Source organism: Hypomesus nipponensis, chromosome 14, assembly GCF_054491055.1.
Source record: "Hypomesus nipponensis isolate SF chromosome 14, ASM5449105v1, whole genome shotgun sequence".
Lineage (NCBI taxonomy): Eukaryota > Metazoa > Chordata > Actinopteri > Osmeriformes > Osmeridae > Hypomesus > Hypomesus nipponensis.
Genome location: NC_140374.1, coordinates 12,883,284 through 13,009,129, shown reverse-complemented (window position 1 = coordinate 13,009,129; position 125,846 = coordinate 12,883,284). Strand labels below are relative to the sequence as shown.

Genomic DNA, 125,846 nt, shown 5'->3' with positions numbered 1-125,846 from the left:
ACCAAAAATACTTAACACAGTGTATCTTTTTACAATGTATTTGTTACCATTCGTAATGTTGATCAGCAGAGAAATAGTTCGCTAAAGACGTTGAACTTCATAGACTTTGAACATTATTTAGGCTGTAAATCATCTGACGTCGCTAAGCAACAGATTAAGCTGGGGTTGAAAGTTACCGGACTACTTGCAGAGTGCTACAAAAGACGTGAATCTGAGGCAAAAAGGCCACTTCCCTTGACAGCGGTCAAATATGCGTAGCAACGGTCAAATATGAGAAAATTGTTCACCGCAGAACGTTGGGAAGCCCCATTCAAGTGAATGGAGCATTCTACAGCAATAAGAACAGACATAATAAAGTTTAGCCATAGCTGTGGCATTAAAGACAGTACTGTAGCCTACTACTACACACTGCCAGTGGGCAAGCCGAGTCTGTGACTCTGAGGCTAACGTCAAAACAAGACACTCAAATTCCAAGTTTTACACAAATAAGAAAAATATGCTGACCCGCTGGCTGTCTTCGCAATCGCCATATCTTTAAAACACTGCTGTCCATTTGGATGTAGAATTGACCCTGGTACGAAATTAAGAAAATACTTACCAGACGCTGATCGACAACACTGTTGTCAACGAGTGTCAACATTCGTCGACAACACTGTTGTTGCTGCCGCAATCGTCAATGGAGGCTGACGGGGCTCTCACGTAGCAAACAAATCAACGTTTTTACAGCAACCTACATTAAAATCTCACCACCTTGCTGTTTTCACAATAGTCATATCGTCATAACATTTCCCTTTTTCTGTTTTGTAGTGTAAAATTGTACTTTAAAATTAGCTATGAAAATACTATTATGACGCTTTCTGGCATGGCTGCCGCCTAAAAGTCTAGGCGGTCTCACGGGCGACCCGCACTCGCTCAAATTTCTAAGACTTTCACGACCTAAACCAAAAATCCGAGATTGCAGTTCCACTCGAAATCGCTTTCTCTACAAAGCCAGATGGTTGTGATTTTTAGAGGGAGGTATTTTTCACTGGTAATCCAAGCTCCAATTTGCGAGCTAGAAAGTCTCTATCACGTTGTATCCATGCATCGTTGCTAGCGTGTGTTGACGTGGTGACATAGCTAGCACAGATTACCCTTCGTTGACAAAAGGCACTTTGTCGCCACAAAAACGTTGTAACCTCCTAAACTGTGCAACGGAACGTAAATCCCAGTACAAGCAACGCAATTGAGACCAAGATGAACTTTTTGACACAGGCGTTGTCTGTGTAGTCCAAATATTGACTGATCCCTAGGGGGCAAAAATTATAAATAAATAAATGTATATGTGAGATAACAATGGTTTGTGCTCGCCGAAGGCAAGCACACCCCAATGACAGCAACCAACCACAACACAGCACATCAAACAAAGAGGGCTAGGTAGCAACACATGACACCTGTTGAAGGCTGGCCTGGAGGGTATGTCCTAGCTACATGGGAAAATGACATCTCAGGGAAAAAGGTCTCATTCAGCAAGAGAGATCCCCTTTAAAAACAGAGACTGTTTTTGTTTTCAGAGACTACAATGGCATTTTCCAATTCCTTAAGTGGGCTGTAAATTCACAGTAAATTATAATAATGTGATGATTATGAGAGTGCAGTGTTAGTTAAATGCAGAACTGTGTCATTTCAGTGGACCATGCAGTTTTTCCCTTACTGTACTTTGACTCACTTCATTTATTATAAAGAGAACTTGATCATTAAATGTACGCAAGAAGCCACAATTACAGGTATTGGAGCTGCATGTCACATCATCTAATGAAAGCATCAGATGGATGCTAAAAAGGTGTGTTATCTGAAGCATACTTTCAACAAAAGTGACAATAAGCACTACACACACAGGGCTTACTCACACAACACATGCTGTGAACCTGCATGTTTTGTAAATTGTTGGTTAAATTATAGCATGACTGGCCAGATGGAACCTATTATTATGAAATGTTGTAGTTGTGGAGACAAAAGGAAAGGGCCAGTATAGTAATTTACATCAGAGAGAAAGAAGCTAAATGTAATTGCCATTTATTAAATTATCTGCAGCACACACCAAATTGTTTTAAAATGTGGACTAAATTAAAGTAGCAGTATTAATTGTGCATGGACTATATTACAGTAAGTTCAAAGCTAATGAAATTGAAGGTTTATTTGAAGGTTTAATTGGTTTATTTGCCAATTACATTAGATCAACAATCATCTGGTAGTCAAATTTTTTATTTTATTGCTTTATATGTTTATCCATTTTATGTTTATTTTATGATTCTTTTTGATGAAAGCTTAATAATTTGTGGTTAAAACCCTCAAACATCTATTTAATTATTTTGACTTTGTTGTGGACGTATTTTAAGATGACAGAGAATTGTAAGGACAGTTTAAAGTCCTGAAAATTAAAGCTAGGATGTGTAATCCAGAGAGGCTAGCAGTTAGCAAGCTAGCCTTGAAAGCATAGAGCCCGCCCTGACTCCAGAGGTGTCTCCAAAGCCACGCCTCCTCTGTCACACATGAACAAACACACAGAGCAGAGCCTAAGCGCCAGGAGAACAAACGTGTTGGTGAAATCAGTCGCTTCTCAATTTATTTCAATTTATTTTCTTGCTTTCTTTTACTGGTGGTTCAGGAGGAACATAAGATAGCTGAATTTCACCTTCCATTCTCATGCTCGCTCTGCAAAGCGACAAGGAACCTGTTCTGATGACGTGTGACCATCTGCGCAGTTGTGCGGTGTTGTGCAAAAATAGATAAGAAGGACATCCTACATTCGGCCCGAATGCAAGGATTGGTCCATATTTTTTTTGTCCTGTCCCTTCCACACAATATACATATACATATTTTTACATTTAGCCACTTTTTACATTCAACCACTTACAGTAATATACCGTATCACATGTACACATTTTGTTAAGAGGCTTTTATATTATAAATTCAAACTACACACACTTTGATATCATTAAGAGCTTTTGTGTTCTTCTAACAAAGAAGAGCAAACAACCCCATACCATTTTTCAACTTTCATTCAAATGAGGATGAAACCAAATCTCTTGACTCCAAATTAGCTCATTCTATGTAATTTCCCACTTTACACATCATCTAATTCAAATCAGTCTGTGTGTGGTTGAAATAATGACATTTGCCTAGCTCAAGTCAATCACATCTGAACATAACTGAGAAACAAACGCATTTGGAAATTGTTGGTGTGTTGGGTAAACACTTGAGTTTCATGATTTGGCTGTTTCTCTATATTCTACATATGACTGCAGAGGACCAGCCAAGGACCAGCTAATCATACTGCACATTCTCTTCCTCTCACTATGGGCATGTCAGAACTGCTCCAGGGCTGGGACTTAATTGCCTCAATCAAAACAGATGTGAGGTTTCATCTTTGGAAGCAACATAAATCACCATAATAAACAGATAAAAAGGAACAACAAACACCACCAGTCAGGTAGGAACAAGAGCAAGAGGGAAACATGAGAAATGGTAGGGCAAAAAATCGTATTCAAGAAAATTTGCTCAATCAAATGAAACATAGTGGCTAGGTGGGTGCTGCTGACTGGTGTTAAAACGGGAAACAAGGCTTTTAGTTACACATTCTGTTTTACATGATAGACTTCAGAACATGATTGAAATTATATGATTTACAAATGTTTTAGTTGAGAGAAAATGTGCCAGATTTGCTTACAGTGAAGCTTTCATTGCTCACATGCTAATGTAATGATGCTGTGATCAATTAAACAACACATTCTCTTTCCCTCTATCAATTGCTCTTTTTCTCTCTGACACACACACACACACACACACACACACACACTTCAATTGACACTTTCATCTCTCCTGGCTTTCTGTCTTTTATTATTTCCCTGTAAATAAACAGGGTACATTCTGGCACCAATGTTAATTTCCCCCTCTTTATTTATTAGTGTTAGTGTTCTATCTGAAGCTGTTTGCTTTGCCACAGGTGTTCTCTGATGCTCCACACTCCTCCGTCCTCCAGCCTCTTATTACCGGAGAAAAGAGACTGTGTCTCCCTTCAGAGAAAAGAACAGGAAAGGAGGGAATGGATTAAAGAGAGGAAACTCACTAAGTGGGAGTGTAGAGGATGGTAAGAGCAACACACAGAGATAGATTCTTAGAGACAAAGAAAACACAGCTGACAGATTTAAAATGGAACCAGAGTACCAAAACAAAAGGGACAGAAAACTCTTTCAAACTTAGAAGATTTTAATTTCCAAAAAACTAGGTAAGGAGAGGCACAGGGGCTCTCCTCACGATGTGAGCATCATATGCTCCATAAAGTCACTCCTCCACAAACAGTGGCTAGTTTGATTAGTCACTGTACTCTCTGACTGTACTGCCCATGTGCCTATTATGTGAAAGGTGTTCATCATAAAGGTCAGGATGTTGCCCAAATGACTAGACACATCCAGGAAAATGTCATCTATCTTATTGTGTGTTACTGGAATGTGGACCAACATGTGAGGTTTTGATAATGTGTTGGTTGAGCTTGAATAGCTTGAACCTGTATTTCATCTTCGCTCGGAGCAACAGACAATTGTGATCCATATAGTACAATTTGTCAGTGACATCAATCTCTCTAATTACTTTCAAGGAAATATTAATGAGAAGGTTCAATACATTAATATATAATACATCTGAATTTCCATCAATTGCACAGAACAGGTTGTCTGAAAGCCATCTAAATAATTATATTAAAGAAATGTATCAATCCAACATCAAAATATATTGAAGTTTGACCTGTGTGACCCAGTCACCACCAAAAGCTCCAATATTGCTGGTAGCCTATTGTTTTCTAAGAGCCATCGTAACAGCATGTTCTTGGAGATGCATTCCCAAGTGGGACTTGGAACAAAAAGGCTAACGTCAGAGAGTTTGAAGTGGTGACCACTGAAAGATCCTATACTGCTGCATGTGCTCCTCAGCACCTCAGCCCGGCTTTGATTGAATGGTGAGAGCAAATCTATTTTCCACAACCATTGTTGAGGCGAGGCACCACAGTTCATTATGGTGCGCACTCCTCTCTTTTCACCACTGCACTTTGAAGAACAGAGACCGCTTGGGAGATAATATGATTTGGCACTAATTTTCTGAGAGTGAGGATTTCATGGGATATCACCCCCCCCCCCCCTTCACAGTCACTCACACACACCTTCATACACACACAACAACAATCAGCAGCCCCTGTGGCTTTGAGTTGCAACATGTTGCTGTGGTAACTGAGTGTGTATGTGCTCTGGTGGTTGGCAACTTTTCAAAACTCATCTCATTCGAAGAAATAAAGACATGCCACATGGAAAGGGGGAGGTTATTCTGCATGTGCATACCCACATGTATGTTGGGATAGCCAATAGTTAGTTAAATAAGATTATGAAATGTAAAATACACTTTATGAGTATGAGTAATAATCTCACATCTTCATGTCCCTTCAGAGTATTTTACCTGCATAAACTGAAGTGTTTGGCCGGATGGGAGGCAGGTCTGGAGTGACGTGGCCATAGCCAAAGGTCACTGCATTTTTTGCTTTGAGGATAGAATGGTCCAGTGCCTGTCCTGGCAGTTGGAGTTATCTTTCCACTGGCTTTTGTGCAGTCAAGAGGTGTGGCTTCCTGTGCTGTCCATAAATGTTTCCTGTCTAAAGACCATGCCCCTTTAGGGCAAGCTAGATGTAGCTGAAGAGATGTGAACTGTACAGAAATCTAAACATTTCCATTGTACAGTAAAAAGGCTTATACTCTATATGTAATTACAAACATGCTACCCTGTTGGATGTTGTTTGAAATAATGACGTTTGAGAGAAGCATTCAAAAGAGCATTTTATTGTTGGGGAAGAGCAAAACTATGTCAACAAGCTTGACTATTCTTTAAACATTAGCTACAAACAGCATGCTATGTCAAGTAGCTGAACAATATGCCACCCATGTTAGGTCAGTTTCAGAAATAGCTGTAGTTTTGTACAGTGTACAGTGAGTTGACAGACCATTGTAAGAACTTCGGAAATATGATTAATACAACTGTATGCAAGCTTGTACTTTTCATTGGTCAAAGTCTTTTTTTAAGTATTAGTTTTCCAGAAGGCACTGGATTTGGGTTCTGGTTAATCCCGTTGGCTAGCTGAGTAAGGGTGGTAGCGAAGACAGGAAGGAAAGGAAGGGCAGTGTTTACCCATGGAAAGAGGTCACTGCTCACAATGGAGTCCGGCTGTGTGTGTGTGTGTGTCTGGAGGGGCATTGTTAATCATGCTCTTTACTTTACCTTTACAAATAACCTACTGCAATTCAGGGGCGCTGACCAAACAATTGCACAGCTACATCAGGAGAGACATTTTCTCCTGCAGTGCAAGTAGTTGCTTATTGTGGAAAATGTCAAAAAGTGCCCATGTTTAGTCTATATTGTTTTGCAATTCAATGTCCACTGACACTGAAAACAACAACAAGCAAAAAATGCAAAGAAATGCACACACACACACACACATCAGGAATCAGAGGAGACTTGGTTTCTTCAGCCACAATGGGAGGAAGATCAAATATCAGATCAGTAAGTTCAGCCAAAGGTTGGTGGAGGGCCCTACCATTCCACCACCTGGAAGTATAGATTCTGTCATCCATAGAGTGAAAAGAGAGACTGGACCACAGTGCAGTGCCAGGCTTTATCAAACATTCTTTCTAGACAAAAATATATGGGAATTATCCAACTGTTGAATTGAATAATGAACTGATGTGGTTAATTATAACATATATTGGCCTGAGAGCTTTCTAAAGTGATGTTGTCAATATGTTGCTTTCGATGTAATAATTTCATGAGGTATAGTTATGCCCATAGAATAGTTAAAGCCTGTTTACAGGTATATTCTCAAACTATATAATAACGTTTACATCGTGTAAGAATGGTTGCTCATTCTCATTCTGTAGCAGCACCCCAACCTCCCTACAGTTACTGTAGAATAAAACTATCGGACTGTACATTTTCTGAAATGTTCAACACAATGATGGTCCATACACTTTAGAGATCCAATCCTGAACAGACGTCATCCCTGACAGTTTCTTTGATAACAAGGTACCTCAAATAAATGACGATGGAGTCTGCAAAGGAAATTTAACAGAATAGAATTAGCCAAAAATAACCCTTTTTATTTTACACAATAGGTTGTGTGTAACCATGGTGTCTTTCTTACTTTTTAGGCCTGCTGTCACCCATTTCTCTATTTCTTTGCCCATCACATGCCAGTGTCGGATCTTTTGTGGATAGGGTTTTGATTTAAATTTTAAAAATATAAGCTTTTGATTTGTTTAAAAAATGAAACAATCATTTTGTAGTCAAGGAAATGTACCCTTTTTTCCAATTTTTAGGGATACCTATTTCACCAATAGGCATTTCCTAAGATATTACTTGGAATGTTGAGATTTAGACACAACTTGGAATACTTCCAACAACTAAGTATTTTTCTCTCTGACAGGCTTTCAGGGTGATATTAATATTCCCGACTTTAAAATGACCACCACCCTTGGTTTCCATTCGGCATGTCGATCACATTAATTCTCTCTGGGGGAATGAGGAATGTTGTAAACAATACCTCATACAAGATATGACATCACTGTCTGTATGTCCCCTCCATGGGACTTCAGTTTGAACCTCTTTTTTCACTGTGGCGAAGCTATCAAGAATGCCCAATGAACCCCTACACATAGTAAACAATCCAAAACGTTTTTGAAGGGTAAAACCTGCAACCAAATCCATTTTAGAAAGCAAATATGTACTATGTACATAATGTTTTCAGCAGTTCATATCAGGAATTTAACAGAAGATTATTATTATTAATTTAGTTTTCATTTTACATTACCACCGATGGGTACTTATTATTCAAACATTTTTTTGAAAATGAAGCTTTTTAGATGTTGCATAGTATGATGTGTATAGATAACATTTGGAAAAACACATTTGGAAAAAAAGGGGGAACTACAGCAGACAAAGCCCGGTGTCCAGGAAGCATAAACACTTCCTGTACTAAACTCTGCAGGACACAGTGGAGGAATTACAACGTTGTACCTCTGATAGTTAGATGACAGCTGCTTGGTGTTAAACAATTTACAAAGAGATTAATTTCTTCTCAAATATTTTGTGTGGCCTCCAAAGACAAAAGCAGAAAAGCTGAAACGTCTCCTGAAAATAACTGAACAAAAATAAAAGCAGTAAAAAAAAATCCACTGTACACTGACACTAGTTGTGTGATACAACTACAAGTCCACATAATGTTTTCAGGTTTCAATGTTTTCTACCCTTTGTATGATTTCCCCCCCTGTGTTTTCGTTGGCTATACAGGTGCCTCTGTCCTTGGGTCTGGGATGTGAGAACAGATGTTTGGAACACCTGTTTAATGTAGGAACAGAAGCATAGACAGACAATAAGGGGTCACCATCACCGTGCCTAGTGTTCAAGTACACCCACAAAGAACTCTGTCCATTTGAAATCTACACACACACCCTTCATAATCAGAGGAAACTTGATGTAGCAGATTGGATTCGAACAGGAAACACACTCAATTGTTCTTGAATCACAGAGCTCACATCCACTGATGTTTTAGAAGTGGTACAGCTTGACAAATGAATTCCCAGCATGCTTTTCCCTGACCCCTTGCAAAGAGAAGAGCTGTCTGTGTGGCCAATCCTATGCCCTCCGAATGTACAGTTTGACACACTACCATGGGGAAATCTGCTTGTAACAGATTTCAGACAGACCATTATCATCTGTCAATCACAATACAGCAAGTATGGTGGACAATCTAACTGATTCAAACCTAGGAAATTGAGACTGTAATGGAATTTCCTAGTTTTTGAAAACACACAGATAAAACATACAGTTATGTATAGATATATGTCCTAATATAACCCTTCCCTTGTAGACAGAGTTGATGGGCGTGCTAAAAAGTATCTGGTCTGCTTACAAAAGCATAAATAATACTTACTCTGGCTGACTTCCGCCAATTACCATGTGTAAATCTGTCCTCCCACTCTCAGCCAAACCAACACCTCAATCCCAACTCTGTGTCATCATCCAATGGCAGGCTAAATTATGATTCATCACACCAGCAATTCGGGAAACAAACACTGAGATAGAAATGTTCATCGAACCACCATTGCTTTGCTGAGTGCAAAAATACACATTCAATGAGCATTTAACTCACATATTGTACATTGCTGAACTTTTACAATGGCAAGATTAGATTGTTATTTATTTATTAATTTCCTGCCAATGGCCATTACTGTCCCAATTGGACCCTGTCATGGGGTTTGGGGGAAGTTGTGTCTCTATTGTGTGTTCTGTGTTGTGTAATGTTGTTGGCATTTGGCGCTGTTCTGTGTTTGTGAATGTGTTTCTGCCCTTGCTGCACACTAATTTCCTTTTGAAGGATAAATAAAGTTGAAAGTTGAAGTTGAAGAAAACATGAAATGAAGACAAAACATCATGAGAACTGGTTTCAGTGCAATCAATATGATGCACTGTATATAGAAATATGGTTGGGTAAGGTTACACTGTTAGTTTGCCGCTGCCCAATCAAGGTAGTAGGCTAATTATCATGGCTACATAATCACTATAATCAACATATCCCTTGAAAAAATACAGGTCGCACAATAAGAAGCATACTGTGTAGTTTTTAGACCTGTTTCTGTTCCTCACTCTCCCTCTGTTAAAGACAGCCTGGTGTTTGATAAAATGTATACTATGGTCTACTGGTGAAATTCTATCTGAAAGTAAAAAATAATAAACATTGGGCCTGTAGTGTAGCCCATGAAGTGAAAAAACTTCGGGCAACAGAAGGCATGTGAGGCCTACAGTATGCCATGGAAATACCAGTCTACTGCACCCAGTATTTAACTTAAAGGTATACAAAAATTCGATGATGATGGTGAGTACAACTGTTTTAGTGTCAAGACAAGCTCATGCTAAAAAATCCACAAACAATGTTGATATCTGTTGTCAGTAGGAAGTTTCCTTCAGTTTTTTTTATACTAACGTTACCCTTCAATTTTATCTTTTGATTTCATTTCAAGCATGAGAATCATCAGTTTTAAACTACTGAACATAGACTGTGCTTTCTTCTCCCCAAATGACTAAATAAATGAATGATAAATGACTGTGGTCCAATTTAAAATGCTTTTACATCCCAAGCAAGTTGGTTTGTTGACAGCTACAACTGCTATATTGCAGCATGAAAGCCTGATGCAATGTGTCTTTATAACGCACGACTGGCAAGCTAAAATGGTATCCAGGAGCTTATTACTTCCATCTAATTAGCAGCCAGAGAAAGCGCATGTTGTTCCTTGAACAAGTAAATTGATCCTAAGCAGTGTTGTGGCGAAAAATAGTTTTTTCTATTTTTACATCCTTCACTTTCAGAATGAGAAAATCCCAGAAAGACAAAATTCTATTTGAATTGTGCACTGAACAATCAAGAGCCTGCTCAAAATGAGAGGCACAATGGGAACATATTAATGAAATCAATGGGGATAGTTGCTTTAAACAGATGCAGCTGGGATGATGTGCTAGACATGTCTAAGTATTTCATATTTTACTTATTGAAAGTTTCATTAAAGAGTCTGAGACTTCCAACACTACTCGAGTTACCAAACTGTATAGTTTTCTCTACTTTATGACCATTTCTATTTGCTAAGATGTTGACACTTTTCTGTGGTTTGGTATATGGATGGAAAATTTGACAATAGTTTTACATTATTTAACTTAGTGAACATCTAACAGTCTGGGAAATTTCTCTGAAATGATAAAATCCCTGAGTTACAGCGAATAAGGCAGTGCATCTATGTACAGTCTATGATGTAGAATAATATAATGCTGCATAGTGCAGTTTAATCAGACTATTCTAAAAGGTAAGATTCGGAGATAGGCAAAACAAATCTTTTTTTAAAATAGTATTTCACATTTTATCTGTTAAATATGTATGTAGTTGCTGTTGTCTCATTATAATGCATATAATCCAATCCTTATAATCCAAAGGTCACACCAATAAACTGAAAGTTATTGAATCATATACAGTTTGGATACACAAAAAGAGAGCTGTTTTATTTATTTATGTAATTTGTAGTTCTCCTTCAGTAACTGACAATGATTACATCATATCCATCAAAGTGTACAACTATGAATCACTGTATAACTGATTTTTAAAACATTCACTACATTATTAATTAAAGTGTTCATACATATTTGTTGATATCACAAAACTGCGACATGCAAGCATAAACACTTTGGTTGCAGAATAAATGTGCACGATATCTTTGGAAAACCAAATGCTAATGAACATTTAGAACAAGTCAGATGTTAACACATTTTGATTAAAAATCTTCTTCAAAGACATACAATTGACTGTAGCTCTTTTTAAGTTACTGTTATGAGTCAGAAATTATACCTTTAGCCAATTCTCTTCAGAATGACAAAAATACAACACTATCATGATGAGGATGATACAGTACAAAATAGTGGAGAAGGCTGGTAATAACAGAGTCTTAGTGGTGTAGAATACCATAGTGAAATGTCTGTAGATGTATGCACGTGTTCCATATTCCATCGGTAGCCCAACAGACACATTCATTTCTTAATTTATACTATTAAGTAATTTCATTAGATTTGCGCCGACCACAACCTGACCAGACAGTCTGGAAATAATACTGACCAACAGACCCATATTGGTTTAGTGTTTCATCTCAATCATGTTTTTCATTATATTACATTTCCTCAGTTACAGCAATTTTCAAACAGGGGTCATGTTCAGTATCCTTTTAAACATACACACAATCTCCTTTCAATAACTAGCAAAAGTAGTCTTAATTAAACATTCCAAAAAAAGTAGACGTCTACGTACATAACACATAAATCAATAATTTGTCATTTGCAACATACAGTAGATATACTGTATAGCTATATAATCGATGAACAGTGAACTGCCCATTGAGCAATAGGTTTATTATTATTACTTGGCTCCTCTTTTATGCAGGTTGCTTCAGTGCAGTTGCAAGTCTCTGATGTGGGTATTTAAGAAAACAAGGATTATTGTATGTTGGCTTGAGCTACAGCCAAAACTCACATTTAAAGAGCTCAACACTAATCAAATGATAATCACTGAGGAAAGTTTGAACCTGCAAGGTCATCTTAACAAAGGAGTTTACAAAATGATGTCGCCTGCCAGTAAGGTGCAGGGCGTCTCCAGCGTAGGACCCCAGCTACATTGGAGGCATAATCAAGACGTGTACGGCTACCGATATTAGGTTAATTGATCAACACAGCTGTGTGTTATGCAAAGCGTTTCCGCTCATTCATATGAGTATTTTCCAAGTACTTAAGGCAGTGGAGGAAACAATTTGCATGATTAGACTGTAATTCACAGTGTGGGAGGACTGTAAAAGCATTAATCTACCCACCATTTACAAGCAAGCTTTCTCAATATCCATGTGTATGACATGTTGGCATGATGATGAGTATCACCTTTACAGCTGAGAATTGGTATGTAAGTGTTCATGTAATAGTTTATCAGCAAATTGCTTCATAGTGTCATGACCTGCAAAATGTGACCTTTGAAATGATGTGGGGCTAGATTGTTTAAAGGTCTCTTGCAATTTGGCTGTTGAAGGAGTGAAATTCTATCTAATTGCATTGGGTTTGTATTTTTTTCTTTTCTGCTGGTTCTGCTGGTTCAGAGTAGTGAACCAATTCCCAAACATAAAAAAAATACCTGATCTGGTTCAAGTATTATTTTCAAATACTGCTAAATACTTTGTCTCTCACCCACAGCAATGTAACCAGTGTATCAATACCATAACTGCCATCTGTGAGCAAGATCAATGCATTGATTACTTTTTACTGATTACTGATTAAATATTGGTAAGGTATGTCACCAATGTATGTAAACCAGACCTATATTGTGGATATTAACTCCAGGTAGTAACGTTTTAACTACTACTGTACAGTAGATGTTGTGTTTACAGTGACTGTTGGTGCTATTTTATCAGCACACATGAGATTATCTCAGTTTGATTATGGATGCCGTTTTCTCAGAACATTGTGTGGTGGCATATTATGTATATGTGGGAACAGTTCAAAAATAAGATGATATGTCCCCTAGCAAGTTATAATTAACTTAAATCATCAATTATCATATTCCCATGTCCCCGGTCTCTTTAGGCCGTTTCAAGAGAACAGTGTTTCAGCGAACTTTGAAACACTTTAGGTGATAATATTTTTATTTTATACTTCATGTTACATGCAGTATCTGCACCTGTGTTATATTTTTGTATTTAGTGAAATTCATTGTATTTGTGTTCGTAAAGTCAATTTTTTCATCTGTACAGTATTATGCACTTTTTTCAAAGACCTAGAAAACCTACTTCCCTTGTATATCAAAAGGTTCAGTCAAAGTTAATGGCTTCCCAGTCTGTTGACTTTCCGTGCTGTTACAACATTTTTATACTATTGCTTCTGCATGCCATACATTCCAGAAGCCTGGTCCACCTAAAAAGTTTGCCTATGCCCATTGCTTAGTTAAACATTACCAGAGTGGTTTATCTTTATTGTCTGCAGGGTATATTTAAAATGTAATTACAAATTAAGGACAAACTGAAATTTGTGAACACCACACAACAAAGGTCTTTCAAACTTTCAAATGATTAATTTTGCAGCAGTACTGTAGGTCATCTTGTTTAACATCATACTAGTTCTTATCAAATCAAATCAAATCAAATTTATTTGTATAGCCCTTTTTACACGCAAGCATGTCACAGAGGGCTTATCTATCCATATCACACTTACACCAACAGCGCTCCCACCTTTTGTTACCCAGAACCTCAGACGGCCTTCAACCCAGGAGGAGGTGTTTACTTTCAAACTCTCAAGTTTTCATCAGGGATAGCATGTAAGTGTGTATATCATGATCCCACATTCCTTTGAAGAGTGACCACACTTGGGCATAAATCTGTTTGGAAAGCATTAAACAAACTGAGACATAAGCCTCTGAATAGTACTATCATCTTCAGCTTCTATCAATGAAATATCAGACCAGAAGTTGAATATGTTTATATTGACTGTATATATGTATATGTTTTTCTCTCTTTTCAGTGTTTTATTTTAACTATGTGGAAGAAGGACATTGCAATATAAGAATGTCATTGTACAGAGTAACTTTGTTAACTGCACACATGACAAAAAAGATCTTGAATCTTGAATGTTTGACCTTTAGCCAAACGCAAGGCCTGTCTCTTGCACTCTGGGCTTTGACCTTGTCTCAAAGATGCATAATAGACTATTGACTGCAGCCTGTAGCTACCATGTGGCCAGGGTTTCTCCCCTGCAATGCCTGCTGATAACATCCAGTCTACAGGTCTAAGACTGGAGTTTGTCTGGGGGTGCTGGGGTTTGATGTGGTTCCAGTAACAGTTGAAAGTTTACAAGTGAGAGGAGGTCAAGTACATCATGATAAGTTTGAGTGTTCAAATATTAGTTTCAGGCATATGCCAATTGCCATTTGGAATAAGGGACGTTTGTCTGTACAGGTACATCAATAATTGTGAGATCCATACATACCCCAAACAGCCCGAAGGCTTTACTAGATCACAAGGACACTGAGGCTAACGATTTTCTCTCAAAACAACACCGTCATGATTGTCTTAGCCTTCCTCTATAAAGATTGTGAATGAAACCATGAGCGGCTATGTCGCCATTCATACTGTAGCTTACTTCTTCTGGAAAACACCTCAGCTGTGCATGACTAATGACCATTTAAGATTAAGCATTACTGGATGAGCTGACTATCTAGGGGATTTGCTGTTTGTACGAATCCCAAGTAGATGATTTTAAGAATGAGGGACCGACGTAGACGCACTCCCCTGAGACTTCCTCTCCACCTGCCACTGAGAGCCCCCATGGCTCTGAATCAACGGGGGGAAGTTAGCCAACCCAGGCAGTTGAATAGAGAGCTAGGCTCTGTATCAATCCTCCATGTACATGGCAATAAGTCATCTTGAAGTTGTTTGAGTGAAAAAAAGAGATGGAATAAAGGGAGAGAAAATATTACTTGCATAAATTAATCATCAACAAACATCAAAAAGGACCCTATAGTGACAATGACTTCAAAGGAGGAGGCTTATGTTGTCTGGATTGTATACTTGCAGCCAGCACACCTGATACTTTTCCTCTAGTCCACTGGAGCAGGTGTGAGCCCACTTTGATCACAATGAATTGTCATCCTTCCTCCCCTTCACACTGACAATACAGTAGATTGCAGAGTTGGCAAGAGAGGGAGTTAATGTCAATGTCAAGTGTATTTATGTAGCACATTTAAAACAACCATGGTCGACCAAAGTGCTGCAAAGGGAGTGTTGGTAAACAAAGTGTTCAGACTAAAATTGCAGCAGGAATCTTATTAGAAAGGATTATGTGATGTTGGCACAGATGTACTAGTTAGGGTTAGAATTTGTGTTAGGGTTAGAATTACATCAAGGATTGGGGTTAGTGATAGTTTTAGGGTTAGCAACTAGAGATACAGTAGGTTTACGTTTTGGTTCAAGGTTAGGAGTTAGGGAAAACAGGGTATTGGATGGGACTGATTTGTGAGTCCCCACAAGAATTGCAGAACAAAGTGTGGTGAGAATATTGGATGTGTAATGAGAATGGTGGAAGAGATCTGGTTCATCCGAGAGAATAATCTGTAATAAACCAACACAGACATGGGATTATAACATTATCTTCCCTTCTGGTTGGGGTTGCACCTTTCACGTGCTCACACATAGACACGCACGCATGCACGCACAGAAGCATGCTCGGACATGTTTTTGTAAATGTCAGCAAGGTACAAGTTGCCTATACTAGATTCAATTCACACATTTCCAGTCCCAGGAGTTCCAGTCCAACTCTGCCCTCTGCATATATTTAACCATTTAATTCTCCTTTCATGAGAGCCCAGTTGATCCCATTGATCTATTGAAAGTAAATTAATACAATAAATACTCTAGTATTATTAGACATATTCAATCAATTAGTTAGGTTCACCTGACATTGCTCATACATTTTTATTGTAATTCATACAGAAAAATAGCAACAGTTTGCTCCTTGAAAATGCGAACAGAAGACGAGATATATCTGTCTTATTTAGATTTATGAGCTTCAAATGTCTACTGTACAGAATACAGAAAAACATGTAAGAAACTATATATATATATATAAATGTGTGTGTGTGTATGTATGTGTGTACAGCCATACACAAAAGAAAAGCTATCTGTAAACCAATTTTACCTTAAGTGACTTTCAACAACCTGACTTGATTGGGCTTTTTGAAAAACAATCTGAGCTTCCAAGCTCAATGAGCTGGCTAATGGCGGAGCTAGTGTTGCGCATGAGACCCTCGCATGATGCACACTCATTTTCTGCTTTTTAACTTTTGCAGTGAGCATCTTCACGCTGACGCCCTCCGTCACCGCTGACGCAGAGGGACGGGTGTGACGGTCAACCCCTACCTGGAGCTATTGCAGCCCCTGAGACGCTGGAGATAGAACTGAAATGTAAATGAAATGTTGTGCACACACTGATGCCCAGGCACACAACCACACAGGTGAGGACAATCTGTCTCACAAGACCAAATCTCATGGACTCACAGACACAAAGACGGTCACAATTGTGCGCAGACACACACACACACACACACACACACAGGAAATCACACACACCTGAACACTCATCATTACTCATCCCCATGAAAAATACAGACGCATTACTGAGAATTCAAGTGGGTTCTCATCGTTGTTACAAGTACACTACAATTGCTCTCATTACCATCATTGTGTTGAATGTCCAAAAGTCTACAAGTCTTAACAGTCCATCCAAGATTTAATGTAAGATCAGAGGCAGAGGTCATACAGTGCCATCTAGTGGCTCAAAGAATAATCATTTGGAATATCTGGAATACTTGGGTTAAAGCTGGAATACGTAACACTAAAAAATCAATTTGAATATGAGAAACAGTGCCGCCCAAATTCTTGTCTGAATCTTTCCACGCTTTCCTGCTAGTTTGATTGCCAGTGGTTTCACAAAATGAGACAGGAGGAAGCATGGCCACGGGAACTAGGGGTGCTGAGGGTGCTGCAGCACCCCCTGCTGACAGCTCGAGAATTTAATATTATAGAACTTGGAAATCCACCACCATGGCACCGCCCCGCAAGGGGATGAGAGGAATGGGAGGAAGGCCCGCCTCACCAAACGCAATATCGTAATAACATAATTGATTTCATTTTGATTTTATGATTCAGTCAGCTCAGGGGAGGGGGGGCACAGGGGGGGCCAGGTACATTTTTACAGGGGCACTGGCCCCTTTAGGCCCCCGTGTAGAACCGCCACTGCGCATAGCCACATTGCCAACCATAATCTTGCTGAATCAGTTCATCAACCATATAATATATTTGGTCCAAAAAATTGTCAGACATGAGAAATCATCTTACTGTGTCTTACTTTTCTCCCTCAAGTTCCTTTACCCTCCTTGACGAGGCCAATAGCACGTGTTCCCATGAATATTTACTGCATCTTAAATACCTGGAGGTGTAAAGTGAACAAGCCTCTGTCAGATTTATAGTGAGAGGCTGCAGAGGAACGCTGCTGAGGAAAGCTGCAGTTTTGGTTGGCCATCACACAGACAGTTACGGTGCATAAACTATTCCCTGTCTGCTTTCATGTGGTGGAGTCGTCCAACTTTGTAGTTGGATGCAGTTGTAGTTACACAACACCACCGCATACCAAACTGTAGACACACAGTAGATCAAATAGGCCTACATTGTCCCCCCAAAAAGCATTCTTACAGTCATGCACATGTACATTTGTCTTTTGAAACCATAAAAGGTTTGTATTTATATTTTGTACTGTGAGATGGTGTTATGTTTCTTTTCCAATGGTTCCTTTTCCCATGGCTTCACATAAGGAGTTAAGAACAATGCCTCCCATGTCTAGGTATGGCAGTACCATATAGCTTTTTGACTGCACCATATCTCCTAAATTTACTGGAATACTGGAATAATTTACACGTCTTTCATTTAAGCCACATAATTTGGTGAGAAAATAAATGTTAGATTGGACATTTTCGGAACTCATGGCATTTTTCTTATGGGGGTCAAAGTAACACGTCGGGACACCAGGGGTAACAGACACACTTCAACTAAGGTTCAACATCGGGATTTAGTGAAAATCAAGTAAATATAACACTATTTGGTATTTTGATCCATTGATCCGCAATTATGCTATGAGCGACTGTATAAATGCTTGTGGTTCCCAACGATCGGATGCATGGGCAGAAGACACCCAACCGTACCTCCAGAGCAGATGACCCCCATTCTAACACACACTGTGCTGCAGCTAACGCTTGAAATATGAGACGTGTGTCCCTGTGGACGTATGAAAGGAGGATCAGGACCTAATCAGCCCCCCTGCCTGCCGGACACCGCATGCTTTCCCTACAGGGGTGCTGGAGAGACCTGTGGAGAGACAATCCCCAACAGGAGGGGGGCATTACACCCTACCTAATCCTCTTATTAGACAGCTACAGCCGAAAAGGGAGACAGACAGCTACTGGGTGCTGTTAAGGGTCAGGGGAGACCACCGACACAACCTTCTGAAGCACTTCTTATACTGTACATTAGATCTCTAGACGATTTGGATGTGGAGAAGCAAGAAGGCTTACTGTGAGTAAGCTGGGATTCCATTGGCAGTCATTCACACTTTGGATTCACACTTTCAAAATATCATTTATAGCACTCAGAGCTTAACGGAAGCTAGGTTTTTTGTATTTGCGTAGAGAGGAAAAGAGACAGGAGGGTAGGGAACAGAGACATGTATTGTGACACAACCTGAGGCCTGGAACAGAGTGAAGCTGTCAAGGCAGGCCACAGGAGCAACAGTGTCTACAGCGGCCATCAGAGACACCATGGGCCAAGCGAGGAGGGGGGGGGGGTCATGTCACCTGGGGTGTAGAGCTGCAAAAAGGGGTGGGTGAACTATGAATTCCGTGGCTTAGGTTAGGCAAAACCACGCATGCACTCTATCTATAGTTGCTGTTGCTGTTAGAGGGGCGTAAATTCTATTTCAGAAATGTAGGAGGTGAGTAAACACTGTTTATGCTCTACTACAGCCCTGCATTTCACCTATTGACTCGGCATATGTTGTGACAAGCAGATGGGAGTCAGTTGTGTGACAGATATATTGAAAGTAGTGTTTTAGTAGTAGTGAGTCAACACCAGTAACTCCATCTCATGTCTCTGAAAGACCAAAATCTCAATAAACACATTCCAAAAATGTCTACTGTACTGACTGCAACTTCCCTGTTCCCTCCACTAACAAGGTTCAACAGAAGCTTTTAAAGCAACTTGCCCCTGTGAAGAAAGCACAGCTGGGTGTTTTGTTTTGTTTTGTTGTTGTTTGTTATTGATGGATTTCAGCATATGCAAACATCGTTCTAGCAGCAGGGAGGCTGCCTTATTGGACTATCCATGAGTAAGTGGGTTGTCACAGGTATTGTGACGCACATCAACAAATGACTCACCATGCGCTGATAATTAAAGTGTAGCAGCTACAGAAGGCTGCTGTGTGTGTGTGTGTGTGTGTGTGTGTGTGTGTGTGTGTGTGCGTGTGTGTGTGCGTGTGTGTTTGTGTGTGTATGTGCGCGCAAGTGTGTGTGTGCATCTGCTTTTGTGTGCAGGCACAAATAAGTCAGAATAGTAGAACACTAAGAATCCAACTTGTAAATCTGGTCCTATCCTTTTTTTTAAAACTTTTTTGGGGGGGATTCGAGTTAGAAATAGGGTAATGTTTTAATGTGCATACTGAAATGAAAATCTTGGGACTCAAAGTCAGTCTTTCCTTTCTGATGCTTTGAGTAATCTTGATGGATGAACAGCACTACAAGTGTGAGGAAATGTACTGTATATATTTTTGATTTGGGGATTAATTGTAGGAACTACATTGTCATTGGGCAACTATCTTTAAACCATGGTCTGGGTGAATACTCAATTCCGATTGGCTGAAGGGTATCCAATATTTTCTGATAATGGACACCTACTAAGTAGTTCCAGTGAAACTAGAACCATTCTAAATTAATGAGCTGGCTGGCTAAATAGTGAGGTCTACATATCTACATTTAAGATAGCCTGTATCTACAGTGAGTAACCATAGCAACTGGGACGCAGTCAAAGCCTCCATTTGCGATTTATTGCAACACAACATCTAATTACAACGAGTGGCTTCAACATTTCTTTTAACCTACATGGAGAAAATATATTTCTGAACTTACTGTGTCAGTGTCACATAGCGCTTGCAAACAGCCATGACATCAGGAATGAAGATAGGAATGTGTTTGTGATATCCACAGAATCAAACCTAACTAATTTTTTGGCACAAATTATTTTGTGTTACGGTAACTCCAGACACGGAGCTCTTACTGTAGCAACATTCAATTCTGCACAACCAAGAACGTGTCATGAGCAGCTTTGGTTTGTGCGGCTCAGTGCTGTGAAGCCAATTAAATAATAAGTCACTCTTCACTCGAGTAGCGGTTCGGAGAACTCACCCATAAATCATTGCCGTATGATGCGGAGGCTCGCTGCTCTCCGACCGCACACACATAACTGCTGCCAGCATGAGGGATCGCTGGCCTCCATGACACCACAGGAGTTTGAAAACACCGGGTTCCCATGCAGCAAAATGGGAGTGAGTGTGAGCAATGTGCTCCAGTTGAAATGTCCATCACAGTCCTCTATGTTGAGGCCTGATGAGGAGAAAAACAGGAGTGCGCCTGCGTGTGCATGTGTGTGTGTGTGTGTGAGACAGGAAAGGAAAGAGAGAGAGAGAGAGAGAGAGAGAGAGAGAGAGAGAGAGAGAGAGAGTATGCAACGTATGTTTAGTGGAGGTTGACTCTGTTATCCCCAAGGCAAAGTATAAAAGTTCAAATTGAAAGTCAAACACGCAAGTTTACAATGCAGCTACCACCAGTGCCCATTAGATGGACATTCATCTTGATAAAAGCCTAATAGTATTTCAAATAAAGCAGTCTACAGCCATTACCTCAATGCAAGAATTGCATGAGTCAATTTCAAGATGGGCTTACAACACTTGCCTCCCAAAACACATGACTGCATTGCATACCAAGTAGATGCTCACTAGGGGCCATGCTGCGACTGATGTTACAGAATGTTCATGTCTGTCAGGGAAATTATGTCACTTAAGGCAGTAAAAGACCCATCCCTTTGCTAATTCGATTTAAGAGACATCCCGTCTGATTACCTGATAACCACCGAGGCTGAGGGAGCGGTCAGGGTGTGCTGCCTCTCTGCCTTAGCACTGAGGCGTAAAAGGCCGGCCCAAAAGATCTTGGCTGCGTTCGCAACTTTGTGACCTTGAAATTGTGGAACATTACATTTGAGCATCAGTTTTTGTTGTAGGCGTTTTGAGACAACGTACTGTCCTGCATAGAAAAACAAGTCTGCCAACCTTGCTTAAGTCTACTTACTGGGAAAACATGCAAAAAGATACATTGGGGGGAAGCAGATTGAATGTCGTAGACTGGCAGGCATTGTAAATCAAGTATTGTGTTAATTGTAACATGATGCTATGTAGGTTACAATGGACTAAGGCAAATACTTTTTTTTTTTTACTTGGGCTGCTGTTCACATGGCATGTGATCTTTACGTGTTGTGTGGCTCAGTTAAATAACTGTGACTGGGACAAACTCTGACTTTGATTTGACAATGACTGTACAGTAACTCACAGCAGCTGACATTGATACAAAACCACATCAGTAGAGAGTGACCATTATGTGACTGACAGCTGATTCAAATGTAGGTGAGTAAATAACATAAATACTTTATGGAGTCCATTTAGTTAATACTATTTATTTCAACTTTTTTTTTTTACCCTTTATCTTTCCAACATTGCAGGCCCTATTTGTCTTTAAAAAAAGATGAAAACTAAAATAATGGCCAACTGACAGTGGGACAATGACGTGCTGCCTAGACCTCTTTGGAAAAATACATGACTACAGACAATTCCTCAACTCCTCGAGTTGCGTTTGAAGTCTTCATGACAACAGCGTAAACCCAGCCTGAAAGAGAGAGAGTCCTCCTTGGCTCTCTCCTGCTTCTCTCCCCACATTCTACCCTCCTCCATCCCTCCCTCCCATCAGTCCTGTTCTTCCCCGTGGGAGATAAGGAGAGTACATAGTGACACTCTTATTGATGGCTGCTGTTAACCTCAGTGGGTCAAACCTATTGGAGTCGCTGATGAATCTGGTCTGCAGGAGCATTGCGGGATGAGAACCCTCCACACCAACCCCTCAACAGCCCCACACCCCACCCCACCCCTCCCCCAACACACACACACACTTCCACCCTCCCCTCCCATGTGTAGACTTAGCCACGTCATCCATTTCCCCCTCCTCAACTGAAATGATGATCGTCGGGGAGGAGGATGAGAGGAATGTAGCAGGGTGGAGAGGGTGAAAGGACAGGGGGATGTAGGTGTCCCCCCCCCCCCCCCCAAGGCAGAATCCTGTGGTTTGTGTGTGAGTTTGATAATGGGTGCATTTGTAACTTTGTAACTAAGTGTGTTAGTGAGAAAAACCTAGACTATGATGTAGAGGAAAAAGTATGCGAAGGTAGTCAATATGGTCAGGAAAACGGTTTGATTGTTTTTAAGTGTATGATTGAGCCACATGTTGTATCAACATCATTTTTTTTGCATCAGTGTTGCTTGGTGTTTTACTGAAGATACAGATCAATTTCATCAACTGGTTAAAATAAATGTATGATCTTAAAAATCTTAATCTTAATCCAAGAATGTGTCCATATCTTTTTCATTCACATGAAATGATTGTGACCATTTTTGGACTTGAGTTCAATATCTGATTTCCACAAAACCTCAACCTCAAAGCCTCTGAAAAGAAGCATGCACTTGTATTACGTTTCTGCATGTTCCAACTTAAGACTCGATCAAAGAGCCTGTGTTTTGATCCATTGAGATAAGAAGCAGCGTACATTATTTTGATTGGCAACATCGAGTTAGTGCCCGTAGGGAAAGTAAGGTCTGCCATAGAAACATCTGACAGGCGTTTTTGTCTCAACTGAATCAAGAAATACTGTTCCTATTAACACTTTTTTCATACCCATGAAGCTTTCAGATGCAAAGAGTCATCTCAGGAACCACAAAATTGGGATGATGTCATCCACTGAAAAGTGAGCATTCAGGGTACACATGCTCCTGCCTCAGAAGTGGTGTGCAAAACGCGGGTATTTAATTGTCCTCTGTTTGTGTCACTGAGTAAACTAATATTGAGAAATTATCTTATCTTCAAACATTTTCAAACTGATCATTTTACTGGTGAGGCGTGCATTAGTTTGACTGGCAGTGTACTGTAATAAATGTAATGTGGTTAATTGCCGCAGTATCAACTGTTGGACCAAAGCTCATTTGTTGATTATGTTGTTCATTAACTGTGTTTTCTTGTTCAAGGGACACAACTTTAGTTCCCATACTTCTGCAGTTAGTAAGTCAAGTCTGTCAGAGAGTTTGTCACTACATATGAGATTATCAGGATATCAAACTTTGCACTGATGGCCTCATCAGCATGCATAGCATTGTGACATGATCTGATATATACTGTCAGAAAATGTGTTCGTTAAGGTGGTAAGGTGGGGTTTGCCGTCAGACCGGGGGGTGGGGGTGGGGGATAGTTTGTGCGATAGACTAATGCGTTCTGCAGAGAAGGGAGACTGGCGTTTTGGAATGGAAGGGAGAAAACAGGACAGAGTAACACGGTGGATATTGCCATAAAAAAAAGTTTCAATTGAGAAAATCCTAAACTCTAAACCCAATTAAATTCCTAATCGAGAATTTTTCTCTTCTTGCTAATGTTGTACTGGATAAGTATGTGTAAATAAGAGCAAACATACTTGGCAGTTCTTTTTTTCTTCAAATGAACAGGCACAAGGCTACGAATGTTCAGTCATGAAAGTCATAATATAATACATTACTTTTAATGTGATAATTATTTTTGAATATTTACCTAAATAAATTGCAATCATGATATAATTTCAACATTTGAAATTAAGCTTAATAAGAATTGGGTCTCTTCATGAACAGTATGTTATTATGTCAGTTTATTCGTAGCTGTTAGGCTTTGAGAGTCCTAAGCTGAAACTTACAAGGGACTTGATAACATTTAGACCGTGACACCTTTAGGTACCATACACACAGTGTTAGTGTTAACCTTTTGCAACCTATTTGTGACCATACTGGACCACATGTCACACAAGGCCAATACAACTTTAAGTCAGATAATCTAGGGCTCAATCAAACACATTGATCCGTAAACAGTTCACATTGAGGCAGGTCCATTTCCACCATCAAAACTCTCAGTAAACCTATGTATGGGAACATCTTGTCAGCATTTCACCAGTCATTTCAACTACAGCCCTATTGTCCACCCATATTCAACACCACAGCGCACAGTCTACTTCACTTTCATATCACCATGGTTATTATGGGCTGCTTTAATGAATACAATAAGGTTAACAGGCGACGTCTAGGATCACATGAACGAGTTGATGTTCAAGATCACACGGCCCGGGGCCGGGGGACCTTCAGCATCACATGGCCCAGGAGATGTTTGCGGCATGTTCCTTTGCCTTCATCCGCAGCACGGCGATGCTGGAAGACCGTCTCTCAAACTCTGGCTTGGTCTCAAAGGACGGGCCGCCGTTGGGCGGTGGCGACGTGAGGAGGGAATCCGCTGCAAAGAAGTTGTTCAGTGAAACGTGGCCAAACTGGCTCTGCTGGTTGGAGAAGGCCACATATCCGTGTTCAGCAGGAGCGCGAGGGGAGGGGGAGTAGGAGGTGACGCAGGGGGGGGAGCCGCGGGGGAGCATGCAGGAGGACACCACAGGGCCGCTGGGGGGGGGGCCGGGCCACAGGTTGTTGGGAATCTGTGGAAAGTAAGAGGGCATTATTAGTCATCGATACTTTGATGTCTCACAGATACTTTGTAACTGGGAGACAAGAAAATACTCTTTGACAGAATGTTCTGAATAATTAAGGAATCCTTACATATCGCTTATGGGAAGGTTAGGTTTTAGAAATGTTCTCTAATGGTGAAATATTTTCAAGTTTAATGTCTATCTTAAAGTACATCACAGACAGAAGATGGACGTTTTACTGGCAATTTAGTAAATAAATGGACAACCCGTCTTTTCCAATTACGCACTTTGAAACATTTTTACGATGTAATTTATGACGATTACAATGTAATATTTTACCAGTACATATTTATATATATTTTTAACAAACACTTCAATGCACACGTTTTATATCCATAAAATAAAAATAACATCTGGGAAAACATTCTGACATTGGAATTGCTTGGTGTGCAGCCAAATGTGTATTACTGACAAAAATGCACAGGTATAACATTTGGGTGATTTCTTTTGCAGTCTAGGTGCTATATAGTTCAATTTAGGACTTGTTGCAGACATGAAATGTCTGATATTTTCTCTCTAAAGTTTGATATCAAATAGCATACCAACCTAATTTCTGGATGTTAGCCCATTTATAAGTAGTAACAAGGAAGCAACAAAATATGCTAGTACAGAATTTGGATTTAGAAGATCATGAACATTACTGAAACTGCTCAACTTGATAAACTGATCACATCATATCAGCTATCCTATATGCCCTTTGTCCAAGTCCACACATTTTACAAACATTTTGAATAACTCATGGTAATCGAACACTCAATCTTCAGTCGATGGTACTAGAACTACAATCTTGTCTCAAAATGATATGGTCGATATTTATTAAAACTTTAAAACTACAAATGTGGATAGGTCATAAATGTGAATATTGCTCGCAATGGCTTCACCTCCATACAACTTGGAAGTTTCTACATCTATTTCGATAGACCGAGAACGATCGTCGTCGCACTTACGGTCCACAAACACCTCTAATCATACATAGCATAACTAAAGACAAGTTAATGTATTCGATGGTAGCTTAAATATATCTTATATTTAGGGTTCAAATTATACAGTAGGCCTACAGGTATTGCAGATTTACTCATGCATAGGCTACAACAAGCAAATGACAGAACACAATCGGTGTGCTTAATTTCTTGTCGTTTTTAAATCGCATGTCAAACTTATTTGTTCTTGTTTGTCAATATGTTTACCGTATTAATGTAACCAAAAAGTTCGGTCGTTGTGCACCATGAAGCAAATATGTTTCAAAATATTTAAAGATGCGGGCGCTAAGTGACAAACAAAACCGATGCTCAGGTAGAACACTTTTGATAAGTAAAAACATTACTCTAATATATACTACATGCATAGGCTACATATTGCTCTATAGGCTATCATAAAAAAAGAGAACTTACTTGTGTGTAGCTGTCCGTTCTTGGTAACACTGATATGTCGTAAGTCGCTGCAAAATGACTTTTTGCTTGTTGGATCTGTCCATAGCGCTCTCTTTTTCTCCATTTGGCTCTTCTGTTTTGAAACCACACCTAAAACAAAGCAAATTCACAATTTACTTACACTCAATTTGTATTTTCAGTTACAATATGCTAACTATGCATTTAAATTAAGATCAAATCTAATCAAAGCCAGTTCATATTTATTTAAAAAAATGCCATGTGATTGCAATACTTTAAACCTTTATTCTACAACTTCACAGGTAATTTTTCCAGTCTTAGATTAGTCAACATGTTAAACTCGGTTTACCTGCACCCTGGCCTCTGTTAGTTCAGTCCTCATCGCCAGCTGTTCTCTCACGTAAACATCTGGGTAATGGGTTTTCTGAAACACTTTCTCCAATTCCTCAAGCTGGGCACTCGTGAAGGTCGTTCGGTGTCTCCTTTTCTTACTGCTCGATACGTTACTATCGCACTTGTCACCGATTTCATCCAAGTCCGTTTTGTCTTGGCCCACGGATACAGAAGAGGCCCGCAGATTGCAACAAGTGTCCAGTGACCTTCCAATGTCCGAATGCAAAGTTTCCTCTTCAGTTTTTTGCATACCATAATTTGCTACAATTCAGGGTGGGGTGGAGGTGTCAGTGATATTTAAAGTTGGGGACGTGATGACAAGTTATAGGCCTACCATTATCACTTATGCGTAAACTACAATAATTGAAGATAAGTAAATCACTTACATTTAAAATGTAACAGTTCAACTGTGTATCATATATGGATAGGCCAGCAGGGTACACCTATGCATAGTCCTACAAATTATTGTAAGATAATGACTGATTGTGAGAACGTTTTTGCATAGGCTGTGAGTCTAAACGCACACAAGGATATCGTTTTGTTAGCTATATTGGATTATTCAAAACTATGTGAAATACAAATGTACTCACAATAAAAAATATACTACAAACATAATAAAATCTTCCATATCCTAATCATTCTACATTTCCAATCAATCAATCATGCTAAGCATATAGCCGTATACTATTGTAAATTTTTGCTATTGTCTATTAGATTAGGTTGCCCAATTTTTTATATATTTGATTATTTTGGGATTGGCGTCTGCGGTATCATAATAGTATACTTCATGCTCATCAATAAACTCAAGATAATACGATGGATTTCATGCGTAATTAGGGTGTACAACAAACACGTAAATTGACAAGTTACCCACCGTTCTGGTCACCACAAGGCGAGGACCGCTCCATCCGAGTGCTGTGGTCGTTATTCTGAAGACCGAAGGCCTGCACACACTTAGGCGAGGTCTTGTTGTAGTACTGCACACTGTCCAAACTCTCCACGACCTGGTCCAGCGCGCCGCCAGAGCCCAAGTAATAATCGCTGCTCTTAATCACTTGGCTTTTCAGAGCGAATTTATCGTTCATGTATTCCATTATATTCCTTGTATCCTGTGATTCACATGTAGTTTTCAAAAGGGACCATAGATAATTTTGACGTTCATAAACGTGCAACAATACCCTGTACAATAACTAGCGCAAGTCGTTAATTAGTCTTGTCTTGAAGGTTGCACGGCTTCTTTATAACGTGAGAGAAGGGGTCCCTTGAAGAAGCCCCCCTACTTTTGAATATGAAGCGGACTGAGCTCCTCCCACACGCTGTAGGCCTATCCCTAGACTGCAATGGACTGAAAGGAAACAGTCAAATTGATTTAATTTAAACACGACATTCCAAATAAAGCGATTGTAAAGATGTATGGACTTAAAGTTGTGACAGCACATATTGATTTCTACATTTTTCTTAATTCCTCCGATTTAGTTTTGCATGTAAGCCTATGACATTTTGCTTAATTTAAACCCAAGTAGGGCTATAGGCCTAGCCTATACATGCGTAAATGTATTAATGTAAGCCTATGTCAAAATATGCTCAAACTTTGTTCAACTTAAAAATAGGCTCCGTTATTAGCAAAATAACAGCTATAGCCTAATAAACAAATAATAGACTAGGCGTTGCTGCATTATTAAAGGTTTATTTAAACATATTATATATTAAGATTTAGAAGTACTCGATATTCGCTAGAGAGAGAGATGAGAAAGTCACAAAAAGTGTTATACCTACTTTATAAATGAAAATATGATGATCAATAGGTTAAGTATAGGATGTCCACTCTTAACATATTTCATGTTTCATGTTTCATGTTATAGTCAAATAAAACAATGATATTTGGAGGAGCATATTTAGAAAAGATAAGAAATGACAAAGCATTGCTGTGTACCAGAATCTTGATATATTTACATGCATTTAATCGAAAATCCATGCACTTCAAGTCGACAAACCGCACCTAAGACCATGTGGGACGGGAATATTGTGTATGCGCAGGCCTGTCCAATTATAGACACGATTACACTAGGCGTACGTTCATTTAGACAGTACATATGCCTATAGTTAAGCGACAGATAATAATGAGTAGCCTACATAAATAAAAACATTTATGTTTAACAGTTACAACTAGGCATTCATTAAAATATCAAAATAATATAAGAATAGGCCTATATTGAAGGCTCTGTAGCCAATGCAGAGCTCAATGAATTCAAATAATGTCGACAGCACTATAATTAATAGACAAAAAAACCAGAAGGTTCATATATTTATAAAGTCTTGTTTTCCAAAACAGAGAAAACATTTCCTATCCTAAAATGTATATTAGTATGAACGTTTTTTTTTAAGTTCCTCGCCAATCGTATGAGCTCGGTATACTATGGTTCGCTATAGGGTCAATGGCAAGTTAGACGGTGCCACACGAGAAAAAATAAAAATAAATACGAGTGCTCTTAAGTAGCAGGGGGTGGCTTACTGGGCATCTAAGATGACCTCGCATACTGCCACATGCTGAGGAGAAAATGTGAAAAGTTCGGCTTGGTGTGTCTTGCACTAAAGTTCCTGGCACGAGCGGCAATTCATGAAAGTGGGCATTGCGGGGGGTGTGCGGGGGGGCTTATACATTGCATACCACAATTAATGGTGTTTTATAAGTTAAGAATGAAGTTAGAAACCACACGTGCTGTTTTCAATTGTAAACTGACCTGACAGTGGAAGTTTTAAGGACTACAGGTAATTGACAACCCACAAAAGCCACAGACAACCAACTGAATTAATTTGAGATATTTTGATATTTAAAGTAAAACCTTTTCAGATAAACTGAATAGATATGTTATAGCATTGAGGTTGCTAAGGCCACAATGGTATCTAATTCATGTATTGCAGTCAAAAAGGCTATGGGCTTTTGAAATGCAATTCAGCATCTCAAAAAATTTAGATATATAAAGTATAGATTAATTTATTTTCCAATTGCAATTTGATGGCATTATACATTTATTTTTAAATAATTTTCAGCAAAGACCATTTTATATTTGAAAGAAGCAAATAATATGATGTCACAGATGCCTGCATTGTAAACAATATCAGAAACTGATTTACCCATTCAATGATTTTGAATAGAGAAAATTACTAATCCTCCTGTTTTGTGTCACTGTGTGTAATGCCTCAAGCATGGATTAAAGGAACAAGATATTATCTGACAACGCTCCTGTTTCCAGTATACTGTATCACATAATGCTATCAATAACTAAAACTCGAAATGACTGTGCAGGCCTGTTAAAATAGTGGAAAAAGACCCTCAATTAAAAACACAAGACTCAAGGTGTGTTTGAATGCGCACCCTATGTCCCTAACTCAATGAGACACAAAGAGTTCACCCATACAAGTAATAATACTTCTGGAAAAGTGATAACAGATGATACCTAAGATGCACAACTCGGTTATATAAAATAGTCTTCAAAGACACACCTTCCCTGCAGTGAAGGTGGTTCAGTGATGTTGCTTTGTCTTTATTGCCAGTGTGCCTTAAACACATGCACAGCATCATTAAATCAGAAGATTATCAAGGTATTTTGGAGTATTCAACCCAGTTTCTGAAAATCTGGTCTTTATCCAACATCTTTCAGCAGGACAATTATCCTAAAAGTATAATTTGGGAGAACTGGAGCTGTGTGCCCAAAAAGAGTGGTTAAACTGTTAGAAGAGAGATGCAAGAAGCTCATATATGGCTATCGGGAGTACAGTTATTTTAACCAAAAGCTGCTCTACCAAATAATAAGTCTAGTGTGTCAGCCATGTTGTTAATCCCATTTATATATTACATTTGGAATGAAAACCAAAGAGTCTATAACAATAACAAGGAAACTGAATGAATTGTGGAGACCAAATACTTTGTCAGTATCAGTTGATTTATTCCGATATGAAACCAACAGTGAAATCCCTTAATAAAATGGTTTTCAGATAAAACCCCTTTCATCTTGATAAATGGTTCTTTCTAAATTGAAGAAGACCTTCATTAAATGGGTCCATACCTATTCTTTACAAATGGTTCTCCTTCATTTATTTTTAGTGTATATTTATTAATGTCAAGTTAAAATGAGAAATATGCTGAACATGGGTTGGGTTGATTAGTTTTAATTAAATTTATCAGCCAAACTAACCTCAAGAAGGCTGGAGGGTCTATACTGGATGTTACGGAAAGTCAGATCATAGAAACTTAATGGGCTACTATCATCCAAGACCACAATCTCATCAAACAACACAATTCAGGGTGTCAGCTACATAAATCGTTTAGCACACAACTACTTGCATACATTTGTACTGGATAGCTTTTGAAATGAAGGACAAAAAAGCTCAGTATGGTGTACAAAGAAATTCTAACCAAAGTCAAGATCTCTTCCTATTCCAAAATCCCATGCACATCTAGAATTTGTTCTGGACAAGGGATATTAATTGGAATTAGTGTTGGATGTAGTTTTACACTCACACTAGGCTGATGACGTTATACTGGTTGAAGAGCACATCTCAACATCTCAGAGTTCAATGGCCCCCCAGGACAGTGCTCTTGGGTTTCATGTCATAACAGCCCCTAATGGGTAGGACCACTGCCACATGTAACTAGCTCTAGACAAAATTCCCCATCAGCCCAAACAGTCAAAACAGAACCAATGCAAAATATGAAAGTTCTCAGAGAGGAGAAAATAAATAAAGGAATATGATTTTCTGCTAGAGTGCCACTCTCCTTCAGACTCATTTATTTGTTTTCACATTCATTAACTTATAATTTCCAGGCAGGCAACCAGCTAGGAACCTCCACATCGAGGTTTCCCGCTTCTGGTGGGGCCTTGTTTGCAGACAGACGGATCTGCTCTCCAAATTCAAATACACAAACATGACTACAGTAATCCACAGCTGATAAAGAAAACAGCATTCTAATTCGAACATCAATGTTTATGCTCCTACTCGAAACAGCCAAGATTTCTGAAAAAGAGAGCTGCTGAAACTGACGTTACTTCAATAGTACCCTCAAATAAATACACTTTTAATTGATGTAATTGTAATTTAAATTGGGAGAACAATGTATAGTGGAACAGCAGCAACATTCGGCCAACAAAGTAGCTGTTTGAAGGTTGTTTCTTTTTTTCTTTTACAAAAAAGTCAACCAACTGTTTCTCATTTCTAGTCATCGTCTTCATATTAAGCATGTCATTCTTTAACCAAGTCTTTGGCTGCGGTTGTGTTAAGACAGTGATATCCGAGTATAATGACCAGAATGTAAGCGCCTGCAGATATTTAGACTTGACCTCCTCCTATTGCTTTTAATTAATTTTCAGATGAAGGAGCCCAATCCTAGCTAAGAGACAGCTGCAGTGAATTTCATCTTAAGAGGCAAATTACATCTTATTTTGAAGAAAAATTTAAATTCATATTACACTGAAATAAACAATATATTGACATGTTTACTTTAACTCATAAAATATTATAATTCAAACATTCCTGATTATTAGAACAAGTACGTTTTCCCCAAAACCGATGTATTCTGATGTACACTGTGAATTGTTGTTTGAGAATAGCATTCTGATCCATTCAGATATGTAATTATAATTATACTATAATTAGTTTTTCAACATATACGGCTAATGCAGTGGGTCAAACTCTGGATAATGAGGCACCTGGTGTTTTACTTCTGAACTCTGTCCCTCTTCTTCCCTCCTCCCCATCCACCACTCCTCTGGACTGGGTTGTCCCGAAAAGACATACGCTCTTTTTTCGATGGAGCAGATTGGACTCTATTAGGTGATGGCACATTCTTTTCTGCAGGGAAGAAACAGAGAAATGTATCGACTATAATACCCCACAAAACAAAGCTGAACCCTTATAATCCATTTAAAAAACTGAAACATGCACACGTAATTCACACATACTGAGTACATCTACAACGTAGTCGTCATGTGTCGTATTCATGTGTCGTATTGCACACCTACTCAAACCTACAGGATCTACTCAAAAGCTCTCCAAACAAGGGGAAGGCATGAGGAGCAGTTCTAGTCAAGCCTGATGTGTTCCACGTGTAAGAACCCAGAACCCAGGCCAGGGCACTGCAGGGAGCCTCCCCAGGGAGCAGCAACAGCAGGGAGGAGGCTAGGAGGCGCAGGGGGCTGGAGCTCTCTTCACAGGTACCGACTTGGCTAGCAGAGCACCACATACCTGCACTGCTGGTGCCCTGTATAGAGTATCCAGCAGAGCGGCAGGTTTACTGGGGAGTCTGTGGGAATACTTTTTCATGGTCTACCTGATGTGCTTAGACATTATATTAAGAAACTCAAACCTTTTATTGGCCAGGGAGGTCCCAAGGTGTTTGTGCACTGCAGTGTGGAACATATTTAGGAAAAAAGAAACCTTACAATTGATGTTGCTAAACATTAAATTTAAGTTGTTTGCTTCCAAATGAGAAAAGAAGACAAAACGCTTCTTTACAAATACTGCAAATGTTGCCACTAGTCCTGTCTTCAGCCACACATTCAACCTGACCACTGTAGTCAAACAAATATCCATTTGCTCCCTTAAGCGTTTAAACAGAGATTAAATTGAGTCTGTAGATATGCAACCAGTGGTTTCCTTTGAACAAGACAAGAAAAAAGTTTGTGAGGCTGAAAAACTTATTTTTATGGCATAGCCCCAGCAAGTGGTAGGTATCCTATTGCAATAGGTTATAGAGTATTTACATAGTCTTTACTGCAACGGCAATTAAGTGAGCCCTCCGCCTTTACAGACTCACTTTGATGTTCCGTACTACTTCAGAGGCAAAGGAAATATGTTTTGGCCAAAGCCAAAAGAGATTACAAAAGATGACTTTTCCCTTTAGGAATGAAACACTCAAAAATGTCAATTTCCAGAAGGAAACCACTCTCTGATGCATTATGCTGCCTACTAAATGCAGTTTCGTTGTTTATCAAATATCTATTTGGCTTGTGGAAATTTCACCCAGTTTACACACACAATACATCTTTCAATTTAACTTTGGAAATTTGATAAGTGCTGTTTGAGCAGCCTTATGGCCGAGGGGCTTTCATTCTTGCCTCCCCAGATCCCAACACCACACAGCTTCACACACATTCAGTCTCCACTGCAACCCTCGTGCATATCATTCCCAAACCATCAACAAAATCTAATTTGGCTTCATTAGAACGAACAGGGTTTTCCTATAGTCAAATTCCAGGGCTTGTTTAATGTGATCATCTGCTGTTGCTCTGTCAGTCTCTGTCAGTAGCACCTTTGTCACCCAGGCTCCTGAGCTTGAGTGTCTCTGACAGAAGGACCACTGATTCCCCACAGAAAGAACATTTTTTCCAAGTTTCCTGTCGAAGGAGAAATTCTTGCTGTCCTGGCCCCTGCCCGACCCCGTGTTCTCCCTTCCGTGTGTCGCTCACACACGCATGTACACACACACATACACACACATTTTCCCTCATCATCATATCATAACCTTCCATTTGGCAGGTGGACTACAGTAGTCTATTTGGATATCGAGATGTTCAAAAACTCAGGAGAAGGGTCCCTCCAGACACTCACTATATCTGGTGATGACTACAGTCAGTCAGAGCCACAGCTAAATGAAGGATGTGTTTTGAAGCAATGGGTTTTCAGTGTACCTGGGATACGTGAGGCTTGTGCCTAATGTTACGGTAAACAAAACTCAGGACACACATACTGTGGAACTCGCTTGTTCGGCCTGTCACCGAGAAGAACTTTGTGAATGGTGAATTAAATCGGTATACTATATGTATAGTAGTCAAAGTGGTTTGTAGATAATCGGTGACAAAGCAGAATACTGAAAACTTACTTGAAAGTACCCAAGAGCCGCTTTGACTCTGAGTGTGTTTGCTGGGCGGCGGGGAGATGGAAGCCCCGTTAGCCCACAACCCAGAGGCCTGATCAGGCCCTCCTCGGCTCCCTGCCGCAGCCTGCAGGCAGTAAACACATGCACAAACCAAACACACACACACACACACTGTTCAAATAAGGTCAGACATTACATTTCTCACGCAACTGGCACCCTATTTCCAAAAAGGTTCAACAACAAACGCTGCACTTAGAATAGAGCACAAAGACATGTACGCCAGGGTTTACTATTTTTTGCCAGTGACCATAACTGAAACCGCTCTATAATGGCAAAACAAGCCTCGTAGTTTGCCGACTTCAAAGGACCCATGAGCATCAATATCATTCTGTGATCCAAGAACACCGCACAGGTATTTCTACAAATTAAATTAAGAAATTGCAGCGAATGAAACTGGATGTTACAGCGGAACCAAATGAAAAGAAAGGGTTCAACAAGCAAGACAAGCTACAGGTGGAAAACGTATGTGGAACTTATATTATACAATACAAACTTGAAATGGCAACACCACATACTTTCACTCCCCAACCTCCTTTAAAGAGACTTGAGAGCAGGAGTCAATTACTCAATGGAAGTGAATGAGTCGTAGGGTAAGGAGAGCGAGTCTAAGTAAATGGCTCACTCACCACAAGCTGCACTCGGCCGCCATTCAAAACGTCTGGATCAATCTGGGGTAGGAAATGATCACTACAGAAATAAAGAGGCCAAACACTCAGCTATCAGTGCTTGCATCCATTTTTCTTTTCCCTTGTTTTCAACTCAATACAATCATCTCTGAATAACCATTCATCACTGATCATACACTACCAATGGGATCACTGGATCTTTGTATGGTTAACCTGATTTGTCGTAAATTAGCCATCCTTTGTTTCCATAGTACATGAAAGTGTACTATATCTAAGACATCATTTAAAAGGCAATCTCATGTCGTGTTTAAGACAAATTGCAATCCAACTACTTTTTAATGGTTGACAAGGTTGAGTATCATTTGTGTGTACAGACAGATGCAAATAAAGTGTGCATATTTATACACAGAAAACTATGGAACACATATCAAGTGTAAATTATCAATTTGAAAGTTAAAGTAAACATTGATATATTCACATGTAGACTGAGATTCATATAGGTGTATATCTACATTAAGGTACTGCTTTATTACTGTATGACTACCATGTGAGAATCTCACCTCTCTGCCAGTTGATTGGGGTCCAGAGCCTGGGTGTGAAGCCACTGGTAAGTGCGCTCGTGCTTCAGTCTGGTCTGTTCCACTTTCCCTGCCTCCTGCTCCACCAGCTCTTCACAGCGAGCTGCATATGAGAGAAAACATTAAATAAAAACAGAAAACATTAAATAAAAACAAAAAACATTAAATAAAAACAGAAAACATTAATTAAACCGAAAACATTAAATAAATCCATCTTCTTCTTTCGTATTTTAAAACATCCCTGATAGCACTAGTCATATACGGTAGGAATGTCAACCAGGTCAACAACTTTCCAAAGAGGTGACTGGTTTTAATAAGTTATGGGGTAAAGTTTGAGGTTTATGTTAACCGATGCACACCAACTTACAAGTTTGACAAATAAACAGTTATAAGCCGGGGGCGAGTGAGCTTGGCAGCCCTCAACATGTCAGACTGCATTTAAGGCCCCCTTGGTGGTATTAGCTGTGAGATATCAGTGGCTAAAGCACAAGATGTTTTTGTTGAGGCTTAAATGAGCTATTTGTTTGGACGGCTCAAGGGGTATTACCGTAATTGACTTTGCTGAATGACGCAAGAGGACACTGTCATATTTTTGTGCTTGTTGTTGCGAATTATTGTAAAAAATTGTAGATACGCACCCCAAAAAATTGAAAACAAAAAACCAAGGAGGACAACTTAAGGGTCAACGATTTATGAACAACACTCAAATCCTATAATAAAACGGTAATTTAAAGTAAACAGCTCCACCGTGCTGACAGTAATGCGGCCTTAGATGGGTGTGAATTGCTAATACATTGTGACATGCCGGTGCTGGAACTAATGACGCATTGGTTTAAGTAATTTTCATGCTTAGTCTGAGCGGCGATGGGGTGAAAAGCTTTATGGTTTACAGTTGTCATGGGTTAATTAAAGTCCACTAAAAATGTTAAGTGATAGATGCTTCCCCTGAGGTAAGGAGGGCAGGAAGGGGCCATTGGGCTAACTCCCAAAATACCACACACATACACAGTACATATATGAATCTACAGTCATGGTATAGAAATGTATTTTTATCATCTGAGGACTAATGACTTGTTTTTGTGGCTTAAACCTTTATCGCAAAATAAAAAATACTCCCCTGTGATGATCCGCAACATCAGTGGGGAGCTGTAGGAGTCACGCCTGTTAAGTGGCTCTCTTAAGAGCATTACCCAATTACTAGGTCCCTCACTATCTTTTGGGGGTGGGATGGGGGAAGACAGGGCTTTTAGTATTAGAATCAGCACACTGAGGGGGTGGGTGTCGGGGTGCATTGTTAGCTCCTTTGGAATTCTAAAGCAGCGACATCAAATAGTCACTTTCAAACTTTTGAAGTCTTCTCTTGTCCTGTGGCACAGGTACAACCAAATCAAGGTTCTAAGCAGGTTACGGATAAATGGACCCTGATTGGACCAATAAGATGGTAGGAAAAGTTTGCATTGTGGTTCATCTATGGTTATCCTCTGCTTGGGTTTAATTTATTATTCAAAGTTCAACCAAGCTCAAATTCATTAAGGACACAAGCAACATTTATTGGCGAAAAGTCTCCTGGCATTCTCAGAGATTCGATCAGATATCAACAAGGCATAGCCCAGTCAGTCGGTCGGTGTGTCTGCCTGTCTGTCGTGGCTGTCTGTCCTGGCTGCCTGTTTGTGCCGGCCCCTGCCCCCAAGCGTCAGACTTGAAGGAGAAGGATAAGGAGGGGGGGGGGCTTTTATCATAAGGGCCTGTCTACTACTTTCCTTAGCCTCCAGGTCAAGTCTTCACCTCCAGAGAGCAAACCACACACGGTCAATCTACGGTCAAAGCGCACAGACACTGTAGAAGCACTCAAAGTGGACATGAAGGCAGCCCCCCCCCCCCCCCCCCCCTTCGGCCATGTTCACGCATATCAGACAGAGAAAAGCATGAAACAAGACTTTCATACAGAGAGAGAAAAAATCCCTGTGCTTTCAATCTTTTGACATGCTTCGATTGTTTACTTGTTGGCTTGTGTTGTGTTGTTATGAAACACCATAAACAAATGTGCAATTTTGTAATCCGAAGCAAAAGCAAAGTTTTAAAATAAAATAGAAAATAAGATTAAGATTAAAAAGCACATTAACAGCCGTTTCAAGGAACACAGTTTAAAGGAATACATTGTTAGTTTTGTAGTAATAATTGCTTAGCATGAATACAATTCAAGTGGCAAAAACATGAACATTCGTTGGTTATCTAAATGTTATTTATCAATATTCAAGTCTTTGAAACAAATCGTATATTAAATATCTTTCCAATAGTACACTTCTGCAGAACTATTTCACAATACACCATCAGAGCCAAAGGCTGAACTGCATGCTCAAACTAAGCGTAATAACAAAGTTATTGCATCATCCGTGTTTTTTAAGTTCAGGTGAACTATTTCACGAGTATTTTAGAATCCAACGTTCAATTATCCTCCAAGCGTGTCAGAGCACTGGATAAGCCCCTTGCCAGCTGGCACCAATTCGACAAGTCCAGGCAACTCAAACCCCAAACTATCTATTCCTTGACGACATTGCCAAAACCGTATCTTTCCATTATCTTTCCCTCCTCCCTTTATATTGACTCCCCCTCAAACCTCGCAACCCCCATCCACTTGTCTGTTCTAATGGAGAGAGACCTTGTAAAAAGTTGTAACCCTAACCAGGCCTGAGTTTCTTCGGGAGATTGTGTCCCACTGGCTTTTTATGTGTGTGTGTGTGTGTTTGGGGTGGGGGGGATTCGGGTCTTCACAAGCCTACACCCATACCCAGATAAAGACACACGCATCTGAGCTTCTAACTCCCCTCCCCAACTAGCCTCCATTGACACTACCTCCCCTGGTTCTGACCTGTGGTAGGGACCCCCCCCCCCCATCCCCATCCCAGCCTCAGTTTTAACGCCCCAGGCTGAGCCAGGCCCCAGTCACCCCAGCCCAAGCCCAGCCAGCGCTCCCCGGCAGGGGCTAACGTTTCAGGCTCAGAGTGGAGGCCCTTCTGGAGGTGATTAGCCCCAAAACCCATGACAGATTCTTTCCGAGATATCCGACGCGGCATGTTTATTTTATCCAGGCTCTTTGTGTGGATGTGCTCGACATGAGTAACCCACTGGAAATGGGTATCAGCTTACATACCAGAGAGAGAGAGAGAGGGAGAGAGGGAGGGATAGAGAGAGGGAGAGAAAGAGGTAGAGAGAGGGTAGAGAGAGGTAGAGAGAGGAAAGACAGAGAGAAAGCGAGCGAGTCAGTGAAAGACAGAGAAGACGCAGATTTGCTCGCGAGCCACAGTGTTTTCGTAAAAGAAAAAACACTGCCCTCTGTTTTTGTACGTCTGTATTGCTAAGTGTATCAGAGGCAACTGCCCCGCTCCTATTTGCCTTTACCTCCCTACTACCACCTTTCCTTCACCCCCACTCCCCCCCCCGCTTCCATCCCCCTCACCTGATAAGTCTATACATACCCAAGACAAGAGAGTCATTTTCTTTCAAGCCTGGAACCCCATACCCATGGCCCTATACCTCCCCAACACTTAACTCGATTTCACACTTCAAGTCATCTACAAAGCCCTGCTGTAACACAATCATCTTGTTTATCCTCCATCATCCCAAACAACTTAATGTCAAGACTATTTACCACCAGTTCATGTGCATTCAATTTCATTTCGAGTAAAATGTGGCCGGTCCATTAACTGCATGCATCGGTGCTCTCTTTGACTTGTATGTATTTTTGAAGTTTAAAAAAAAATCTGTTTGTGTAGATGTATTTCCACCACAAAAATGGGTTGAACAGTAAGTTTTGTTAGATGTTATTGCTGTTTTACAGCCTGCATTGTTTTAATGATTGTTTATTGGTTTCTATTTATTCCTATGTGTCTGGAGTGTACGGCATTTGTAAAAACCTGTTTCTGTCTAAAAACAATAAAAGCTGAGATATTACCTGAGCGAGGGACGATATAGCACACTAGAGTAGAAATCTCTGAATGGCCTACGTTTGAAGCAGTCTTTCTTCACTGGTGAGTGCTTCTCTGGTGCCTCAATAGGAACATGCTGGTTGCTGTGGTTCCTAAACAGGGACAGGCGTACCGATGAGTCTAGGACAAAGAGAGAGAGAGAGTTAACATCAAACCAATCTACTCCATAGAAACGAACACAACCTGAACATTTCATTTCAAGCCGCAACCATCGCATAGGGCTCTGGTGAAACTCACGGCCAACTTAATCCCTAACGGTTCCCCAACATCATGACAACATTTGTAAAACATTCATGCTCCAGCTCCATGGCAGCAGCTGACACTTATAGTTACATTCGACAAAGGCCTGCGAGGCCATAAACAGACACAACTGCAGTCATGCTCTCAGAATCCGGATCAAAGACCAGGCCACATCTACACGACCATGGCACGACTACCATCGACCGCTTTCAGACAAGACCATGCAATGAGGTCACCCATCATTGTGGCTGCGGCAACCCACAACTCAGTAATGAAAAGCGTCTCTGGGACGACAGGGTGCGTGGTGGGGTTGGAAAGGGGAGCTACCAGTTTGGTAATGGTTATTTCCGGGCAAGCCTTTCAGTTGAGGTTCAATAGGAAACGATAGGAACCGACTCTGCCGTCTGTTTCGGATTGATTGACATGCACATGGAGGAAAAGCGGACTGGTACTGCAGCACGGTGTGTTTGAGTAAGAAATCTGGAGTAGAATAAATGCTTTTAGTTCTTACGCAAACAACATGTTTTTAATTAGTAAATGTACAGCTACGTATGTGCCTTACATTATCAAAAAACATTGGTGCAATGCCCCTTAATACATATAATGGACAGTAAGAGTATTTTTGACAAGTTTCTGTTTATGAGTGTGCATGTCGAGCAGCATTCTAGATTCAGAGACTAAAGACATTTCATAAACACTGGTGCACAACAGCAACCTCTCATCAAACATTTTTGTAATAATTCAATGGTATAATCTATTTGACCCAGGCCTAGAGGAGCCCGTTCTTTTCCTCACCAAGTAGCTTCCGCTGCCTCTGCTTCTTAGACTTCATCTTCTGGGCTCTCTTCAGCATCAGCAAAGCAGTGTGGCTCTCCGTGAAACCCCTGGGACAACAATGGTATCACTAAGACACTCTCCATCTATCCTTACAAGCCAACTTCAAATAACACACACACCGACTAACAGCTGACTTTATCTACAACATATCTTAAAGCACACATGCACACGTACCTACACATATTTAGTTTAGCATACCTGAACTATTACTTGAAACTGTTTTAATCGAGCAATTGCATGCTGTGTGACCATAACACGTCCTTACCATTCCTCCAGAATCTTCTCTGATCTTTCTGAGAGACCGCTAAGTCCTGATGGCGAGGCAGGAGATTTTGTTCTGAAAATCCCACATCATTATTCAGGGAGATGGAGGTTCTATCAGCTCACCATTATAAATCAGTCCCAGTCCCCTGACAGGAGCCCTGTGACAGTCTTCATAACACCCGCCACAGGCACATCGACCTGCACATCTTTATTTAGTCCCAGTAAATACACTGCGACACACCATATCTTTGAATTGTTTTTTTATTTATTTTCTTTGTAAATCAAGTGGCAATCAATTCGTTAAAATCAATGGTCTAATAAATGTTTTTGAAATCATTAAGAAATTGAACCGTGATATGGTGATCCTAGTAAAAATTCCCGTAACATACATCTGATTAACATTTAAGGGTCCACTGTCCACCACTTTGGGTCAGTGTTCTTACCTGCTAATGCTATGATGGGAAACTCCTCTCTTTGTGTACTCCAAGGGTGTCTCTGCTCCTAACCAAGCATGCTTGGGTTTCCACTGCAGGTCAGGGGGGAGTCTGGGCTGGTAGGGGTCTGGAGAGTGGTGCTGAATTACAGACACAAACCATTTGATTATCAAATATCCTAATCTCGATGTCAGCATTCTTCCTTGAGTGAAAGGGTAAATGAGATATTTCTACCAATGCTATACATTTTTTATATGAGTTTCCTCTACAAAATGTATGTATTTCAGACATGAGTTGTTGTATGTACAATGTCTGACCACTAATTCTCTAACATCACTTTTAGAGTCAAAGTGATATTCTAGGGAGTTGTCCCAGTCCTTCTGTCTCTTTGCAGAAGTGGAAAATGGTTTAAAGGTTCTCTTTGATGTGGCTTTGTGTCAGCCTAAAAATGTCACTGCGGGTCATCTACAGTCAGCTGTGATGCGTCGACAGACTCTGAGCTTCAGCTACAATGATGTAGAGTCAGTGGCTCTCCAAAGAAAAGAGCCAGCAAAAGGTAAACAAGCCGAAATAGAAAAAGTGAGAGAAACCAAAATTGGGGACCGGTTGGGGAGTGGGGGTGGGGGGTCAAGGTTAGCGTGAAAAATTACATCTGCCGATGCAAAGGAAGCATGTGGGCCTCACAGAAGTTATTGTGTTTTTCAAAGTCATAAATTTAAGGATTAATCAGGCTGTTTCTACAGAGACCAAAAAGAAGCTAGGGATTTCACGTCTTTTTTTTCTTCTCTCTTCTCTTTTCTTCTATTACCTTTGGATGTAACGCCTGCGGTGGTAGAGGGAGACTTTGGGGAGGAGAGTCTGCTAAGACGAGGGAAGTCCAGTCTCTTTCCAACAATGTCTGTTCAAAATGAAGAATCAATCTCAAAGTAAGGATTATGAGCTGTGGCACTGTAGCAAAATCCTATGAAGAATGAACCGTTTGCTTTACTGTTAGATATCAAAGGATAGACACACGCACACTAAAGAGAAAGTGACCACAAAAACAAAATGGTAGACACTGATTAATGTTGACAGTGAACAACAGAGATGTGTGTTCTTGTTTGGGGGAGGTGAGGGGGGGGGGCGGTGACCTGCACCTCTGCCTACCTCATCAAAGACAAATTCATCCACATGCATCTCCTCAAAGCCGTCTTCCTCTGCACCCAGGCGAGCAGCGGCGAGAGCAGAAGCAAGTCTCTTTCTCAGAGACCAACCCCTCCAGGATGCCTAGAAAGGTACGGGGGGAGGAGGGGGCACCATACGTCTTTGGCAAACGTAAATATTGTGTGTTATCCCATTAGGAAGATAAAACATGCTAACCTCTGTTTAATTGCTGAGCGATCTGCTGTTTGAACTCTGCGTGACACCGCAGGGGCGCAAAGAGACAAATGGAACGTCTGCGTGGACCCCCTTAAATCCGCCAAATTCCCAACGGAGGGGAAACAACTTCACAAGTGAGCAGGGCTGGAATTCTAGGGCTCCCACCACCGCAGCTCTTTGGAATCTAACCAATGATTTATCATCCCAGGACGCCTCCGAGAGCTCCTCAAGGACCCATCAAGCACGAGGAGGAGAGAGGAGAGGGTGTTGGGGAGTCAAAGTGTCAGGTAGCCCTTTTTTTTCCAAGGCACCGTCGAGCACTTGCATCGAGATTATGCAAGTAGGGCTTCATCTGTCAAAAGCTGAAGGGAATTCCCCCATGCAGCGGCCGCGTGGGGAACACGCTGGGCGAAGGGGGGGGGGGGTTCATGCCACCTCTGGCGCGTTTGTGTGGCCTCCATAGTTCACTTCAGAGAAGGCAGAGCAGCTTGTACACGTGCTGGGAGGATGTGTTAGGATCAGTGTCTTATGCGCAGTGGCACTTTCAACTTGATGGAATATACTGTATCTTACTGAAATTCGACGTGTAAGCAAATGTTCTTGGTGTTCCTGAGTCTAAAAAGAGCATTTATTTGTGTGCTCTATGTTAACATATTTTTTTATTACTAAACAGAAGTGTGTACACTTCCATCCAATATTTACTTTCTTGGCCTATGAATGGTTAAACATTGTTGTTTGAATGTTATGGCATCCATGCTCATTGCACATTCATGGTCAATTCATTTTACATTCAATCTTAACTCATTTAATGTAATGCCTATTCTGTTTACTGTGAATTTCCTTAAATACATTATTTATGAAGCTGTTTTTGATCTAACATTGCATTTACATGATAGACTGCCATATTTCCAACCCTCCAATTTGTTCTCCAAACTGTAAGCAGTCACCAATTGATAAATTGTTACATAAAAATGCATAATTGTAGCCTATCAATCTCCTGTGGGCTTGAGACATCAAGAGTCGTACTGTCTAATGTGGCCGTGCTCTGGGCCTGACATGACGCTTGCCCTCATGTCCAGGACACGAACGTGGTCAGAAAAAACGGTATGTGTGGGTTCTAAATGCTAATATCTATCTTAGGTTTGAGCGAGTTTGTTATGTTTTGTATATAGCAGATCAGTTTCACTCAGTACATGAGATTACCCTCATGTTCTCTCTCGACTCAATCAAGCTCACTGTGTGATTGGCCGATATCAATGTTATTATATCATACAATAAAAAACTAGACCTGGTTTATATTGAATGGGTTGTTATCAAGCTCTGTGGAAGCCGGGTAATGAACATTCATTTGAATCAGGTGTGCTGGAGCAGGAAAACATCTAAAACATGCAGGACAGCGGCACCTGAGGACCAGGGTTACCTACCCCTGCATCCATCTTGTACTTTGGCAAAACACTGACCTAATACAATCAGGCCTATGGCCTAAAAAATAAATTATAGGTCTGAATGAGGTATCGTTTAAGATACACATAATGACTGAAGCAAGCATTTATCGTGTATTGTCACAAAGAATAAAGGAACAGTTGCAAATTACCACCAGAGCCCTGAACTCCCCTTGACAATGCTTACCTGGATGACAGTTGCGGCATAGCCTGGGTCCAGACAGCGCTGGCCATTCTTAGTTAATTTAGCATCAAATGTTCTTCCTCCCCCTCCTCCTCCTCGTCCATGTCCCTTTTCTCTTCGTCCTATTCTTTTTCCTCCCCCTCCGTCATCATGAAGAAGTGCCATCCTCCTACATCTTCTCTGTTTTCGCCAGTGGCGCTGAATCACAACAGCTGCCATACTGCGCAAGAATAAAACATTCACAGAGATCCATACATACACAAAGAAGCAGAAGCATTCATACACACAGGCTCGCAGTACACACACACACACACACACACACAACCACACATACAAAAACATGGTGAGAGATACAATTGATGTCATATAACCTCTTGAATTTATTTCTGTATCCACATCTGGAAAGCAGCACTTCAGAGGAATCCAGGGTTGTCTAGAACCACAGAAGATATATTGTTCTATGAGAGAGAGCTAGCCGCGTCAATGATGAAACTGTGTTAAACTGAATAAGATGTCCCCCATCTCATCACATAAATAACGGAAAGGACGTTTTAATGATGACAAATGCTCATTGGTAGAAACGTATAATGTTGAGGAACTACACGTATACTGTACGCTGTCCTGAAAACACGTAAAGGTTTCAATGGAGATTCCTCGTCAAATATGTTGCAGAACCAAAAGGACTCCAACACAAGACACTAAATGAAAGTGCAAGGTTTACCTTTTGATGTCTCGGTTGCAAGGGTTTGGAATGGGTGCTTTGCTTGGCTCAGCACTAGGGTTCTCCTCTGAGGTGGTGGCATTGGGATATTGAGCCTTGGCATAGCTAAGTGCCACGCTTAGCTCTGTTCTAGAGGATGCAATCCTTGGACTACAGCTGGGTCTGTCTCGTGGTAGCTGGACCTTCTTGTCAGGTGTCGTCTCCTGGTTGTCATCCTTGTTCGGGCTGAGGGGGGAAACCTTGTGCAACTCTTTGCGTCCCAGTTGCTTTGTCCCAGGCCCAGCAGAGCATTCGCTGATACATCTATTGATACTCTCATGAGTTTTGTCCATTATCTCCACTGTCTGAATGTCACTTTTGTCACTTGGTCTTCGGTCGACGGTGGTGTCACCGTATTCGTGAGCATACCGATGCTCCTCGGCCAGCTGCAGATTCTCATCATGGTGTCTGCTGAAGACCTTCACAGCACTCAGAGGAGAAACAGCCTCACTGCAAAAAGACATGCATATGAAGACATGTGTTTCACAAGTTGTGACGCACCAACACTAGCATTACACAAATACATTTGGGAAGCTTTTTAGTGGAAGTAGAAGCACAATCCTTGTACTGTGCGTTCAAGGAGAGAGGTGCGACGCGTGATAGAATTATGACAGAACCATTGAACAATCTGCCGTGACAAAGCACAACTGACTTCTGACGGATTTCGGTTTGGTAATTCCCTATAATGTCTCATTCATAAAAGGGATTAAGTGACTACAAAGCCACCTCAATGGAAAGCTAATGGGTTTATTAGAAGAGCCTCCGTTCCGCTAGCCCTGTCACAAACCCTGAGGGCCAGAGTTAAGGCAGTACGTGGTATGGCACGCTGCCCTAGGTAGTTTCAGGGATTAAGCCTCACTGCAACAATGTCCCTGCTATACCACTTGCCTAGAAGAGGGTAGAGGTTACAAAGAGGGATCTTACAGATAGTGACTCACTGATATCTGGTCTTACTACTGGCTGGTTCACCAATGGGTCAAAGAGAAAGCTTTTTTTACGTATTGTATGAATACTGGCTTGACTAATTTGATATTTGAAAGTTACAGTTAAGATGTATTGTCAGTACAAATTGATGGAAGCAATGAGCCAAAGCAAATACAGTATTCCTGCTTCTTAGTGAATACTGGCATCCAAGGAGAAAGAGTTGAGTTGACTAGTAGTCCAGATGTTATATGCATTATTACCCTAGATTATATAATGTATTATAAGTTTCTTATGTGCTTATGAAATTACTGCACATGTTCCCAAATGTTCTTTCTATTATTATTCTCATAAGATACAAATGAATCCTCTCTTAATCACTCAAATGTATCTTAAGCTTCTTGCAAAACACATTCTGTCACTGAATGTATTCGTTTAGCAGATAATTTAATCCAAAACGGCATATAAAGGGAGATTTGAGCCTGCGACCTCTAGATCTGTAGTCAAATTCTCTAACATTGAGCCATACCGACCCCTATTTAAGATGTTCTTAAAATAGCATGCATGTCTAGACACTTTCATTTGTTCCAAAACAAATGATCAAATATAGAGCTGTGTCCTCTATTTACCTCTCAAATCAGTCTTAGAATGTTATGAAATTGTATTCCCAGAAAACCCCATGGTTCCTCCTCAACCACTGCAACCAAACAGTCTCAAGCTAGACTCCTCACCTCCCTCAACCTCTTTTAACATTGTGTCGGGTCAAAGGTGGACTGTCTACGGTGGTCTCGCCAAAGCCCAGAGAATGACCCATTGTCCATCAATTGGGGAGGGGGCGCCGCACTCCCCCGAGCTATTGGAGCCCATGGTTTGACCCGTGGTGGTAGACACCACTCGCTTTTCATGTTTTGTGCTATGTAATTCAGAAAGGTCACATAGATAAGCCTGTAGAGAGGTTGAACGCCGTTTCATGTTCTGGTGGTCTGTCCAGGACGATCTGTTTGTAGCTAGGGACCGGTTTAGTCGAACGTCTAATTTGCTAAATGTTAGTTTAACGTGCTGCACACTTTGAATCTGAGGTATTACAAATCTAACATTTCTGATTTCTGGGAATTTGTCTTGATGACAAGGTTATGAAGATTTATATGAAGATTTAAACTTGCTTTTTTATTGAGCACACAAATATTTGTAGGGTCTTGTTAATGGTTCCCAATAAAAAATAGTAGCTGTACCCACCATGACAGTGCTATGTCAACCAACTGAATTTGATCAATACCACATCTCAGAATCTTGTAAAACCCTCAGTTCATGCTTTGTCTCTCCTTTTTGGGTTACAGTAGTACCACACTCCACTCACCCTAGCTCCCTGCGTTGTGTCCCCCCCAGTGTGTAGACCTGTTGGAGTTGAGCCTGACAGAAGGCTAGGAAGCTGCCCTCGGGCAGGGTGCTGCAGAGCACCCCACCAGTAGGGGGTGGTGGAGAGGGGCCAGGGGGATGACCATCCACATCCCTTAGACCAGGCACTGCCTTCAGCAAGGACGACCTGAGCAAGACAACAAGCTATGTCAAGTAAACAAAAGAAGGGTTTCGTTTGAATAATGGTCTTAAATATGTTGATTGTGGATCACAAAGCCAGGCACGTTCCGATTTTCAGATACAGCATTGAGAGTACATTGTACTGATGAAAGTGACAAGGCTCTATAGCTGTATTACGTGGACACAAACGTGATTTATTCATGATCCCTGCAAAAATGTGTCTCCTCTAAATGATTACAAACTATTTTCAACACTGATCTATTGTACACTGGTGGAAACCCCAAAGCTTGAACTGTTTGTCATAGCTTGTATAATAATATTGAACCAAACTAGTGTTTTAACCTAAAGAAAAACAATATGTATGACAAACAAACCAAATGTTGCATCTCAGGCTAACATAGTTTAAGAAATATCCATACAAACAAAGGAGAGCAGAAGAAAAGGACTGACAAAAGTGACAGCTGGGATTAAAGACTGGGAATGAGAATATGGGCAGTGGACCTGGCAAAACGTTTCTTTGAAGTTTATTTTCTTTTTCTTTTTTTACAAAAACATGACTCGTGAAGATGGGTAAGAAATTGCTGATGAGTTTAGGCGTCTTAGGAATTCAATAAACCTTTCAGAGAAACAAAATCAGCTAAATTATGATGACAATGTGAAAATACAGAAAGACGAACGGATCAGTTCAGTCAATGTGACACACATAACAATTTACATCATGGCATGCATGATGTCAGTTTTGTTGAGTTAGAAAAGATGATTGTGAATGTTGATGTTTGATTCTATATATATTTATTAGGATACAACTGAATGCACTGATAGGATCAGTGTCATGCTGTTCAGGGTTATGGGTGTTGAGAGAGGGAGAAGCCACAATGCTCCACAACCCCTGTGCACTGGCAGCAGTGACCTACAACCCCTCATTCAGAGACAAGTCTACTGGGCATGCAGGAGTAGCCCTACATGCTTGCGGTTGCGAAGATCCTCCTAAAATGGATGTTGAACCCCAAATAAAAACGTTGGTAACATGATCTCATTTCAGAAGGAACACAGAATGGGCGTATGTGAAGCCCTCTGTGACATGCTTGCGTGTAAAAAGGGCTATACAAATACATTTGATTTGATTTGATAACTTTTTTCATGAAGAAGGTTACAGCAGTAGAGAGAAGGGGGTGGTATTCCTGGGAAAAGCTTTGTAATTCGGTGACGGTACGATGTTCTAATTAAGAAATTAGGGAAATCTAGTTTTTAAAGGACGTCAGAGCAAAATGATTTGACCTTTCATTGCAATAAAGGCACACTGTGCGTTTTAGTACAGGAAACTTGTAGACAAATGTCCAGGTTAACTTGGACATTTGTCGCCCTGTTACACTTAAATTGTATCTATTACATTGAACATCAATGTTTACTAAATCAGTTTTAACACAAAATTGTAGTGATGTATTAAACGAAGAGTGGGAATGATGTGTATCAGACGTCTTCCATAAATGGTGTACACCTACATACATTTCCTTACTGTTTGTCTATAATTCATGATTTTTCCTGCCCTGGCTAACGTATCCACACAATATCAGTCAGATCACTAACACCCTAAAATTAATTAAATGTATGTTTTTGCCTGCCTATACTCAGTACCCTGTATTGTTGTTGTAACTATTATACTGTACATAAACAATGTTTAAAATTGAAGTAATCTTTTTCTAAATTAGCAAAGATAAACCAAAAAAAAATATATATTTTTTTTTAATTATTTTTCTTTACACTGTATATATATATTTTTTTACTGTAAAGTTGAAAGTGGTGGATTGTTTAAAAGGGTGTGAATACTTTTTTCTCGGGAATTGTCCTGTACATAATGATATCCAAAAAGGATCATGGATGTCTCAAATAATGGATACAGTAGGCAGCACATGTTGGTCCCTGGTGACTTCAGCTTAATAGTTCCTCCATCCCTCTCTTGCTCTTTCATCCACAACAGGGAACATATTTCATTTAGTGAAGACTTCCTTGAAAACACAGCACTCTTCAAGGAGAGCTGATTAATTAGCTTTGGAGTTTTCTTCATCCCCCTTCACTAGACCAGGCCTGCTTGGGGCCAGTGTAATTCTTAACCATAGCTTTTTGGTCCTTTAATTAAACTGGTGTTTTCTCTGGCCAGCGATAAAAAGGTCTGGGCCAGGAGTAAGGAAATAGAGGGAGTAATTCCATTGTTGGCCATCGGAGGTTAGGTATAGTTGAAGATAATATTTTGACTTGTTTCAACTTTGAGTTAAGGCAGTAAGAAGAATCAGCAGATTAACCCTGTCTCAGTGTGGATTGTGAATTCAATATAGTAAATCATGCTTAACATTGATTTAATTAGAATAGCAATGAGTATGTACTGTTAAAAATGTATATTATGTATAATATATATTTTTTTACATTTGTCACTGAAATGATGTTTGTTGTAAGAGTATAATCTGGAGTAAATGTGTGTGATTGCTAACTGATATAATGGTACAATGCAACCTATAACATATTTTTGACAAACTTGAATGTTTTTATGTTCATGAAATATGACACTGACTAAAAATAATATTAACAAGAGTGTCACTTCAGACCAAATAAAAGTCACTATTATAACTCTGAAATGGATTCAAGAACACCAAATTGAATTTGAGGACATCTTGCACCATAAGGTGCATCCAAGCCAAATGTCGTCTCATTCCATCACACTCAACACCGATACAAGGAAAATGTTTGGCACAGTAAATTAATGAGCAAATTGACATTAAAAGTTAATGGATTTTTCTGTTGAATAAATATTATTTGAATTACCGCAACTTAAAGGCTATGTGTGCGCGGATGTCAGTGGCACGTTAGGTAATCGAATCGCGTTCCCTGGATTGTCTGGGTAATCCCTGCATGTGGACAGGAAGGCCCAAGTTTAAATGGAATGTTTACACTCGCTGCCTTATTCACCTCAGCCTCCTCCTCCCTCTGCCTCCCCCTCCTCCTCCTCCACACCCAGCTCACTTTCTGCAAGCAAAACCTTAGAAAGGCATTTTAAAGGCATGTTCCATTTTTATATCCACCTCAACTGGTATTTACTTGACTAAAAACTTTATTTGATCTCTTTACCAAACACTTTTCTGTACTTTTCCTACTATGTGCAAAAGTACGAAAATGTGACTGACCAGAATACCATCCCATGACTTATCAAGAGATATGAAGATAAATATATATTTTCTACAATGTACAGTTGGGTACTATAGGCTTGCAACAAATAAACAATCAACCTCTCCATAATGACTTGTGGAGGTTTTTCTTTGTTGTGATGTTCTGGTTCCACAGTTTCTTGGTGTTGTATGTCTGCTAATATTTGCTTGCTGCCATTTATGTTGTCTGTTTGTTTTGTTCAGTCCTCCATTTTTGTTAAATTCTAATCCCTAAATTCTAATCCCTGTCCGTTGCCTTTTTTCTCTTGCAAGTCCATTATTATAAACAAGAATAAGAATGCTTCTAATTAACCTGGGAAAACTGAGTTTAAGTCAAAATAATTTAACAGCAACACAAACCCTTTCAGGATCATGTGTGTCGCAACATGGCTCTAAGGATGCGCCACTGTCCCTCTCATTATACCTTGCCTACAGTACTGTACCTCCAGTCGACTTCCTGTTGAAGTGGGTTTCCCGTCAGGTCCACCCCCAGAAGAAAAGGACACCTCTTCAGGCTCTCACACACATTCTCCACCTCTAACAGCAAGGAAGGGAAAATAAAAAAAACATGGTTGAGTTTTTTTATATTGTGTATTCAGTTTTGAGCTAGAAGATTTAGTGGTCGATTTACACTATGTATTTATCATAGGTGTGATATCATAGGAAAATGTCGAGTGGAATGAGAGTTGGACATTTGACTGGAATGGTGTGGAATGATATGGAAACATGAGAGAAGACCAGGTAATGGGTTAAATGGCTTATACAGTTATATTAGGAGTATGTGTGTAACATAAAATCTGATGTAGTTGGAATACAATATACAGCCTTTCAAGAGAATGTCAAAATGCAAAACTAGCTTATTGATAAACTCAAAACTGGTTTATTTTAAAATGTCTTCCATCATTGGTTACAGTAAACTGAGTATTTTGTCACTTCTCAAATGTCTGAAACACTCGGAACGACATTTCATTCTTCTTTTGTTACACAATCATCATTTTTTTTACCCTGACCTGAGAGGCAGTTGTGGCTGAGATCCAGCTTTTCCAAAGACACAAAGTCAGACAGCAAGGGAAGCTGGGTAATTCTGAGGAAACACACACAACAGACGGTTTGTATTCACATGAAAAATGAACATACCGTAATGTGTACCAGGTACAATGTGTTCGATATTCCGGCATGACACAGGAAATCGTTATGTTGTGCAGTGCTTTCAACGGATCTCCAAACGCTGAGTGTGTTGTACCTGTTCTGTGCCACAGAGAAGAGCTGCAGTAAGGGCAGCCAGCAGGCCGTGAGGCCCCCCAGGGAGGAGATGTTGTTGTCCTCCAGATGCAGCTCTCTCAGGAGGACCTGGTTCTTCAGCAGAGGGGGCTGAGGGAGGGCGAGAGAGAGAGAGAGAGAGAGAGAGAGAGAGAGAGAGAGAGAGAGAGAGAGAGAGAGAGAATGAGAGAGATAGAGAGGGGGGGTTGATAGAAAGAGTGAGAGGGGGACAGAAAGGGTGAAAGAAAGTGAGGGATTAATTGAGGAGAAAGAGAAAAAAAAGAGAAAGAGAGAGAGAGAGAGAGTGAGCGAGCAAGGGAGAGAGAGAGCGAGAACTATTATTATGGTTGAACAAGACGTTCTGGGTGTTTCCGTCAGTTACTGCGAGCCGCCACTGTGGCAGGGCCAGAGGGACGATGATTAATCAATGTCAGTCATTGTAGTCCTGCTGTGAATAGTCACTGTCAGTCACAAGGAGAGTTGAGCTGTCATCCTTAATACTTTAAAAACTTGTGCATGGTGTCTCAAACAACATTTTATTTGTTATTTAGGCTGCATTGTGGTGCATTTCACAACTAAATTATTTATTCAATGATATTGCCATTACGAGTTAACCATTAAAAACAACACTGATATTTTCAACTACAAGTTACTTTACTACTGTACTACTTTTACAACTGTACTGCAATTCATCCTAGGGAACTCAACTATATAATCCCACATTTGTCAACAGAAACATCTTTGTACTAAATACCTCCAACAGAATATGTATTCTTTCAGTGGGACTGACTTAACACCTTCACAGCTTGGTTCAGTTTACCTGTTCATACGTGTTCATATGCGCTATACAGAGATGATCCAAAACATTATAACTGCTCACAGGTGAAGTGAATAACGCTGATTATCTCCAAACAAGGGCACAGGTCAAGGCCTGGGTACATATGGTAAGTGAACAATCAGTTTGGTCAACATGTTGGATGCAGGAGAAATGGTAAAGAGTGACTTAGACAAGAGCCTAATTGTCCTGTCCAGACGTCAGAGCATCACTGAGACGGCAAAGATGTTGGGGTGCTCGAGGTGAGTAGTGGTGAGTATCCTTGATCCTGTGTGCCAGGATCAGGTAGATCCCTTCATGGCGATGGTATTCCCTGATGGCGGTGGTCTCGTTCAGCGGGATAATGCGCCCCGCACTGCCCCACATTGTTCGGGATTTTGACCGATGTGGACAATAAAGTTGTTCTTTTCTTACCTCAGTGAGGTTGTTGGCCCTCAGGTTGAGTGTGTTGAGCAGGGCACAGTTGTCCAAGCCATCCACGGTGCTCAGGTGGTTGGAGGAGCAGTCTAGGTGAAGGAGCGTGTATGCCACCCTCAGCTCTCTGGTGCTTATCAGCTGGTTGTGGTCGATGCAAAGCCTCTGTAGCTTCTTCAAGGACCCCAAACCACCTTCAGAGGGGGTCAACAAAAATGTTTAGCATACATTTATATTACTAGGTTTAATCCTATCAAACTGATCTATTTGACGAGATGTAGTCCTTTGAAAAAAGCTTTATTTGACCAGGTGTAGACCTATCGGCTATTTTTTCGGAGACCTAAAAGACAGCAAGATATCAAATGTAAATTTGACATAAACACACATGCTCATGAAAATAACAATAAATTACATTTTGGATTTCAAGATAACACAATAACCCTACTCTATGATTGTGTACTGTAACTCAAACATTAACGACTAAGAGCTGTAGCTTAGAAAACCGAAAAAGGTACACAAGTGTTAGGATGAAAATACTTCAAAAACCATCAGGATTTAATAGTGGAAAGTGTACAGTATAAGTACTGAATGAGATGTCAAGAGTGCTACACAATAGGTATAATATCAGTTGATCTAATTTGAGTGAGGATCAAGTTTTTTTGTCAAAGGTCAAATGTCCATAAAAATGCATTTATCTTTGTGGGCAATATCTATTCATGACTTCAGGGCTACGCTATGCTTATCCACAGTAATGTGAATGAAGTCTCACTTCAATGTATATTGAGTGGTGGTTCCGTTTGAGAGATGTTGAGGGCTGTTTGAGATGGTCAATGCTGCCCTCTAGAGGAAAGTATTGGTAAAAGGACATCTATCACTAAAGGGCATTTAAAGAATATGCATTTTTGCTATAACTAACTAAATAAAGAATATTGGTCTAAAATATGCATAAAAACGAATAGGAAATCATGACTCACAACACACCCAAGACTGTGTAAATGTACACAAAACCAGAGCATGAACATTTGCCTTGTTTGACACACTACGTTGGCTATTACGTAACAGTGTCTGTACTTGTGAATATGCATTCAGTCTTGCCTCACCAATGCGAGTAATGAAGTTATATGACAGCTCCAGCACTGTCAGGTTCACAGCTCCTTCTAAACCATGGATAGATGTCAGGCGGTTCCGGCTGAGGTGGAGAACCTGCAAGTTCACTAGATTCTCACAGTCCACAGATGTGATCGAATTTTCCTGTAAAAGGAATGAAGGAAAATCCACAAAACTATTATCACGTTGATTCAATTTCTGTGAATTACTGCAAATAAGTAGCCTACACCATAAATAGATGTAGGAGGTTTGTCCAGGAGGATTAAGCGTAGACTCCAAAACCAAATAACAATGGTGACTGTCCATAAAAGGCTTGGCTTAATCTGTTTCAGAGAAACTGTGGAAAAATGTAAGATTTACCATTGGCATATGGTAATCCTAATCGGTAGATCAAGACCTACCTCATATTACCTTATTAATTTCTTATACTATAACATTCAGTGTTATCATCATTATTTTATTGATCAATCAAGGACCAGCTGCTGTGTTTAATGTCTGTGCTTTCTCTGTGTTCACTATAGAAAAAGGGGTCTGACATCCACTAAGTTGACTTACAAATGAGAATAAACTCCAGATTCATTGAAGTCAAACCGTTAGTGGAGACAGACATTCCTTTGTTCCATAAAACCGACACTTGCAAACATGTGTATTCACCTGTACATCTACGTGGCGAAGCTCCACACACTGGCCTAGTCCTTCCAAGGCTCTGAGGCCACAGCGCCTGAGGGTGAGGGACTGAAGTCTGGGGCAGTGGGCCAGGGTGGAGAGAGAGCAGCCAGGGAGGTTTTCCACACACACCGTGGTCACCTGTAAAAGAATGCGGACATGCGGTCGAATAATCTGCAATCGTATTTGATCCTTGCTAGAGTGAGTTTGAGTCAGTTGGATTCATTCTGAGAATTGCAATTCTTCTGGGTAAAAAAGGCAGAAAAAAAATTGTTTAAGAACAACACTAGTTTGTCCCATTTACTGTATGCAAGACCAATGGAGGATTCAAAAAGTGTTTTAGGGTCAGCGAATGAAAGGGCTGAGGGGCGTAATATGGGTTTACCTCTTGAAGGGAGCCCCGAGCTCCATGTTGCAGCAACACATCTGGGGAGATAGGGGGCAGGCAGTCCCCAGCAGTGGCTCTCCTTGCCCTCCTTCTCTGTGGCGTTTGCATCTTCCTCTTATTCTGCAGTGAGAGCTTGGACCAGGGGATACAGTCCTTCATCCAGGCCAGTCTCTTCTGCTCAGTTTCCTCTGATAAGGTCATGGACCCGGAGTTACAGGATGCTGGGACAGGGTTAGGGGTCATCTGTTGAGGGTCTATGGTGGTGGCGTTGGGGTAAAGGTGAGAGGGACTTCCTTTATCTGCCGTTTCAGGTATGGAGTCGTGTATAGTGCTTTCTTTCTGTGATGTAGATTCTACTAGGTTTATGTTACCTATTAGTCTGATGGTGTGTTGATGTTTGTTAGTCTGATGGTTGAGATTAGGTTGGACTTTTCTCTCCTTCTCCTCCTCCTTCCTATTATCTTCCTGCTCTTTCTTTCTAATCTCCTCCTTGTGTATTTTCTTGTCTGCTGCTTCTTTCTTTCTCCTCTCCTCCATCCTTTGCTTTTCCTCCTCCTGCCTCTTTCTCTTCTCATCCTCCCGCTTCCTGTTCTCTTCCTCTATTATTTTCTCCTTTTCCATCCTCCTCTCCTCTTCCTCCCTTATCTTCTTCTCCTCTTCCTCCCTTATCTTCTTTTCCTCTCCTTCCCTTCTCCTCCTCTCTTCTTCCTCCCTTCTCCTCTCCTCTTCATCCCTCTTCCTTATCTTATCTTCCTCCCTCCTCCTACTCTCCTCATCTTCCCTCTTGCTTCTCTCCTCCTCCGCCTCCTCCTCATTCCTCCTCTTCTCCTCCTCCAGCTTTTGCTCGCTCTCTAAGCGCAGACGCTCCACCTCCTTGGCCCTTTCATACTCTGCTCTTCTCCTCTGTAGCTCTTGCTCCTCCCTTTCCCTCCTCCTCCTCTCCTCCTCCATCTCCCTCCTGTGTCTCTCTGCCATTTCTCTCCTCCTTTGCTCCTCCTCACGCCTCCTTTTCTCCTCCCTCCTGCAGTGGAGCCTGGCTCTGAAGCACCGGCGAGCCAGCAGGCCTCGGTAGCCAGCCTGGATCTTAATCGCCGCACCCCAGCGCAATGCGTCTGTTCTGAGCTTCTCCTCCTTCAGCATTTCTTCCAAGGCCCTCCTCTCATCCTCCATCTGTCTCTGTAAGCTGCTGATTAGCTCCTGGTTGGCATGTAAGATATTAGGATTGAAGCCGTTAGGATACTACAACGAAGCCCAAAGCTCCTATCAAATACAATGTATTTGTTAAACAAGGTGTATTAGTGGCAGTCTTATTTTTCAATTCATGGATCAGAAAGATTTGGAATAGTGTGAGTTGAAGGCTAGGTCTTTTATTGCTTCCAATAATCAGAGCCATTTCGATCTGCATCAAGGGAGACAGGACTAGGTTCAAATGTGTATTTGTATATTACTGAGGAACACCTGTTGTTGAAGTAGCTCCGTTTGGCGTTTCTCCTCGGTCTCTGTGTCAATTGTCTGCATGCCTATTCTGAGAGGCTGCATGCAAAAAAAAAGACTATCAACAACAATGACTGGGAATTGTGTTGTTCCTACTGTGATCTTCATTGATAATTATGAGACATCCTCATGATCAACAGTGTCACCTCATTGGTCCCTTCTATCCGTCTCAGCTCGTCTTCAAAGTCTCTTTGCCGACGTTTCTTCCACTCCTCCTTTTCTCTCTCCTCGTTCTGCTGCTTTTCTCTCTTTGCCTGGAACTCCACTGTTCTCCTCTCGTCCTCCTCTAACAGTTTCCTCTCCAAGGCCTTTAGTTCGAGATGGAATTGCCGCTCCAACTCAAGATGCTCATCACATCGAACTCCGTCTGTGTCTAAACAGAAGACAGGTCATGTGTGGATTAAGGTTTAGTATTACACAGATGACAATCTCTGAAAGGATGGTTTCATATCCACTTCGAATTGACATTAGACAAAGTACAGAAATAAACACTGACCACCGTTGTTCCAGTCCACTTCTGATTCACTGGGACAATTGGTGCCACCTGGTGGTGTGTCCATCTCCTTATTTATTTCCTCAGAAATTACCTGCAAACAAAAAATCACCTGTTACAGAGCACTGTTAATGAGGTAAATGTAGGCTATTTCAGTAAAGTAAAGTAATCTTAAGTGTTCATATTACTGTAATAAACTAACAGCTTAAAAACTCACTCCTGGCTCGTATGATTTCACATTTCCGTCAAAGTCAGCTGCATCTTGGGACAGAAGGTCATCCGAACAACTCGCATGGATTGAGGACACATCTTAAACGGTCGAATATAATAAGGGTGAAAATGAACTTGGAATAGTGCAAGATATTGAATAGATACACGATGCAAGGGTTAATAACTTACATGTAATTGTAAATCATGAAGAATCAACGAAGACTACAGCCCAATCATTGGACATGGTGCAGTGTGGTGCTGGCAATACTGTGGTGCATGGTACACTAACTAACCTACCTAATGACAGCATGAAATATCTAAAAACCAGAAATGGCTTGTTGCATTCCAATAAGCTTCAGCCCGGGGGTAAGATGGAAGTGGGGAAGCTTGTGGCCAGAGGGTTTTGCTAGGGTAGCTTACCATTGTCATGTCATGTCATTTTGGAGCTGTTGAATACAGGTTATGTTCTTTCCTATTTGTTTAGTGCTTTGGATCTTAAAAAGGGTTACATTGATTGTAGCCCAGATGAAGTGGTCTGTAGAAAAGTGGAAGTGTGCATCCTCAGTGTGACACATCAGGGGAAACATGGTCTGAAAGCAGACAGACAGTATCCCTTGGGGCACGAGTCTTACCATCATTTTCTAAGTCCTCAAGAATGAGATGTTCCAAAGCACTTTCTCTTCTCCTGACGACCTCCACATATGAAAGTATTGACTCCGGAATTTTAATTATGTCCTGGGAATATGGTGGTAAGAGTTATAACATGGTAAGAGTTATAACTTACTGCGGACAATTAGACGGTGTACTAAGAGTGAAACACGTTTACTTGTTACGTGTTTACTTTCATATTGCTCTAGTTGCAAGCTACATTACATTTTGATTAAGGCATATAGGCTACATTGGTATATCATAAGCCTCAACTATCATTCAAACCATTACAGAACAGACAGCAACTCACGTCGTCATTATCTGCCTCCTCCTCAGATAAGTAAAATTCCTCTTCATCAGTAATGTCTTCAAGATCAGAATCGTTAATGTTCAGTTCGCTTTGGTCTTGCTTACTGATGTCTTCATCAAATGTATCATCCATGTTCTTCATAGAGTGCCTCGATCAGACGGGCCATACACAAACTGTCTTTCCAATGATCACGAAAAAACAGGCGGTATGCATAACTTATGCGTATCAGTTATTAACTACACATTTAGGAACAATGTTATGACATATTATCTAGCTAGCTAGCTAGTTTGATGCATTTTAGCAAGTTGTTGATAGCATGTTCCAAGAGATGAATTGCATACACGCGTCCAAATGGAACCTTGGTTGCCATGGAAATGAAAAACACAACAGGACAGCCTGCACACTACCGTAACAAAAATATGCGTGTTCTTATTAGAGAGGTAAATAGTTAACATATTTGAGTAATTACCAGATAATATAAATATGGAGGATGAGGATTTGATTGTGTCAAACTGCAACAACATTTGCATTTTAGATAGTTTACTAGAGTAGAGGGGAAAGGAGAAGCCTTGAAGGGAACGTGGCTTCCTCAGACAGAAAATGGGTGATCGAACTAGTAGAATTGTTACTGCTACTAGTACAGTAACAGTACAGTATTTCCTGTTCACTAATTTTGTGTTGTGGGTTGAAAAGAATGTACTTCCTTCATATAAATTGCAATTTATTTTATACCTTCTCCTCCCTCCCTTTCTCTCTGTCTCCCTCCTGACAGCTCGAACAGAGCTACATCCATAGTTCTGCTATTGCACAGCCATGTACTGTTAACACCAACAATACACTGTCTTTGTGACATTTTATAACAAAAAAAGGTAATTATGATGGGTGTTGAAAGTGCTGAACTTTCAGCCTCAGCTTTTGTAGAGATTCCAGTGCTGCCCACACAGGTAGCCTACTCCCATACCCGTTCTCAAGGGCTTTCAAAGGGGACTTTCAAATTCACATTCCTCTTAGTTTTCAATGGAGAACAATATGTTCCCTTACGTCTGTGGTTTTGAAACATAGTCTACTTCTTGTCACTTGTGGCTTTGTAGTGAGGCGAACACAACGTGAAAGTCGGCAGTGAAATGGTACGGGTCAGGCCAGGCCTATATCGCTCAGAAACTAACACCAAATTCAATCAAAAGACAACAACCCAAACACAGCAAAATACAGCTACTAACACAACTTCCCATGTATACTAAACGGCCAAAAGTATATATGGACATCTGACCATCACACCTACAGAAGGTCATTGATAACATTCCAACACTAAGGGCATTACTGTAACATGGAGTGTTATTGGAAAGCCTATTGGAAAGCCTTCCCAGAAAAGGGAAGAAAAGGGAAGAAAAAGGGCAGTTAAAACAACTTCCTATGAATGCCGATGATTTTGGAATGAGGTTCAATAAGCAGGTATTTGTGTACTGAGCGATAGTCACATAGAATTGGGACCATATCGTGTGGTATGTAAGGTCATATGTATGAATGCAGGGTCAAAGGTCAACCTCATGAATGCCACTGACATCTGCATATAGGTCTAGTTTATGAAGGTTGTTGCGGGTCAACGCGCAACTTCAGTGAAAGCTCTGATAGGAGCGAAGGGAGAATTTGGCGGAGCCCTGTTGTTGAAGTCAAACTGTCCATCCTTTTGTTTCATTAGGTCCCCTAAGAAGCATTCACCAAGTTCAATTGCTCAAAAAGGCCCCATCAGCAAGCCTTGTCCACTCCAATTAGGGCCGGACCCTTTGTCGTTGGGCAAGGTGTCCGGTGCTTTTGTCCGTGAGCACGGAACCCAGACAGCGACTAGACAGGCCCAAGCTGCAGATTTACACAGCAGATTACTCCAGTCAATGGCGGCTCCGGCCCTAACAGAGCAATGGTTTAGATAGTGCCTGTGTGTGTACTCTGCCAAGGGTTTTCTGTTACTCGTCTGTAGCCATTATCTGGACTGGAGCAGCCATAGCGCTTCAAGCCTATCATTTCCATTGGTGACTTTGAGATAGAGGAGGGGGTCACTGGGAGGAAGACCAAACATGTGACTCTCTAGTTCCCATGTGTCTTCGGGTTTGTCTCCTGACGTTCAGCTCAAGGAATTTGGAATAGAAGTTGATCAGAAGGAAATGGAGTGGGATTCTACGTTTTCCTTGTGAAGAGATTAGTGTTGGAATCCCCCCAAAGCCTGTCTTTTTAATCTTGATCTTGGTCTGTCTTTCTGTCTTTTACTTAAAAAAATTATCTGTGTTACTTTCAAAATCTGACGCTCCCCTCTCACCCACCCCCCTCCACCAAAAATGAAAACATGGATAACCCAACACCTTTCAAAGAAGTTGGAAGTTACTCAAGGTTCATAGAAGTTTAATTGTATTAGGTGCCCTGGAGAGGCCAAAATCTGACTGAAATAATCCCAAATGAAAGACATCAGTCAGAAATGTGAGGTAAAGGCCTAATCGCTTAAATTGTGATTACTGTCCATCAAAGGAGATACTCCCCAACATCGGAAAGCTTTGAAATTTGCTAAAATTGGCTTGACTCACCTACTTTAACTTTTCACTCCCATACAGGGATGAAAAGAGATTAACATTGTTATAGAATTATAATACTGGAACAAAAGTTAGGTCTTGTTATGAGTGAAACATTCCACGTATGAGATTTGGAAAAAATGTCTAAAGTTATGTTTATGTTTGTAGTATGACCTTATTATGACAAAGCTGCCTAAAATGACTACAGGATTACCATAATCAGACATTCCCTAGTTATAAGCAAGGTTTAAGAAATTATCTTTTGGAGCTAGTTTCACTGAGTTAGTAGGACCACTGTTGCAGGGTCTTGTTCTGACCAGATTTTTTTTCTTCCAAATGTGCATACATTTGACAAGGTTTGCAGTAAATCATAATAAAATCCCAATGTGTATTATTCTAAGGAAAACAATGTTTTAACTGTGCCTTTTAAGGATGTAAGGAAGGATGCAGATGTGTAGAATGGTTCATTCATTGTAAGGATTGCATAAATCTCCCCAGAGAAACTGAATGGCATTGGAGAGTGATAGACTAGGCTTTGTGTTGAGACCACACTTTATGTGAAGGGCCAGCTGTGCAGACTGTGAAGGACTCAATGATTATACTACAGCAGACATGACACACAGGTTGAGACTCTTTGGAAAACAGTATATCCGAATTATTCCATTATTTTGATGATGAAAAATGAAATTATTCATGAACTGTATTTCTTAAATAGTTTCAAATTGTAAAAAGTTGTTATTTTAAGAAGTTGCAAAAATCTTTGGCCTTGGCTGTATTGTCACTCATACCAGCGACAGTGTACATTCTGGACAACCCCAGGTCTGAATTCCTCAGAAGATCTTCCATTTACATATTCTCAGAATCCCATGACTTGAACTACCCGCATGACACAGAACTGTCTCGAGTGAAAGGAGGCTTTAAGGCTATACTGTAATTAATCCTCTCTTTGTCAAAGCATATCACGCCTCCCACCATAAGAGCTTGGGAGGCAACCTGCTGTCCATTCTTAAATCCCTTCACATTAGTTCCATTAGTCCACTTTTCTTCAAATTAACTGTATGCAGAGAGAGAGAAAGAGAGAGAGAGAGAGAGAGAGAGAGAGAGATATTGTGTGTGAGTGAGTTAGAGATTGCATAGAGATGGACGTAAATAAAGTAGAAAGACATGGCCCCCTGCCTTAGAACTGGCCTCTGTATTGTGTAATTCATGCAGTAAAATGGAATCATTCTGTATCTGAAATGCAGAGAAAAAGGGATTCAAAAGGCATGTGACCACTAATAAATAACCAAATGAGGTTCGAATGGAGGTCTGTGGTGTTTCACATTTGGGAAATAATAATATAGTACCAAAGAATATGTTATGCATTTTATTAATAAAATGTAAACCTTGGTGAACTTTCTCTACACTTCCAAATTCTAAAGATCCAAAACAGAATTGAACATTACAAACAATTTATTGGCTTTAAAATCTTTCTCTGACAGAAAAGCTACAATTCTGGAGGGAACAGTTACTACAAAACAACATTGTCAGATAATAATGTCCTTTCTCCCATGTACCCTATGGCCAGGCAACACTTCCTTTGAGGCTTCAATGTTTTTCTCATCTTTTAACAGCAAAATGATTTCAAGGTTGACTTATGAGAACATCATGTTGCATCATTCTATGGGTGACATGCATGCAGCATATCTTAGTACATAGTGTTAGTGTTATAGTGTTTGTGCAAACATTCATGGCGAATAAAATCCATTCTGATCTGATTCTTCTGAAAACAATTTGTTCTGTTGAGGACATTGACAAAGTGATTTCGCCTTTGACTGAGTGGAGACAAGACCATCATAAGCAATAGTTCACACGCCCTTTTGAGCTGTTTTAAAGGTCACAAAGTAATCTTATTAAGTAATCTAAGTAAAGAGTGTTGAGGAATTGTCCAATACAAGCTCAGTATGTAACTTAATGTTACAAATAGTAGGCACACTGCTTTCAAAAGCAGTGAAAAAACGGAGAAAAATTAAGTAAAAAGATTGGATTGGTATGCTTATGATATTTTATGATGAAGCAAACTTTTGGATGGAGATGTTTTTTAAATATTTAGAAACAATTACATTTTGAAGATGGGTCTTGTAAAATAAATTATGAAAGTTCAATGAAAAATGTGTTGTCCGGAACATGTTGTAAACTGCAGTGGGTTTCATAATTTGTTCAGTTGTCAAGGAAAATGGATGAACGATAGCATATCAGGAGGTTATGACGTGGTGAAAACCAATGCCTTAACTTTCCAATGGCAGTCTTGTGACTACATATCAGGATCGGATTACCAAACTCTGGGTTAGCCCATGAAGAATTCAACAGGTAAGCTTTGGCAGCTTGCCATCTGTGACCTGTCCGTGTTTACCACCAAAAGATCAAAATAGACATTATCTAACATAAAATAGGATGTGCTGTGTTGAAACTCATTGCACACAACAGCCTTTTCTACATTTTCGAAAATGGTTTCTTTCTTCATGCTGTCTCAGGAAATATCAGGGATCCAACATGACTTGATAACATCAAAACTAGTGGTTTTACCCAGCCAATCATGTTAGATAATCAGAGATTGGTTTGTTTTAGGGTAGGAAATGTTGAAGTGCATCTGTTTCTTAAATACCATTGGACGCTGATGCTTTCAAAAACAATGCTGGAATTTATGCTTGCTTAAATCACGCACATTACAACTAGAATAGCTCAGGAATCAAGCTATTGAGGGAAAATATTGCTTGATGGTGTTTTAAGCCCCCAATGGCTCCTTAGAGGCAACTAACCCTAACCTCAACCTTAAACCTACCCATCCCCTCGCTGCCTGGAAGGTGCCGTTGGGGCCTTAAAACACCAAACACCAAAAATATTGAAGAAAGGCCATGACAAGTCTCGCAATGTGATATCTTCCCTTTAAAGCAGGAGACCATCTTCATGTTCTCATTTGCAATTATAAATCTAACGTTCTATAACAGCCCAGTCACCAGAACCTTCTGTCAGGTGACCTTGTGACCATATGATGATGTCAGGAGTGGGTTTTTTTATATATCCCGAAGACAAAAACATGACTAAGGACTTTCAGGAGTTGAGATCACTCTTAGTCTGGGGGCCTGGGCACGTCTTACAAGGAAATTCACCATCCTCAGCTGAGAAGAAAGCGTCGTCATTCCAGTCAATAACATCAGAGTCATCCTGAAGACTCCATCATCCCCACTCCCACCCCTTTGAATACACAATACAGACACAAACCTGTCCTTGACCTAACAGGTGTTTGTTGTGAGTGTGTTTCTTGACAAATCTCACTTTCTTGCTAAATGTTACCTTCAAAATTCTACTTTGTGGAGAACTGTCTTTATTAATCTGGGGCTGCACCTGTGTACATGGTAGGGGGCTGTTGAACCCACTGGGAGAATGCTTTGTTGGGGAACTGTTAGCCTACATAGAAGAGATACTCTACTAGGAACAATCAATATCTATGTCTGCTCAGGCTGCACTCTCTGGGCTCTGACAGAAAGGGAGGGGTCCTGTGTCGAATATTGCTTGGCAGTTTACATTTTAGCCAAAAGATGTGTTGTAGGCAGGAAGGTTTGATAAGACTGGGTTGGAGAGTACAGTTGTTAAACTGAACTAATGGTGGATTCATGTGTGAAACACTCCACCAGAAATACCCACCCCAAAACAGAGATAGAGGGAGATATTATGTTGATAAAAGTTGGAGAACCGTTATTCATGATCTCTGGTTGGGTGTTTATTTAGGGTGATTATTCAGCATGGGTGTAGTTTACGCACGCATGGCATCTGTTCACAGGCCTACTTTATAAACACATGGTTGAATTCGCAATTAAAATGTCATGCCAACTATACCACTTACAGTGATATGCATATTGCTCAAAATAAGGTTGACTGATTGATACAAACATATTGCACCGATAAATCCAGCCTACAATGATCGACCTTTCATTAAAAAATGCAAAAGTCACATGTGCGCACTCTATCCTCCAGTAGCCTGAAGCGGACGGGGCTGCTCGATGCGCATTGTGCTTTAATGTTGACTTTAATAAACAATCTTAGTCCCACAATATCGCGCTTGTAAATTCTGGCGTGTATCCATATCACACACTGTATACCAACCCCCATCAGCCTGGTGAAGGAGCTTATAGGGGGCTTTTCGTAGTGGAACATACCAAAGTTCTGATGGGTGGACGACTGGTCTGGTTTTACGGTATTGAAGCTAAATTAAGGATTTGTGAGCAAAAGGCGGCATTAATTATTGCATTTATACGGGTCCTTGATCATACACAATTAGATGAGTACAAAAATATTTTTATTTACGTAAATAACTAAACTACCGAGACTTGAAGCACCCCTATTTAAGCGCCACATCCTTCTGAAGATACCTTGACAAGGCGAGGCGGTATGTCTGTTCACACACCGGCAATCGTGGACCAGAGAAGCAAGTGATAATGTCTGCCCCATGTATGTGCTCTCACAATTTCATTCCTTGAGACGCATTATCCAGAAAAGGACGACAATTTTTCCAAAAAGTAAGCTTCTTTTCTATTTAAATTCCGAGGATGTTTTTTCTTCATTGTGGTTTATTTTTGTTTATATGCGGATACGCAGGATGTGGGTAGTGCATGATGAAATACTGCACATGGATGGCATGAGGACTGGGCGGGGATCAATTAATTTATGTGCGTTTTCTGAACAATTTGTTCTTGAGTGCACAATGAGCCACACACCATATGCCTTTGAACACGCATTTTTCTCTTCTGCTATATTTTTAAAGGCCTAATTTACAAATGTTCGGTTGATGCTGTAGCCGACACATTTTCAGTCATACGTCCATCTCATAGTAGCCTATATCTTCAAATAAAGTAGTCTAATTAACACGTTTGTAGAAAGTGACATGTATGTCGTACCATACAAGTACAAAATGTAGACTACAATAGGATAATTTATATATTTATATATAGGCCTATTCGAGATGCCTAAAATCATTAGTTTAATATCGTGAAAATCTAATGACGCCCTGCGCTTTACAAACGAGGTTAATCTGAAAGTGGTAAAGGGAATCTATTAATCACTTAAACCGGGTTTGGCAATTTGCTGCTCCATTCTGCAGCGACATTGTTTTATTTTAGGGAGGACATTTTACTAATAATGTAGCATTTAAAACATAAAATTACAATTGACTATGGCGCGTGTAGGCTTTTTGAACAGAATACTGTTTATCTCTATATTTCCATCTGCCCTGCAACCATACTGTGCCAGTGAGGAAAACGAGTGTTTGGGTTCATATGCAAATCGCCTCGTGCTCTGCGTCGGGGGCTCAATTATTTAGGCGGGTGGCAACATAATAGCCTTTGTACCTGGCAAACCTGTCATAGGAAAACTCCTTTCCGTGTTATGACCACAGCTTTTTTGCGACAAATGAATAAATAATGTCCTTTTATACATTGTGGGGACATGTGCGGACAAGGGATTTCCTTTAGAGACCTTGCCGTGTGATGTAGGCTATTAGGTTATTAATTGATACCCTACATGTTGTGTGTAGGTAACCTAAAGGCAACTCCAATTAGCCATTTTCAAATATTAATTTTAAAGAATGAATAACATGTTTGTAAAGTTTTTACTCATAGAAATATAGAATTTCTTATGAGGAAATAGAGATAGTTCATTTTCTTTTATCTGGTTAAGTATTTCAGTATATCCTTCCTTTTTAATCATTTCTATTAGTATTGCAGAATAAATTATATTGATACAATTTTGCTATTATTAAACTAAGTGGGTGGATCATTGGTCAAAGAAGGTCAAATGTTACTCAAGGTCAGTGGTTAATGTTAGCTTTATTTATAGTAGGCTATGAATACTTTAATAACCTATGGTAGGGCGTAATCATAATATATATTGGAGGGGACACATAGGACTTAACGTATGGAACGGTATATCATATTTTGCATATGTTCCAGCTTTCTTGACGAACAGAACTGAAACTTTTAGGGGTTTCACATGAACTAATCTCTGCTTAACCTTGCATCACACTTTTAAAAACAAATGTTGATTTTACAATAACATGCCCACCTACTATCTTTTATAGAGAGTATTACCATCCCTCTCTTTTTCATTAGACTAAACTTGAAATGTACAGGTCCTATGTCTTACATAACAGTGAGGAAAATCAAAAAATATGCACCCTGAAGCTTTTCCTGAAGAGAAGTATGCACATTTTAATGTTTGTTTCACTTTTGTCTCCTTCAGACACTTGGTGATAATGAAGAAATAAACCTTGTCCTCCACAACCCCTCCATCTTACACAACAAACAAACTCTTCCTCCAACCCCTCACTCATCAACTTGGCTGTTCCGCCTGTGCTTGTACCACACTGTATTACGTGACTCCGCAGACTGCCTCACTGACTTCAAAGACGTTCCGCCCCTTGATCTGGTTCGCTTTATCAAATGCCCAAAAACAGCAAAGCCGTCAAGAGAGAGCTTGACGACGATGTCACGGAATCTGTCAAAGACCTGCTTTCCAACGAGGACGCGTGCGACAATTCCTTCAAGAAGAGCTCGCTGATCGTGAGCCATGAGGAGGATGGCAGAGAAGAGAATGATGTGGAGGAAGGTTCGGATGGTGATGAGGAGAGGCCTGCGTGGAACAGCAAGCTGCAGTACATCTTAGCCCAGGTGGGCTTTTCTGTAGGGCTCGGGAATGTCTGGAGGTTCCCTTACCTTTGTCAAAAGAATGGAGGAGGTGAGTGACAGGTCACTGATTTATCCATCTGTCTTATTTACGCCACTGAACACTGTGTGTTTTTAGGCCACTGCATGTGTGACTCTGCTTGGATTTGTTTTGGCACATTGGTTTCAAATACAATTTACAAGGGGATGGTGTTCCTTGAGGCAGACCCCTCACTGTGTTGTCCTTCCTGTCAAAAGCAGCTGTTCATCAGTCACCTTGCCAATTGGAGGTCTCAAAATCACCATAACAGCGTTCATGTGACTGTGACCATTTCTCTGTCTTTGCTATCCCTGCCTCTCTACCATCCTCCAGGCAAACACCTTCTTATGACATCACCCCAAAATACACAAATGTTAATCAGACTAGCATGCAACAACTGAAATAATTGTGATAATTGAATGCTAACACTGTTTTACCAAATCAGTGTACAATACTATGGTAAAAACATTTCTTCCAGAGTAGCATTCGTCTTTATTACAATACAGATTTTCAAAAGCCTATTTTTCTGTCAAGATCAAGCAGATGTTCTCCCTGGTTTTCTGTTCTCTATACTATATAGAGATAATTTATGCATTCCATGTGTGTGCCTATTTTTTTCTTAGGCTTATCGAAATCAGAATTATAAATACAATTCAAAGCCCAAAGATATACAGTATAAAGAGACACTTTCTGGTTGTGTGTACCTGCTTTCAAGTGTGTGTGTCTTGTAGCCACCGCCTGCACATTGTCATGTTTTCCAGGTGTGTTTTAAATGACACCAGCCACCCTGCTTATTACTGCTGTAATTAGATTCAAGTGATACAGCTGAGGTTGCCATGATCTGTCATAATCTTCCACTTTGTGTATGCTCACCCACCCTCTGTTTTCTGCATGCCCTTGCAACCTGCATTGATTGTATGTCTGTGCATCTCTGTGTGTGTGCTCCAGTCAGACTGTTTCCCAACATAAGCTTTTTTTACAGCTCTCTGGATAAGCTGTGTATTTGAAGGCACAAAGCATATTTACATTTTTGATTCTATTCATTTATTAGATGCTTTTAAATCCAAAGTGATTTAGACATGGGGCAGATAGAAAGTACAGCAGAAGATCAAAGATGAAAAGTGCATATTTCTAACAGTATTTCTGTAGCATAAATTTCACTTCAAACACTGTAAAATGTATCATGCCTGTGCACTTGTTACGTAAGTGGTTACGTCTACCACAACACTGTCTAGTCTAGACACCCTGTTGCATCTTTAGATAATCTGGGACCATGACAACCTCACTGACTCATAGACATGCTTCATCACGTGTACATGTGGCACGTCAGTCAACACTCCCAAATTCCCTTCAGGCATGATTGAGGTTAAGCAAATAGGTAAAAACTGTGTTTTCACGCTAAAAGGAGATTAGCATGAACCCTTCTATAACTATCAGTTGTAGCCAACGAGTTTAACATTAAAGGTGTATGACACAGAACCTCCCGAACCACAAAAGACACTACTCTAAATCCAGATGCAGAAATACTGTTCAGCAAGCACAGATCTTTTCCTGGGAACAAAGGGTGGTTATATACTCTTCACAACATCATGTGTCTTCCAGCCTCATGGTTCATTTGCCTGTTCTGATGCCCTCAGAGGGGTCTGTAAGAAGGACCAGTCTGAGAGCACAGCTTGTACGTTCTGTACGGATAGAAGGCTCGCCCTGAAGCAGGCTACAGAGGCATGACATATTTGTAGAATGTGGACAAAAAAATGTGGCGTAATGTATGTCAGAGGTCATTTTTAATCTAGGAGAATCATTTTAAAACTCCTAGTACAGTTTTTTGGGACCCGACATAATTCGGACAGTACTAACTCAGATGTGCGACACACACTTGTTGATATACAACATGGAGAGGACAACAAATGAGTTTTGGTGACAGAAAAAGTTCTGTTTCTGTGAGAGAGATCCAAGTTTGAACCCCCTGTGTGTGTGTGTGTGTGTGTGTGTGCTCTCTCAAAAGGAGCATACCTGGTGCCCTATCTGATCCTGCTGGTAGTGATTGGAATCCCCCTGTTTTTCCTGGAGCTGGCTGTGGGTCAGCGGATCCGGCGCGGCAGCATCGGCGTGTGGACCTACATCAGCCCTCGTCTGGGGGGCATTGGCTTTGCTAGCTGTATGGTGAGTCAGGGGCACTGCCAATTCTACTGTGGGCAACAAATAATGACACAAGACACCAATCGATACTGTACACGGCAGCACGCACACTCATTTTATAGGAGTGAGAAGACAGTCTGAAGTGTAACTGCATTTTCCATGAAAGCACAACCTGGGGCCTCAAAGCCTAGCTAGCATAAACCAATTCCTACAAGTGACTGTCTTTTTTTACCTCTCAATGGGAGTGATGCAATCAGGCAGAGGTTTAGGGATGGACATAGGGATCCCCATGTCAAGAGACCATTGAAACATCCCTGCTGATAAGTAGTGTCTTATAATCTCGAATTTTGACTGATTTTCTTTGACTGCAGGTATGTTTCTTCGTGGCGCTCTACTACAATGTCATCATTGGGTGGAGTCTTTTCTACTTTTCCCAGTCGTTCCAGCAACCTCTGCCCTGGCACGAGTGTCCACTGGTCAAAAACAAAACCAGCACATGTAAGTCTTAACACACCAAAACTGAGATCAACTTACCTAAGCTGTGAAACAAGACCAATGCGAGATGTACTTGAACACAACAAACGTGCAGCTAACTTGCAGGAGTTTGCCACCCTCGCGTCACATTTGAGTGTGCCAGCGTTTGCTATCTAATGTTAATGTGTTTATTTATTTTGTATTTTGTTAATGTGTTTGTTTATTTATTCATGTGAGCTAAGTTCATTCTTCACAGAGCTCTGTTCACTAAGTCTCTTGTGTTTTCTGCAGACGTGGTGCCAGAATGTGAGAAGAGTTCAGCCACCACCTACTACTGGTACCGTGAGGCCCTGGACATCTCAGATACCATAGCTGAGGGTGGTGGCCTCAACTGGAGGATGACGTTGTGTCTTTTGGCCGCCTGGTCAATGGTGTGTCTGGCCATGATCAAGGGGATTCAGTCCTCTGGCAAGGTGAGAGATCGAAGAGAGGGACAAATCCAAGATATCTTATCTTTGAAGGGGTGTTGATAATGAAAGAAGAAATTGGACCAAAATGACTGTCTGTAAGAGTGAGACGAGTTCATGGTAGAAAAGTGGCAGATGTAGAAAGGTAGGTTCATATTCGTTTCATCAAGAGAGTGAACCTTATTATCTTACTTAAGGCAAACAGATACTTTTTTATTTATATCAGATTTTTCAATGCCTATTAGATTGCTTCAGCCTTGTCGAAATAATCAAATTGCCTCGAATGACCTATGTTATACTGTGCATATGACCAAAAATCTCTTTGACTTTCACTTTAAGTACGAAGACAAAAGGAAAAGAAAATAGCTTGACCTACTGTACTGTTCAACATGGCGCACTAGCAGAGATACCTGGCCCAGTTAGCTGGTTGGTCACATCTGCGACCTGTGATACAGGATGCTGGTACTAAACATGGAAAACAATACAAGGGGAATTTTCCTGCCAAGTGTATGCCAACAGTACCTCATGGAGGAGGCTTTGGTCAAAGGAAGGAGATGTTCCTCATGGCTGCTTGCTTAAAAGACATGCTGTTGGACCCACTGTTGATGCCTCTTGACAGATTCATGGTCATGTGAACGAATTATGGGGGCTAGATAAGCTTACTTTAGCATACTGTTGCTTAGTGTAGTTGACAGTATCCTGACTAGCATTCATATTGATGAACTCAAACCAATATGGGCATTTAAGGCTTAGGCTGCTTGAGACTTTAGGTTTTCTTGTGTCATATGAACCGCATTAGTCAAACAGTTTCAAGGTCAGGGTCAAGGTTGCACAAATTGGTCCACTTCTAGCAGTTTTTAATCTCTCCTGGATATTTCTTTTTTTTCCCCTTCTTCCTCTTTTAGCTCTCTGTTCTGTCAGCTCAGGGCTGGACAAGATACAGTATGTTGTCAAGTGTGTCCCAGAGTACCTGGTTCCTGACTGATTTGAAAAAATACTTTAGAATCTGGTTCCTTCTTGTAATAGGTTTGGGACAGAGCCCTTCACTATCTAAATTAGGTGTTGTGATTTGATCCCTTCCATTGTACCTCTTACTGATCTTATCCCAACTGTCTGGTCTGCTTGTTCAGTCCTATTGAACTCCTATCTTCTACCATACAGTCCCCACTAAAGCAATGCAGGCAAGAACAAAAGTGTTGCAAAGAAAGAGAGGTCACAGCCCCTTATATTCTCAAGATGTACCCTAGTGGCTTACCCTACTGAACAGAGCTTCAAAAGTTTTTAAAGATATCTTCTAATACTGTGCACATTTCACCAAGTACTATTTAAGTTTCCCAATAGGCTACTTTTGTGTAAAATTGTTGTAGTGAACATGACTGTGCCTTGCTTTCTACTTTCTGGGTCAGTAACATTTATTTGCTGGGCCTTCCTCTCGGATGTTGCCACGGTTCACCATTAAGAACCATAGATCAGTTCCTTAACATAGTTGCAAACTCTCGCACCTCTGCAGACACTTATTTTTTGTTTAAATCATATGACCTGAGGACTTAATAACTGAAAGTTTTTAAGTCCACCCCTAAATCATATGGCATGAAAACATACGCATGGGAATTACATATGGTGGCATGAGAACTTTCACAGAAGTACGTGCACATGCTTTTAACAGGTGAATCTTGCATATGAGAATCTTACACATGCTACAAGAGTTTCCTTTTTTTATTCGTGCCAAGGGTCAACAGTGTTACCTCCGTCACACTATTCTGATCAAACATTCTTAAGGCTTTACTTATTATGTAACTTATTATGCAAAACATCTTATAAACAGGGTTATAATCCTAATATGCACTGAAATGATCTTTTATGCAAAGCATAAAATTAAAATTACTGCACACTGGTGTGCAGTGTTAACAGATAATCCCACTTATTGTTGTCAATGTAATGTCAAGGATTGCTATATGTAACTTGGGTTGACCTAAACTGGTCATTGTGGACTGAAAACAGTAAATATGGTGGATTTTTAGTTTTTTTTTACTAATCACACAAAATATAATATAAATATATTTGTATATATTTTTTACACATCTAATGAACTGCTGTATTACAAAATAGCCACAGAGCAGAGAAATGCTTAATACTATCATATCAGATCCTCTTTGCACCCTGCCATACATCTTGATGGGTTTGTGGAAATGGCTGTGCACTTTCCCCTGTGAAGGCCCAGCAAGGAAGGCCCTTTGAAGATTAATCAGGGTTTGGTCACACAAAAGAATATTAATGTCCAGTTGGCCCCCCTTAAAAAAAAGCCCATTCGGCTAAATCTCCTCACTACCATCTGCATCTCTTTTCCATTTCTATGTGTGTGTGTGTGTATGTGTGTGTGTGTGTGTGTGTGGGGGGGGTGGATGTGTGTGGGTGGTTGGGTGAGAGAGGAAAAGAGGGAGCAGACCGTTTCAGTTGCCATGGTTATACCCGCTCTTTTGCTTGGTTTGATTGCCGAGAGTGTGAAAAAAATACAATTTGGCAAAGAAGGGAAGAAAGAAGAAGCGAGATATAAATGTGAGGATTGAATGGTTCAATAAAATGTTCACATCAAATTGATGAACAGGGATTTTGTAAAGCTGTATTTAATTGTGTTGTAGTTGCTAACTTATATGTAGAGCCCATTTGTAGATGACATTGCACTGCTAATGTCAATTGAAATATGATTGATTTAAAATGTACTTTAATGCATTATTTAAATACGTTACTTTAATATATTACCATAAATATATGAAGTATTTTAGACATTGTACGATACATCAATTATATCACAGACTTAAGTACATAGATTTAATAAGTCAACCATAGTTTTCCCCAAGGACCACCATGCAGTAGAGGAACCCATTGAACTTAACACTTAACCAAGGCCGGGATTTAATCCCTCACTGACCACACCCTCACCCCACAAATCTCAGTTCGGACATGTGGGTGGTGACACAAGCTTCTAACTTCCCTTCCATGCCTATAACTCTAAACTCCCTCTTCCACCTCCCTCTGAAAGAGTTCCCCAGTCCTGAGATAAAACTGTAGAGGCATCAAGCATAAAGCAAAGACCCCCTTACACCCCCGTCAGTCTTGTCAGCCAATGAGACAAAGGCCTGGAATCCAGCATCCTTTAGCATAGAACACCTATGAGGTCTTGTGCAGTACTCGCCTCGGAAAGGGCCCCCATTGTTGTGCAGCACCATCATTTAGCGCCCCGTATCCATTGACTGTATGCCTGTAAAGGAGGTTCCCCATGGGCCGGGCACTTGTCAGAGAATGACTGCGATCCACAGGTCATGCTAGGGACAGAAAGCAGCCTGAAAGGTTGTTGTGCAGATATTTATTGGTTAACAGTCCAGTTCACATCCTCTCCTCCTTCATGTCATTTGTGATGAAACATGGTTTGTTTGGTGAAAGAACGTTGTCCCCATACAGTCGTCCCCAATCCATTTGCAAAGATAAGTGATTGTCAGGGGAGAAAGGATGGAAGGACAAAAGGTAGGCAGGCAGGCAGTCAGACAGGCAAGATTGATGGATGAAGTAAGCAAACCCCATGTTGTTTGTCCACCAAACACCTAACTGTGTTATCATTATAATCATGAACCCGTGTATGCACTAGCCACTTTCAGAGTGCTGATTCTGTTGTGGTTTTGCAGGTGATGTACTTCAGCTCTCTGTTCCCCTACGTGGTGCTGATCTGTTTCCTGGTCCGGGCTCTGCTCCTCAAGGGCTCCGTGGACGGGATCCGACACATGTTTACACCCAAGGTACCTTTCCATCAACTCAATGATTACCACTGCAAGTGCTTCTACCCATCAACCCTACCTACAAGGCTTTAGAGCTTTCTCAGTCTTTGTCTCTTCTTCAAAGGCATGTCGATATTTTTACTTTGTTTAGTTATCGTGCTTCTACATTTCTATAGAAGACAGAAGGGACGCTCTATTAAATAGAAATGAGTCAGATGTGTAAAAATAGACTGTCTGTAACCGGGTTAGCTTTAAAAGCTGTGGGCAGATGAGGCTAATTCGTTGAAATGTCATGTAAAATATAGTGTTCTGTTATACTACTGGTGAACTTTCAAAATGCTGTCTTGGAAGTGAGATGAAAGCTAGTCTACTATTCACACGATTGAAGAATCTTTAGAGATTCACATCGTAATACACGTCTGTACTATAGGTTAACTTCTAAAATGTGACGCCTGGACATTGGAATCAATTTGGTGGCAATCTTCTTTCCGCTCCTCGTTTGCCATAGAAACAGGATTCTCTTGCTTTAATGTAACTGCCACACCACGTTCATTCACAACAGAATCTCACGTGTCAGCCTCCTCTCAAGCGGTAAACATCTTTAGGCATTAAAGTCTCCCCAGACATCTCATGTGGGCTGGGAGAGGGAAATCAGAGTAGCGCTGGAGTTGTGCATGTCTGTATTCTGCTAAAACTGGCTGTGGTTTTTATTTTGGTCACAGTAAGTGTATAGGAGTAAATGAGTCAGTCACAAACACATTCTTAGTGTGCTGCGTCCTGTGTTTGATCTTAACTTTTGATGTATGCAATGAAGATAATGAAAGTAAAAACATACAAAAATAAAAAGATTACAGTAAAAGGTTGTCGTTTTCTCAAATGGATTCAAGGCAAATGTGTAATTCATGTGACAAATTACCTTCAATTATGTAGAATTTAAATGATGTTGGTTTCAGTTTTATAATCTTACGATCTAATGTGACACAGTAATAATTTTAAACAAAACTCAAATGTCCCCTACAACAAAAGATTAGGTGTGAAAGCCATTCACTCCAACTTAGTGGTGTCCATTGTTAGAAGCCAGAAAAAGGGCAGAAACCTTTCTGAGTCTTAATCCTTATTGTGTGGCTAGCTTCAGATACATACAGGTGTCCAGGGAGGAAGCTGCATCTTGCACAGTAAAGGAGGGTCCTGAAGTAAACTGTGTTGTGTTTTGTCAGTTGGAGATCATGCTGGAAGCCAAGGTTTGGCGAGAGGCAGCCACGCAGGTCTTCTTCGCTCTGGGTCTGGGCTTCGGCGGCGTCATCGCCTTTTCAAGCTACAACAAGCGAGACAATAACTGCCATTTTGACGCCGTGCTTGTCTCCTTCATCAACTTCTTCACCTCTGTGCTGGCCACACTGGTGGTCTTTGCCGTGCTGGGCTTTAAGGCCAACATCATGAACGCCAAGTGTGTCGCGCTGTGAGTGACATACACACACCTGTGCATCTTTTGCAGATTGGGATGAGGGTTGGGTGACATTTTGTCTCACATCTGGATCTGTATTTGCCCTTATAGGTTGCTTGATTAAGTATCCTGTGTCATTCATGGAGAATGACTCCATTTTGATTTGGATTTACAATCTCCTCTGATGTTATTTTAGGAACGCCAAGAAAATCGAGGGTTTCCTGGGGAACGAGATCAGTCCCCAAATGATACCACACCACATTAACTTCAGTCATGTGAGTGCCGAGGACTACAGACAGATGATAGATATCATCAAGGGGGTGACTGAGAGTGACTACCCTCGCCTGGGCTTGGACTCCTGCAGCATTGAGGAAGAACTCAACAAGGTGCGTTCTTTCTGGAGAATCAAATACTGTCACATTGAGTCATTAAAAAAGAAATCTGTGCACAACTATTACATATTTTGAATATGGTAAAATATTCTGTTTAAATTACCCGGTAGCGTATACATTAATTATAATAATCCATGTTGTTTGTCCTTGGTACTCACTTTTAACGCATTTACAGAAGATTTTGTCATTTTGTTTGGCCCTATAAGTATGTTAACCAATTACGTTATTCAACATAAATTCTGAAAATGTCCTGTATGTAAAAAATGTCAGGTGTGCATTGACTTAGAGATACACAGCATCCATAAAAGGCATCTATACTTATACGTGCAAACTATGTAAAGAACGTCTCTACATATTGTTGGAGCGGTTATTAATTATCATTCCAAGAACACTCCATTGTGGTTTCTGTTTTAATCATAAATCCCCATGGCTATACTGTACAAATGCATCATGTTTCCTTTCCTTGATCCGCAATGGCAGACATGATGATAGAGTAAAGGGATGGCTTGTTGAAGACAACATGGCTCCATGTTGCTTGGGTCAAGAAATGGAAGGTGATACAGGAAATAGATAATCATCTTGTTTGTAATCTTGTTAGAGTTGTTTTTACTGTCATATGACCAATCCGGATTGGACTCAGGCATGTGCAACTAAATTGGTTTATGTATAATTTTGTAAGACCTCAAACTTTATATAATTATTATTGGGTTAACTTTATTTTTTTAGTCTTTATTATTAAATATGTTTTATTTGTATTTTGTTCCTCCTCAGGCTGTCCAGGGAACAGGTTTAGCCTTCATTGCTTTTACCGAGGCCATGACCCACTTCCCTGCCTCGCCGTTCTGGTCTGTCATGTTCTTCTTGATGCTGGTCAACCTGGGCCTCGGCAGCATGTTTGGCACCATTGAGGGAATCATCACACCCATAGTGGACACCTTTAAAGTCCGCAAGGAGATCCTCACAGGTCAGAGAAAAGGGCACCCTAAGCTTAGAGAAAGAATATACTTTAATCAATTTGTTTAAATTTAATTCATTAAAATCAGAGGTTAATGCATTTTCAATTTATGAACCTTTTCTTTTGACACAATCGGAAGTGTACAACAAACACATTTTGTATATTTACATACTTACTGACTTTAATATTTGTACGTGTGTTTGTACTTGCTTCGTGAGTATACTTTAACTACAATATTGTGACCCATGTAACAGACATGTTCTTTCTCTCCTGTCAACAGTGGGGTGTTGCCTGCTGGCCTTCTGCATTGGCCTGCTATTCGTCCAGCGCTCAGGGAACTACTTTGTGGCCATGTTCGACGACTACTCAGCCACTCTTCCCCTGCTCATAGTGGTCATCCTGGAGAACGTGGCTGTCGCCTGGGTCTATGGGACTGACAAGTAAGTAGGATAGACCTGGTGTTTGTTATTTTAACGTGTGGTTTACTTTAACCAATGTCCCATCACTCTTTGATCATAAACCATCACCCTCTACTGACTCCAAAATGCGAAACCCTAGCAGATCCAGAGCATAGCTACCGATGAGCTGTTTCCCCCCTCTACAAATAACGATCCTCGTGCACTCCCAGGTTCTTTGAGGACTTGAAGGACATGCTGGGCTTCACGCCCTTCCGCTTCTACTACTACATGTGGAAGTACGTCACCCCTCTGCTGCTCATCTTGCTGCTCTGCTCCAGCCTGATCCAGCTGGCCATGACGCCACCCAGCTACAGTGCCTGGATACAGGACCTGGTGAGTCACTTCCTCCCTCTCAGGGAAACCTGCAGTTGGTGAATGACTGGGACGTGGCAGCAGTGAGAATAGACTTCTGAATTGGTATTTGTCTGATTGAAAAAAACGTTGAAATCTTGCTTAAAGGATGATGCCATTGAACTGTAGTATAAATGTAGTACAAATGAGGACAAGGGCACGGGCGGCGTCATTTGCTCCATTTGATGGCTTTTAGTAGTTCCCTACCCTAGATAGAAACACCAAAACATCTGTGTCCACAAATATATGTCCCAGAGACACAGGTGGACAGAGTTTTGGTCCCCTCAAGCTTGTAAAAACACTGCAGCCTTTGTGATAAGAGTTGCTAACCACTATCATATCTCATATATATCATAACCACTATCATTTTCTTATCATTTTCTCAAATATCCCAAACGCGATATCCACTTAACAAAATGTAATACAGTGACACGGAGATCAAACCACAAAAAAATCAGATACTTTAACTTTTAACTTTTATTAGATACTACAGCAGTGGATAAATACTATCATAATATGGCTTATTATAGACTCTCATTGAGCCTTACCCTGGCATATTCAATATTGTACAGCATCAGTTTGATTGTATCAGTTTGATTGGATTGAGATGTTATTGTTTCACTGTAGATGAGATAGTGTTCACTGTACCTGGTAGCTGAGATCTGGTTACTTTACAGTGTGCCTAGTAAATACAGCGCCACCAAGTTCAGGCGTGCCGCATGTTAGGTCTGACACTGTATACATGTATAAGTAAGTCACAAAATGGCAAAGTTAGTGTAACTGTGTGTGTGTCTTTGTGTGTGTCCCCCAGGCTAGTGAGAAGAGTCTGAGCTACCCTCCCTGGGGCCTGGCCGTGTGCATCTCATTGGTGGTCGCCGCCATCTTGCCCGTGCCCGTGGTCTTCGCCCTGCGCTACTTCAACATCATCGATGACAACGCCGGGGGCCTATCCACCGTCTCCTACAAAAAGGGCCGCATCATCAAGGAGAGCGCCCGGGCCGAAGAGGACGACGACGCCAGCCTGATTGCCGCCAAGTCGCCCAGCGAGGCGCCATCACCCATGCCCGGCAACAGTATCTACCGCAAGCCGAGCTCCGGAGTCCCCGATGCGGACATGGCGCCCAATGGTCGCTATGGCATCGACTACCTGATGGCTGACATGCCTGACATGCCTGAGTCTGACTTATAGAGCAACTCGTAACACCCTCCCCCTTTCCAAATGCCCCGCCTCCAAAGGCCGGCCAATCCCGTTTCTGCGTGTTTAGTTGTTGGGATCATCCACATATTTTTACTCGTACTGTATTCTTTGTAGATATTGTAGTTGCTACCATTCATGTGTCCTCACCCTTTTTTTTTGCCGCGTCAGTGTAAAAAGGTCTGTAAACATACGTTATCTGTTTGGCCCGTATTTCACCTGCCCTATTCCAAACCAGTTCCTGACTGACTACTTACACAACCCTTTCTGAACCTTCCTTGTGGATTTGAAAGGACGGTATGGAAGTAAGCAATAAGGTGGGATCTCCCCCCAAGCCTACAAAAACACAAGCACCACAGAAGGAGACAGTCAAGTGTGTAGGGAAGTCAGTGAGGGATGATGTTGGAACTGGGCCTGTCGGTCTGTGGGGTATTGTAATCAATTTATAGAATAGCTGTGTACATATGACACCTATTTCTGGCCAAGTACTGAGATTAGTAGCAGTGTAGCCACTTCAGATAACAAATGACGATGCAATACTGACCACATTTCTTTGGTGTAAAGTATAATATAGTCCAAACAGTAAAAGGATGGTATTAAATCACCCCCAAACCCCCCCAGGATTGTTGAAAAGTGTGCCTAAATAACATATTTGTTTATAGAATACATGGTGGACGTTGTATATTTAAGGTATTCTGTAAATATAATATATACATATTATAAATATATTTATCTGAATAGTTTGGATATCAAAACACCTTGTTTTTATGGTGAGCTGTGCTTCAAAATCCTTAACGCTGGTCTTTGTTTTGTTTACTTATGTGCTATCAATGAGGTTCAAGTCCTCCTATTGTACTACTTTGTAAATACTTTTTTCCATGAAATGGCTTCCAATGCGATGTCTTTTTTTCCCCGTCGAGATTAAAGATCAAACATGGTCCATACTGGACACCAATGTCTGTATTGTCTATTTTTGTTAGTTAGCCTACTTCTACATTCTAAATTTAGATTATAGTCAAATATGCAGACTACTGTCTACAGTTTAGATGAATAGCCTACGTAGTTAAACTGCGTATGCACACGTGGCATGAATGAACTTATATTAACGCTCTCCAGATTACAAAACCGACACCTTCTAGCTAGGATAAACTGTATTTGAAAAAGTATTTTGAATAAACCGTTGGTACTATAGTGGTAGCCCCATGTTCTTGTATAATGGTCTGGAAGACATTTTTATTTGTAAAATAAATATGTAATATTGTTAAATATAATTGGTGTGTAATGTTCGATAAGTTCCAGATAATGTTCCAGAAGTCCATCTGTCATACTGGTGTGACAGCTTCTGGCTGGGCCCCACAGCGTATTGTCACACCAGTGTGACAAGAACGCGTCCTTGGAACGTCCAGTTTTGCTTATTACGTACCAATAAAGAGTTCAGTATTAGTCTACGTGTATATTATAATAAGTCTCGATATTTTGCAAAAGTAACCTATACCCTGAGCCTGGGGCGATGGAGGCAGGGATGAAGTGGAGGCGGTTAGCTCTACCTGCTGCAGGAGGGCTGCCAACAACTTCAATCCCCCTGGACCTGCTGTTTTGTTTGATGACACACAGTCTGGTGTGTGTCGTCGTCGTCCCCGACCCCCTGCGTCTCTTTCTGAGGCAAATTGCTTAAAACTTTTTTTAACAGAGTAACTGGTTATATCGTCGAGGAAACCAATTGGTAGGCTACGCCTCGCAGTTGCAGGAAAACACCGCCCCAGGAGTGGTAGATAAGCAAGCTGCTAAGTGGCTACCCACAAACATAGATTAGATGTACTCATTTCTAATGGCAATGTCAATGGGTGTTTTGAAGAAATCCTCTTTGAGACAGTACTGGAGCACGAACCCCATGCTAGCCACTCCTTTTTTCGCTTACCTGTTCTCACAGAACGGCTTTCTCCTCCGCTGTCTTCATTGTCAGGACAACAAAAGGGCAGATGCAGGTGCTATGTGGTCCTTTGAAGGATCTCTGATGAATCCTTGATGCTGTCGAAGGGTAGGCTGCGCTTCCGTCAATCCATACCGGCAAAAAGGCACGTTTGGAGTTAAGTTCTTGGTGTTGTGTGATGTAAGTACTGGATATGTTCAGGACATGCTCACATACACAGATTCCACAACAGACATCCAGCATCATGATGAGCTTGAGATTTCTGGGTCTTTTGCCATGACCTTGCTTGCTCCACACCTGAGGAAAGGCTATGTACTGTATGTGGACAACTGGTACAGCAGTCCGACCCTCTCAGCATCTTCTGTCTCTTGGGACAGGTGCCTGTGGGACTGTGTGGTCCAACAGGAAGGGGATAACACCTTTCACCTGTAAAATGAGAAGGGGAGATTTTGAGTTCAAGGAGAACAGTCAAATGACGTTGTGTCCTTGGGCAAGGCACTTCACCCTACTTACTTCAGGGGGAATGTCCCTATACTTACTGTAAGTCGCTCTGGATAAGAGCGTCTGCTAAATGACTAAATGTAAGTGGTATAAGAAGATCTTTTTCTTCTTGACAAAGTATTGTTCAACCATCTTTTTTCTCTCTTTCTCTTTCATGCAGGGAAGACCATACCTTACCAGGAAAACAGGATGAACCTGATCCAGGATCTGGAGTGCACCACACAGCTTGGCGATCATCAGCTGGTGGCCGTCCTGCCTTAGACAATCTGCTCCGTCTGACAGGCAGGAACTTCCTTTCTGAGGTTCCTCAGACTGAAACTCAGGGCAGCAGGACCAGGAGGCTGTGCAAGGTCTGCATGTCCGCCCCACGTCCGTGCAGCGTTCCCTGGTGTGCTGCCCCATGTTTAGAGGAGTACCATACTCTCAAACATTATTGAGCACAGTGTCACCATCTACCTTGGCCGCTGAGCGGGATTTAAAAGCCAGTGGTTCATACAGCAAGTTTTCGGCTGCATCATTTTCTTCCTTGGCCTTTGCAAGAACACAAAAAAGCACATAATTTTTGGTTTGTTGTTTAGACTAGTTCAAGATGTCTATTGTTGTTGTGTGTCCACCCCCCTACACAGACACACACACACACACTTCTTCCTGTTTCAGATGCAATAGACAGTTGTTGCATCATTGTATACTAATTATTCTTTCTGTTTCACAGACTTCAAGATATCCAGCCATTGTACCATCATGCACTAATTATTCTTTCCTTTTCAGACAGACTTCAAGACATCCAGTTATTGTACAGTATATGCACTCATTATTCTTTAGCAACAAGCAAACATTCTACCTTGGCCGCTAAGCGGGCACTCAAGAACCTATAAGTTTTCCAGGAGCTTGCTTGATCGCCTTATTGCGAGGGGTCAGGGAATAATTTTCCAGTCTCGTCTATATTGGCTCAAATGGGTGGACTGGTTTTTCGATTCTCTCTGGAAAAGCGGTTCGTTATAATGTCAAATAAATGTAATTGCTTATGAATACAGAAGTACTGTGTCTTTTGTACATTTAGAGAACTGTACCATTGCATCTAGCACAGTACGGTATGGGTACATTCCTACTGAGTTGGTAACGCAGCCCAAATCATGTTCACAAAATAAATTACCAGATGGACGCCAGCTATAGAACACAAAACGATGCATAACAATCAAGTTATACTGACTACATGCATCTGATTATTATGTAGTTGTTATAATCCGACAACATAGACTAAATAACATAGCCTAGTAAATTAGCACCAGCTAGCTAGTTGAATGACACTTTACCTACGAACTAGCTAGTTTGGAAAAAACATCACCTCGTGAAATACAACAGGTCATGCTTTCATCTCAGCATCGTGCAATATATAGAGGTGGTAGAACTTGATTTGAACAAATACTAAAATAAGCTGTTTTCCGTCAGTCATTGGCAAAAAAAAAATCAAAATGCAAAGACAAAGTGTACATTTACCCTAATATTCTCATTTTATGTTTACATGAACTATGTTGCCATGAACTTGTTTTACAAAAAACATAATCATAGACCAGCTTACAATACATAAAATATAATTTATTGAGATGTATTTTTTGACATAATGAAAACATTCAAGTTTTACATGGGACCATGTGTCTCATTGACATCTTAGGTAAGGGGGAAGACACTGGTTAGAAGTGCCTTGGCTTGCTGGTAAACAAACACACATTACAATAAATAGTCAAATATGGCCTTTAGAGGAGTGATAGTTCTCTTCATTTGGCTAAGTGTCCAGTTTTTTTTTATAGTAGTGGTATTTCACATGTTAACACAAAGTTGGGAACAGGAGATTTTCCTGAGAACATTAACCAGATCCATTATGACAACACAAGTTATAATTAACCATCATTATAATACAAATAATGCTATTTGTATCCCTTTTAAACTGAAAGCAGTCTTAAGCAGTTCCACTGAGTGAGGTAACAGCATATGGTGGAGTGTTCTACCCTTCTGGTCTAGCAGAAAGCAAATAACAGCTTCTATCACAGCGGTTTATAACGGTGTTAAATAACGTCCTTGACCGTTATTTAACATTTAATTGTTAGATTACATTGGTAGGTTGATGGTAACATTGAAAAGTATGGCTGTCAGAAAACGAGGTAATCTTTCCCCTTCAAGGCACAAAGCAGAATGTTCCAACTGAATTTCTGTCCCTTTTTAATGTACATTCTACAGAAAAGGTAAAGAATGTAAAAAAAAAATCTTTAGGAAACATTTACTCTTGTTTTATCACTGGTGGAGGGATCCAATGATGTATGGGGGTCATTTGAGGTCATAAAAGGCCAGGTCTTAGTATCTAGTAGTGCCAGCTTTGAAAGATTTCTAGGCAACTGCCAATGTAGACAAAGCTGTGTTCTACTCTAGGCTGTCCTGTTTGTAAGTAAACGACGACGACGACGACGACGCAGTCCATTATGTTGTATGGTTGGAGTATCATTCTTAGGTGACAGAGCAAGCATACCCTCCAGGTGTGGTTCCGTACATCATACGTAGTTGTGCGTTTTTGAGTCAGTCGTGGAGCTGCTCTCTCATCTTGGCTGCGATCTCCTCCCTCTTCTCACAGTGTTTCTTCAGATCCTTCACCTCCCGTGGTAGGGCACCGTTCCAGACCATCAGCACCGACTCGTCTCCTTCTGCGTTCACACAGGACACACACACAGGCGCGTGCACAGATAAATTGGCGTTCAGTTTTCTTTGGCGTCAAGATACTGAGGGACGCATATTTCTTACCCCTCTGACTCCTACCCTGGGAAAACCTTCGCCCCAAAACCAGGACCACATCGTCACGGTTCAGTGTCTCTGCGGGTGAAGAGAGCGTGCTTTGAAGGTTTCGAAAGTGACATGACGCAAAACTTGGATCTGTTTCTCATAGTTTACCTGAAGCTTTCATCCAAAGCAACATACAAATAGTATTTATTGAACGAACAGCGTCAAGGAACAGAACATATTTACCAGCCACACCAGCAAAGAAACCACACCTCAGATTATGAAACCACGGATACAAAACTTACGGCAGGGAGGACGACAGCCAGCAACACCAAGTGTGACACCAAGCAACCAAGTAAACATGCCTCCAGACGAGCAGACGGGAAGTGGCAGACAGGAAATAGCAATACACTGTACATCTACACGACCACAGGCTATCCTTTTGATCCTCAGACATGTGAAAGGACAAGATTTGACACACAGTCATCCCGGCACACAGACAGACAGGAAGTCATCCACACCACCAACCTATGAGCGCACAGGCCATGCCGCGGACAGACTGGCAGTGTGGGCTCATGACTTGTAGCGCCTGGTGGTTAGAAAGTTCCAACAGGAGCAGGTAACCCCCCCTGGTGGCAATCCACAGGCTGGCCCCAGGCTGCACCATGATAGCTTTGACACAAGCCCAGGGAGACATCTCAGGGTAGCCCTGCGTGGGCCTCCGACTGGAGCCGTGTCTGTACAGGGAGGGTATGGAGGATTAGCATTAGCATGAAGACATGTCTGTACAGGGAGGGTATAGAGGATTAGCACTAGCATGGAGAACTCAGGAGGCTGGTTGTCAGTGGAGGATATTAAGAAAAAAGGATAGACCGATCTTCATGGATCCCCCAAGGGGAAATTGCACCGTTACAGCATGAGTGACAATGGTGTTCTATGAGATGATCATCAAAGTTATCTGTAAACATGAGTGTGTAAGTGGTCCCTGTGTGTTTGTGTACCCAATTAGCTGGAAACAGTCGATGCAGTCCACCATCCTCTCACTCTTCTTGTCCCAAACCTCCACGGTCTGGCCCCCGGCTTTGCTCAAGTACACGTGCTTCTCCACAACCACACGTGACACACACGCCTCGCTGCTCGCTGTCCTCTGCAAACTGGATGACACACACACACACACAGAACTCTTTACGCAGTTTGTTGTGTGCTGTTCGTATACGTAGATCATCAACTTAGTCAGGGGGCACTGCATGATTTCCTAGTGACATAATAAGCACAGACAGGTTATCGGACACACACTCTTACAGATATGTTCTATGCTGGGAAGTATAGTATGCACTGACTGGTGGGTGAAGTTAGGCTTCGTGTTGATGGTCCTCCAGATGTCGTAGTCTACAGAGAGGGACAGGACTCTGGTCCCACAGCCTGCCCACACCGTGCCCCTGTCCAGGGAGTGAGCCGACTGACCCAGGCACACGAGGGGGGTGTCGACATTCCCGATGTTGACGCTTTTGATCGGACTCCCGTTCTCCTGCTGTGAGGGGCAGGGGGGAAAAGAGAAGCACCTGAGCTTTAAAAGACAACACTGAGTGAAAGGAGAGGTAGATGGGTCAAATGTTTGTGTGTCGTGCACGACTTTCATGATCTTGATGTCAAGTTGCTGTAACAGCACACTCTCATCTATGTCCTGCCACATTTGGTTTACAACAGTAGAAAGTGTAGAGTACCTGGAGAGCAGACTCTTCATAAATCGTCAGAACTCCATCTGCGGTCCCGACCAGCAAGTAATTCTTGCTAGAAAGAAAAAAACAGCAACATTCCATTGTTCAATACAATTTAAGCAATGTTAAAATGTTAATGAGCGCTTGTCGCACGTTGCCCATGTCCTCTGCCTGTCTCTTTTTCTCACTTTAGCTGAGGATGAGAGTGGAAAAACAGCGAGGTCACAGCATCTGTGACACTCTGTAGGTGGTGGCATGACGATATGTCCTGGGTGTTGATGACCACCAGGGTTCCAGCCTGGGTGCCCGCCACCAGCCAATCGCAGGCCTTGCCGGGGACTTGGAGCGCCACCAGGCATAGGACAGGACTGGTGTCGATCTGAAGCTGGTGATATAAACGACGGAGCCAACAATGAAAAACAAACAAACTGTCCATTTACTTTTGCTTCCATAATATGTATAAGTTGTGTGTTATGCGGCTCAGGGTGTACAGAAGCTAACAGTTGGCACTTTGACCTTGTTTAGTTACGAAAACACTGCTGGACTAGAGAGACAAAATAACTAAAATTGCCTAAGAGTCAAATCATTTGTATGGTTCATACCTTGAAAAGTACATCTATATTTGTATTCCCATGTCCCAAATTTCAACAACCATAGAGTAACAAGTAAAATGTTATAGCACAAGTTTCCCGGGATCATACTTTGTGCCACATATTTGGTGGTATTGAACACATCAATGATATATTCCTGCATAATACTTCAAGATAAGTAAGTAGACTGAAGTCATGAAAACCCTCCCATTCTTATTTGGCACAGAGGTAAAGTCAGAGGTTAGGACACAGGTGCATTTGTCAGGATGTATTGAACAACAAAATCTGAATTGATTCTGTTCTACTCTACTGTACTTTATTCTGATTAAATGTCACTGAAGTAGAATGTATAATGTATCACCTATCACCTGGTCAGTGACAGAGTGGGTGTCCAGGTCCACCTCGGAGATGCAGCCTATTCTCTGGGTGCTGCTGCCCCCAGCCACCCAGACCTTGACCTGGTCTCCACCGCTGGGCGCCCCCACGGTGAAACACTCCGCATTGGGCGCCTGGCTCACCACCAGCTCCCTCATCAAACACAGCATCTCCCCCGAGTTCAGCCTGTCAAACACCTGGTCAACACACAGACACACACAGACACATGTGCGCGCACACATGAGTCAACAACGTTCAAACACCTAACCTTTTCATGGACTATTTCCCTTGCAGTCAGTAGCACTAGGAGAATAATGTCCGACAAGGTGGTCGAGCCCCCTTTACCTGTGCAGAGGTAGGTCTGTTTTGGGGACTCTCTTTCATGCAGTCATTCATCAGGGTCTGGAAGCCGGGCCACGGACAGCAGCCGTAGTGTGTCACAGGGTCTACAGGAGACAGGATGTCTATGAACAGCCTTGTGCGTACTCCATCACCACCTCTTAGTTTGATTAGACCCAACTATCCTCTTTCAACTATCTAGGGCAGGCCAAAACGGTTAGCGAGAATCAGTGACATCTAGTGACAGTAATGGAACTACATGCCATTGATAGTGAGAAATGTACAGTCGTGGAATTGGTGAAAGGCAACTCCTGAAAGGGATTGGTTTGCGCTGTATCTAATACTACATCCACCAACATAAAGCAGAGGTTTCTATTGGAGGCACACCAGCAGGCTAACCTGGTAACTTCCCCCGCACGGCAATCTCGTCAAACTCGCTGGGGAACTTCATGCCGTCCGAGATGCGTTCGCCGCACGTCAGCAGGTCGTAGATAAGCAGGCCGAAGGAGAAGATGTCCGCCTGCTGATTGTAGATCACATTGCCCCGGGCGACCTCTGGAGCCCTGAAACCTGGATAGGAAAACCAAACAAACCTTGACCAAACGGTGAGGTTCTGGTGATTAGACGACAACATGTTCTGTCGTCAGAGTATGGTCAAGAGTTCAAACACAGTCCAATGAGTTGCTGTTCTTCGCTTTTGCGATAACAAGTTAATAGCGGGACCGCACTGATACATGAACTGATTGATAAACTGACTGATTGTTGATTAATTCATTGAAAGAGTTGTTGGTTGGAGTTTTTCCACTGGCTCCACTTTGGTCTCTCTTGGAATCTCTGAGAGAGGCTCACCTGGGGTTCCTTCGGAGGTGCGCACCCCCATGCTGCAGCAGTACTGGGCGATGCCGTAGTCTGTGATCTTGGCGATTATCTCAGAGTCCGTCTTGAGGTTGAAGAGCAGGATGTTGTGGGGCTTCAGGTCGCGGTAGATGATCATAGAGGAGTGCAGGTATCTAGTCGGGCGCCAGGTAGCGTTAGGAGTCGAGAAGTGTGGACAAAACACGGAGGACAACTATTGCGTGTCTGCTTTTGTCGTAGGCCTTTTCTCTCTTTATTTAGAATCCAACTTGATCTTATTTTTTATTTTATGAATCGGAATTTTGCGTTTTATTTATCCATACGCTACGTATTCATTTAAAACCGAGAGGACTGTCAAAAACAGAGTTACCGTAGTCCGTCAGCCACTTGCAGGGCGATGCGGTGCTGTAACTTGCGGTTGAGACTGCCGTTCTCGTGCTCGAACAGGGAGTCCAGGGAGCCGCGAGGGGCCAGCTCCATCACCAGGGCTTGGGGGGCCGAGCCGGCTGCCAGAAGGGCCACAAGGCTGGGGTGGTGGAGGCGGCCTAGCACTGCCAACTCCTAGAGGTCGGGACGGGAGAGGACAGAGGGGAGGGAGACCAATCACATGTGCTCAGTGAAGTTCAAGAGTCAGAACAGGGGGGCTTGTCATGGTCATCAAACCTCACCTCTCAATAAGAAAAACGTTATGGTAGAATGCACAAACCCATAAATCTGTGTTCTACTGCAATTGATTTATCTATAAGAAAATGTTGCCGTGACAGGATGCTGTTGAGAGGGAGCCACAACTTTTGGTGTGAGTCAAACTTGGATATGGGAATTTAACTTACCTGTCGTAGCAAGCGGTGGATGTAGATCTTAGACGCATGCTTGTTGAAAACCTTCACCGCTACTTCTTCGTTTTTGTAGACTCCCCGGTAGACAGTCCCAAAACCGCCATCCCCTACAGACAAACTTCAGCAATTCAGCTCTGCTTAAACTAAACTCAAATTCTTTAGGGGATACTGTATGTTGAATAAGTAATAGATCAGATATTTTTTAAGCTGTAAAGTTTACACTGTACAAAAAAAAAATATATTACACACTACAATCACTGACCCAGTGGGTTCTCCTTGGAGAAGTCAAGCTCCTCATTGTGGAGCATGGTTTCTGCCGGCTGGTCACTCAGGATGAGGTCTGGGGCGATCTGAGAGATGGGCAGCACGCAGTGAGGGTCATCTGGGTTCACCAGCAGACAGTCTAACAGAAAACGAGTAGTACAGGAATTCAACAACAACAACAAAATAGAAATACACTATTTAGTTGCATAATATACTTCAATTTGACTTTATAAATCAGATTAATTCATTTTTTTAAATGATTATCGGTTGTACTTAGTACACGTGTGTTATTTTGGATCAAAGAGACTACTAAATGAAATGAAATGTAATAAAAATTGACCGTTGTCCATGTGGTTGAACAGATCCTCCAGCAGCATCTTGCTCCATTCCTGGCCGTCCTCGTAGCTGTACAGGGCCCACTTCTTCAGCAGGGTCTCCCCACTGCCGTGCATGTCCGTGGCCAGCAGGCCGGGGAACCACTCCTCCAGCAGGGAGTCCATGTGGTCCGTCACCTGGCCCAGCAGCACGTGACCTGGAGCAACGGAGCACGCCGTTTCACATCCGCACTGGGATAAGTGGCCGTCTTTGCGGACTCACTGCGATTGCGATCTCTGTCGTCTTTGGCTGAATAATCAACGACTGAATACTGGATTTCCGTGTGGACATTTGATTCTGTGACATTCTTACAGTTTCGTGTTCGAGTCTGGGCGTAAGGCAGACCTTTGCAGTACGATTTCGGATGAACATCATTATAGATCGATGTGAAAACTACTCCTACTCTCACCAAGTAATCTGTTTCATTCTCTCCAATGCAATAGTGAAAATTGTTGGGGTTTTTTTACTTGGAAAATCCCAATTTCCGCCTGGTACATTAGCTCCACAGGGGTTTGGTACAATACCTTTGCGTGAGCAGGGCACTGTGATCTTGACGAAGCTGGCGGAGCTTCCCTCCAGAGAGCTGGCCTCCACCAGGCAGTAGGCCTCTGGAGACCAGCTCAGGTAGATGCCTCTCCTCCAGTAGATCCTGTTGGGCTTAAGAGCCCTCTCTTTGGGAGAAAAAAAACTGAGGAACTACTACCATGATAAAGGAGCACAGGCTAGCCAAGTGTATTTCAGGATTAAGTTGGAGGGGGGGTCGAACAGCACTTTTATTCAACCATCCATCCATCCAGTCAATCCGTATGCCTTGAAAGAGCGTCAGACTTTCATCCATCCATCCATCCACCTGACCCAGCCCTATCCATGGCCAGCCTCTGCAGACTACATTACATGAGACCCGGGGATGCCTACCTCTGCCACGCAGCAAGTAAGAGGAGACCTCCAGTAGACGGTTGATCTGGCGTGACCAGTAGCCCATGGGGAAGTAGGGCATCTCATACAGGCGCACAATCACCTCCGAGTTCTCACAGTGGGGCAGCTCTATCACCGGCCTGGACTTGGGAAGGCTGTGTGTCAGGGAGAGTAGAGACGCGTGGCGTTATGAGGGGTAGGCGGCGGCCATGTTGGCTCACATGACCCCCATGATCCATTCTTTGTAGAGTCGCACCAAAATAAAAATTCTGGACCAAAACCACAATAAAAAAATTCTGGACGGACCGAAAAAGACTTATGATCTGTAACGCAGCTTTGAATCTATCTATTTATCCGTTTCAGTGGAACTCCTCCTACCTGCTGGGTACTAGAAGCTGGTCGACCCCAAAGGGAAGGGCGATCTGGAACTTCTCCAGGAGTTTGAGGTACTGGGTCAGATAGTTCATGGGGAAACACTTGCTCTCAGACAAGCGCTTCTCCACCAGCGAGCGCAGGACAACTCCCTTTGGGTGCTCCCAGGACCCTGAGCCCTTCAAGGTCAGTTTCTACAGAGACAGAGCCAGAGAGAGAGAGAGACACAGACAGAGGGAGAGGGTGTGGGGGGGACAAGATGGAAACAGCGAGTCTGAAGCCAGTGCCACCGTGTTCTAAACAAGCTGAAGGAAAAGGGAAAGAAAACACAAACAACGCTTTCTTCTCTAAATAACAGTGGCCAAACGCAGCTGGATCGATCTCTTGTACCTGCGAGAGGACGTCGCAAAGCCACTGCGGGTCGATGAAGTACAGTTCTCTCAGCTGGAGGGCAGGATCGTCAAAGTACAGGAGGACACCTTAAAGGCAGAGATCATTCACTTGAATACACAAGGTGCGCACACACAGGCCTCACAAGGTCCTATGTCCTGAGGCCCACGGAGAGACAAACAAGCACACGCACGCGCGCAAACACACACACACACCGGCCTCGCTGAGGAAGTGGATGGCGTGTGGTAGCTCCGCCTCCTCCAGGGCGCTGTCCTGGATGAGCTGCAGCAGGGCCTGGTGCTGGAGGACGGGGAACTCCGGAGGGGCCCGGGCCCTCTCCTGCAACACTCTCCGCTCCAGCTCCACGTAGCTTTCTGGAACCAGCTGCCCCATCACTGGCTGGCCCTGCATCTGGGGGAGGGCGAGGGGGAGGGGGGTTCAAAAGTGAGGGGAGATCAAGTGGGGGACTAAGAAGTATGTGGAAACCTATCGAGATCGAGATCGTTGGAAATCCCTCCTTCTGCTAGGCTCTATCTGGGCTGGGTTCTGGCTGGGACAGTAAGAGACTTGAATGAAGCTATTTCAGTGTTGTCGTGGCGGTAACATTCGGGTGTCACCAAGGGTTGTGCTGAAAGGTGAACCGTCGCCTAAGTGTCTCTGTCCTTCAAGGACAACTTCTGTGTTTGCATGCATTCATCCTTCCCTCGATTCTGACGACTCTCCCTGTAGCTCAGATGTGGTTTCTTTTCACCGTGCCAGGCAAATAGACCGTTCCTTGACTCGGACCAACATGCTACTAAATACAAAACTGTCGAAATGTCAAAGGTCAAAACTATGCACTTCAGATCCTTGATCTTCTGGCGTACTTTGTCGCTTTGTTTGTTTAGCACCTTGCTAAGCGGACCCAGCGTGAGACGCCGTGTCAGTGCGTGTGTCCCGGACGGGCGCTGAAGGCTACCTTGAAGCCGGTCACCTCCCGAGCGATGGCCTTGCGCAGCTTGGCCACGGCGTCCAGGTCCTCCAGCACAGACACCATGTGGTGGTCCCTGACCATGTGGAAGCCGTGGTGGTGCATCAGCTCCTCTCGGATCCGCTCCAGGCAGGCCTGCAGCTGGGCCTCCACGCTCTCGTCCACGTGGGTGCCCACCAGGATGACGGGCGACAGCGGAGCCACCGCCTGGAGGGGAGTCGGGGATACACACGGATATGCACGGTTATGTCATTGAACGCCCCACTTTCGATGACCCCCAGCCCCGGATGTTGACGCTGTGGCGTTTCCCGGCGGTGGTGCAGTTGGACCGGGTCTCACCTTGATGTTGAACAGCCAGGGTTTGAGCGATTCCACCTGGGCGGCGCCCTTGCTGACATCATACACCACCAGGTAGAGCGCCCTGGGGGTCAGGAAGTGGGGGTGGGAGCCGCTAAACTCCTCCCCACCTGCGGTAAAAGAGATACGAGAAACTATTGGAACGAGGTCGAACGCGAGCCTTCCCGCGGCCGTTGAAGATGCCGGCGCTCACCGGTGAAGTCCCACACATTGAGGACCGCGTTCCTTCTGTCGCGGTCCCGGATGGTCCAGTCGCAGACGTCGACGCCTGCCGCGGTCCGCTGCGACGGCGGCTGGGAGCGCTTGAGCTTCATGAGCTGCCGGATGAGGGTGGTCTTGCCGCTCCCGGCATTCCCCACGACGATGAGTTTCATGCGGTGGTACGGCACGGCCTTCTTCAGGCGCTGCTGCAGGAACCTGGGGCGAGGCGCATGAATCAACCGTCGTCAGGGTTTAGGTGTAACTGTTGATTGGAAACTGATGGTTCCCGGTGTATTCACGTGTATCGAAAAGGCTTGGGCTGTCAAATCTTCATAGGCTGGCATTCTCCGTTAAAACCGTTACTTTAGCTTTTTTTTTTTCATGACTTCAGCGAAAGTTACAATCAACGCCAATGCGATGCCACAAGAGAATGCAGGCCTACAAAGATAACAATGGGGCCTCGACGGGTATTTCGTCCCCAGGGGTGTTCTTCAGGCTCACCTGACGATGTCCTTGGTCTTGTTGCCGATGTGTTTGAGGTCCAGATGGAGGCGCAGGCCCTCCAGGGGGAGGTCCCACAGCCGGCCCAGCCGGCCCATCTCATCAGGGAAGGAGCGCAGGCCCCCGTTGTGGCTCACGTCCAGTGAGGTCAGCTCCTCCAGCTGGCCCATCTGAGGGGGGATCTAAATGGAGTAGGGCAAACTTGTTTACTGAGAGAACGGAAGGGTTCTACTGTGCTTACTGACGGAGCCGCACATACATATCATGCTGTTTAACAGGTGCCTTTAACAGATCAGACGACACACGTTTCCAAAAGGGACCCTGTCGGGGTCTGTCTCTGTACCTCGGTCAGCTTGTTGTGACTCAGGTGGAGTTTCTCCAGTCTGGCCCACTTGTGCACAGGTCCACTGAGGTCCAAAGCTTCAATACGGTTCTGACTGAAAATCAGTTCACGCAGGTTTACCGAAGCCCACGCACCCGGGCCAGGTAGAACCTGGATGTTGTTGGTCCTCATGTCCACCGAACGCAAACTAAGGGTTGACAAGTTTCGGGGTAGGGATGGATATTTAAATCAGAATCGTGCACTGGCGATTCAAATCCAGTGCTTAGAATGGGTGCTGAGAATTCAAAACCCAATGAGTATACATATACTTGAAAATAGATTATTATTTGAGGAAGAAATCTAGCTTGAATTCACAAACTTACTTTGGAAGATTGAGCACATCATTGGGAATGGAGCTGAAACTGTTATTGGATAGTTTCAGCGTTGCTATTTTTGAGGGGAGGAGTGACAAGGAAGCTGCGAAAAACAATGAAAAAGCACAGAACTATCATTTCAGTACTGTCAGCTGAGTGTTGAGTGTTGAGTCAGCTGCTGACACATTTCCACTGGCTGCGACTCAGAGCATGCCTCAACTTACTGAGTTTGTTATTGGAGGCGTTGAAGCTCTCTAGCTTGGGGCAGCCAGACAGGAAGTTGGAGGAGATGCTCTCCACGCTGTTCTTGCTCACGTCAATAATTTTCATCTCAGGCAGACACAGAGGAGTACTTAGCTCACTCATTCTGTTCCTGAATAAACAAAAATGTGAAACGATTACAGATAAGATTGGTATTTAATCTAAACTGGCTCAAACTCTACTTGGAAACATTTTACACATAAGTGTCTGACATGTTCTTGGATGTGCAATGTCTCAAGATATAAGTTCTACATTGCATGTTGAAAAGTGAACCCAATTTCCCAGCATACCCTTCCAGAAACAGCTCTTCCAGTCGCGCCATGGTTCTGCCCAGCTGTTGAGGGAAGGTGGTGATTTGGTTGAAGGACAAGTTGAGCTGCCGTAGGGATGGGCAGGTCAGTGCGGGGTCAAGGGTCAGAAGAGGACCCACAGAGTTGCGGGACACGTTGAGCGTGCTCAGTGAGGGCAAGGCGAGAAGTTCGACTGGCAAGGACTGGAGCTGGTTACCTTGGAGATCCAGACGGGTCAAACTCATCAAGCTCTGTCAAATTGATACAGACCACAAAAAAAACAGGAATCTCCATGAGGCGGCTGCGTAAACATTCTCCTTCCTGAGGTGGTTTGAGTAACCTACATGTATACTGGTCTAGAACGCTACCTCGCATGACTCCTGTCCTTGTTTAGAGAGCTTAGAGAGCTAATGACTAGCGTTTAGATCAGTGTGCCAATGCGGTTTCCGATCACAGTTGAGAAAAGTAGCCAAAACGATGTCGGTGAAAGCCAAGATACAAATATTTGCAAACTTGTTTTTTGCCGAGGTTTGGTCAAACTGAGGGGTTACCTCACACAGCGTGGAGGGGAACTCTGACAGGCTGTTCTGGCTCAGGTCCAGGCGAGACAGGTGCTCCAGCTGCTGTTGGACAAAACCCCTGTCCATCAGGCAGGACACAGACTCCAGCTCATTCCCCGATAGGTCCAGCAGCCGGATCCTCTCTCTTTCCCCAATCGGGGAGGCGGAACTATCCCCTGACCCCAACACTGGGGAGTAGACTCCTGCAGTAAAACTTGAAGTCAGGCTGGATCATAGAGATAATATATCTCTAGAAACAGTAGATTTGTATTTATATTCTTGATGGTGAGTCTTAGCATGTACACTGTATATGTATAGGATCAGCTGTAAACTGATCAGGTTTTCCTGACTACATTCGATATTTGGAAAGGGGGGGGGACATACTTTTATGGTTGGAGCCAGTCCTGCCATATCTCCTGTGAGGCTCCCCAGGCTCAACCTCAGACAGGCCAGCCTGACAACACAGAGAGGGACAACAAGATTGAGAGAGCAGGAGAAAGAGATTTTTTAAGAGACACCGTCGAATGGAAGATGAGCTGTCTCCGTACCTCTGCACTGGCATGTCTGCGACGGCTCCGTTTCTTCTTGAAAGATCCTGCTCTCCTCTCTTCTGATGAGTCGTCGGGTGACTTAAGGGCTAGAGAGAGGGAATCACTTCCTGTGTACATAAAATATGAGCAAAAAAATATATATAGAACTGCCTCAGAAACAGTGTCAAACCATAGAACGAGCAGACCTTTTGTACGACATCAATAAATCAAATGTTTTCATGTGTTCTGAGCTGATCATTCTCACGAGTAAGCAAATACACGTCGCACGTCCATTTGTGTACTTGTGACATTAGCTGCATGTCTGCTCGGCCTCACCATCGCTTTCCACGCCATCGTAGAACACCAAGCTGTCTTCCAGGGAGAGGAAGCTGGAGTCATCGCTCTCGTCCGACATGTAGCCAGAGGTCAGACAGGGGTCAGCTAGTGACCTAAGAGGACCAGGGGTGCTTTTGATTCTTTGGAAGGAGCACACGTACTGGCCCAGACGTGCACCTTTACCTGGGAACACAGAACAGGAAATGGAAACCTCCTCCTGGACAAGATAGCGATAAATCTAAGAATCGTAAGAAAAAAATATGGAAAATGTCAACTAGCTACAAAACTTGGGTGACATGTTCCCTGTGTGAGAGAGTTGTAAAGTCCTCACCATTATTGTTTCCACACAAAAAAATTATACTGCCGATGGGAGCAAAAAGCTATGGGAGTTTAGCTGTGGACCATAAAAGCAAGCAAAGTCTGAACTAACTGCATATAAAAAAGAATCTGCATTGCTGGCACATCCTTGAGGCTAATCATTGAGGAAAACCTTCTGAACGACAAGCCTGAACCCAAAGCACACAGCGTCCCTCCCGAGTGTACAGCTCGTGCTTCGCCCAGCTCGGAACCATACGCATAACTCCTTACACTAGAACACTCCGTAGCCCCTCTCTGCATGCCTGGGCCTCCAGCCACTCACTGTTGTGGTCGCGCAGGCTCCGTGCTCTCCCCCGGTCCACCAGCAGGGGGCCGAGCCAGGCGGCGTCCAGGCGTCCGAGCCTGAAGCCGCCCAGACAGAGGGCTCCGTTGTGGCGGTCCAGCCCCAGGCAGCCCAGCAGGAGGATGATGGCCGGCCCGTCTCCGCGCCGCATGCTGGCGGCCAGCGCGCTCCGAAGGTGCTGCTCGTGGATGCCACGGCTCAGCAGCAGCTCAACCAGCGCCAGGGGCCCGCCCTTTTCACACACCTGAGGCACGCACACGGGGGAAAAACTCACAAACCTGACCTGCATTCTTATCGACATATGTGACTATGCCACTGTGATGAGATAGTAATAATAATGAGATGAATAATGAGTATGATATCCTCCTAACACGGCTAGTTTGTGGATAGTCAAGCTTTGCATGCATGTAACAATTACCCTTGACTAAATGTAAATGACTTGTCTATGCACATGTGCACACATACGAAGTCAGGTGGCTGAGCGGTTAGAGAATCGAGCTAGTTAACAGAAGATCGCTGGTTCGATTCCTGGCCGTGCCAAATGACGTTGTTTCCTGGGGCAAGGCACTTCACCCTACTTGCCTCGGGGGGAATGTCCCTGTACTTACTGTAAGACACTCTGGATAAGAGTGTCTGCTAAATGACTAAATGTAAATATGACACAAAGCCAAAGTTTATCAAGTTCTCCATAACAACACGTTGTCACAAACCTTCAACAATCACAACATCTAATCATAACCTCCCCACACAGCCGACAGTAGTGAGCGGTACTGACCTGGTATATGAGGGACTCGGTCTTGGGCTTCCTGTTGACGTCCGCCCCCAGCTGGATGAGACACTCAGCCATGACCTCATCCCCGTCCTCGCATGCCTTCTCCAGCATGCTGTACCTCAGGTCTGCCTCGGACGCCATCTTGGACAGGGCCAGGCACGCCGCCTTGCGCAGCTGCAGGACAGGGGAGCGCGGGAGAGCATGTGAACGGAGGACGTTTGGTCGCGGATAAATGGGTGTGGGAGTGAGAAAGAAAGTTAGGATGAGAGAGGAAGGAGTGTGTCTATTGGCGACTCTGGGGCGTTGTGACAAAATCCCTTGTGGTTGTGCCGCACGCCAATGTCCCCCACTGGGACGATAAAGTATCTAGCTATCGTCAAGGAACTAATTAATTATTTCTGTATGTGAAACTCATACATACACAAGCCTAGACACATCCACACCAGTCCTACCGGGTTGCTGTACAGGTCAGAATGGCCGTCTCTGAGCTGCTGGAAGACCTGCCGATCAAAGTCCTCCTTCTGCAGGTCCCCCGCCGCCCCTGAGCAGGCCTCTAGCATGCGCAGAGCCACCTGAAAACCCTGTGGGCCAACCGAAAACACACCAAGAGTTTGACACTCACAGCAGAACCCCTGCACTGCTCACAACAATCCAAGGTCAATTTTGGGCCACAGAAAAACAGCACACAGTTTAGAATTTGATGATCTGAACATGATCTGAACCGAAGTATCGGTGAATCTTGACCTCAACATGGATGGATTGTCACCTTTAACAGCATGTCGGGGTATTCCTTGTACTCCAGGAGGGAGGTTACGAGGACGGAGGCCAGGACAGGGACGATCATTCTGGATAGCTTCTTCTTGGACACCAAGTAGCAGAGTAGATTCAAACCCCAGTAGTGTATTTCTGGACACGGGCACAGCACAATCGATCACATTCTAGGACCGCATAACCTCTTTTTACTGGGATATGTGAGGACTGTTCTATAACGAAGTAAGTCATACTGACAACAACAAAAACGATTGTATTTATTATTCGATGTCTGGTTCTAAACCTACAGAACTACCATGGTTCTTTTCCACTGCCCCACATGATATAGGCCCCACTGCATGTGCAGATTTACACCAAGCTAACCAAAAAGAACACAACTCTGTTTTAATGAAAAACATATACCAATCCTGTTTCAAAGGACAGCGCTTTCACCTTGTTCCTGAGGGAACATCTGTAGTGTGTGCAGCACCGTGTCTATGGCCCCCTGCTGGCAGAGCAGGTCCACTGCACCGGAGCAATCAGCAAGGGCAGACAAAACCCTCAGACCATTCTCCTGGACAGCTGAGCAGCTGATGAACTACGATAAAAACACAGATATGTAAACACATATCTGACACTTGTTCTTAAGAAACAAACAGCGTTTCGTTCATAAGATAAGTGATGGGAAGGACCCAAAAGGATGAGGGAAATGTAGTCTTTTACCCTGTTGAGTGCCTCCAGGTAGATGGTGTGAGCCCCTTCCACCACACACTGGTTCTTCAGCACCCTCAGAGACACATCCACGGTGTCTGGATCTTCCACCGAGACACCATGCTCCCTCAGGCGCCGGTCTGCTCCCACACACACACACACACACGCAACACACACACACACGCAACACACACACACACACACATGCAACACACAACACACACACACATGCAACACACACACACACGCAACACACACAAGCAGCCACACACAGGATCACACGTACAAGTATACACACATCGCACACACACACACACACACACACACACACACACACACACACACACACAGAGAATAAACACACATTCTCATATTCACTGAAGGCAACTTGTCACTGAACAAGCACAGGCATCACATCAATCTTAAGGCTTGGACTGTCTTCACACCACTGCTCATGTTAATAAAAGCAGGAACATGTGAAGGCCGTTCAAGTACCTGGGCAGAGGAAGACCAGGCTGGCTTGCAAGGCCTCCACCTGGACCTCAGGCTGGAAGTTATGGACCTTCATGGCCGCCAGGATCTGATTCATGGCCATGTTCATCTCATCCAGACTGGCAGTCCTACAGACAGGGGAGGATGGAGGGTGGGGGGCTGGAGTTGGTTTGCTTTACACAGGACAGGATAATGCTGTCTTTTTGACGTCTGATTCTTAGAGCCTGACCGACATTCTTTTAGGTCTGATATCTATTCAGAAATTAAGGTGGTAAAAAAAAGAATTTGCCATTCGTTTTATACAAGTGTCGTTAGACCGCCTTGGATACAGTGTTAAAACTTGTATTTTCCAGATACCTTAAGTCTTCTATTGCTAACGCAAAAAAAAAAAAAAAAGCAGGTGTCATTGGAGTGAGCAAAAGTGTGTTTTGATGATTCACCGCAAGTGAGATTGCGTTTCTGTGTGAGTGCTTGCGTGTGACTAGGTGAGGTAGGATTGTCCTGGCTTGAGTGAGAGTGTGTATGTGTGTGTGTGTGTGAGTGTGCCTGTACTTACCTTCCCCTGAACAGCAGTCGCAGTAGCTGACAGCCGCTGGCGGAAACCTCTGAAGAATTCAAGTGTCTCTTCATCATCTCCACCACATTGACATGGAGGCCATTGGACAACAGCAGAGGCTGCATTTTAGCTGACACAAAAAATCAAGAAGATACACCATCAAGAACTCCATCATTAGGATTCCTCCATCAGGAGGTAGCCTATTATATTGTTAGTATTCTTTATTATTATTTTAGTAACATATTCCGCCAAATAACTTAAGCTCTTCTTGGTAAAAGGTGTTGAGATTTGGCATTTGATACAACATGCCACAACTAATCCACACACCAAGAATGGCTCACATTAGACCTTAGGTAGGCCACAGGCCAAATGTCAAATCTTCAAAGTTATAGTATTTCCACCCAATTTCTCCAATTCTTCTGAATTGTCAGCCTTCTGGAAAATGGTAATTTATTTGTTACGGCATCTGGACAAAATGTCAGCCTACAGGACAATGGCCATTCACTTGATACTGTAGCTGGACAAAATGCCAGCCTTCTGGACACTGGCCATTCATTCCATTCCATTTGTTCCTTTGTCAACATTAAGTCTCACCCTCTAACGTGTCAATTTTACTTTACAATTTTTTACTTTGGAATTTTGAGGAGGAATCCATCATTGCTGCTTGCAGCTATATTTATTTGTTTTGTCATCTTTCCATGAGTTTCATATATCTACATAACACAAAACTTGACCAAATAGGGAGTCAGGTGGCTGAGCGGTTTGGGAATCGGGCCAGTAATCTGAAGGTCACTGGTTCGATTCCCGGCCGTGCCAAAATGACATTGTGTCCTTGGGCAAGGCACTTCACCCTACGTGCCTGGGGGGAATGTCCCTGTACTTACTGTTAGTCGCTCTGGATAGGCGCGCCTGCTAAATGACTAAATGTAAATACAATAGTATTTTATAGTGTAGCTACAGGTTTGTTAAGGGTCTGGTCAACAAACAAAACTTGAACTTGAACAAAGAGTACTTTTGACTCACGGTTAAATGTGATGAGCGTGCCCAAGGCACAGGCGGCAGCCTGGAAGACCCTGGCAGAGGAGGAGTGGAGCAGCATGGCAGCCATAACCTGTCTGTGGACAGGCGCCCTGAGGAGAACACAAATACTATCACTTACGCTTTATTATCGGGGATGCTAATGCTACATACCACCAATGACAATTTCATGGAGAATCAATGCCACAGTGAAAGGGTTTAAAGGATGACAACTCAACTCGTCAATGACAGCTATGAGGGATGCTATGCTATTGCTACAGTCCATAGTTTATGAATATATAAATACATTATATAGAGCACCCATGCTAATGTGAATATAATGTGGATCCCAATGCTTAAGTCAATATTAATATCAAAAGATAGGCTTTTTATGCTGCGCTGCAATTTATTTTCTTTTTTTATCTTGAGATAATGGCGCAAAATAGCACAATACTGGATTTTGCCATTAGACACTGATATGGACATTGATTTACTGCACACTAGTCACTTATACACTGTCACTTTCAGCTACTGGTTGCACTATCAGTAACTTTGCACTACTGTACCTCACTGTACCTCACCACCAGGCTCCTGTATGGTCATTGACACAGTCACTGATCTGCAATTTTGCACTATTGTACTGTACTCCACTTAGGTTAGTATAGGTTATAGGGTTGAAATAGGTTTTATGTGCATTTAGGGTTAGTATAGTGTATTATTTATTGTTATCTGTAATTTAGGAAGTTTTAGTATTAGGCTTAGTATAGTCAATTATTTATTGCTATCTGTATATTTAGGAAGTTTCACTTATTTAAGCTCAGCATATATGTTAATTATGTTCTGTGTACTTATATGTTATGTTAGGTGCTTGCGTTGTCTTGTCTTAAGAATTTCAGTGCCAAGTCTGACCTTGTGTTGTTCTGTGTACCTGACAAATAAAAGACTTGAACTTGAACTAGATAAGGCTTACCTATTTTCCTGGTCCACTATGGAATAATCTAGTCCACTCCCATGTAGTAACAGGTTGTGAATGGCCCAACATGCAGCTTCCTGGAATGGAAATGAATGTTGATTAAGGTCACACATGCTCAAGATCCTCTGAACACTAAAGTTGATTGGGATATCAACATTGACAATGTAGCTTTCAAAATGATGAGAACTTACAACACTGTAAAGACAGATCTCTAGGCCTCACCTGGACGGTAGAATCTGCTGCGTGGAGCTCCAGGGCTGTGCAGCAAGCCTTCATCCAGCACAGGTCCATGCCGTCCACCTCCACCTGCCCTCCTACCCGCTCCTCCTCTCCCTCATCCAGACCCTGCTGGACCACTACCTTACTCTGCATGATCGTCCCGGCTGTGGGAGGAGATATGGGAAGTACAGTATTTGACAGAATTTGAGTGTGTTCATCTTTTTGTATGGTGTGTGTGCATGTCTCGTATGTGCGTGCGTAAACTCACTGAGTTCGGACAAACAGGAGAGGGCAGCGGCCTGCAGGGTAGCGTTCTCTGGGTAGGTCACACTAGCCCTCACCAGGACTCTGTGCACACCGTTCAGCACCAGGATATTGTAGTAACACACTAAACCGAAACAAGCTTGTGTCAACTGCAGCTCCAAGGTCAAGGAAATGCGCTTCAATGTCAACGCATGGCTACTGAAAGCTGGTCCTTATCTTTTACCAGTAAGTGTTTGTGGCTCGAACAAAGAAAGTGATTGTGCTGACCTGCGGTGAACTTCCTGATTAATTGGCAACCAACTTCCTGCAGAGGCTCCAGCGCCGGGTGAGAGTCCATGGCTCCCGCCACAACACTGTAACAACGTGCTCCACCGGACATGAGGATCTCCACGTTGCTGGCTGCACAAACAGTCAGATGTGTAAATACCTTCCTGTGGGGGATTTCCCATCCTCATGCCCATAGTCAAATATAATCTTAATCGGATTTGCACTGAGAAAGGCCTATTGAGCGAGTGTTTTTTTAATTACTAAATGAATGGGGTGGGGGGGGGGGGGGGTGTAATATGTTATTGCATACAGGATTCTAAATAAACCACGGTTATAAATAGGTTTTTATAGACCATTTAGTGGATATCAAGTTGATGCCAAATCGTAATATAATTTTGTAAATAGCATACACTAAAAAAGAATACATGAATAATGTAACTTAAATTTTGAGCTACAATCTAGTATTACAATCTAATTTTTGGGGGATCTCAGATCTGAGAATCAAAACAAAAAAAAATTACTGTCCAAATAATTTAGATGTGTATTTTATCTTTTTTTTTTTTTTTTTACATATTTTGATGTATTTTATTGTATTCCTCCAAGAAATGTAGTAAGAATATGTTTTGGTTTTACACATTGTAGATCTCGTATGCAGTATCTAAAGCAGCGTGTAAGGGTAATTCAAAAGAAAATTATGTAAACAACAAAATCCATGGTGTTAAAACACAACGCATAATTAAAGGAAAATTCATTCATAATACATGCGTCATAGAATCAGAACACTGTTCCAATGTTCCAACATTCTGTAACATTCTGTGATTTCACAGTACAGACTTTGCTAAGAATGTACAACTCTAAACATTGTTTATCAGGATGAAAGTGGTATGATATAATTCTTAACAAATAAAGTTCTCAACTTTTCCCAAGCATTTAAACATGCCATGTTATGTCACTGTTTCAGTAACTAAGCAACAGTTACTGTCTGGGGCACCCAGAGCACTTATCTGACTAGCAACCAGTAGTAATTACATTTCTACTCCTGGAACTAAACAACATATCTCATCATCACTTGTTTTATTTCCTGTACGACATCGCTTTGGTTCAGTGACTATGAAAGACCACAGCATCCTCCAATCAGCACTGTCTCTTGGACCCTCACCTGTGTAGTGTTAGCTTGTTAACTCCAGTGTATCTAAGCCCTCACATTTTTGTTAGTTGTTGCCACATATCTATATGTAAGTTTAGATACATTTACTTAAGGATCTGACAGTCATACACCTGTTGGTTTTAACCAAATGGCATCTCTTTTAATTATGATAGTCTGCCTATCAGTGAGAACATAGTACATAGTGTTCTTTTCGTTGTTTGCTAGAGTATGAATTGACTTTTGAGAAGTAAAACTCTTGTTAAAATGAGCAAATATCTTTCTTCTTATTAAGCAAAAAAGATTGACTAAATACTCATCTATAAAATTACCCTATGAGCACTGTTCTAACCACCACTCCTAATAGCAGAATCTAGCATATGTATTAGAGTGTTAGCATTGCAGTCTCTAAGGACTTGGGCCTACCGGGTCCTGCCAGAGGGAGCAGAACCTTCATGGCCTGTAGAAGCAGGTCTTCACTGGCCTGGGAACTCAGGAGTGCTGCTAGAACCACACTGTGGTCCTCGTTCTCCACGAACTCCACCAGGTGGTCATCGCTCACTGATAACACAGACAAATGCAGGACAGACAGGATTTTTTTTAAAAGTAGGTCATAGAAATACAGAACAAGTGATTGAGCAGACGTATGGTAATTAGTATTAGGAATCTCATTATTTAGTCATAAGTAGTGATGTGGTTTGAAGTATACGCATAATTTACATTAAGGCAGACGAAAACATTTAGTAATTAGGAATATTCATTATGGAGAGAGAAATGAAGCAAAGCATTTGATTAAAGAAGAAACTAAAACTAAATATAATTGTTTAGTTACATTTGAGTTAAACTTAAAGATTTTCTGTTTACCTCCTGAAGTCACCCCAAACCTGTAAGGGATTGTGAACTACCCCATTAACAATGTGTTTGTCACTGTCAACATTGTTTATCCATGTAGGATTATGCTACAGAGCATGTGCATGACAAGAAGTCTGACCTTGTTCCAACAACAGCTGCAGAGCACGGAAGCCTTGAAGTTGAACTTCTTCGCTGGAGGAAAATGCCTTCATTGCACCCACAATCAGGTCAAAGACATCCTCCTCAGCATCTAGAACCAACAGCTTGATGATGTCTGCATGGGCACAAAAACGCAAACCAAAATAAAAGCACTCAAACCCTGTTCACCTCAAAGTACATGGCTTCGCCCACCTTCCATTTATATACCAGGAGACGTTTTACTCACAAGGGCTTACATTAAGCCTTACAATTCAGACAAACCCTAAATCCAATACTACTACAGCTGCCTCAACAGAAGTTGTCTGGAGTGGCTAGTTGTCCTGTACACAATATATAATTGTTACCCAAACAAAACTGAAGCAGCGTCTTTTATTGATTCACTTTGCATTACAGTTTACAAAATGTCTCTCATGCACTGCTGACAAAGAGAGGGTCATATGAAGGTTACGGAAAGACGATAAAGTAAGGAAAGCAGAGAGATTTTCTCTGTAACTCGCAAAAACGCCATGAGAACTCTTACGTGTGCACATTTTTGCCTCTGCGTTCCCATAATTGTGCTCAACTGATACTGTATCTCCATTGATTAACAAGAAGGTTGCTGTACCATGTGACTGGTAACCTAATTAAATCCACTGCATTCTAAGGACTCTCTAGCAAACATGGCATGATGTCATGTCTTTACATCAACCTGAAATAATTTTAAAGAAAGCAGAAATTGCAACAGATTCCTGTGCTGTGTCAGCTGTGAGAAATTGTTACAAAAATGTTGTGCTTTATAGTTTATGTTAGTCTTTGGGGTTGTGAATATCCAGTCAGTTACTAAACAAATTAAAACCTAGATTTCATGATAACGCTGTTTCCTTACTATAAGTGCATTCTCTTCTCAGAGATAGTGACAGAGATACTGAGGTAGCAATGATCTACTCTCTAAGTGTTGTTAAAGGTAATGTAGTTCACTTGTTGTCTTTCATGACCCAGTTATGCCAAGTCATGGGTTAAAACACCATAATAAGGTAGATATGAACTTGAAACGACTTGCTGGTTGAAGCGCTTCTGATGTTATGTTTCAGTGACCTGATTGGAGGAGGAGAGCCAGTGTTCTGAGCCCCACCATCATCGTCCGACAGTCTCTGCTGTGTTGGGAAAGCACCTTCAGGATCTGCCTGAAAAACAGGTTAACACACGCATGGGTGCAAGTAAATAAGTACACAAGCACACACATGCGCTTGTATGTACGCACACACCTCAACACAATTGACGATCAACTACATTTTCAAATGCAGGGAACTTAATACAGTTTCACTTTTGCCAGTCAGAAGGTGACCATTAACCCAGCAATCACAGATAAACTTCTACCAAGCTCAGTCAGTATGGACATGAATCTGTGTTTGCCCAAATACACCCCAAGCCAACTTACTGGTGCACACCCAATACCTCCCAGTCTTTCCCTGCTTCCAGAGGCTTGGTCAGCTGGTCTAAGGTGCTCGGACATATTTCCATTAGCCGACACAGCAAAGACCATCCTGCCTGAAATGAAAAGGTAACTTTAAAACACCACAAACACATACAGCATTCTGTTAAGTTGATCAAATATGTAGTAGCCTACTAATACAGTGGTAGATATACCACTGACATAATTTGGGCAAAGTGTAAATAACCAATTTGCTTAATTGGTGTATCTGCTTTAGTTGGAATGAAAGTTAGAATGAAAGTGTATCTTTACACTACACTCTGCAGTGTTAGCAGAGATCATTAAACATTATTGGTGGAAAGTACTGAAGTTAGTGTTTAACTGTGAGGTGTTCGAAATATGGTTTACCTGCTGCACTCTTCTGCTGTTACTGTAAAAGGACAGTACAACCATAAGAGGCCCCTGAACCGCTTTGTCTTCAAACAGTTCAGCTGCTGATAAACGGTATGCAAAGAGAAGACAAGGGTTTTTCCAAAATATAACTATAAATAGACATTTCGAGTTTATTTTTAATTTACCGTAATAATGACTGGAGTTGGAAAGATAAAAATAACAGCTGTGAGACAAAACAGTTAATTGCAACTCAATATCGATGCAGGCTCCTACTCTATTGAATAACTTGGGCTATATCTTACCACATCCATCTGTATGGGCCAGGAAAAGAAGGTCTTCGATGATTTGGACCAGCGTACTTAACTGCTTACCTTCTTCAAGATTTTTCAATCTTACTAACAGTTTCTTTAGAGTCTCCTCCAGTTCTTCCTTGTCCTTCATTGTCTTGATGTGTTATTGCAAGAAAATATTGATAAGCATTTAGTTATAATCCACCACAATCGAGGGTGGGTGTAGTGAAACAATCGAGTTGCTCCATTTCATCTGATGAATACGTGTAAACATTCATAGCATTCACTTTCATTCGTGAGTCCATTCAATATTGTGCGACTTGAAAAACACGACGCTCGACGGCTGTCAGACATGAAGGCCAAGTTATTATGGATTTCAGTTTCGAAGCACCGCGTTGTCTTGTTGTTTGGTTTAGAGTGGGCTGGAAAGCGTTGTCCCTTTTTTACAGGCGTGATTTCTCTGGTCGACAAATAGTCTGTCATATGACTTCTCAAAACTTCCCGTTTGGTAGAGAGCGCAACAGCAACTGGGAATCAGCTGTTTACACGGCTCAAAATGTAGTCTACTACTGCATACGTCAGGTAAGATAGGCTATGTTGATACATTTTAAAATATGTTGTTATTTTGTAAGACTTTTGAAAAGTCTCCTACGGAATTAGATCGGTGACTATGTTGTCATTGAAAGTACAATTTTACACAATTAGATGTTGTGAATGAATGATTGAAACGGATATGAAAAGTGGATCAACAATTTGATCCAACTATTTGTATTTCGTCTCAAAGTGAACTATATAGCCTATACCTAAATTTAAATGATTCACCACTACTGCGCAGATCTTCTCCTTTCGATTGGTTACCCCTGACATTCATTCACTTCCGTGTTTGTTATCAATCATTTCATTTCGAAATGTATATTCGACTTGATCATACACTATATCGTGACAGTCATCAACCCAGGTACACACTCTCAAGTGAAGCGATAAATCTTCTTGCATTAGGTTACTTTAGATTAGACTAGCGTCGGAATTTACTGGGCTACGTGTTTTCATTATGTCCCCGCAGCATCATTAACACTGCATTGGGCAAGCTACTTGCAGAGATCAAGGAACATTATGGGGAGCAGAAGGAAGAAAGTGAGGGACGAAGAGGGTTTCGTCAGGACTTCCTCCCAGGCGAACAGTCTCGGACTTCCAGAACTGTCTGATGATGAGGAGCTTGTCACAGGCGGATTTGTCTACATCCTGGTGGGGTTCTCCGCTCTGGGTGGCTTTCTTTTCGGCTATGACACTGGAGTGGTATCTGGGGCAATGCTTCTTCTCAAAAAGGAGATGAACCTGAATGCTTTATGGCAGGAGCTACTGGTGTCCAGTACTGTTGGTGCTGCTGCGCTCTCTGCATTGGCCGGTGGGCCATTGAACGAGGCTTTCGGGCGTAGGGTCTGTATCTTGCTGGCCAGTTTTCTCTTTACTGCTGGGGGGGTCGTTTTAAGTGCTGCCCCAAACAAAGAAGTTCTACTCATTGGAAGAATTATCGCTGGACTAGGTATAGGTAAGTGTTGACCATACATTTTGTAGGTTAGGATTAAGGGCAGACTGTGGTATTTCAACAGTGTTTGATACAAATTAATAAGATGAAAAGTTGGACACTGGGATATACTCTTAACTAAATGTGGGGGACTGTTTTAGACTCTCCTATTTAGGTAATGTTCTCAGTTATTGGATTTGGAGCTCTACATGCTTAGGCTGACCTAATTTATTTTATAGATTTATTGTTAAATGAAACCTATCTACATACAAAACAGGCAAACATCGTAACAATTATTTGATGCATATATTAAATGCATGCTTTGAGACCTTTTCCTGTCTGTCCCCTTAATTCAATTCCATAGGCATCACCTCCATGACGGTACCTGTCTATATCGCTGAGGTTTCACCGCCACACCTGAGAGGGCAGCTGGTCACCATGAACACACTCTTCATCACTGGCAGCCAGTTTATTGCCACTCTTGTAGACGGAGCCTTCAGCTACCTGCACAAAGATGGATGGAGGTACAGTCTTAGCATTTCTGATATGTTCCATAGTTAAGGGTCAATCAGTTGTTTAGATCCTGGTGGTAAAGCAAAAATAAAACAACTTTAGGTTCATCTTAAAATGCATTTTGCTCAGGATAGTACTGTTCATTCCAATTCATATGAAACAGACTTTATACAAGCAATCCTGTGGCACCTATAGAAGTGCTAGGAGAACCTGCTAAGTGAAAAACCCATAATCTTCTCGGTTGATTTGACTGTGACATGTTCCTGAAACCGTTTTCTGTTGCTCTATTTTCTGTCAGAGGTGACAGAAACGGCAATTACAACCTGCTACTTTTGCGAGTATATCTTTGTCAGAAACTGCTTTAATACCAGTCGAGAGCTGCAAACTTCTAACACCTCTTCTTCCCAAATAGATTAGACAGAAATGTGAGAACAGCAGCTGATGGAAAACTGAATTAAAGCAGCATGCCATTCCAACACTCAAATTATAAGAAAGTTTTTCTACAAAAATGATTTCTCTCTCTCCATCTCTGTCATGCAGTAGTTGTTCAGTTTGTTTAGGGAGAAAATGAACTTCTCTCATGAAAGCGTGTTAGTACCTCTGTCTATTTCTTCCTCTCCATTTGTCCCTGGCTGCAGATACATGTTGGGTCTGTCTGCGGTCCCTTCAGTGATCCAGTTTATTGGTTTCCTGTTCCTGCCAGAGAGCCCACGCTGGCTCATGCAGAAGGGTTCTACCCAGACTGCCAGGCGTGTGCTGAGCCAGATCCGTGGGGGCCAGAGCATTGAGCGGGAGTATGAAAGCATCAGGACCAGCATTGAGGAGGAGGAGAAGGGGCGAGGAGGTGACACGCTCAGACACACAACCACGCACAAGTATGCCTTTATTACTACTGGATTAACCTACACCTGCCCTTTCCGGTAGAGGGCCCTGTGATCTGGCGAATGCTGAGCCACCCTCCCACATGCAGGGCTCTCATTGTGGGATGTGGACTGCAGATGTTCCAGCAGCTGTCTGGGATCAACACTGTCATGTAGGTACCAGACAGGCTTTGTTTCAGTACTTGCGTACTCTGTTGCTGTGGTGTGTAGGAATGAATTTAGGGAGGGGGGGGGGTGAGTGTGACTGAGTTAAAGTGGTTAAACCCACTCCTCAGTTTATATACCACCCGCCCATGCCATAGAATGGCTAGGTCTTTGGTGACGTAGCTGACTGAAGTGGTGTTTCTGAGGGATGATCAGTTGCGTGTCAGAGTACACAAGATTAAGTCTTACCAAGGGCTTGTGACGGAGGAAGCAATACTGTTAAGCAAGACACAATGCAAGCTAAGTCAGGAAAGATATTTTGCTCAGGGAATGATTTGCAATTATGGTCATTTCAAACCTAGTTTTGGTCTGGTATCAGTAATGATATCATAACTAAGTCAGCATATTATTTCAAATCAATTATATAAGAACATAATTAGAAATTTCATATGGGGAACAAAAAAAACAATAATAATTTCATTTTCTTTCTGTCTTCCTGTCCACTTTTAGGTACTACAGTGCCACAATTTTGCAGATGTCTGGAGTGCGAGATGTTAAACAGGCCATCTGGTTGGCTTCGGCCACTGCCGCCACCAACTTCCTGTTCACCCTGATGGGGGTGTGGCTTGTGGAGCGAGTGGGACGCAGGAGGCTGACGCTGGGCAGTATTTTTGGTGTGTGTGTGTGTGTCCGTGTGTCTTTGTCTTGAATTATGCATGTAGGAGACATATCTCTGGGGTGTACATGGTGTCCTTCATTTGACAAAATTAGAAATTGTATCTGTCCGGCAGTTTCTCTGCTTGCCCTGTATTGACTAAATGATGTGTATAATACTCCCTTCATAAGCTTATGAGGTCAACTTGTTTGATCTCCCCCAGGTACTGCTTTGAGTTTGATAGTTCTAGCTGTAGGCTTTTTGATGTCGGCCCAGAACTCTCCCCCTGTCACCCTCCACCCCACAGAGCTTATCAACAGCACCTGTTCACACTATGGGTAAGACATGCATGTAAGACTTGTTGACAGCCCAACTCAAGCTGTCATAAAAATGGGTGTGTATTCCGTTTTTTTTGCTGATTACTCTCCATGACATATAGTTATCAGTCTTGGATTTAGATTTATTTATATATAAAAATATACAAAAGCAATTATTTGTGATTTTACTGTAGTGGGTTGGTATGTGGCTGACAGGTGTCACACTGTAATCTGTCCCCCAGGTATTGTGAGAACTGTATGTTAGATCCAGGCTGCGGTTTCTGTTACTTGGAGAACAGCTCCTCTGTGTACGACTCTTCCTGCATTCCTGTCAATCAAGCGTCCACTGAGAAAGCTGCTTGGGGCAGGTCAGTAGTCGTTTTTTCTTGTGTATGTGTTGTGTCTGTGTGGTTTTTAAGTATCTGCTGTTGTTTAAGTATGCAGGTGCTCCAACATGAGTGAGGCTAGTGATGGACCTCTCTGGGCTTACAACTACTGTCCAACTCCTAACTCCTGGATAGTCCTGCTAGGCCTCATCCTCTACCTGGCTTTTTTTGCCCCAGGTGAACACACACACACCTTTATCAAAGAACCACCTCAATATTTGATATTTGGTTTCTCAGCTACATCGAGTCCAGCCAGCAATCAGTTATAGTAAACTGTGTTGTTCTGCTTGTCTGTGTCCCAGGTATGGGTCCCATGCCATGGACGGTTAACTCTGAGATCTATCCTCTTTGGGCCAGGAGTACTGGTAACGCCTGCTCCGCTGGAGTCAACTGGACTTTCAATGTCCTGGTCTCGCTCACCTTCCTTCACGTGGCTGAGTACCTAACCTACTATGGTGAGGCATCTTTAGTTCCAGCTAGGAGGGATTAGGTGTTATTGTTGATGCAATGTATAGCCGTGGCCAAATCTATTGAAAGCGACATACATTTTGTGTTTGCAAAGCTTGCTGGGCCTTGGCATAAAATGACTGCACACATAATTTCAGTAAGTCATATCATCAGCACAGGGGACAGTGTGAACTAGTTCTAGCCAGGTGAAATCAATCTATCATTCTGATTGGATTTTAAGAGCAGATTGACTGCTGTAAAAGAGGGGAGTATTTGCATATATTGAAAATATTTGCCCCAAAAAAGCTGTAATTATGAAATGTGCCTTATTGTGTTCCAGTATTCTATAGAAACATGTGAAAACATTTTCCTCAAATACTGAACCAGCAAACTTTGCAAAACACATCATTTGTCGCTCTCTCAATACTTTTGGCTATGGTTGTACATTGTGTTGGTTGTTCTGTCAAGGCACAAAGCCACGTGTCCCTCAACATTTGGAATGATTGATCAGTTAGTCGTGGATTGATTAACCGGTCTAACCGCTTCTTCTCAGGTGCGTTCTTTCTCTATTCGGGCCTGGCTTGGCTCGGCCTGCTCTTTGTTCTGGGCTGTCTACCAGAGACCAGAGGCCAGAAGCTGGAGGACATCGAGGGCCTGTTCTCTGGCCGCCTCTGTTCCTGCGGAGACCCTGAGGGAGGACGGACCCGCAACTTCCAGTACATCCGGGTGAAGGGCAGTAACGCACTGTCGGACAACGAGGCCTCTGATGTGGAGTAGCCTGTGGGTCTATTTTCTCTCACCGGGGAGAGTTTTGTTAATGTCTTTCTGAAGGTATTTCATTCGTTTTCTTGTAGACCTCTTTCACACACGACAAGAGTGATGAGGGAGTCCATTTGGGAACAATGTGTTTCCTTTATTTATGTTTTGCAGGCACTGCTGTAAAACCGTTGTAAGGCTGTTGTCCTGCTTTCCTTCCCTTCCTTTTTAAACTCACTCACTCCTTTCCATTTCTCTCTCTTTCTCTCTGTGTTTTATTGCTATCTCTCACGCAACACAAGGCCTTATGGGAACAAGAGTTTCACATTCCTGTTTCTGGTGTTGAGTCAGTTATGAATCCATGTTGCTGACTCAGCACGATCACCATGTTTTTGTAGAGTTCCTGCAAAGTTGTAGTAGCAGGCCAATCAGCACCATAGCAGCTCAGTGGCATTGGACGAGTGGTGCCTTGGTATTTTATGCTTTAGTAGGTGCTTAAATAATGAAATTAATATATGTTGTACTTTAACAAGGGTTGAATCAGCTGTTATTGTGAGTGCTAGAGAGATATTAGACTTCAGTAAGACTAACTGGGTATAACAAATTGAGTACAAATGTTATAATTAAATGGCATAATTGCCTGTAAATGTGGGCAGCAGTCATTAACTATTGTGAATAAATGTATAAAATGTACTGTACATAATGATTTCCAATGTTGTTGTTTTTTTTTTTGTATAGGGGTCACTAATGTTCTTTGAATTGTACATGTTTGTTGATGTGCTATTTAATAAATAAATGGAATTCTGAAGTTGTCATTCACTCCCCCAGTTCCCCCATGCAGGATTTCATTCCAGACACAATGTGACGCCTAACAAAATGACACAAGCACAAAACCCTTCTGGCTAAATGGCTTTTTCTGGCTAACTGGCTTTATGACAAGGAAGTGAGCTATTGCTGAAATACTTTGGTCATAGAGCATAAGAGAGCGTTTTTTTTTTATCTCAAAGAGGAAACTCACAATGAAAAACACACACCAGGACATTAAATTATAATAACCCTTACTCTAACACCAAACAAATATAAAAATGTCCATTCAACTGAACCAAAACCTCTAAGCTCCCTTCTGAAGAACTAGTTCATGCATTCTAAAAATGTGTGTTTCTGTTTGAAAGTATTAGGTGAGGCTGCTAGATGGGCTGTCTTGTCTGGTAATCTGATAGGACTGAAACTGGACACCACTGGTACTGTGCTACTGGGTGGGATGGATGCATGTGTTTGGTAGGTAAACCGAAACCTTGACAAGAAACTATTAAAGTTAATACCATCTCTTCATCGCCTGGAAAAAACAATATTGTACTTCCACAGGTGGGATTTGAAGTAGAACACAAGCACCATGACCAACCAAAAGCAATGCTGATTGCAGGACCATCAAAATACCTGGAATATTTGTATCTGTCTCCAAACACAAATGTGGTAACTTTCTTCATTTGTACAGGATATGTACAGGTAATGGTTGAAATGAATGTACCAACGTCCTACAATGGTAAGAGTCACCAGTTATTCCATATGACCACAAGGTGGCACCCTAGATTGAACTCATGATTTTGTACCTGTTAAAATTGCAATTTCCTCTTAATGTCAATAGGAGTGTAAACTTGCACCTGTCCCAAATTGTTCATATTGAAAGAAGTGGCCACTACTGTACTGTCATGGTTTACACCGTATACAGTTTATTTGGGTAACGTTTGTTTGGTAGGGTTCATTATGTCTCAGATGTTCCACTTTACTATGTTTTCATTTATTAAAAAGGTACTATGATACAGCAGTGTTATCGGTTGATTCCTACAAAATGCATCCATCATGTTTATTCTGATATATCTGCTTTATCCATTTAAAATTATAAATGTATTTTATATTTCCACGCGAATTTATATGTGATGTCAACTCGCAACCCTTATCGGAGTTGGACGGCTAAAGAGGGCGTGGTTTGGTGACGCATTGCGGTTCGAGCGGAGGAGCGTGCGGGAGGCGTGTGTCCCTCAACCGAGGAACCTGAACGCAGGCTTGGGCAACAACAGAAGGAGGCTGTGCTGTGCTGACTGTAGCCCTGCTGACCCTACCTGCATGCGTGGAACTCGTTCTTGCTGGACATGCAAGGCAGTATGGTTTTCGCACAGTAGTTTCTTTAGAGGATAAGTGTTCTTGTAGTCATAATCTATATGATATCCAATTAAATATGGCTGGAGTAAAGTCGAGCTGAGTTGATATTTTAGCGCTCGCTGCAGGGAGTTGCGCACTCTCCCTCCCATCAGCTTGTCGAATGAGAAGATAATCAAAGTACGGACAGATCCGTTGGATTTTAATTCTTTGTTTAATATCGATAGTCTGCAGAACCATGTCAGGTGGACAGGATGAAAGCTCAGTTCGAGTAGCACTAAGGTAAATCACAGATATCCCACTGCTTCATTGATTAATCATGTTTCTACTACCAATGTCATTGCTGTCTGCATGCACTGTTCGGATCCTGTCGCCTCTGCATCATCTGTTGATCCAGTTTCAAGCCATGTAGCTCTATGATTCAATTAAAACAGGAATCGATTTTCACACGTCCCGTCAGACACTACTGTAGAAAAACATACGAAAAGCGTTGGTCTAGTCTAGTGCATCTTCTCTCAATTATTCGACATGAATTCCGCTGATTTCAGTTCATGTGAACACGAAATAGGCTGATGCCAATTATTACACGGCATTCATCATTGCAGAGGCTAAAAGACTGATGCTATATTCATGACGCAGCACATACGCCCAGGGAAACACATGGGCCTTCTATAGCAGGTGCCACCAGCGGCGTTGGCTAAAGGGTGGGCGATATCATCCTTGTTGTCGAATGAGTTGTCAAAGAAACAGATTTGGTCTCTGGTGTTACTTTGGCGTGATGCCGACCATCAAGTCTTTCTTCGGCATCCAAGGGAGACGGTTGAGGGGCGGTTAATCGATAAAAGAAGTGCTTTGTTGAAAGTCTTTAAGCAAGAGTCCGTCAACCGTGGACGCACATTTTACGACACAATGATGTATTCTTTCTAGTTTAGAAACTGTTGGTCAGATTTTTTTCACGGCTTCTTTGCATAAAAATCGTATGTCAAAGCAATGGACATACATTTTGCATGGAATTATAAGATCGAGGTCATTTTTGAGTCGTTCAATCATGACTACAGTTAGGTTGTATCTTTAATTAAAAATGTAGGCAACATTTTATGAGCGTCACAACCACAACCGCCTTGCCAATTTGCTTTGCCAGCTATGCGAATCTGCCCATGTTACACTCTTTCTGTCCTCAATCTCTCAGTTCATGTGCCTGCCACGCTTTTCCATTGCATAATCGTTTAAACACCTGCTTTTGTATGCAGGTGTATGCATGCTTGTGTTTGTGGGCAAATATCTTTGGTGTACGTGTGTGGTTGTCTATGTGCTCAAACCCAGCCAAAGATCTTGAGCATGTCAAGACTTCCATATTAACACGGGTGTGCTCCCCTGCAGAGTCAGCCAGAGGGACAGTAATACTCTTATGTTCTCATTAGCAAATAGACTGAGGGGGACAAAATGTGTGTGAGAGATGGTGTGACCCATCTCTACTCTACATTAAACGCTATGATCCTTTACAGTGCATAGCAGCTAAGCTGGCATATGCCCTACCCTAAATCAGCTCCTGGGTCAGTCCTAAAGACCTGCATCCTTGGTACTCTGAACCATCTGAAAGGATTGGTCCAGAACGAAGCAGGCAACAGTAGGACATTTAGACTATCATATAAGGTTGGCTCTCCCGCAAAGGACTGGATCTAGATTTGGGATTGGGCAAGACTGAGCGCTTCATGCCAAAACTGATTTCAGCACATGTTCTCCTTTGCTGCTTAGAATGTTTTCCTTTGAAGTGTGTTGGCGATCATAGTTTATATACAGTTTGAGTATAGAGAAAGAGCCTCACATTCCATTTTGTTTTCACAGTGGTTTCTAAACAAGCTTTTGTTAATGCTCAGTGCAAAAACACGTTATGTCACTGTTATTGTCCAGAGTTGAATAAATTGTACTTTAGGGGTGTAACAGGGTAGACCTAGCTGTAGAACCAGCCTGGTGGGATAATTACTTGTATGTGAGCAGGCCTGTACAATAGCAAAGGGTTTACATTAAAGGTGATGAGAGGTTTGTGTAGAACACAGTCAGTGCAAAAATAAAGACTGTTTTTGTTTTTTGGAATATTATTATTACTACAGTTTTCTAACGGTACAAGTGAGTCAAAGACGGTCTTAATCTGTTCATATTTCATTTAACTGCCTGGAAGGTTGGTCCCTTCTGAGATGGCGCTAAGCATAGCCTACACTTAAACGGAAGCTGCCCTAAAATAGACTGGGAACGACCACTGCATTGCTGGAAGACCTCAGTTATCTATACCATGACCTCTGACGAGTCAGCACATTCCAAAAGACACATCTAAACAAAATGTGGATTGCCGTGGGATAGGTTCTGGCTCCGATCGTGTTTTTTGGTTGTGCTTCGAAAGTGAACTCCGTCATACAAAACCAACACAGAGAGTAATTACAGGCAGACAAAATGCAGACTACCACACCCAGGCAAATGTTAGTCTTGCATTCTTGGTCTTTCGCCTGTCTTTTTTTGTATGTTTTCTGCATCCCTCCATCTTTCCTTGTCTTGCACTCTCTAACCTTCGCGCTCTCTCTCTCTCTTTCCCCCTTCTTATGGGTGGAGAATGAGTGTCCCTTTATTCAATATAGCCTAAATATAATGGAGAGCATGCTATTCTTGACGGTAGGCGTGCTGGTTTTATTTGGGCCCTCTGGATGCAGTCAGCCAGGTTAGGTCATGAGTAGAAGCAGACTAGGTTCACACCTCTAGCTTAAACTAACTGCAAATGGGTAGTACTACAAATAGATTTTGGCTGTAACTTCTAACTGTCTGCCGATTTGGTCATAAATAGGTCTTGTGGATCTCAAATAGCCCAGTTTGCTTGTTTTAGCAAGCTGTCACCTCCTTAGTTACAGTGTGCATATCTCTGCAACTGGTCGTGGTCTTTGTCTCTCTGTAAAATTGGTTGTTTAAATATTTACTAGCCTGCGCATCATTTTAACACTACCTGGTTCTATTATCAGATTATGCACCAGATCTATCACCCAGTGTGGTCTAGCCTCTAAACTCATGCCTCACTCGTTAGGAGGACCAGGACATGTAAATGAGCCTCACCCACCTGCTCCTTCCTGGCTCACAATGTGCTAACAGATGTATATTAATTTACATCGGGCATGAATTGTGTTCTCTCTGCTATGTCGAATGACTCAGCCTCTTGTGTGCAATCATGGAGTAGTCCATAACAGATTTTCCCTGACGTCTGCCTGTGGAACATCAGACTCTCATTTTGCTGACCCGCTTGTCCATTTCCTCTCAACTGTCCTTTCCCATCCTTCGTTTATCGAACCTCTATCTGTGTCTGCTGTTGCCTTGAAAGGATCAGATACCAGCTGATGTTTTCCATAACTCCCTCAACATTTTCAGGATGTGGCTTCTGTGTCGAGTCCTCGTCCGTTGGCCTGCTGTTGACACAAAGATGGGAATACTCTGTCAACATGCCCCGTTGAGCGCTGATCCCATGTGCAAGTTAGGGGAGGTGGGGCAAAAATGACTTTTGTCTGCCCTGTTTAACCAAAGGACTGTAAGTTAATTTGGAATTTATACATTCGTGAGGCCCTGATGAAATTTGGATTGACTAACATGTCCAATTTAACATGGAGCAACATGGAGGCACGATTAACTTGAGAAATCCAGCGCTGAGCAAATTGTGTTATTACTCTGAAAGAGAGAGAGGGTGAGCAAGAGAGGGAGGGAGTGATGGAGAGAGATAGAGATATACATAGAGATAGATATGAACACTCTCCCGAAACTATGTATTGGGGAACGTGTTTTGGTGTGTGTGAAGAAGGTAATGCATAGTGTGAGAAACACCATTTGTGTAAGCCATTGCAGTCAGGTCCTTTATCCATTATAGTGTTGAGGGCACATATGTGTGGTATATTTGCTTCTCACTCAGTTTCCGCACATCCTGTTGACAGCTACTAGCCACAGTCTCATCCTAACCCCAATCCAATGCCACCGACTTTGCCTACGGCCATGCAAGTGGAGAACTTGTTATTTGATTATATTTTGGGCTGTTGGGTAAAGAGACTGTGGTTCCCATTTTCATAGTAGTCTGGTGTACAATAATCTCACCACGTTGACGAATGTTTATGAGTAGTGACTGGGTTCTCCCAGAGTGGCTTGAGACTATCAAACTGGAGGGCTTCTGTCCTTCCGGTGGCGTGTTCAATTGCAGTAAAACGACCACGTGTTATTGTATCTATGGCAACTGGATAAACAGCTATGCTTCTTTGAGAACATGTGGCAATAAATTCTGGTGAAAGTTGTAGCTTGGAGATTTTAATGACAGGCCCACATACATCTCCCATCTTTTTTTGAAGCATTTTTGTCGTTTTATTCAATGTTTGTCTTGAATCGGGTCTTTGTCATTGAATTTGCTAATAACAGTATTTCGCAGCCCTCCCATTTCTTTGAATGGAACGTTATGTTTAAAACAGGCATTTTTCTATCCAACGCATACTTGCTTTTCCATTAAAGGAGTTGGAAACTTGGCTACTCTTTGTATCTCCTTTTCTTACTTTCTCTCTCTCCCTCTCCATTTTCATTATCCCTCGGCCTCCCCACCGCAGGTGGTGAGGCTTGTTTCTACCTGTTGAAGATTAAATTGAGATTTGGTCGTTGTTCAGTTGTGGTTATGTTGCCAAAACAGCCTTCGTTCATGTTGGAGTGCTGGAGGTGACGGGAGCAGGATTAAGGGGGCTTCATTTCATGTTTTTGGGTATGAGAGGGCCGATCCCCTCCCTGCATGCCTGTCAACTCGCATCTTCCTCCGAATGGCGCGTTGACATTGCATCCTGCCGAGAGAGGATGATTGCCTTTATTTTCAAATGTCTGTTCCTCGTCGCCATAGTAACCTCTTTCCTCAAGACGTTCGAGGCTGACAACGTACCGTAGGGATACGCTGCGGAGTGATAAACTTAGTTCAGAGTTAATCCACTGTGCATGAACTGAAGGCCTTTATCAGATTGCTTGTTACAATTCCCGAGTTCATAACCTTGGTAGGGTCAGGGTAAGCGTCGTGCTGTTGTGCTTGTCACAGAGTTGTGTGTAGTAGGGCATACACACGCACGCATGCACACACAAAAACGCACGAGCACAGCTTAACGAGCGGAGCGTGCTAAATCTAAACCTGCAGTGCTGCAAATCAGACAAAACCCACTTCATGTTTCGTTTTTTCTCCCCCTCCCCCTTTCCCCCCTTAATTTCCCCTCTTGTCATCCTAAAGTCTCATAGAAAAGACATGGGCAATTCTTCCTTCTCGGACTGAGCTCTTAGGAGAGGCACTGTTGGATTTGGAAAGTGTCTAGTGACTGTAATCTGAGAGGGAGAAGGCTCCCGCTGACAGTTTAAAGAGCTAACTGAAGGCATCACATGTTTACTGTACTGGTCTTTCAAATGCACAAACACACACACACACACACACGTGTGCTCACTGGGACTGGTGGTACTGGGAGTCCTTGCTCTCAAGCCATTTCTCATTTGCATGGGCCAACTGCAGGTGATGTCATCTCATGCAACTCAGTTATCCCACAAAACAACCTGTGAAAGACAGGCTGGACTTCTTTAACGCAGCATAGGTACAGCAGCATCATTGGCCTACATGTGTGTATATCAGTTTGCGAGACAGTGGCTTTGACTGTCTGAGCGTGTTCGAGCTTCCTGTTACCCTCCCCTACCCTCTCCCCTTCCCTTCCCCTCTCCCATTCCCTACCCCTCTACCATTTCCAAGCCCTCTACCCTCTCCCCTTCCCTCCCCCTCTCCCCTTCCCCACCCCTCTCTCCCCACCTTCACTCTCCTCCCTTGTGGTGATGCGTCCTAATGATTTATTGAGTGAGTGCGGTGGAGCAGCGATGGATCCTGAGGGGCGGGGGAGGAGGGGGAGGGTGTGAGGGACAGGTCAGGGCGTGTTCAGCCGCGGGTCCTCGCTGCGCTTAGGATGAAAGAATCCCCATCCAAGCCCCGTCTGCGGCGCAGAACACACTGGCTGCTGAACCTGGCGTTGAGGTGACGAGCGCCTAATCGCTCAGGAAAACAAACGGGGGGTGTCGGGTGTGCTGGAGGCATGTGTGAGGAAATCCCAGCTAAAACACAGCTTTGATGTGATTGATACAGAGTACAGAGTCGGCCCTCACCACATGGCTTGGGGCTTGTGAGTTAAGTGTTCGAATACAAAACACATGGTTTGTATGGGGTGGGTGTTGGATCAGCACTCGGTGTCCTCTCTTATTCCCATTTCATGTCATCTGAATTCCATTGGACTTTTGTTTTGTTAAGGTGAAAGTTCATTGTTCACGTCATGCATACATCAAAGCGCCTCCAAGTATCTGTTTTCCTGGATACATTCCCTATTCCTGGAGACGGTTCCGCCGAGTTCTGTCGAGGAGAGGTTCGGAGGATCACTGCAGATCAGGGAGAAGCCAAGGACCCCCAGGAAAGAGGGGTGGAGAAGTGGGGTGGGGAAATAGTAGGCTTACACAGCCAGTCAGTGCCCCAAACAAAGACAGCCCTTGTGGTGATGGGCGTGGTGACCAAAAACAGAACAATCCAAAGATTGTGTCGGAAGTGTTCCACTGGAATATGTGTTTTGAGATTTGACACGCAAGCAGTGACATAGTGCCTGTTTTCTACATGTGTTATGACAACCCGAACCCATGAGAAGCAGTGTTGACGCGTCTGTTTGACCACACATTCACATCTAAGACAAAAGAGGATTAAAATACGTTTTTGTTGCGTAGTCTTTGATTTCGAAAAATAAATGTTGTCTGCAACTGATGATGTAATACGTCATTCGGGGCTATTTGTACTGTATTATGATTTTAAAGACAATCATTTTACATTATTTCATTTATTGAGCAGATAATTTGATCGAATGCAACATACAAATAATGTTTATAGAAAGGAAAGCATCAAGCAATCAAGAATCAAAAATGTATCGTTCTAACAGTACAGAACTGTATTTTGTAATGTAAGCCAGTACGAAAATAACATCACAACTACCAGGCACAGTGCCACCATAACAACATCAGTTAAGCCTGTGCACTTTCAGATCCACTTTAACTTGGAGACTGCGTGAGGGCCAGTTTTATAATCAGCACAGTAAAGGGTAGAAATGAAAGAACTATCATGTCACTGCGCCACTGCATTCACAAAGCAAACACACCCCACCCTTGCCTCATTCCACAACACGCTGCAGTTATCTGGCAACCCAGCGGACATCCTCTGACCTCCAGCCCGGGCGTTATTTCTCCTCCCATCCCTCCATCCTTCCCACCTTCCCTCCGTCCAGTGGGATAATCCCGGAGCATGCCCGGTGGCAGGGGTGGGTTCTGTGTCACAGACACAATGGCTGCTCTGTGCTCCTCTGCTGGCATTGTTCTCCCTGTGCCTGGAGACACAAAGCAGCTCTTATACACGGCTAGTCAGGAAGGCCCACTGTCAGGTGCTTGCTTAGCAGCATAGCTTGGCCCTTTAGCTAGCTTCCTATCCACAGCCACAAGACTTAATATCAGTGGTTTGTGTGCAGTAGGCTTCAACGAAGAGGAAAGAGCCTCTGTTTGGAAAGTGTACGGAGGTGGCGGCCTCCAGCAGTGTTTCTGTCGGACTCTGTTTTGGGTGGTAGCGGGTAGGCCTGTCTCTCTTTCTTTTCTGTCTTTTTTCGGGTCTCGTCTTGTTTATGTGAATGGTCTCTTTTACATCTGTCAATCAAGCGTCCCTCTGTTCCACTGCAGCACTCCTCTCACACTTGTGTCCACAGCAGCCTGGGTAATCCTCAGTCAGCTCTCAGCTGGCCAGCTTTCAAGAGGGCTTTGCTGACATTCAGGGTTTGAGCTTAGTGCGACTCACGCGCGCACACACACACACATACACACAATGATACATACATGCGCAGCCAGCTGGCAGATAGAATGGAGCAAAATATTGGGTCAGAAGCACAGAGGACTGTGCGGACAGCACCCAAGGCCAAACAGGACTATAACACAAACTTTAATTAACACCATGACCTGCTAATACTGCTCTTTTTAAACTCATGGTAGCACAGTCATATTTGACGCTTACTTAAAGGTTTAAATGGTATATTCTCACATCAGCAGCAGTTAAGGCATTGTGACGTGTGTGTGATACCTGCATTGTCTGTTTTGGACCACTGTAGTAGAACTCCTTGTAAAGTGGTCGCTTTAGTTTAAGGTTTTTATGCTCACGAAACACAACATGTCCCTTCTCGGCTACATCATAAAACGTAACGGGGTAGTACTGGAACAGATACCCCATTTTAAGCCTTGGGTTTCACATCAGAGCGTGACCTTTCGCTCCTGTCTTGTGTCTCCCCTTTTCCAGGATCCGTCCTCAGCTGCCGAGAGAGAAGATCGAGGGATGTCACATCTGCACCTTCGTGACGCCCGCGGAGCCCCAGGTGATCCTGGGGAAAGACAAGGCCTTCACCTACGACTATGTGTTCGACATGGACTCGGAGCAGGAGAGCATCTACGCCAGCTGCACTGAGAAGCTGATCGAGGGCTGCTTTGAGGGTTACAACGCCACCATCTTTGCCTATGGCCAGGCGAGTAGAACGCTTGTGTTTCTTTTTGGGGCGGCAGTTGGGTGAAGATGCTGTGTGTTTTGAGAAAGGGTCGACATTCAGATAGGAAAAGGTGAAAAGATACATTCTAAACTTTTTTTTTGTGCATTTGTTGTCATTAAACCATTTGTTGTCTTTTTACATTTTTGGCTATTGATTTGGTCATTGCTAAAAAGTACATTGCATTGGTTATATCAATGGCTGCAGTTATGGCAGTCTTACTTCACAGACACATACTTCTAAAAGCACTTCTGAAACTTCCAGTGAATGTGTAGAAATCAATGTAGGTGGTACTCAACAGTCTCGTAGTGTGTGTGCTGTAAGCTCTTAAGTTCTTTTCCTCTTTCTCTTCTCGCCCCCTTTGTCCTTGTCCAACATTTCAAGATCGTACTTTCTTTCAGAGGGGTTTGTCTTCTCTGAGGCAGTCCCGGCCAACTGCAGAGACATTACTTACAAGTCTACCCCCCCCCCCCTTCCCTGGTGCTCCCTGGGTTGCCTTGACAACCAAAGCCCACTCTAGTGCCTCTAATAGGGTTTGAGCTGGGAAGTTCCACAAGGGTAGAGAGGGGAGTACTGGAATCATTGAATCCCACACACTTTCACATAAAGCATACATTTCTAATGTGACCCCCCCCCCCCCCAGTTCACCCATATTTCCCTATACCACTCCCTGGATTGGTGTCCTATTTATTCATTTTCGAATATATTTAGTCCTGGTCGGCCCTGGCCCATAGTACAGCCAAGCCTAGCTGGGTTTAGTGGCTCATGTTTTTTAACTTGGACTAATCCAGCTGTAGCCCTGTGCTGCAAACTGACCCAGTCAGCTCCATCATGGGATTCAGCCTGCTTAGATTTTGTGTCAGATTTAGAGCAATCAATATTGCAGGAGAAAATGACCTGTATGTTCCCAGCCCCGATGCCCTGTGTACATTTACAGTATGGTATACATACATTTACGCATTTAGCAGACGCTTTTATCCAAAGCGACTTCCAAAAGAGAGTTTTACAAAAGTGCCTAGGTCACTGATCATAGCAACGAGATAGCCGATATACCCAATCTTAGTGCTCTAACGTTTCCCCCTTTCTCCTGTTTTGTTACTTCTTCTACCGCCAGACGGGCTCAGGCAAGACTTACACCATGGGCACAGGCTTCGATGTGAGTCTTGGGCAGGAGGACCTGGGCATCATCCCCCGGGCTGTGGGCCACCTCTACAGGGGTATCGAGGAGCGCTGCCAGGCTGCCCGCGACCAGGGCCGGCCCGTACCCGAGTTCAAGATCAACGCTCAGTTCCTGGAGGTACAGTACCGCACGTGTCGTGCTTAACCTCCACAATGCAATATAACACATGTCAAAACACTAGGAGACAAAACAATACAAGCTACAGTATAGAGGAAACTCTTGGGATTCATTCAGAGTCGTTCTGTACCAGGTTTACAATTACGAGCAACAACTCAGTTTCATAATAATCCAAACAATAAGGACCCTAGTGTCACTCCATACAAGTTTCTCCTCAGTTGGACACTCGATATTGCGGGAGAAAATGACTTGTCAATAACGTTTTTCGGGCACAGCCTTCAGGTCGTTACAACAACTTTTAGTAAAAGGTCCAGGTCAGCCTTATATCGTTGACAGGGCTAGTT

At 42.3% G+C, this 125,846-nt stretch overlaps 6 protein-coding genes across 12 annotated transcripts in view; 3 read left to right on the top strand and 3 right to left on the bottom strand.

Moving 5' to 3' along the window:
- Positions 1–24,220: 24,220 nt before the first annotated feature.
- On the bottom strand, positions 24,221–30,327 carry alx1 (ALX homeobox 1). The gene is made up of 4 exons (XM_084672415.1): positions 27,756–30,327; positions 26,838–27,142; positions 26,492–26,620; positions 24,221–25,049 (listed from the first exon to the last, which is right to left on the bottom strand). The coding sequence occupies exons 1-4, from the start codon at positions 27,973–27,975 to the stop codon at positions 24,714–24,716; spliced, it is 990 nt and encodes a 329-aa protein (XP_084528541.1). The 5' UTR covers positions 27,976–30,327; the 3' UTR covers positions 24,221–24,713.
- Positions 30,328–32,317: 1,990 nt separating this feature from the next.
- On the bottom strand, positions 32,318–59,386 carry lrriq1 (leucine-rich repeats and IQ motif containing 1). Of its 4 annotated transcripts, none has more exons than XR_014729792.1 (28): positions 59,007–59,386; positions 58,681–58,783; positions 58,056–58,147; positions 57,842–57,932; positions 57,492–57,718; positions 57,310–57,384; positions 55,849–57,048; positions 55,452–55,604; positions 54,791–54,941; positions 53,691–53,884; positions 52,425–52,552; positions 52,192–52,265; positions 51,625–51,718; positions 47,806–47,991; positions 45,489–45,977; positions 44,771–44,987; positions 42,929–43,048; positions 42,591–42,680; positions 41,792–41,922; positions 41,350–41,421; positions 41,043–41,131; positions 40,026–40,127; positions 36,004–36,124; positions 35,444–35,504; positions 34,761–34,881; positions 33,246–33,282; positions 32,912–33,140; positions 32,591–32,731 (listed from the first exon to the last, which is right to left on the bottom strand). XR_014729792.1 is itself a non-coding variant. In XM_084672907.1 (26 exons), the coding sequence occupies exons 1-26, from the start codon at positions 59,145–59,147 to the stop codon at positions 32,598–32,600; spliced, it is 4,656 nt and encodes a 1,551-aa protein (XP_084529033.1). In that variant the 5' UTR covers positions 59,148–59,385; the 3' UTR covers positions 32,318–32,597. The 4 variants fall into 4 exon arrangements, 1 of the variants encoding a protein (XP_084529033.1); XR_014729793.1 differs by having other exon boundaries at positions 32,598–32,731; positions 32,898–33,140; XR_014729794.1 differs by lacking the exon at positions 33,246–33,282 and having other exon boundaries at positions 59,007–59,385.
- Positions 59,387–66,029: 6,643 nt separating this feature from the next.
- Positions 66,030–80,899, top strand: slc6a15 (solute carrier family 6 member 15). Its single transcript, XM_084671526.1, has 12 exons — positions 66,030–66,120; positions 67,838–68,332; positions 70,305–70,462; positions 70,810–70,936; positions 71,204–71,385; positions 75,060–75,170; positions 76,367–76,608; positions 76,790–76,979; positions 77,757–77,949; positions 78,221–78,380; positions 78,569–78,731; positions 79,561–80,899. The coding sequence occupies exons 2-12, from the start codon at positions 68,038–68,040 to the stop codon at positions 79,936–79,938; spliced, it is 2,199 nt and encodes a 732-aa protein (XP_084527652.1). The 5' UTR covers positions 66,030–66,120; positions 67,838–68,037; the 3' UTR covers positions 79,939–80,899.
- Positions 80,900–83,950: 3,051 nt separating this feature from the next.
- Positions 83,951–108,240, bottom strand: lrrk2 (leucine-rich repeat kinase 2). Its single transcript, XM_084671959.1, has 51 exons — positions 107,816–108,240; positions 107,529–107,614; positions 107,127–107,236; positions 106,784–106,872; positions 105,690–105,824; positions 105,125–105,259; positions 103,555–103,686; positions 103,292–103,411; positions 103,027–103,187; positions 102,802–102,881; positions 101,838–101,944; positions 100,815–100,944; positions 100,262–100,386; positions 99,779–99,906; positions 99,509–99,653; positions 99,072–99,211; positions 98,758–98,886; positions 98,309–98,479; positions 97,513–97,777; positions 96,873–97,055; positions 96,555–96,664; positions 96,391–96,460; positions 95,998–96,209; positions 95,447–95,697; positions 95,120–95,268; positions 94,905–94,998; positions 94,543–94,729; positions 94,200–94,381; positions 93,691–93,914; positions 93,480–93,607; positions 93,129–93,347; positions 92,386–92,581; positions 92,171–92,259; positions 91,787–91,974; positions 91,409–91,563; positions 91,018–91,164; positions 90,459–90,650; positions 90,117–90,257; positions 89,849–89,961; positions 89,389–89,579; positions 89,013–89,173; positions 88,563–88,733; positions 88,170–88,270; positions 87,818–88,021; positions 87,048–87,244; positions 86,866–86,932; positions 86,482–86,672; positions 86,143–86,295; positions 85,670–85,878; positions 85,166–85,234; positions 83,951–85,068 (listed from the first exon to the last, which is right to left on the bottom strand). Exons 1-51 carry the CDS (start codon positions 107,952–107,954, stop codon positions 84,944–84,946), a joined length of 7,596 nt encoding a protein of 2,531 aa, XP_084528085.1. The 5' UTR covers positions 107,955–108,240; the 3' UTR covers positions 83,951–84,943.
- A 13-nt stretch (positions 108,241–108,253) lies between these two features.
- On the top strand, positions 108,254–114,235 carry LOC146258664 (proton myo-inositol cotransporter-like). Its single transcript, XM_084671960.1, has 11 exons — positions 108,254–108,385; positions 108,867–109,352; positions 109,693–109,852; positions 110,480–110,685; positions 110,766–110,874; positions 111,377–111,540; positions 111,745–111,859; positions 112,081–112,206; positions 112,283–112,401; positions 112,527–112,679; positions 113,225–114,235. The coding sequence occupies exons 2-11, from the start codon at positions 108,917–108,919 to the stop codon at positions 113,446–113,448; spliced, it is 1,812 nt and encodes a 603-aa protein (XP_084528086.1). The 5' UTR covers positions 108,254–108,385; positions 108,867–108,916; the 3' UTR covers positions 113,449–114,235.
- Positions 114,236–115,469: 1,234 nt separating this feature from the next.
- The window catches only part of kif21a (kinesin family member 21A), a 30,571-nt gene continuing 20,194 nt past the window's right edge, over positions 115,470–125,846 (top strand). For 3 of the 4 annotated variants that reach the window (XM_084671630.1, XM_084671628.1, XM_084671631.1), the window contains exons 1-3: positions 115,470–115,866; positions 123,965–124,187; positions 125,320–125,502. In XM_084671630.1, the coding sequence (XP_084527756.1) occupies positions 115,823–115,866; positions 123,965–124,187; positions 125,320–125,502 (450 nt within the window). In that variant the 5' untranslated portion in view covers positions 115,470–115,822. The remainder of the gene's footprint in view (positions 115,867–123,964; positions 124,188–125,319; positions 125,503–125,846) is intronic. The other variant, XM_084671629.1, reaches the window with a different exon arrangement.

Bases quoted from the DNA above. Each gene is read 5' to 3' on its own strand.
- alx1 (XM_084672415.1), bottom strand. From the start codon at position 27,975: ATGGAATACATGAACGATAAATTCGCTCTGAAAAGCCAAGTGATTAAG. The intron at 27,143-27,755 runs GTGGGTAACTTG...CCTGAATTGTAG, and splicing joins GCCTTGTGGTGACCAGAACG to CAAATTATGGTATGCAAAAA. The intron at 26,621-26,837 runs GTAAACCGAGTT...GCTTTGTTTTAG, and splicing joins TAACAGAGGCCAGGGTGCAG to GTGTGGTTTCAAAACAGAAG.
- lrriq1 (XM_084672907.1), bottom strand. From the start codon at position 59,147: ATGAAGAACATGGATGATACATTTGATGAAGACATCAGTAAGCAAGAC. The intron at 55,605-55,848 runs GTAAACCCATAT...ATTCTTTTACAG, and splicing joins CTCGGGGCTCCCTTCAAGAG to GTGACCACGGTGTGTGTGGA. The intron at 52,553-53,690 runs GTAAGAAAAGAA...GCCCTCCCTCAG, and splicing joins GGGCCAACAACCTCACTGAG to CCCCCTCTGCTGAAGAACCA.
- slc6a15 (XM_084671526.1), top strand. From the start codon at position 68,038: ATGCCCAAAAACAGCAAAGCCGTCAAGAGAGAGCTTGACGACGATGTC. The intron at 70,463-70,809 runs GTGAGTCAGGGG...CTTTGACTGCAG, and splicing joins TTGGCTTTGCTAGCTGTATG to GTATGTTTCTTCGTGGCGCT. The intron at 76,980-77,756 runs GTGCGTTCTTTC...GTTCCTCCTCAG, and splicing joins TTGAGGAAGAACTCAACAAG to GCTGTCCAGGGAACAGGTTT.
- lrrk2 (XM_084671959.1), bottom strand. From the start codon at position 107,954: ATGAAGGACAAGGAAGAACTGGAGGAGACTCTAAAGAAACTGTTAGTA. The intron at 103,687-105,124 runs GTAGGCCCAAGT...CTGTTTGTGCAG, and splicing joins GCTCCCTCTGGCAGGACCCG to CCAGCAACGTGGAGATCCTC. The intron at 92,260-92,385 runs GTGTGTGTGTGT...TCTGCCTTTAAG, and splicing joins CCACTTCCTCAGCGAGGCCG to GTGTCCTCCTGTACTTTGAC.
- LOC146258664 (XM_084671960.1), top strand. From the start codon at position 108,917: ATGGGGAGCAGAAGGAAGAAAGTGAGGGACGAAGAGGGTTTCGTCAGG. The intron at 109,853-110,479 runs GTACAGTCTTAG...CCCTGGCTGCAG, and splicing joins CTGCACAAAGATGGATGGAG to ATACATGTTGGGTCTGTCTG. The intron at 110,875-111,376 runs GTAGGTACCAGA...GTCCACTTTTAG, and splicing joins TCTGGGATCAACACTGTCAT to GTACTACAGTGCCACAATTT.